Source organism: Emydura macquarii, unplaced genomic scaffold, assembly GCF_026122565.2.
Source record: "Emydura macquarii macquarii isolate MOO-44397 ecotype Brisbane River unplaced genomic scaffold, CSIRO-AGI_Emac_v2 contig_374, whole genome shotgun sequence".
NCBI lineage: Eukaryota > Metazoa > Chordata > Testudines > Chelidae > Emydura > Emydura macquarii.
The window spans coordinates 976,289-1,120,467 of NW_027130511.1; positions in this window are offsets into that span (position 1 = coordinate 976,289).

The window sequence follows — 144,179 nt, forward strand, 5'->3', positions numbered from 1 at the left end:
TTGAAGCATTTAAAGAAGAGGGACCAGCAGGCCTTTTGCTGGTTCAAGTGTTGAAATATCATTAGGAATTTTTGGACTGGGAATTTAGCACCTTCCAGGAGATGTTGCCACTTCTCAAAGGCCACTTTACGGGCCAATAATTCTTTATTGAGAATGTCATAATTCTGCTCTCGTGGGTAAGTTTGCATGAATGGAAGGCACAAGTGTGAAGCTAACCCTAGGAATCCATTGACTGGGAAAGGATCACTCCCAAAGCAAAGTTTGAAGCATCTGCCTTCACTTTAAACTGTCTGGCCAGGTCTCAGTGAATCAAGATGGGGAATGTAATGAATCTCTGCTTTAGGTAATCAACCACAGTCTTTGCTTTTGGGTACAAAACAAACTGGGCTCCCGTCTGCAGGAGGACGGTGATAGAGGTGACCAAACTGGAGAACCCATTGATAAATCATCTACAGAAATTGGTGAAGCCTAGAAACCATTGTGTTCTGCAGATGTCTTTTGGCGCCACCGAGTCTGTGATAGCTGACACTTTACATGGTCCATAGACAGTCCCTTAGGGGAGATGATATCACCAAGAAACACCACTGTGTCCTGGTCAAACTGGCATTTCTCCAGCTTGGCTTACAGGGGGTTCAAGCAAAAACTTTCTAAGACTCTTTACATGTGCTAGTCATGACGTACTTGATCCTTTGAAAAATAAGGGAATCATAAAGGTAAATAATGATGAACAGATCCAGCATGTCCTAGAACATATCATTAATAAAGTTCTGGAAGGTTGCTGGAGCATTGCATGAACTAAATGGCATGATGAGGTACTCAAAGGGGCCAAACTAAGTTTGGAAGGCAGTCTTCCATTCATCTCCCTCTTGCAGACAATAAACTATAATAAGCCCATCCTGGGACTGGTCAGTAGGGACTGAGTGGGGACATAACAAGAACAGGAGTTGTCACTGGTTAAGGAACCCTCAGAATTGGCCATGATCACCATTACATTTTTATGGCAGCGGGATCTTCCATTCCTGGGAGACCAGAATGGGGGTAGCTGGCAATGCCACCTGCATGGCAGACACCTGTGCCTGCAAACCCCTACCAACTCTGCCAGAGTGAGACTGGCCTGGATGGGATCCATGTTGGAGAGATGGTCCCTAGCCTTGTGCTTGGTGGACTGCTCAAATTGCTGGAGTCTGGGCTGTGGACTGTCAGGCCTAGTGGGCAGTGCAGGAGACAGGGAAACAGATTCAAACCAAGGATCTGGACCAGAGTCAGGAACCAGTAGCCATGTCAGGAGCCAGAGCTGGAACCAGGAACTAATATCCATGCCAAATGTCAGAGCCAGAGTCAGAAATCAGGGTGAGGATGAGGAAGATGGAACCAGGAGTAAGGTGTGTTAGCAGGGACAGAGAAGGAGCAAGGTGGGGGGAACGGAGCTAGGAACAGGGCTGAGCAAGGCAAGGAGAAGCTGACGCAGGGAGGTTCACAGCTGTGCAGACTTGATCACATTGAACAGCCAGAGATCTGCTACTGCTGGGCTTAAAAGACAGCTATTCTTCCTGACTGGTCAGATGGTACAGTCAATCAGGGAGCCTGCTGCAGGCCAGCTCTGCCTGTTGGCTTGCCAGGAGACTAACTCTGTTGCAGATCCTGATCCCTGACACCATCATATCCCTCTAGTTACCCAGCCCATGTGATCACCAGGTTTATTATTGCTTCTTCTTGTTGTAAGCTCCTATTGTTGCAATGCACAGAAGGCAATGCAGCTGAAGTCAAAGAGTAAGCAAATAAACGAAGTAGCTGGCTTTGAATACTCCTCTTAGAACCCATCCCTGATTTACGAATCAAGTTTCCTTAAGTAAGCAGTGGGAAAAAGAAAACAAAAAAAACTATATAGCTATTGCCTCATCAAGGAAAAATAATTCATTTTATGTTGTTGAACTCATTGGATGGCTTTTAAAAGGGGACAAAAACGTTGTTTTTAGCCAAGTTAAGGGTCCAGTTCTACTGCTGGGTTCACATGTGTGGTTCCCATTTGAGTCAATAGAAGGCTGACGTGCATCTGAATCCAGAATTTAGCCCTGAAGTGATTTGTGGCTGATGGAGAATAGCAAATAAGTTCTCTAAGCATAGATCAAGGATCTTTGGGGATATTTCAAACGTCTAACTGAGAGAATGCAAGGTCTTGCTACAACTTGTATCTCTGTAAACAATTATATTTTCCAGCTGTACATAAACAAGTTTCTCTTCAAAATTTAATGATGGCGATGAGAGAGGAATATTTTTATTAAACAAAATAAACTTAGTTCCTTAGACAATATCATCCGTTGTTATCAGCTCTAATGGGAACACATACGTAGCATGGCGGGTGCATGGATCTAATGGTAAAGGGAGACACATGGCTTTCTACACACCATACCTGGTTTGTCAAATTGAAGGGGATCTGAGGATTAAGATTTTAGAACTTTTGCTAAGGAAACCTTTCCATTATGATATAATGTCTTGATATTGCATTATCAACCTATTGTGGCACTATGTCAAGCTGCTGTAATGCAATATCTTCATGATGTGAAGTTCTTTTGTCATCCTAAAGGTGTTTCAGGAATGGGAAGGAGTCTGTAGAAAATTGTACATATAGAATAAGGAGTGTAATATTCAGCTTTAAATTTCCACCTGTTGTGAAGGAAAGGAATGTGGGTTTTTTTTTTCTTACTGGAACTCAGCATTAGTCAAAGGAATTCACCTGGGCTGGAAATCACTTAAAGCACAGGTGGAATTTTCAGCATTCAGGACTATATATATTGCCAATATTTTTCAAAGCCCTGAGGCACACAATAACATTTCAGTCCTGCACTTCCTGCAAGTAGAGGCTGCTAATGGTGAGAATATAGGAGCTCTGATACTGGTGATGTGTTTGGTATAGAAACCTAGATAGATAGGAGGGGTTTGTGATGTGGGCAAATGGAGATTAAGATAGCTAAGACCAACCAGCTGCCATACTAGCCACATATGGCCTTAGGTGGGATTTAAACCCACCTCTCAAGGGTTGAGCAACTGAACAGTGCTATGTTAGTGAAATGCCACATCCACAGTAAGACAGTACCTTGGCTTGGTAGAGTGTGATATTCTTACGTTAAACTCTCCAAGAAAAATTGCTAAATTGATATTACCAGCTTCATACTGTATACATAGTATGAGCTTCAATACAGATCATATGCAGCTGGAATATAATGCATAATATTGATCTTGGTTTTTTTCCCCAGTCTGTATCTTAGCTTCTAGCCTTGATCTTAAAAGTTAAGATGGATGTTAGGTATTATTATCTAGCAGAAAGGATAAAAAATCAATTTTATCTCCCAGTGCTTCATTCCCTCATCTTCCAGAGCCCAAGCAGTGGGGCTGTAACAACCAACAGCATAAAATCATTTATAAGCTGGTGTTATGACAACTTTTGGCACAGGAATACATTACTATATGCTCCCTGAGGCTCATGAAATCAACTTTCTGATTAAAGATACTAAAAAGGTATGGTAACCAATCGGTTGTTTTTAATGGGATTAATAATTTCATAAAGCATAACATTGCAGGAGGCTGGTAGCAGCATCCAGGCTGATGGAAATGTGAGGTAACTATGTTTTCTGATAAGACTGATGGCAATAAAGGATGATGAGAAATAATGTTGTATGTTCTTTGTCTTTATTTACATTTTAAAGGTTACCTGTAGAGGCAAAGACTGATAATTTTTGTAATTTTAGCCTGAACATCACCAAAGGATATATAAAATAAGGCAGTGTAGTCTAGAAGTTAGAACAACAGGACTTTTGGGCTCTGTTTCCAGATGTGCTCTGTTCTCTTAAAACATTTGCTTTAAAGGTCCTGGTTTTCAACAGTCTTGAACATCCACAATTGCAGTTAAAATCAACAGAATGCCAAGTGCTTCTGAGTATCAATCCTTTAGCTCTTCTGTGCCTGAGTTTCCTGCTTCTGTAAATGGGGACAGTAATAGCTGTACCTACTCACAGAGAGATGAGGGTGGGGAGTGCTGCATGAGGCTTTTTAATGTTTGCAAAGTACTTTTGAGATCTTCCATTGAGCGGTGCTGTAAGTGCAAAGTAATAAGTGATGGGCTCCCAGGAGAACACTTGCTCCAAACCCCACTGTGATCTGAACTTTGGGGAGCTTTGAATCAAGATCCAAGCATCCCGACTGAAGCCTCTATGATAAACCAAAGTAGAACACCAAGGCCCCAATCCTGCAGACAGTTATGCCTGTGCTTAACTACTCCCATGCTTAAAGTTAATCATAGGCATAAATCTTTGCAGGCTCAGAGCTCAAATCCAGTTTGGTTCGAGATCCAGAGCTTGAGTCCATCTCTGTTGTCTAAAACAACAAACAAACATGCATTGTACTTTTATTATTTATTTATTATTGCTTATGAACAGATCCAGTCTATTATAACATTCCTGATTTATCTCTGTGGCCAGGCTTGATGCTTCAGCACAGCCATATACAGATGGTGATGCCACTGCATGGTACAGTGCATGGCATAGCGTCACATTAGACTTAAAGCTAGCTGGTTGCGATGGGGAGTGAATGTGAAATCTTTACCAATCCTTCTTGGATCTCAGAAAAGTTTTGATTCAAGTAGTGATTCTGGCTGGATTAGGGGGGCCCTTGCGGTGTATTCAAGAGCTCTGATTACTCCCTTTTACACCAATCTCGCATTGGGGGTGTCACGCTGGCTGGATTGGGGGCGCATTTATTACATATTTAACATCAATATGTCAAAATCATAATAATTCATGTGAGATATGCCATGTCAGGTACTGTTAGAAAGGCTATAATGTGCTAAGTAAGATGTTGATGTTTATGTTCATGTGTTATATGTGTAATGGAAGTTATGGATATGGTTGATATATCTGTATTTCAAATTGTGCTGTGTCTGGACGACACCCCAGCACCCCAGACAGGATGGCTGCAGCACTAGCCTGCTTAATGGCCCATTAAGAAATTCACAGGTACAAGGGGCCCAGGGGGAGAAGCCAGGGATATCCTGATGAGTCACCAGGACTTACTGATGTAACTCTGGACTCCATTTTATTCCTGTAAAATTCCTCAAGCAGCATGGCAAAGACCAAAGTACATAAAAGGTAGCTGCCCGAGATCCATTTTGTCTTTAGTCTGTCTTTAGTCTCCAGCCACCTCTGGATCAACTCATCTACAACTGAACTGAACCGAAGCTGTGAAACAAAGGACTGAGACCCATCCAGGTACTGGATGTACACTAGAGGGATTATACAAGCCTGCAAACTCCACAATTCTACTAGAAACCTGATATATATGGACTTTCAATTCATTTGTATGTATCTGATTGCTTTAATCTTTTAACATTTCTCTCATAGTTTGTTTCTTTCTTTTTATAATAAAGCTTTAGTTTTAGTTACTAAAGGATTGTCTGGCAGCGTGGTATTTTGGGTAAGATCCAAACTTATATTGATCTGGTACTGTGGCTGACCCTTTGGGGTCAGGAGAAACCTTTTTGGTAAAGAGCATAGAGTTTTATATAACTGGTCTCTTTACTGGACCTAGTGGCTGATTGGGAGTCAGAAGCTGAAATGCAGTAAAGGGGGCTGTGTATATTTTATTTTGGATTCTTGATAATCAGTGTGAGGAATCAGAAGCACTGTCAGTGGCTGGTTGGGAAGTCTGACTTCAGTGTCACCCACCAGTGCTGGGAGAATCTGCTCTCCTTTTGCAACCTGCCCTGTTCTTGGCATTTTCAGGTGGTCTACCCTAGGCACGGACGGTCACATAGGTTCAGTTTGAATTTGAGGCACAGAGTCATGGTGGGGGGAAGGGGAGGGAGAGGGAGGCAATTGCAATGTTTCATACTGTGTGGGAATCAACTCATCACTCTTAATGCTGAATTCTCTAAATTATACTGGAGGACTGAACCAGCACACAGATGGCCTAGGATTGGGGAACGAAAAGACCACCTTCTTATTCACTTCCCTGTGCTGTGTTTTAGGATCCTCCGCTTCAGCTGAGAGTCTGGGCCTGTGTCTCCTTGTCTTTCTTAACATTTTAAAATATCTTTAATCCATTCCTCTGTCATCCTTCATGATATAATTTGCAGCATATAGGCCCAATTCTGCCATCGGTTACACCAGTACATCTCTGGGTTAACTCCACTGAAGTCTGATTTACACAGATAAAGATTTGTCTCACTGAGTGACATCTGTATAACTGAAGGCAACACTGAACCATTTTTTCCTTTTTTCATTACTTTAACATGCTAATAGTCTTATGTTTGTATATAATACATTCTGATGTAATATTGTCCATAAAATGTTAATAAAAAAGGAACAGAAAAAGTTATCAAGCTCCATTAACATTATCTACCTAAGCTGATTATACTCTTAAAAAGCAATCATGCTAATTGCAGGGTGACCAATGAAATATGGACCCTATCAAGAAAAACAAAACAAAAAGAGAGAGAGAGAGGTTGATTCTGCTTTCATTTAAAATGGTGTAATGAGGAATTGCTGTACTGAAAGAAGAATTTTACAGCCACTTGTCAGCAGTTCTCAGTTAGTGACTACACATAGTTCAAGGCGATAGAGAATTAGTGGTTACATATTTTAAAAGACCAAATCCTTTACTGCTATTAATAACACCTCGGTTATGATAGTTGAACCTTTAAAAAAATCCAGCTTATATTTCTCAATTTCAGTACTGTCAAGTCCAAGCTTCAAAAAATCTTGAGTTAGGCCCACAAAAATAGGGGGATTGCCTTACAAATCACAATGTTTAAATAATAATAAATTTGGGGGTTTCTTTTTCTTTGACTTCTGGTTTCTGAGCCTTTAAACTGCACTTGGTCATGTTGCCACAAACATAAAGGCTAGAAAACATACTGTTTTTTTAAAGTGAAAGCTGAGGTTGTCACCTTAATAACACAACTCCAGGAGTGGGGCATTCCATGATACACCAAATATCTTATAACAACATTATAATAGTTGGCTCTTCTGCAATTTATTTATTTTTTTAATCTTTACACTTCACTCATCTTGGATTCCACTAGTTTTCTCAGTTTTACTTTCTATTTATCATCAGTTAATTTCACTTCCAGATTTTCATTCACTGGCACGCAGTGTTTTTCTGCAAAGTGTTCTATGTGTGTGATTGTGGGTGTATCTAAAATCATAGCGTAGAATTTAAGAGAGATTTATACTCCAATTATAGAACACTATAGATTAGTCTAAAAATTATGTAGAAAATTGATCATTTTCTTTTAATTTCTACTGGATTTTTTTCTAAGGGGCATTTTGTAGCCCAGGTTTTAAAGTGAATTCATATTGTTCTCAGAAATGAAAAGCAGAAACTTTACCAAGATGGAAAAGGTTATGATAACACAGTGTAACTAAACAGAACAAAATCCACTTATTTTAATTATGTTGATACAAGGACAAGATATCTTTGAAAATTATTCAAATCTGTGTTCTAAATAGAAAACCTGACCCTGAAGCCAATTAAATCCCTATAGAATATAATCATACACCAGGTAAAATAGTAATTTTATTGTGCAGCAATTCTGTGTTTGTTATGAAAACAGCACTTATGTGACACTCAACAGAAGATGAAAACATGGTTTCATAACTAAAAACAAGTAATCAATAGAGAAGTGATAATTCTTAACAAGTTATATGTCCTCATTCCGCTGTGCTCTTGTCTAGTGCCCCGAATGCTTTTTTGTTATGGATAATACAGACAGGGAGAGAAGATATGTTCTGAATGGCTCTGATATTTGGAGTCTATTCATGAGAATAGGGAATGGGAATCCTGTAATCTAACTTTGTTCTGGAGCTGCAGATCCCTTCTTTCCTCATCTGTCTGGTGTCTTCTATGCCCCCCTCGTTGGTGGTGGGGGGAGAAGTGATATGGAGTAATTCTTTCTCTCTCTCTTTCTGTCTCTCTTCATAGGGGAGGGAACAGAGAACCTGGTTTTTGGTTGGTGACACGTTCTTCTTCTCTTGTCTTACAGGGAACCAATGGAGCCAGCGGTTCTTCTTTCACCTCCACAAATAAGGGCCCAGGAACTTTTTATTCCTGCTTCTCAGAGAGGCCAGACATTTCTTCTCTTCCGAATCACAGGGAGATCAGATGGGGATGATGTATTAATACCAACACCACTTCAGCGAGTGATCAGGCACAGGAATGGGAGAATGTAGCTCAAACACATCCAGTTCTTCAGCAGAGCAAGTGTTATCCTGAACAGTGATTCGTTAACTATGAGTGGTTTTAATGGTGTGCCATTTGGATCCCTCCGTGCTAACACAAAGCATAATGGATCCTGAATATTGCTTCAGAATAACCCCCCAAAACAGGACATAATAGTAGGCAAATTAATCTGGTTCTGAACCCAAACATCCCTGATAATCAAGAAATTCAGAAAAAAAACCACTCTGAATTTCAGCTGTCACGTACACATATATAACGGAAAGTGACCCATCTTTTTATGAGCAAATCTTTCAAAACAAATCTATGGAATCATAGAAATGTAGGGATTGAAGGGATCTCAAGAGGTCAGCTAATCCAGCCTCTTGGGCTGAGGCAGGACCAAGTAAAACTAGACCACCCCGACAGGTGTTTGTATAACATGTTCTTGAAAACCTCCAATAATGGGGATCCTACGGCTTCCCTTGGTAACACATTCCAGTGCTTAACTATCCTTACAGTTAGGAACTTTTCCTAATATCTAACCTAAATTGCCCTTGCTCCAGATTAAGGTGATTTCATCTTTTCCTATGGTCAGTGGATATAGTATCATAGAATATTGGAGTTGGAAGGGACCTCAGGAGGTCATCTAGTCCAACCCCCCTGCTCAAAGCAGGATTAACCTCAGATAAATCATCCCAGCCAGGGCTTTGTCAAGCCGCAGCTTAAAAACCTCTAAAGATGGAGATTCCACCACCTCCCTATGTAACTCATTCTAGTGCTTTACCACCCTCCTAATGAAAAACATTTTCCTAATATCCAACCTAGACCTCCCCTAGACATGGAGAACAATTGATTGCCATTCTATTTGTAACAGTCCTTAACTTATTTGAAGACTGTTATCATGTCTCCCTCCAGTCTTTTTTTCTCAAGACGAAATATACCAAGATGTTTTAACCTTTTCTCATGGGACGGGTTTCTTAAACCTTTTATCATTTTTGGTTTTGCTTTTGCAGTTACTTGGCCTCAATCAAACTGAAAATGATAAAATAAGGCCACGTATGTGTCATTATGATCATAGTTCACATTCTGTGAAGTGCATGTAAATCCAGAAAAGTAAGTAGAAAACTAGTATAAAATTAAGTTTATCCTCAAAGAATCTGTGTGTTGCAATTTGAATGGCATATGTGGCAGGGGCTGAGGGATTATACAGAGCATAACATAAAGTGGTATTAATGAGCAGAACTGGACTGCTGTCTTGGGGCGGAAAAGAAACCCAGTCAGAAAAGTGACATGCAAAGATACAGTAATCATAACGCATCCCAGAGAATGGAGCATATGTTTCTTTGATACATTTCTGTGTGGACTTTGTGCTATACAGGTTTCTGGAATGTTTTTTTTTATCTAAAAGCATTGGAGTTCCCTTAGGAATCTACTGTTTATCTGGAAGAGGATTGCTTTGTCTCAATCGCCGTCTTAGGATGTAATTAAAAAAAAATTACTTTATGAAATCCAGGCCCAGTGCATAGGCTTTATGTATTATTTAGATGTACTACAAATAACAACATTTTCCTGCAATGCCAAGAAGTCCCTGACTGGCTGGTACTTTAGCAATACATCCCTCCACTACTCTTTATTCTTCACTTTTAGTATCTTACAAGCAGAGTGCAACTTTTTAGGGTTTCATACTTCACATAGCCTCGTCTCACTGTGAATCACTTTCTTCCAACAACTGTGAAACCAGACATGTATTAATCAAATTTGTGCAGTGCAAACATCATTTATTTTTACATTCCTTTTAAGTAACTTTGGGAGCCAGGTCAGGGTATTGATTTCATGAATCGAGGAATGTCGGCCAAATTGATTCAGTACCCTCATCTCTGCTTTCAAACTATACATACATAAGAAAAAAGTGAAAAGGAAATACTACAAATAAAAAGGGCTGATATAAATTGCCATTGTCTCCTTGACTTCAGTTGAGCTATGCCAATTTATACCAGCTGAGAATCCATCCTCCAACTTTCTGAACACACATACATGTACATTATCCTTCCAGATTGTGCCTAAATTACTACTAATCTATGGCTGCTCCATGATGAGTGAACAAAAAATAAACCAACAGCCTGTAATTCAAAGGGATACACAATGCAAATGCAATATGTAGAGAAAAAGTAGAAATGTTGTTCTCAAACTTTTTATTATAACAGGATGCTCATACTATTAAATGCATTATTGATTTTGCAGGGATACTACAATAATCTAATATTGAAAAAGAGAAGACTGTGGAGACCCCAGATATTCAGACGCAGAAACTAAAGGATTTACTTTTAAATGAAAAAAGGGATAAATGCAATACAAACAGTCAAAAGCTGTCAGCTACTGCTCTCACTATTTCAGGGTAGAATTTGACCCATGAGAAACTGAAGAAAGGAAGGGGAATGAGTTCACGCAGTAATGGCTGCCATTTCTCCTGTGTGAACTTGTTCAAAACTACAGGGAACTGCATATTAATGATTAAAGACATTTTATATATTCAATAGTGGCTTGACCCATTGGCATCTCAGTTTAACTGCCCTGCTAAAAGCCTGACAGGATGGGGTTGTTAATCCAGTGGTCAGTGCTAACTGACAGCAAAAAGATTTAGCAGAAGAAAACAATGTTTTAAATATTTGGTTTTCTTTGATTTTAATTAAAAAATCATTGAATTATTTTTTTAAAAACTTTATTCGGTTCTTTTCTGCCTACCATAGTGAAGCACTCTCAGCTGGGAAGCTGACACTCCATAAAGGATGTATGCAATACACAGATCACACTTTCCCATGATAGAATCCACGGGAAAAAGAGAAGGAAGAAACACTTGTGAGATTCCTGTCATGGTGTCATCTGTGGAACTCACTGGTGGTTCTGCTCTCAGGTCCCATAGATCTCAGGAGAACTGTAAAAGGATGGGACTGTCAGCAAAAGAGGTTGTGTGGCTTTGCACCGGCTCTGACAAGGCCTGACCCATCTGCTGGAGTTGCCAAGGATTCCCAAGGAGGCAAATGGCTTGGGTTTGTGTTTCCAGGAGCCACCTCCCAGAAACTGATCTAAAAGGTGACACACTATGGAAATGGACCACTCAAAAAAAAAAAAAAAAAAAAAAAAATCTTGCCTCAGACTTCATTTACTGATCCCCAGATTCCCTGTGAGCTTGATGTACACATTTTAGGGAAAAAATGGGGGGGGGGAACTATTCTTAAGTGAAAATGTTTAAAATGTCAGTACAGAAAAGTGTAACGGATGTAAAATCAAACCAACCAAACAAAAAGGTTATTAGAACTGAAAAACAAAACCCATTTTGGGCCCTGGTTCAGATACTGGGAAGATAATATTTTCTGAATTCCCTCTGTTCATTGACAAAGCTCTTCAGAAGCTCATGATGCTCCAGGAGCCCCCAACCCATTTTTTAAAATGCCCTTTTCACTGTTCCAATTTTCCAGGGAAACAAGGCATGTGTCTGCAATTGGACCCCTGAGGACTATTAATGGGGCTCCTAAAAATAAGCACAGGTGGGTTTCCCACCACATTAGACAGCAAAATGGCTCACAGAAGTTCTTCTGTACCACAGGTCACTGCAGAAGGAATCCACTTTAGTCCAATTCAGATTTTGGTTAGCAGATGTCTTTGGACAATTAGTCCCTTTTCAAGTTTCCCTGACTTTGACTTTATGTTCATTTTAGCCTTCTGAAAGTCTCTTTGTTTCTCACTAATAAAGAGTGATGCAGAACCCATAGTGAGAATTAAGAGCAACATGTCTCTCCAAAGGCCATGCATCTAATAATTATGGACTAGTAGTAATTAAGAATAATTAATTAGTAACATGTGCATCAACAAATGCAGTTTATAGTCTCTGAGATATAGTTGTACCAACGATTGCATGAAATGATCACATTTCAAATAAATTACAGATAAATTAAACCAAGTTTAAATAAGTATCTACCATTTCCAACAACTGCCCAGCATACACAATTGGTGTCCTTGATGAAAGTGGTAAAAATTCTACTCTCTTTGGCTAAATCGTGAATTTTACTCCCATCAGAAATATGTCATTGGGCAGGGATTTTTTTTTCCCCAGTAAAAATACATATGTTTGGAGAGGGCATTGGATGCGGGGGCAAAATGACACTTTCCTGCATAAATCTGAGAAGAAGGAGACCGTATTTTCCGTAGGGTATTGATTTACATAAAGAATTCTGCATACTGCTTACTCTATCAACACTATCTCTCACTTCATAATTTTTCTGATGCCAGGAGGTCTGTGTCCTGAATTACCCTGCAGAAGTCAGCACTGTTGAGATTTGGCTCTCAGTTACAGGTTCTAAAATCTATTTTAGTTCTTCAATTAAACCATATCATTTTATTAATTAGAGATAGGTCTGACTAAGACTCCAGTTAAAAACATCCCTAAATTGTCTCAGAATTCAAATCCAGCTCTCAATGCTGGATTTCACAGCTAGCCTGTGTCTCAGTAATGGGCTCAATCTAAATCTGGATTTGAACCTCTGAATTTTGAGATGATCAAAATCCACAGTCACATTTCACAGCTCAGACTCATAGAGTGATAACTGTTTTTGTTTCTGTGATATTAAACACAATTTAAGCACGTTTTTTTCCCAATTCCCAGAAAGCTACTTGTGCACAGTGGGTTGACTGGACCCGAAGTAGCTGTACTATATCATTGCAAGATTCAAGATTAAAAAAAGAATCCATGTTTTTGACCAGATTGGATTAACTGAAAATGAGACAGGCTCCCAACTAATCTAGTCCAGGTTTCAAGTGAGGCCTAGTGATGGGGCAATTTGGGAGTGTTTATTTCAGGGGACATGTACAGTGAGAACGTATGTGCTCAATAATGCTGATGCGCTTGCTGACTTTAATATTGAGTCTGTAAGTATCCAAGGAACATGGAAGCCAGTTGGACTACTCACATGAGTGACATTAATCACATACTAAAGATTTTGCAGGATCAAGCTTTATGGTTTAAAAAAAGCTTTTAAAGAAAATCACCAGTATCAGAAAACTAAAATAAAAAACCCAAAGATATAGAGGAAAGAGAAAGTAGCATATTTGTCCCGTGGCTGTTTTCTTGTTTCTCTTCTTCTGATGGGTATAACGAGACATTAGGTTGCAATCCATAACAATGCAGTATTTTCCATTCAAGGTGAGTGTAACTTCAGTTCTGTCTTGCAGCACAAATTATTCACCTCTCATGTTTTCCTTCTGACACTGAAATCTGTTGCACAAGAAAATGTGTCTAGCAGCCTTGAAGTGGAAACAGACAAATTATAAAGAACAGGCAGTGAGGCATCTAAGTGATTCGACGGCATCTTGCTAACAGATGGAATCTAAAACACCCCACACTGGTACTTGCAACTTCAGTGCAGCTAGGGAAAAGAGAGCATCCATCAAGCCGTTCATTCCTCATTCTTTGAATGAAAGGCTGTTTACACCATGTCTGCAAATGATTACTCTCTACTGCTGTTGTGCTACCTATTGGAAAAGGTGAAGAGGTTATGTTTTGATATCTCATGGAGATTCTGATTAAGGAAACAAGGAAGCTGGTTCTTAACACCGCAAACAAAAAAAGGAAGTAGTCATCATCACACTCCCTTCCCTAAATTGAGAAATGGGCTCTGCTTGGAGATTACTATAAAGAACGAGAAGAGAGTTCCATAACACAAAGAGGATATACACAGAGACAAAGGTTCTGAGCCCTTTCACCTCCCATTGGATTAAATCCTGAGTTCCTTGTTCAGTTTACATTTAGTCTTTATCCATGATGTGACCCTGTGAGAAGATGAGGGCCCTGAATTTCATTGAGGCCAAAGGGAGTTAAAGTGTTCAACACTGCTCAGGATGTGCTTCATACCCTGCAGGTTATGCCTTACTGAAGGCAGTTCCCATTTGATTAACCCATTGGCTTCCATGGGAGGCACTCAGGACCTTCGAGGATCTGGTCCTCAGAGAAGGAACAGGCAACAACTGGACTATAGAAAGTGGAACCTGGCCAAGTTTGAAAGTCTCAGATCGAACAATGTCCAGACATTTTGGGACTTATTCAGTACATTCAAAATAGGCTTACATACTGTCCAACCTTATGTCTATTGTTTTGTTTAAATGCATTTTTTGTATATATTTCTGTTAACTCCTTCTATGTATTCCATCATTCTTGGTGGAGAATTGTTCCTCTCTGAGAGTTAGTCTAGGTGTCTAAGCATGATTAGCAGTTTGGGAAATCATTCTGGCTACTTTGATTTACCATGCAGCAGTAACCAAGGCAGAAAACAATATCCTACAATTTAATCTGGACAGGCATTTTTCCTTTGCTTCCTGTTATAGACTGTCGTGTAGACAACCGACAGTTTTCATTCTAGTGATGGCTGCTTTTCAGCGCCTCCAAGCTGTTAAAATTCAATTTGTTCTGTAAGGTGTTTTCTGCCCAGCAGGTTGAATTCCATTAAATAACATTGAGTTCCTATGAAATGACACTTCTTTCCTGCAGGACAAATGAAATAATAGGGTTCCAGAAATGTAGCTGGGTAAGGACAAACTATATTACAAAGTGGGAATTCTTTCCTATCCTTCAGGTGCAGACAGTATATTTATCCCTAACGCAACAGGTAGGGCCTGAATGAATAATTCCCAAAAGTAGTAAGGATAGGCCCAATATCTTATATTTCAGTTCTGTAAACTTTCACTCACAGCACAAAGTAGATTTTAGTGTTGAAACTGTTTTGCTTTCATATATGGTGCCAAAGCAGAGAGCTTGACTCTAGATTATTTCTGTTCCCTGCTTGGCTGTGCTATGTAACTAACCAGCATTGCAATATTCCTGTCTAATAAACAAAGGAAATTTCATTTTCATTGAATATTTGAGAGCAAAATCTACTTTTTGTCAGTATTTATGCTAGTAAATCTGAATCATTTGAAGATTCATGGAAAATGAACACCAATAGAATAGGCATGTGGTCAAACTGAAATTTGCTTTTGACTAGGAGGAAATACAGTTTTTTATATCTTTCCCTATTATTTGCTCATGTCAAATAAAATTCACACTATAAAGAAAGTTGTTCCCACCACTTTCTCATTGTTTAGGTGCCAATACAATGGCAGTGATTACTATGGTTGTATATGATACAAGATTTCTAGGTAATCATGAATTTGCATTTGTACCATGCCTGTCCTTCAGAAGGTCCCAAACTGTATGGGAACTTTTCACCTGTAATAGAAATGCAGCCACCACTGGCATGGAAGATAGCAGCTGTTTCACAGCACACATCTTCACTACATAATAGTTTTGAATAGGAAGTGAAAAACAACACCCTATCCAGCTGAATATGAAGTGGAGTCTTATAGAGAATGAAATTATCCAGAGAGGAAAATGACCAGGGCATCAGATCCAATACTCCTACTCTTACAAAAAAAAACACATGAGATTTTTAATAACCACCAGTGGTCAGCATCTGAATATCTCTTCCCAAAGGTATATCTTTAAGTAATGTGGTTGAAGAATATTTTTCTAAACAGTTAATAGTGCCAGATTGTCTGCATGACAGAAATCATTCTTCCTGCATCTGATTTTATTATATCATGTGTGCATTTCATTATTTGATGTAACAGATTGCTCTAAACATTATGTAAAGAATGCAAACCTCAGAACAGCCTCTCTAGAACACCCACAGTATTTTGATCAGACATGATATAGACATTGTATACAGAGCTAAACAGACATATTAAAAAAGAAACGGACTGCTTTTTACAATAAAACTCTGACCCTTGTTAGCCACAAACATTTCAAACAAGAGGGAATTGCATACAGATAGACAGTTTTTTCATTAATACTGTACAATGCTATTTCTCTTATTGTTTCTGACCCAGTGTTCACAAATTTTCATTTGGCAACTGTCCTAAACATAGTTCTGTTTTTTATTCTAAATCTCGCGTGCATGTTAACTTACAAGTAATATTGTAACTTCTGCTGCATAGGCCTTTGATAGATTTTATTATGGTGGGTTAGGTAATTCACACCACTGCTGCTGACACTATGAATGATCAGCATAAAATGAACACATTATTAACTTTAACAAGTCACAGACATTGACAGTAAAATTAAAACTGTAATTTGCATGTAGAAATCCAGATAGTTAAAGCAGACCCTATAAAAACAGGAGCAGTTTGATGATTGTGTACTCTTTTTTTAACTTGTGTAAAATAAGTATTTAAAGACAGACAAATATATATTAAATTGAAATATACTCATGCATAATATATGTGGATATATGTATGTAGGTGGTGGAGTTTTAAAGGATTGTTACACAACCATAACCTAAACAATATAAATGGGGAAACACTTATATGCCAAACTACCTCTTAATGTGTACACAAAATACTTCTACATCTGGGACTGGTATAATGTCTGATTTGAGTCTCGCATTTGGTAGTTTTGGATTCTTGACAACTCTTTTCCTTTATAGTGAAGCTATATTTATATTTATTTTCAAACCCCTCGAAGTTGCATGCCCGAATGTAGAATGGCCTTTTGAATTCTCAGAGCACGGCCAACAACCATTTCAGAAAGATGTTCACTTCCCACAGCAAAACACAATGGAGGGAAGGTTATTGTGTCCTTGCATTGGGAGAGGATTTTCCTTAAAATGAAGGGTTAAGGGGTGCAATGGGTTAGTGAACCAGCTTCTCATCTATAGGGAGCAGGGCCACACAGAGAGTTTTGGAGAGACCAGGGCAAGATATGAAAATGATGCCTTTCCAAAACATTATCACTCAAGGGAGGCTGTGTGTGTGTGTGGCCGTGTGTGTGTGTGTGTGTGTGTGTGTTGGAGAGTAAGCTCAACCAGCGCTAATCACACAGTGGCAGCTCCTGCACCATATTGCTGTACCTGGTTCCCCAGTCCGAGAACTGCAAGCTGTCACATGGGGACACACCACCACTCTAGTTTGTCCTGGCCACCCCTCCATCACGCAGAATGGTGGCAGGGCCAAACCTGAGCAGCTCTGCGATCCCATGCACCAGGGCACAATACCACTCAGTTTAGGAGGGAAACTCTCAAAATGAGAGAGCCAGGACAAACTGCCTCTCCTCCCCCATCAGGTGGCCCAGAAGGGGAAATAAATTCAAATTCAGGTTCACATACAGTTCCAGTGAAAATGGCTTTCTCCCAAGCTGCAATCTCTCTGGAGCAGCATGTCTGATTCTGAAAAACACAGTGCGTATTTATGGTGTTATGAAAATAATAAATGAAATTAACCATAAGAATTAATTAACAGTAGTTTCAATACAGGCATAGTGAGCTAGTCCATGTGAGATATGCCCCTCTCACCCTGCGACTGCCCACCATGGGAGTTGGACAGAGGATCTGAACCTGCAGGCTGTGCCCTAGAGTGCCCTTTCTCTGGGAGGGAAGTGAGCACTAGGAAGATGTATGCTGGGAGCTGGGGCCCATGTCTAGCAGGGCACTAACCACAGAGTTCTATTCCAAGCACAGTGAATGGATACCAGAAGGGATCTAAGACAGCGAGCAATATTCTTTTATTACTTCTCCCCCAGAGAGGTAGGCAGGCACCAGGAAGAGGCAGGTGTGTCTGTGTCAGTACATGATGCCCTGATCGTGTTCTCGGCAAGGTGAGCAGGCACCTAGGAAGGAGCACAATGGGTAGATTTTGTAGCAAACCAGGATTGAACTCACTAAGGGAAGGCAGAGGGATTGCAGGTAAAGCAATGATCTCAGTTGTAGGACCCAGAACTGGAATAGCAGCTGAGATGTACTAGCAGAGACGTGTGGATGAGGACTGAAGTAGCAGGACGGCTTTTCAGAATCAGGACCAAAATTAATGACTAGAAATGTGTGTGGACACATAGGAATACGATACTGGAGGATGCCCACTATAAAGCTGTATCAGTATTCCTGCTGTGGATGGGTCTAGGTCTGCAATATCAGAGGACCACTGTAGGTGAGGATTGAGATGGGTTTACAACCATATACTGAGGAATTTTCTGGGTCACCTGTCCACACTAAATATGGTCTCTCATTTGATGAGCATGAAATTAACTCAAAATTTAAAACCAAAAGGAAATGGATGTTAAAAAAAAAGAAAAAGAAAATGTAAACTCTCATTGATATTTTTACTGATCTCAGAGCTTTCCAGTCATCACAGTTCTCAACAGGGAGTCTAAAGTATTATAATTTGAACTAAGCCTATGTATTTCACTTAAATAAAACATTCTACGAGGAGTCTTGTCCAAGAGTAAAAGGAATGTGTGCCAATAGCTTACTGTCTCAGAGTCTAGAAAGGAACAAGCTGCTCTGAGCAAACCTAATCAACCAGAAAATTTAACAACATGCAATAAGGCTGTCCTAATTAATCCTTAATGGATGAGAGAAGTATGACCTTATTTTTCTCTGTTCACCTATCTGATCCCTCCACTCACTGCCTTTTCTGTCTCTCTACACATTCTGGCCACAGTTAGGGCAAAAGCTTCCGACGCCTACACTACAGCTTCTGTGATTTGGAACAACCTTCCTGTAACTCTGCATCATTGACTCACAAACTCTTGTACAATCTCATCTGGAAACAACACTTTTCTCTCTTGACTGTGCCCTTTGACTCAGCTCTCTCCCACTGTTACTGACCTTACAACAGTGTTGTCCTGCCTACAGGCTGTGAGTCAAGAGACCTGAGTCCTAATTCTGAATCTGGCACAGACTTGCTTTTGGGCAAATACATTAACTTTTCTGTAACTCGGTTTCTGAATCTGCAAAATGGGGACAATAATACTCACTCAGCTTTGTGTTCTTTAAGATCCTGTGAGGAAAAGTGATATCTATATGCCAGGTATTATTTTTATTTCTTTATTTCAGTTTATCAAATGCATCCACTATCAACATAATTATGAAGGAATGATTTAGTGTACTCATCACACAATGTCTTTGTACCGCTGCTGTCTACAATATGCATTAAAGTGTTTTGGGAAACAGTTTATATGAATGATTCTTCTTCACATGACAGCTCCAATACGGAGGTTGTCGACCACCACCTTCCATCTTTCACAGTTGTAAAAGAGTTGTAAAACTTCCACTTTCCTTTGGTTACCAGGCCATCTGGCAATATTTCCAACATAGCTGGCTCTGTTTCTTCCTCTTCTTGGTTTGCCTTTCAATCTTGCCTAATAGTTTGAGTGCAGGAGTCACTTCTGCGATTGGTCCACAGAATGTGTTATTCTCTTACCTAGGGTCTCAAATATTGTACTCTTTTTAAATTCACCTTTCTCATCACCTCACCATTCTTAATTTGAGTTATCCAGCTAATTTTTAATGTTTTTCCACAACACCAAAACTCAAACTCTCTGAATCATCTCTCAGTGTCCTTTTTAAGTGTCCAGATCTCACATTCATAGAAGAGGGCTGACCATATGTAGCACTTCAGTAATCTAGTGTAGTTGTGTAATTTTAACAATATGAATGACGTAACCCAAACCTGACTTACATTGTACTGTGATGATAGTAATTTACTGATTAGTGAATATCTTTGAGATCTGTGCAAATATGTGCGAGAACACAGCTTTGAAAATCTGGCCCTAAAGGCTGGTAACAAATCATTTTAACAAGCTAATGGCAACTACCCAATTGCATATGCAAAATACATATTAGCTTGCTTACATGGCCAGTTTTATTCTCGTATTTCTGTGCACCCATTTTCATGTATTCATCACATATAATTCTATGCAGCTAGTTTTGAAAAATTGCCTCCTATAGCAATAGATGAACCGGTTCAAAAACATGAAACCCAACCCCGACCCTTTCCCTAAATTTATTTTAACCCCAGAAAAATGCTGTAGAGAGGCTTTGGGCAGTTGGGAGCGACAGTCTCCTTTCGTTTTCTAAACATTCTGGTTGTGGCGTTCAATACAGTGCATCTTCTTTTTACGCATAAAGCAAGGAAATATGACACTCTTAACAATCTTCCTTTATAATAGCTCCCAGGGTTTGGAGAAAATGAATTCACTGATGTTGTTAACCATATTGAACAGTTCACTGAGGTAAAGAAATATATTTTTTCTTCCTGACATGGCAAGGGTAACTGATCAGAAAGACTCTTCTTCTCTGGCACTTAACCATCTTTTTTTCTACCAGTCATGCAACAAATATATTTAATATTCTTTTGAAAGAAATTCAGCTGCATGGTATAACAAGACAAACTATCATTTAAGCAATATTATGGTTCCATTCCCAGCTCTGCCAATACCTTACTGTGTGACCCTACCATAGGAAATTCACTTAAGCATTCTAAAATGGATATTTCAATACATACACACCTACTTTACAGAGGTGTCATGAGACTTAGTGCACTAAAGCTTGTTATGGTGCTTTGAGATCTATAGAAGAAAGGTGTTCTAGAGGGCAATATGTGATATATTTAACTGACACAATATAAATTACATATACATGAGAAAAGCAGCAGAACTCTGAGAATGCAAAACGTTAAAAACTCATCAGTTACACCTGATTTTGTCTTAAGAGCATTTTTGTGTGAATGTGTGTGTGTTTGGATTTATGAATACTCATCCAGATTTGAAATTTTACCCAAATCTGAATGTTTTCCAAAGTTCATCTTAGCTCTGTGAATGCACATATATCCACTGAGTCATCATTTTAGTGGTTCCATAATTAAGATTGCTTTTACAGTTTTACTTAAAGCAGAAACTAAAAATCTTTTGATTGCAAATGAAAAACAAAAATCAGGACCGGGGAAAAGCTTCAGTTTCCTGAACATTATTTTGTAAGGCTCTCATCCTGCAAACACTCATATGCATGATTAAGTTTATGAACCTGAGTAGCTTCATTGTTTTTAAAAGGAACCACTGAAGAATGTAAAATTATGTATTTCCTTAGGTGTTTAAAGGATCAGGGCCTAACTGTGCCGAATATTGTTAAAGTTATATGTTTTTGAAAATCACCTCTCTTTGAAATTCACTAGTGACTGTCTAATTTATATATATATATATATATATATATATATATATATATATATATATATATGTTTAAAGCAGTGGTTTCCAACGCTTTTGGCTCAAGGGCCACGGATATCATTTTTACAATCCAGAAGGGCCACCAGTCTCTGCCATCAGCTCCCCCCACTGCAGCCAGATGGAAGGAATTCAGCGAGGAGGCTACCTCCTTGCTGATTTCCCATCTCCCTGGCTGCAGCAGGGAAACCACACATGTCCTGTAGCCCTGTGTGCTCCACCTAGGTCCCTAGGCAGTGGCCCCCTTCTGCAGCCAAGGGGAGAGGAGATCAGTGCTCCCCTCCCTCTGGCTCCAGCAGGGACCCCAGCACCTAGGGACCCAGGTGGAGTACTTTGCCATGCTCCCTGCTACAGCCAAGGGGAGGGGAGCGCTGATCTCTCATCCCCTTGGCTGCAGTAAAGAGCCTGTACCAGTCTTGTAGCCCCACATTCCTCCTGGGTCCTTAGGCAATGGCTCCCTTCTGCAGCCAGCGGGAGAGGAGCGGTGGGCCACTTTTGGCCCCCGGGGCACAGGTTGGGAACAACTGGTTTAAAGGATAGTGTTGAAGGACCTTCTCAAGTCTACAGCAATGTGAAATGTTCAACAGTGAATATATTGTTGCTGAAAAACTAAAGACGATTCCTGTCCTTAATAAAGAAAAGTCCGTCACTGTACAGTATATTGCTGCAAGAAAAAGACCATGATTTTTGCTTTGATATGATGATAAAGGCATCCTATAAATAAGAAAAAAAACAAATTAAACTAACCCCAATCATCCTAAGGACAAATAAAATGCACTAGCTTCATGCCAAGTTTACTTCTGCAATAGAATGGAAACAGAAAAAAAGTCGTGCAGAGAAAATAGAAGTTTCTGTTTTGAAAGATAAAATGATAAAGGCTTAGGCACCAGGATCGAGAAATTTAGATCAGCCATGGGCAGTTTTAGAAAAAAAATAGATAGATTTTTTGTAAAGCCTCTTTTAGCTGATAGAAAGCATCCTGATCTATGGCTGCTTCTATGAGGCTTTATATATATATTCGCAGAATGCTGTCTGAGCCTGGCTTCTGTTATACACAGTAGATATTACTGATGGTTGAACCCCACAATTTTCATTTTTTTTTCGTTTGGTGTGGATAAGCACTCACAGTGTAGTAGCTTGATCCAGTGCCAGTATTACATGTTCTTACAGAAAAGAAGAAGAATTACTTTGGAGGGGTCAGTTTCTTCGAAAACCTTCCTTCTCTGTCCCCATCTGTCCCTCACTATTCAATCCTTCCAGCTCTTAATCAAAAAAGGGAAAATATGCTTGAATACTGCTGCTTTGAGTCACAGAGCTTTGCCCACCAAGGCAACACTATGAGTAGTGAGGCTACTCATGCACTGTTCTCACATCCTTAGGACCAGTTCTGACCTGATCTGAAGTGTATCTGGACTAGCCATACTTCTTGTAACAGAAATTCTTGTAAGAACAGGGTCCCTTGGGAGAGTTCTGCTGCTTCCTACTTCTTGTAGGCCAGAAATAAGATGAGACCATTATTTCATATGGTATGTCACCAATGCCAGTTTCATACTTTTTCACTGCCTGTACTGGAGTTTGGTCCAGGGAAAGATGTTCACAACTCCATCAGAAATTCAGCAATGTTCAAGTTAGTCAAGCTCTAATGTTCTTGTTCGGTCCTGGGGCCGGTTTTGTTCAACATCTTTATTAATGATCTGGAGGATGGGGTAGATTGCACCCTCAGCAAGTTTGCGGACGACACTAAGCTGGGGGGAGTGGTAGATACCCTGCAAGGTAGGGATAGGATACAGAAGGACCTAAACAAACTGGAGGATTGGGCCAAAAGAAATCTAATGAGGTTCAACAAAGATAAGTGCAGAGTCCTCCACTTAGGAAGGAAGAATCCCATGCACAGCTATAGACTGGGGATCGACAAGCTGGGCAGCAGCTCTGCAGAAAAGGACCTGGGGGTAACAGTGGATAAAAAGCTGGATATGAGTCAGAAGTGTGCCCTGGTTGTCAGGAAGGCTAATAGCATATTGGGCTGCATTAGGAGGGGCATTGCCAGCAGGTCACGGGAAGTGATTATTCCCCTCTATTCGGCATTGGTGAGGCCGCATTTAGAATATTGTGTCCAGTTTTGGGCCCCCCACTACAAAAAGGATGTGGACAAGTTGGAGAGAGTGCAGCGGAGGGCAAACAAAATGATTAGGGGGCTGGAGCACAGGACTTATGAGGAGAGGCTGAGGGAACTGGGCTTGTTTAGTCTGCAAAAGAGAAGAGTGAGGGGGGATTTGATAGCGGCCTTTAACTACCTGAAAGAGGGTTCCAGGAAGGATGGAGCTAGACTGTTCTCAGTGGTGGCAGATGACAGAACAAGGAGCAACGGTTTCAAGTTGCAGGGCGGGAGGTCTAGGTTGGACATTAGGAAAAAGTTTTTTACTAGGAGGGTGGTGAAGCACTGGAATGGGTTACCTAGGGAGGTGGTGGAATCTCCATCCTTAGAGGTTTTTAAGCTGAGGCTTGACAAAGCCCTGGCTGGGATGATATAGCTGAGGTTAGTCCTGCTTCGAGCAGGGGGTTGGACTAGATGACCTCCTGAGGTCCCTTCCAACTCTAATATTCTATGATTCTATGAACACTTATTTCTAATCTCCCTGGTTCATCCATGTTTGTTCATTCATCCAGCTCTGGTTTGATATTGTGTAACTTTTCAAAAAAACTGACTGAGATGCCAGTTTGAGATTATTTCTGTTTTAGTCTAGGGATTTACACTGTGTCCAAATTTAACACTGAGATTAGTATTAAAATAACTATCTATTTGTCTAACTATCTTCTCTGTTAGCTCAAACTATAATTCGAGTTTTGTCCCTATCCTGTCTCCCACCCACACTCAAAAATCTCTAGCTTGAGTTAAGTGGTGTTTTAAACTTGAGCTGTATGGAAGCTGGAGTGTTCCTGTCTTTGGGCATAGTAATGCAGTGAGGATGCAGAAGCTGGAATTAGAACTCATCAGCTGCTCATCCAAACATTCTGTTACTCCAATCACTTTGTATAGCTTCTATGTTGTTCTGCACTGCTGTCACTCTCACTCCAATCTCTGTTGAGCTGGGCTAGCCAGACTAACAGAATGGAGTAACTGAGGTGTACTAAAGGGAGCCAACTGCTGAAGTGAAGACAAGCCCTTAAACCCTCCTAGACTATACTAGCAGAGCTTTGTTAACATAGCTACACTGGCATAATCTCATAGTGGAGACACAGCCTACATTGATGGAAGGGTTTTTTCTGGCAGTGTAGGAACACCACTTCCCTGAACGATGATAACAACATCGACAGAGGCATTCTTCCATTGTCATAGCTGCGTCTACACATGGGGTTTGATCAGCATAGCTATGCTGGACAGCCATGTGGATTTTCCATACCTCTGACCAATGTCGCTATGTCAACCGAACTTTTAAGTGTAGACCAGGCCTCAGGATTTTCTAATTCTAAACTCTTTAAGAATAATCAACAAACAGGACAAGGGTCTCAACTCAGATACATTATTCATTGCAAGCTAACTGCCTAAACCTAGTATTTATCAAAGTCAACTTTTGTTTCATTCTCCTGATGATTTTTTTCCACATCTATTGAAGAGGTTTTGTTTGTTTGTTTTACAGAGAAAAAATGCTTTCCCTAAACCTCTGATGTTTTTTGCGTTTTTTTCCCCTTGTTTTCTTTCCAAAATGGGACCCCAGTCTGTTGCTTAGTAATGGGGATATGGTTTGCACATTATGCTGCTGATAGGCTTCTCCAGTGTCTGTAATGTTCCTAAAGAGAGAGTCAGCAAATCAGAGTCACAGACTTCAACTTCAGCATGAAGTATAATACTCAGTGTTGGTGTTAACAAGGGCTCTGTTATAATAAGCACATTCCTCACATACAAAAGTGAGTCTGGAGACACTGTTTTAGAATGTTTTAGTTCAGCAGATGTTTCCAGTCAATATCAGAAGTGTCTCAGTTCTTTGAATGATCAGGGAATTAAATGGCTTCCTTGAAATCTGCAAAATGGATGTTTAAAATAACACAGCAATATTTCATGTATAATGTACCTTTTAGTGTCAACTTAGGCATGTGGAAGAATCTTATATTCGTGTGGAGGTTTCCTTCTGAAACCAGTGATTGCAGATTGTTAGAAAAAGGATTGTTCTTGGTCTTTTTCTGATGAAACAAACAAAAGTTCTAAAGGTCTATGTTTAAACATTGTACTATTTACATTTCACTTAATGTCTGTATTTTGTATAACCAGTAGAAGGAAAATAGAGAAACAGATATTTTTTACCCTTTGAGGAACACTGGTGATGCAGAGACAAAATCCTATTATTCAAAAGGAAGAGTGAGCATTTTGTTGCACAGAGCAGTTAATGTCTATTAAGTTAAATGTTTCAGGGGTGATTGCAAAGGTGCCTGGTTATCTTCCATGCACATACTGTTTGCTGCAAGCATTGAGTCAGCGATTAATACAGAATTGCAGACGTCTCTTCTCATAGACCAGAATTATGCATCTTTGAACATTTTCAAACTTGCTTGTCTTTCCCTTTGTTAAATAGTAGAGTGGTGTGCAGAAAAGCTGGCTAAGTGGCTGTATGTTGTTCTAACTTCTCATTCTACTTGCTTTAGAGTCCTGAGAGACCATAATATAGACAAGATTTGACTTACTGTGCCAATGATTTTTTCAAGAGTAGTGAAAAAAATGTGTTACATATTTTTGCAGCATCAGTAATCCCATGGAATCCAAAAGCACTTTACAAAATACACATAGAGCGATATCATTTCACCAAACACTGACATCCCACCACTCTGTATGAGTGTACAGAAACCCTCCACAACAGTATAGGACAGGAAGTGAACAGGAAAACCAGATCCATTTAGAATTTCAGAAGAAATGTTAAATGGACAGACTGATTACATTTTCTGGAATTTGGCCAGGAAGCTGTGTTTAACACCCCTGCTCTTCTGAAAAGTGCTATGTTACCTTTCATGACCAGAAGTGATCAGGAAATCAATTTTATGTCTCATCCAAAAGGGGAGTACTTCCAGCAACCTAGAGTTACCTCAAACTATGTTGGAAAATGGGAAAACTTACTCAGAGAGATCCATTTCAATTTACATCAGCTGAGAGTCTGGCCCTATTGATTTAAATGGGATTACTCCTGGTTTGCATTAGTATAAGTGTGAGAAGAATTAGACCCCAGGTTTTTTTGCTTTCTTTTTTGCCGGAGAGGCAATTCACTCACGAGATCCTTGCTCATTTGTTAGGTATTTCCAGAGTAGAGTAAAAGTTGAGCCAAAAGTTGGAAATCACATGTGGTCTGAGCTCAGAGACCAAAAACTATTTAATTAACAAGCATATAAAGTTTACTGTAATTTGAACCATGAGCACAAGAATACCTGGTGCTCTATTCACCATGTTATGTAGCCTCTTTGAAATTTCCTTAAGGACTCTCTGGCTGTATTTGTTCAAGCTATTCTGTGTGACATGGATTTTTATCATGTCTAATGGGAACTACAGTGCCAATGCAAACACACAACACTACACATTTGTTTCTAGGGAAATTTAAAAAGACTCAGCTTACTTTATCTATAAATTACCTAGAAAGCTATCACATATTGTAAAAGAAAAAAAAAAGAAGCAAGAAAGTCATAAACACCTTACGATTATATTCTTACTAAAGTAACCAATTTGCCTTTAAGATTTAAATAGAAGTGGAGAATTACTGCTGGCAATCCTATGTTGTTTCAAACACATGTTTTGAACACTTGCAATGTTTTCAATATAAAACATAATGCCAGGATTTGAGGGAATTTAAGGGAATTAATCCCAGAAAGATTCAGTGGCAGTTGGGTTCCTAACTACATCTTCTGAAAATTTTCAGTGTTGTAGCTGTGTTGGTCTCAGGATACAAGAGAGAGGCGAGTTAGATGAGATAATATATTTTAGTGGACAAACTTATGTTGGTGGAAGGGACAAGCTTTCAAGCTTCACAGAGCTCTTCTTCAGGTTTGGAGAAGGTAATCAGAGTGCCTGAGCTAAATACAAGGTGGGACAGATTGTTAAGCATAAAGGGCTCATGCATGTTGCAGGAGACCTCTTACAATGATGTGGACAGTTAAGGGTTAGCAGGCGGTAGGGTGTGTTGCAAACTGTTGTAATGAGCCATAAAACCAGTGTCTCTGTTAAGTCCAAGATGCTGTGCAGATTTCCTTTGAATGACTATCACTGCTATCTAAAGTGAACTCAGAAACACAGAAAAATGATTAAAAATATCACCTGTGGGTGAACACTTTTCTCAAAGCGATGACTCCATATCTGACCTTTCAGTCTTTATCCTCATAGGAAACCTGTACATCAACGTCAAAAGGCAAGCCTGGGAACTTAAATTCATAACTCTGCTAGGCACTAAAGGCAGGTTTATACTTAAAACACTGTAGCGGTGAAGCTGCCCCACTGTAGTGCTTCAGTGAAGATGCTTCTATGTGATAGGAGAAGCTCTCCATCTCCATGAGAGACATTAACTATGTCAATGAGAGCTGCTTCCTGTCAACATAGTGTTGTCTACACAGGGGGATAGGTCAGTATAACTGTATTGCTCAGTGGTATGCTGAGTGTATGTGGTTATACCGTTGTAAGTTTATAGTGTAGACCTGGCCTAAAAACATGGACTTAATGGAGACACTGGTTTTATGGCACATTACAATAATTTGTAACACACCATCCTGCCTACTAATCCTTAATTTCCCATCTCGTTTTAAGTGGTCTCCTGCAGCATGTGTGAACCCATGTTTCTTAACAATTTGTCCTTTCTTGTATTTAGCTCAGATGCTCTGATTACTTTCTCCAGACCTGAGGAAGAGCAGGAAGATAATTAAAAGAAAAATGTTTGATGTCAAAGTCTATAAAATTCAACTTTAAGGAAAAAGGTTTTAATTTACTAATGTTTTTCTCTGAGTGTGTGAAATGCCTGTTAGAAAAGTAAATATATCAAGAGGTATTTTATCAATTATATCAAACTATATCAATTTGGTATTTTAAACAATTTTATTACTTGAGATCTGCCTCAGAGGAAAAAAGCAGGTCCTTTAAACTTGTTGGGGTTTTTACAGGTCAGTTTTGTAGCCAAAGCTCCAAGGTGTTTCACATTCCTAGATTCCCTATATTCTCCTGTCTCCTTCCCCGTTAGGCCTACTCCGGCTGACTGCCATTATCAAATTTTCCCAGAATGCAAATCTCCCCAGAAGCTGTTGTTATGAGTAATTCCAAGAATTCATCAACAAGAATCTAGTTCAAGAGTGCAACAGTTACCTTCATCTCTGACATGGAGTAGGAGCCAAGTGTAGCAGGTCTGTGGTATCCTTTGATTCCAGAGTCCCTTCTGAACTTGGTTTTTCCTCACCTTCCTGTGTGTTTTCTGTCCTTCACTGGATTAGAAAGAGGAAGAATTGATATCTTTTTTTAAAAAATATTTTCATTTTAAAATGTAACTGAAAGTGAACTGTTTCTGGAAAGCATTAGTTAGCAGTAAGAGTTGTGTCTGGGTTCTTTGGGCCAAATTCTGCTTTTGTTTACATGAGTGAAAATTCAGAATAATTCCAAGGAGCTTAGAGGAGTTGCTTTAGACTGACATTCGTTCAAATGAGAGCAGAATGTAGCCCTTTGGTTCCATTATTTTCAGCCCTCAGTTTAGCCACCTGTAAAATATATATAGTGATACACATTAAGCTCACAGTCATTTTATGTGGTGAAGGACCTGATCCTGACCTCATTTGTACTATTGTAAATCTGGAGCTAATAGAGTCAGACCAGAGTACAGAGTACAATTAGTCCCTCACTATTTGTAAAGTACTTTGTACCCCCAAAGTGAGAGATTCTATATCATGTAAAGGACCAAAATTTGATCTTACTTGCTGCAGAATACACCTTGAATAGCTCCATTCCAGATTCTCATCACTGTAAATGAGATCACATTTATGCGACAAAATGAGAATGCTCATTTTTATATGACATATCTGAGGAAATGTACCAGATTGAGGTGTCAATAAAGGAGGTTTTGGAACAAATTGATAAATTAAACACAAATAAGCCACCAAGACCAGATGGTATTCACCGAGGAGTTCTGAAGGAAGTCAGATAAGAAATTGCAGAACTACTAACTAAGGTATGTAACCTATCACTTAAATCAACTTCTGTACCAGATGCCTGGAGGATAGCTAATATTTCACCATTTTTTTTAAAAGGCTCCAGTGGCAATCCTGGCAAATACAAGCCAGTTAGCGTAACTTCAGTACCAAGCTAATTGATTGAAACCATAGTAAAAAGCAGAATTATCAGACACACAAATGAACACGATTTCTAGGGGAAGAGTCAACACGGTTTTTGTAAAGGAAAATCATGCTTCACCAATCTATTAGAATTCTTTGAGGGGGTCAACAAACATGTGGACAAGTATGATCCAGTGAATTTAGTGTACTTGCACTTTCAGAAAGCCTTTCTACAAGGTCCCACACCAAAAGCCCTTAAGCAAATTAAGCAGTCATGGGATAAGAAGGAAGGTATTCTCATGGATCAGTAACTAGTTAAAAGACAGTAAAAAAAGGAAAGAAATAAATGGTCAGTTTTCAGAATGGAGAGAGGTAAATTGCGGTGTCCCCCAGGGATCTGTACTGGGACCAGTGCTGTTCAACATATTCATAAATGATCTTGAAAATGGGGTAAAGAGTGAGGTGGCAAAGTTTGCAGACAATACAAAATTACTTAAAATAGTTAAGGCCAAGGCACACTGGAAAGAGAGTTCAGAAAACTGGGTCATTGGGCAACAAAATGGCAGATGAAATTCAATGTTTATAAATGCAAAGTAATGCACATTTCAAAACAGAATTCCAGCTATACATTCAAAATGGCAGGGTCTAAATTAGCTGTTACAACTCAAGAAAGAAATTTTGGAGTAACTGTGGATAGTTCTTTGAAAACATCTGCTCAATGTGCAATGGCAGTCAAAAAAGGTAACAGAATGTTTGAACCATTAGGAAAGGGATCACTAATAAGACAGTAAATTTCATAATGTCATTATATAAATCAATTGTATACTCACACCTTGATTTCTGTGTGCAGTTCTGATCACCCGATTTCAAAAAAGAATAGGAAAAAGTACAGAGAAGGACAACAAAAATTATGATGGGTCTGGAACAGTTTCCATATGAGGAGAAATTAAAAAGTCTATGACTTTTTAGCTTGGAAAGTCTAAGAAGGAATATGATAGAGGTATGTAAAACCACGCATGGTGTGAAGAAAGTGAATAAGGAAGTGTTATTTACCCCTTCACAAAACACAAGAACCAGGAATCACCCAATGAAAATAATGGGAAGAAGGTTCAATATAAGCAAAAGAAAGTACTCCTTCACACAATATACAGTCAGCCTGTGGAACACATTGCCAGAGGTAGGCCAAAATTATAACTGGGTTAAAAAAAGAACTAGATGATTCATGGAGGATAGGTCCATCAATGGCTACTAGCAAAGATGGTCAGGGATACAACTCCATGCTTTGTTTTCCCTAAGCCTCTGATTTCAAGATTCTGGGATTGGATGACAGGGGATGGATCATTTGATAATTGCCCTATCCTATTAATTCCCTTTAAAACATCTGGCATTGGCCACTGTCAGAAGACAGGGTATTAGGCTAGATAGACCATTGGTCTGACCCACTATGGCAATTCTTATGCTCTTATATTCATTAGAACTAGTGAAGTGCTGTGCAAGATTCTCTCACATAGCTCTGGCAATCCACCTCCATCACGAGTATGATGTTTCTACCATTTCAGTCCAGCTGGGGGAGGTTGCCATACAACCTTGCTAAGGCATCATAATTCTGTGATGTAACATTACAGTCCTGGAAGAGACTTCATGGTTTCTATCTACAGCAATGACAGACTCATTTTCCTCTGTTACCTAAGTAACTTTTGAACACACTACTTGCCCCTAAAGCTGAAAGGGCAATGCACTATCCCAATGGACTACTTAGCCCTAGCATTCAGCATTTCAGTAGTATACAAAAATGAGCAATTGATCTCTTTAGGGTTTTTGTTAAGAGGCTACATTCCATGTATTTCAACTGGATTTCTGTGGAACTTATTATTTCAGATACATATGATTTAGTTTCAAGAGTAAAAGGTTTTTGATTTAGAAAATGTTGGTAACATCGTTGTCCTGTTAGAATGGATCAGGATAGATTTTGGATGTTGTTCCTTTTAAACACCACTTGCAGAGATCATGCAATATTAAAGAATAAAAATACGATTCTTCCAGACCCTTAGGTACTGCAACAATTCATTAAATTGTCCAGGTGTAAAATATGAGCGATTTGATGGCTCAAGGGACTGGTAATAGCATATGGATTCTTTCACCTCTAGCTTGCTGGTGTGAATCCAGCCTAAGTCAATAGTCAGCAATTCTGAGTTGTTACTGTCTAATGCTTCTTCTGTGGCTCATGTGATATGTTTTGGTGGTTTCAGTCCAGTTCCCAGGTGTTTACATCACAAAATTTGCCACCACATCCAGCACCTGTCTTGACCACCTCAGCAAAGGGGCTGAGCAGTAAACGTGCAAGTAAACTGAACTTTCCCCTTATCTTTAGCAGTCCTCGGTTTGAGGCACACAGGAGAAACAGTTTGGCAAAACTCATATGGTGGCTAGCTGTCCCCATCCTCTGGGTCACAGAAAAAAATGAAGTCTAATTTCTAAGGCTTTCAAACCACCATCTTTGACAAGCACTAAATTCACCAATAAATAAATCAACAAACTATGGTGTAAGAATAAATTTAGGCTAGGAATGAGATGAAGGTTTCTAAATATCAGAGTAGTGAGGTTCTGAAACAGCCTCCCAATAGGAAAGGGGGCAAAAAAACTAACTGGTTTTAAAATGGAGCTTTATATATTTCTGAATGGGATTATATGACAGAAATGCTTGTGATAACAGGGGACTGGACTTGATGATCCAAGAGGTCCCTTCCAGTGTGTGCCCTAGGTTTCTATGATTCTGTTTTCTGTGTTCTCTACCTTTATATATGAGTAAACTTACTACCTTTCAGCTAGGGAAGAGAGCTGGGAAGCATTTCAAGATGGAAGGCTCTACAGAAAGAAAGACAAACTGCTCTCTCGTGCGGTAAAACATTCAGATAATTTGCCTCAGTTATTGATGACCTAGAAGAACAGTATTTGATTGATGAAAGACGAAGTAGCAAAGTTTAATCCTAAAACAATAACCAAGAGGCAATATATGATAAATTTACTGGCTGACACCAGACTAAACCAAATCTAAACTCATTTTCTTTAGATCAAAGCAAATATTTCCAGTCTTCTCAGGAATTATTGAAGGGTTATTTTAAACATTTTCTTTTATTATATATATAATTTTTCTAAGTCATCAGGCAAGCACCTTGCCCTTGAGTATTGCTGCCATCCAGTTGGGATTGGGCCATTCTTGCTGCTTTGATATAACATAAGTTTCTGTGTAGCAGGTGGTCTTTTAGGCTGTTTATAGTGCAGCCCAGGGAGGTCTGTCAGATGTAACAGCTCTTCTTTATCTGCATGGAATCTGGGGAAAACACAATCGAGCAGATGGAAATATAGGCATGTATACCGTCCCACCTCTTAGCAGCAGCTTGTAAAATTCCACAAACATACCCCACTCAGCAAAAGAGAGAAAAAAAGTCTGATAGGTCGGTTTCCCAACAGCTAGAGGATAATCACTTTGTTTATACATAACTCTAAATATGGGCATTAGGAAAAGAAAACAAAACCAGCAAACAGCTTTCATGATCACAGCTGCTCTGTATGTACATTTTACAATTATATTCCAGATTTCAGTAGGTAAACACTAGGAAATTGGAAATTATCCACTAATCCACTGTGCCAGTTCCAAGTACATTTCTTTTTTTTCTCCTGTTAGGATCTGATAAACTCCTCCCACCACAATGTTGCACCAGTGTCTTTTTTTGAGACCAATTTTTACAAGAACTTGCCACTCTTTTCTGAGGTTTTTGACTCACAAAGTCCTGCATTTGTAATAATCCTCATCACCCAAAGGATTAAATATGGACAGAGGAACTTTTTGACTTTTTAAATCACACTGAGAATGCCAGATTAGTTAAAAAAATATAACTAACAACAGCTAACACTTACATGTTGAACACCCGAAACATCCAAGTGTTTATTGGTTGGAACATGGATCAAGTGGATCAAATGATCAAAAAACACTAATTTTTTTTAATAGCAGCGGGCCAAATTTTCAAAATAGTTCTGTTGCCATTTAAGCACAAAAATAAGTGGTTACATTAAAAAAATCTCAGCAGACTGAGTACGGGAACTTTTTGGAAAATCCAGCCCTTATTTAGGTGCCTAACGGAACTGTGTTCTTTTTAAATAATGTATCTGGTTATATAAATTTAATCAAAACCTACCCTGCCTCAACTCTGCCCCTTTCTTAACTTTTATCTCTCTCTCCCTCTCATTTAGTCTCACTTAATGTTTACAAGAAAAGAACTTGTACTGGGGGCAGTTCTATTTATCTGTGATAAAAACAGTCATTAAAATAATGCTATACAAATATTAACTAATTAACTCTTACATCATCCCTGTGAGGAAGAGGAAGAATGGGCCTGTGATTAGGACACTAGCCTTAGATTCCGGAGACGAGGACTCAGGTGCTGCTTCTATCATAGACTTCTATCTGACCTCTTGTGCAAGTCAGCCTCAGTTCCCCATGGGTAAAATAGGGATAATAACACTTCCCAACGGCATGGGGGTTGTGAGGATCAGTGCGTTAAAGACTATGAGGTGCTTATATGCTATAGGAATGAGGGCCTAATATAGATAGTTATCGTTTGCCTTAAGAAGGATTTCTATTCACCTACAATGGACACAAGGGTCTGGTGAACTGTGAACATTGTTTATTACATTAATCTCAACTGTCTCACTCTTCCCTTGTGCTCCCTTGTCTGTTTGCTGTATTCACCTGTTGCTTCTGCTGGTAACTATAAAAGAGAGACATCTATGTCAGTTACTTTTTTATTGGTTACCAGCAGGAATATCTTTTAATTATATGTATGTGCTACACAATGGGGTCTTGGTCCCTTATTGGAATCTCTACATAAATAATAATATTGGCAGTAATGGTGATAGCAGAGTTTCAGTTTCATATGCAAAATCAGGAAAGCAATGAATAATATTTTGCACATATATAGCATCTTTTGCCATAATAGACAAAGAAGCACACAACACTGCAGATTTCAGGCTTCTTTCATTTGCCTGGACTACTGGTATTCCTTTGTCAGTTACTTGTAATGCAAAGCCCTGTCTTGAATGTAAAATCTTCCCTTTAGGCATTCTTTCACTGTTTCTGTTAATTAAAGGTAGCCTGGCAAAAGCTCTATGTTGTCCAAGTAAAGATTAAAAAATAACCCAAAAATAGAAGTGTCTTAGCGATTTCAAGTTCTTCTTTGGAGGGCTACTTAACTTTGCTCTTTGTTCCAAGAGAATAAGAAATTAATAGAGAGGTACCCACATATAGCATTTTGTTCATTGGAATATAGCGTAAGGAGAAGAACTGTACGCTAGTGAAACCATTCACTTCAAAAATAAGTGAAATTCATTGGCAATTCTAGTATAAATTTCAAGGATCGTCTATTAAAACTAAAAACTCAGCTGTGAAATGAAAATGCAGCTTGTGTGTCACATGATTTTTAATTAACCACTGTATGAATTATTTAGGATTTATGCATGATGATCTGGAGGGTAAATAACACCTTCTTAAGGCAGTTAATATTTTAAAATAAGGGCACCAGTCTGTGCTGTCATTCTCTACACTAATTAGTTCCCCTCCCCTGCAGAGCTTAGTTTATACAAGATTATCAGGAAGGACGTTGTTAACAGAGGCAGTATGGTCTAGTGGTTAGAAGAGGGTCAGGCTAGGTGGGTTCTACGATTCCTTTGTTTCTGCTGTTGATTCACTGTGGGACCTTGAGGAAGTAGCTTAATCTTTCTGGCCTCAGTTCAGGAAAGCACTTAAGCATGTGCTTTACTTGAAGCATATGCTTAACGTTAAGCACATGTTATCCTTAGTAAGGTTTCTTTCCGGAACTGGGCTATCTCCACAAGGCTGTTGTGAAGATTAATTACTATTTAAAACTTGCTTTGAGATTCTAGGACAAAAGGTCCTGTATTAATGCAGTATTATCATGATAACATGCAGTTAAGCGATTATGTAACAGGACAAAGAACTTGACTGCTCTGAGATCACTTTGCAAATGAAAACACTGCAAATTGCCTATGTATTTGTATCATGATGTTCATGGACAAGACTGTGCTCCAGATCTGAAGTAAGTCCATGGACTTGAATGGAAAATACTCAGCAACACTGAAAATTAGGCTGCTTCTGCACAGGTGACAAAATATGTGCCTATCTTTAGGCACCCCAGTTAGAAAATTTTGATCTAAATCATTTGCTCAAAGTTTAACAGCAAGTGTGTGACACAACCAGGAGAAGAACCCAGTTTGGGGCCTAGATACAATGGTGATGGACCAAGAGATAGTTAGAGATTGCATTAAAAATGCAACAAATAGGTAGATAAGTTAGGTCTTATATGTCCTACTCCTGTAATTTAACCATTAAACACGATTCATCGCTAAATCAACAGATGCAAGGGAATGTTGGGTAAAAATGTGTGCTTGAAAAAGAACAATCCCAGTAAAATAGCAGCCTAGTAGAGAGTTGGCAAGTACTGCTACCGCATGTGTATCTAACTTAAAAATATTGTTGTGTCTGTGCTTGAGTACTTCATTGTAATGTCTGATTAATTTATCTCCAGAATCAGGGCCACTAAAATACAATTTGCTGAAAGTTGAAATCTCTTCCTTTGCAGGGATTCCAATTAGTTGGTTTTTTGTTTTTTTTTAATGTATAGGGCTTTCAAGGTACGACGGTATTTAAATCATGGCCTAGTCAAGATTTTCCTGGCAGTGTTAACTGTGCTGTATATTAGGGAAAAGCAGCACGCTGATGAATGCCAGGTTTGAGACAGGTATCCACAAAATGCTGATGGATAATTTGATATCTTCCATTGGGCTTGTTACAGTGTTGCTGTAGCTGTGTTTGTTCCAGGATATTAGAGAGACAAAGTGGGTGAGGTAATATCTTTGATTGCACCGACTTCTCTTGGTGCAAGAGACAAGCTTTTGAGCTACATGAGGAGAGCTCACCCACCTTCTCTCTAATGTGGATAAAATAAATCTAAAAATCTTTAACAAACAGTTCTTGATCTCTCTAGTCCAACTGATTACATTGGTCTTCCATCAGTTAAATCACCCATCAATCCTTTAATGGAATCTTGCACTTGCCAAGAAATGCATAACTCCATTGCTCCTCATATCCCTGGCTGTTTTGCTCACAGAGGAAGGCTATAAAGCACAGCTTCTGTCACCCAGTATCTGACTTTGTTGCCTAAACAAGAGAGAAAAGAATTCCCCTTAATGATAAAACTTATATGTTCATCTTCCTTAGATTTTATAGATGTTTTCTTGTTAGGAATTCAGTCTGTCAGGAGAAACAAAGTCCATGTGAAGAAAGTTTTATTGGCTCTGTGTTATGTTACAGTACTTTTATTAGATGGTGACATTCCTGAGACGGCACCTGCTGTGTGGATTTGGGCTGTTATCCAGAAAAGAAATAAAAAATAAATGTGTGGTTTAAATCTGAGTGGCAATGGGCTTGCTTTACTGTAACAAAAACCCACACAACTGAACAGTTGGAAAGTTAAGAGTGAATCAGAGTTTCTAAGCATTGGGGATAAATATATTTATAAGTGACATTGTTATCACCATAGTTTTTGGAGCAACAAAGATATAAAATGTCTCTCCTACATCTGCTTTTCTTTCCACTCTGAATATCATTTTATGCACAATATGGACAGAAACAGGAAACTTTTCCTTCTCCCAGCATCTGTGAATTTTTTAGGTCTCTCCAACCCATTCTCCTACCAATGTGGCATACAAATTTGGAATACAAATTTCAGGATTGGATAGTTTATGGATGTATCTGAGAGCAGAATTACACCCAGAGATATTTTGGGCTTCCAGGATTGTTGCCTTTCCAAATAATTGTTCTCTATGTGCTAAGATTCACTTCTTTTCAATCTCAGAGAATGGAGGGTTCACTCAACCGTAAAACCAAAGAACTATATGAATCGGAACCAAATTTACTCTTTATGCCATGAGTTAAAAAGTAATTTCCAATATGTCAGTTCTTCCCCTATCATACTAGAATAGGGATCTGGATATATGGTCAATTCCTAAAAGACAGCTCATAAAATCAACAGGCTAAGAAGCTGTAAAACTGTTGAAAGGATTACAGAGGCATTTCAGAGTTGCAAATTCTGAGGCATGTTTTCTTTTGGGGGGTGAGTTGGTTGGTTGGTTAGTTGGATTCTTTTTTTTTCTTTTCTTTTCAAAATCCATATCAAAGGTACCCAGAATTCAACCCCTCTGGTCCTTTAAGAAGGGAGAAGAGCTTTTGATTATGAAGCTATTGTCTAGCAATGGGACTCATCTTTTCTTTCTCTGAGTCACCCAATAATTTACCCCCTCTCAGCTTTCCAGCTTTCATCAAGTTTTCAGTGTGGCAAGATTTCAGCCTTTGAGCCATATGTCTGTTTAAGTTCAGGGGTGTTGATTTTATGGGATTCAACCACATGACCCTCACCTGCTGGGAGGTATGTAATTCCATAGTGCTTTGATGGGAGACTAGACTTCAAGAGAAGGATACAGGTCACTTGTTCTTGATGTGCTATCCACAGCCCTCCTCTGGACATGTCACTCCACTCAGTTTCTTAGGTGGAAGAATGGAAATTTTAGGCAAGCTGAGAAAGAAAACCATATTATTGTTATTTATTTGCAGCAGCACCCATTACGTGCTATGCATTTTCCAAAACTCAGAAAGGTCCCCTTCATTGAAAAGCTTACAGTCTCTGATTTTGTCCCAGGAAGTCATTTTGCTGTGGTATGTAAAGTTGCTATGCCAGTAGAGGTGATGCAAGTATAGTTATATGCCAGGCATAGACTTCTACACAGTATTAGGAAGCCTTAAGTCTGCACAAGTGAGTAAAATAAAATCAAAGAGGTAATTTTTCTCCTGGTGTACATTTACACCACCTGACTAACTCCTACTAGTGGGCTGTGGTGGAGTGTGAGTGTCTCTGAAGAGATAAGCTAATGAGGTGCTTAGCTATGTGCTCCCCTGTTACCCGTTTCTCTTGCTATAGGCAGGAGTGATACAAGTGGGAACAAAGCATCATTCCTGATAATGCAGGATCAGCATCCTCTTTGCACTTCCTGTCCTGCTGACTGTATTTTACATGCTACGCTTTGCAAATGCACTGAGCAGGATCCAAACTTGAGGATTATTCTGTAAATGTTATTCCAAAACCTGGGATGTGTTATGAGGGAAGTAAGGAAAGATAAATGGAAATAAGAGTCTCAGTATATTTGGTATAACCCTTAAATATCTCCCTAACATCAGTCCAAGAGGGTTATTTCTAGAACTGGATCAGATTCTGAGACTCCTAAAAGCCCCAAAATACCTTAATAAAACATAGAGTGCTTGTGATTAAATCCTGGAATCAATTACATTGATTCAATTATTGAAGATAATTGAACGCTAATGGTTTTTTATGTTCATTAACCCCTGATTTACATAATATAGTGGATATTAATACTATCTCTCTCTCTCTCTGTGGAGAACTTTTCTGATTGAGTTGATGGAAATATGACTTCTCTTTCCTGTTTCAAAGGATCAATAATATAGAAATCAAACTATATTTTCTCTAGCTATCTTCTCTCCCTTTCTTTTTTCTGTCCAAGAATATTCTAAGCCATTGGTTCTTGACAATGTAGCCTTATGGTTAGACTTACGGTTCTTGACAATGTAGACTTATGGTTCTATGGGAGGTCATGGATTCCGTGACTTTCCAGGACCTCTGTGATATCTGGGGCAAGGCTGGAGCAGCTGTCCAGCTCCGTGGTCTTAGGGCTGGCTGTTCCGTGGCTACTGCTCCCTGGGGCACCAAATAGTTGATTGCCAGCTGGACTGGCTTTGGGCTGCCAAACAGCTTATCAGCTGACCGGTCTGGCCCCGGGACCACTGAATAGCTGGTTGGCTAGGTGGCGGGGCTGGCCCCAAGCCACCAAACAACTGATAGGGTAAGCCCGCTGGAGTATCTGCAAGCCCAAGCAGCTCTGTTTTCCTTCCTCCCTCAGGGTGTTTTTAGTAAAAGTCAATAAGACCTCTATGGCTTCTGCAGCTTCTGTGATTTTTTTTTTTTATTGCCTGGGACCTGTCCCTGACTTTTACTAACCTTACCTATGGGTCTCTTGCTTTTGGGAAAAAGGGGGGTAGATCTATTCCTATTCTATTACTTAAATTAGTGATAGGCAAGTCTCAAAAGATTTAGAGACTCCTTTCTCTTGCATCTTGTGTTTTGCATCCTGTAACCTGAAGAAGAGCTCTGTGTCACTCAAAAGCTTGTGTCTTTCACTAACAGAAGTCGGTCCAGTAGAAAATATTACCTCACCCACCTTGTCTTTCTTGCATCTTGTGCAGTCATTTATGCAGACAACTGAGATTAAATAAAACATGGTTTTACATAAGGCAGATTGTGCCATGCAAACCTGATTTATTTCTTTGAGAAGATAACTGATTATCTAGAAAAAGGAAATGTGGTTAGATCTAATCTACCTGGATTTCAGTAAAGCCTTTGATACAATTCTACATGGGAAATTATTAGTTACATTGGAGAAGATGGGGATTAAAATGAGACTTAAATGGTGGATACGGAACTGATTATAATGGAGATTACAGTGGCTTCAGTGCTGTGAATTCTGGTCTCTCATGTTTAAGAAAGATGAATTCACACTGGAACTGGTGCAGAGAAAGGCTACTAGGATGATCAGAGAAATGGAGAATCTACCTTACAAAAGGAGAGTTAAGGAGCTTGGCTTGTTTAGCCTAACAAAGTGAAGGCTAAGGGGAGATATGACTGCTGTCTATAAATACATCAGAGGGATAAACACCAGGGAGGTTATTTAAGTTAAGGGCCAATGTTGGAACAAGAACTAATGGACATAAAAAAGTTTAAGCTTTAAATAAAAATGAGAGTTTCTCATCATCAGAGGAGTGATGGGGCGTAGTGGGTGCAAAAAACATAACTTTGTTTCAAGACTGAGCTTGGTAAATTTATGGAAGGGATGCTATGATGAGGTTACCTACAGTGGCATATGTCTTCCATGACTGCTATTAGCAAATATCTCCAACGGCTGGAGATGAGGCACTACATGAGGAAGGGTCTGAGTTACTTCAGATAAGTCTTTCCCAGGTGTCTGGCCCAGATGCTCAGGGTCTAACTGATTGCCATATTTGGGGTCAGGATGGAATTTTCTCTCAGGTCAGATTGGCAGACACCATGGGATTTTTTTTTTTTTTGCCTTGATCTGCAGCATGGGGCACAGGTAACTTCCCGGTTTTAACTAGAGTAAATGATGGATTCTTTGTAAATTGAAGTCTTTAAATCAAGATTTGAGGACTTCAGTAACTCGGCCAGAGGTTATGGTTCTATTGCAGGACTGGGTAGGTGAAGATCTTTGGCCCATGACGTTAAGGAGGCCAGACTAGATGTTCATGATGGTCCCTTCTGGCCTTAAAATTCTATGAGTCTATACCATGCACAATGGGTGCAAAACACTGCTGAATCAGAATTCATGGGGATAAATGACTCCACAAAGGGCAAGGCAATGAAAAACCAGACCATCAGAATTCCAGTTTGGTTCTCGTAAGCACCCTAAGATTCATGTTTCTCTTCACCTCTTTAGGCTTCTGGATCGCACTTTCCTGGAAGATTTCTAGATGTTAGCTTAAAATGTGACCTGGTTGTTGGTGCACACATATAGGAATTTGGAACTCCTGCATCACTTAAGCTCTCTGTCCGTTTCCCCCATCTGGAATATGGGGATATTAATACTAGTTTGCCCATCAAAGGGTTATTATTATTAGTTCGTACAACACTGTGAAAATCATGTGAAAAAGCATTATATAAGAGCAAGCATCGTTATTTGCCATTTATATTTATCCTAATATTATGAATTCCTGCTGGGATGAAATGACCAGAAATAACAGCCTCTCTTCATGGTATCTCAGTGCTTTTGTTGAAAGACGTGAAAATAACTGAAAAATAATGGAGAAAAATAACTGAACATTTCAGAAACTTGGAACAAGTTCAGCTGGAGTTCTAGAAATGGGCAAAGGTTAAGAAGGGTCCTTGTCTTTGTTCACTCAGTCATACATTCCTAGCTTCTACTTTTCCCCTCCTTCTAAAGACACGGATAGTTGCATGGGGATACCATCTGGGATACCAGAAGCCTTTGCCTTTTTCTGCTGTCTTCTTGTGAGTCTTAACTTGACCCTCAGCTGGCGTAGATCAATGGAGTTATGTTTCATTACACAAGCTAAAGATCTGACCCTTGTCTTTACAGCACTCCATTTTTATCAGTTTTTTTTTTTCAGATACAGCACTTAGGTCTCTCCTCTAAGTTTGCACCCCTCCCTTTCTTGTATTATTGCTCATTGACTACTATAACTGAAAAACAATTTTTTTCCTTTTGCCTCCACTTTCCTTCCAGACTGGGCTGTTCCTTCTGGCCCCAATGCATATAGGTTTTCTGATTGCTATAGGCCACCTAAACTGGGAGCCCTTACCCTCACTCACCCCCACTGCCTCTGCTATCTTTGAGAAACAATGTTGTTTTCACTAATTGGGCAAAAGAGACTAAGCGACTGAATACCTCTCAAGCATGTGCCGCATTTAGTGTCTTTAAGGGATATTGCGCTGAAGGAGCAGGAGGTCACAAGAGCCAAGCACTGATATAACTCTTGCAGAGATCATCCTATCAGGAGGCAAGGCAGAGAACTCCATGAAAGAGGAATACTTAGACAAGGCAGATGTCAGAGGAGGTGAGTCTTGTCACCAGCATAGTACCAAGTGGGAGCAGAATCTGATCATGGTACTCAGAGTTCATCTGAATTAAAGCTTCTGCAACAGTGCTTAGACGAACCAAATCACAGGCATGCCGCTCAAAAGACTCTGTATTTCCAAGAAGCTGAGTCCAGATTTAGTACTCAGAAAGATCTGTGGCCCTAATTCCCCTTCCAGGAGAGGAGAAACAGCACCTCCTCATTTTACTCACATTTCTTCATTGCACTGGCCCAAGGGTTTTCTAATGAGAGATCTGTGGCTTTGCCATATCTCTGGAGTCTCCAAGGACCTAATCCTGCAAGGTGCTGAACATCCTCAACTCTCATGGACTTCACTAGGAGTTAAGGATACTCACCACATCTAGAAATTGCCTAGAACTTTGCAAGATCAAGCCCTATATTCCCACATCCTCCTTCATTTTATTAGTTGCTACTGCATCTCACAACAAGCTTTTTTAATCTGTAAGAATGGTCTGGCAGTGAACAAATGCTTTAAAAAGTAATTTCATGTGTTTTTTTTTCATTCCTAAATCAGTCATAGATGATTTAAATATTTCCCTTGTGCACCTTAATTGTGACCTGTGATTTAGAATGGAGCAATAGACAGCAGTCCTGAGGATCCAGTAACTTACACTGGTGTAAATCAGGGTTAACTTCATTTATATCAATAGAGCTATAGTGATATAAGTGAAAGGAGAACCAGGCCTGCATCTGTGTCCTTTTTCTAGTAGTAGCTGCATATGTTGCCTTTTTCTTTGAGGGTTTCTTTCCTCCTTTCAATGAAAAGAGAGCAAAGAGAGAGATGCAGGGGGATGGGGAGCACATATTTGAATACCCATTATCCTTTCCTGTTCTTCTCTTCTGATCTGTCACATATCACATTTTCCATCCTTACAGGCATATGGTGAGCATTAGTGATAATAGCTGCAGCATGTCGATCCTGGCCCTCCACATCTCTGTCTGACACACTAGATTGCTGAGTGACATTTACCTTGACAGAAAGAGTTTTGGTTTTTACACTCTTCCATACGCCCAAGGATGCCCTCAATGAAAGCGAAGAACAGGGGGTTGTGTTTTTGCCATAGCCAATTTTCACGATATCCACGTATCAGATTAATACTCACACTGCAGGATAAAGGAATAAAGCTGATCCATTAACTCTCACCAAATCATGGCTGTGATGCATGTTCTGCTCTCAAAATAACTGCAAGTGGAGTGTGGTTCCTTCAGTTATCTGAGATTCACGTTTATTTGATGAACATCATGTAGAATCTTTTACTCAGTGAATTGATAAAGACTATTCAAAAAGTCACTTGTGTTGCTTAAGTGTGATTGGTCAGACAACTTAGATGGTAGAGTTCTAGTCACTGAACGTGGGCACAGCCTTGAAGTAAGCTTCACTATCACAGGAGCAAGCCCAGAAGGACTTGAACCTCAGAAAGCACAATGCCTCCTGTACTCTCCCCTTGCACTAGGCAAGTAATCTGCTACAGCCTTTTACATGGTGCTGCGTCCCCCTTTCCCCTCTACGTCACATCCTGCTATTACCTGTCACTGATGCATAGAAGGGGCAGATGCCATGTCTTCAACCCTCCTCTCCCATCCTTTTACTGGCCACTTGCTCCAAGAGGAAAGAGAAGCATTAATGGAACAGGCGTGGCTCACTGGTCCACATCTAGAGTTGTGATTTGGGAAGGTTTTAAGGGATGAGGAAAACTTCCCTGCTTCCCTGTACGGTTGTGTGAGATGAGGGTCCAATCAAGGCCTGGGTGAACACAGCAGAACGGCTGGCATGACTACCTGAATACTTAACATTCAGCTTTTGCAAATATTGTTCAAGTGTGTAACCTATGCTAATATCTATGAAGGTAAGACTCAGTCGCTTGCATGTCTGCAAAGAGCAACCATCAAAGGCTCGTGAGCAGGGCCAGAGAGATTTAATGAAAAATTGCTGTGAATATTTGCTGAACATATTTCACATTATTCACTCTCGTGGCTGGTTGGCTAAAAGAGAATAGAAATCAGCTGGGATGTGGGCAAAAGCTGGGCTAGCCAAACTACAGAGAAAGAAATATAGACATAATATAGAAAGGGAAGCACCAACATCCACCAATTTCTATCACTTAAAATGTGGGGAAATGGTCAAGTGGTCCCCTGAACCTAATAAATGAAGTCTGCTCTGCTCTCCAGAGGAGAGCAAAATCATCCACTGTCCCCGCTAATATATCTGAGGTAAGCCCAAATTAGGTATTATGTATTTATTTAAACAGATAGGCCGGACCTGCAAAGTTCAGATCTGGACCCAAATTTCCCCAGATTTCAGTAATGGTCAAACCTGGGTTTGTTTCAGGTTTGTCTCTAATTATAGATGTTTCTAATGCTTATGCTAGATGGAGCAATATTCTAGTGATTGTTCTTCTGGATGAGATCACTAGAGTATGATATGCTTCAGGCCTGCACCAGCATTTTTCCTCCCAACCCTTTTTATACCCCTCTCTCTGACCCTGACACAACCAATATATCAGAACAGGGAGAGCAGGTAGCCAAATGTTTCATAGACCTCAGTTATTCATTTAGGGTTGAATTAAAGTCTCTTTGTACCAACTCACTGGGTGCAAATATCTGGACTTTATATGTGTTCTCACACACACAAACACATACACACACATACACACACTTCCCCAAGAAGAGCAGGGTAAAAAAGAGTGTTTTTCTGGTTGTGTCTCTGTAAAATCTAATATTGCAAGGAACAAGCTGCTTTGTACTTAAAAAGCTCTGCCATTCTCCAATCAGAAATCAGAGATGGAAAAAATTCTGTTTTAATAGATCCTTCACAGTCCAGTACAGGATTATTCCCTACCTTATAAATTCTAGTACTTCATCCAATCCAGTTCTAAAAATTTCAGGTTACGGGACTTCTATCACTTTCCTTGGGACTCAGTGCTGTTGACTATTATATAGCTCACCACTAGGCAATGTTCCTTAATAGTCAACCTCATTTTTTTTCTTAGCTGATTTCCATTACTCCTCATTATATTTGCAGCAAAAGGGGTAATAGAACTGTACATATTTTTTTGAAGGGACCACAGCTCTAAACTTGTGTAAGAAAAAACACACACATTATATTGTTAACTTGCCCAAAGCTGTATCTTTTCTTTAAAAAAAACCAAACAAACCAATATTCCATTCATTTTTTGCTGACTCTTACAAAAAGAGCTTTGATAAAGGAAGGGTGGGTTCTATTAAAACCATCTATGTTTATTACTTACAGCTGCTCATTGGCTCATCTTGATATTAAACCTTGCTGTTAAAGGAAAGAATGAAATAAAAATACTGGTCCAGGCCAACATACCTGTACTCATGTGAATAGCCGTCACACACCAGAAATCCCATTCACTTCAAATTACCTTAGACTGCAAAAGCTGCTTGGGTCAGGCACCATGTCTTTGTATGGGTTTTTACAATGGGATGCTAATGTTTTAGTGTATGGGCAGGGCCCAAACATAATTTTTTCAGGCCCAGTACAAACTTGTAACACAGGCCCCCTCCCACACACATACCACAATCCCTCATCCCATACATACAATCTCATGAGCCATGATTTTTTTCCTTCATGGTAATGAGAGTTGCAGCCAGTCTAGTGTACCCTTTTCCCACCCTATGTGGGAGCCCTGTGTATGGGACTACTTCTGTGACGAAGGCTATCTCTACACTGCTCCATAGTTCAGACTACAGGGGTGTGAATAGCAGTGCTTACCAAACTCCTGCCCTGTAACTCTTTAATGTGGATGCTGCAGGTCTGAAAAAAACGGTTCTTAATTTGCATTAATAGAGTTTAAAGAAGCCCTAAGAGTTGCAGGATCATGGCTAATGGCACACTTAATTTCTGCTGCCAGTAGGCATGGAGCTTTTATGTCCTCGGCTGCAGTTCTGATGCTCAGTGCTTCTAACATTGAGACCAAAGATATCTGAAGTTGGGCGCCAGAAAAAAATAATGCATCCTGAAATTAATGGCCATTTTTTAAAATGTTGACCTTCAGCACCTTGTGCCTCATCCATGTGGGGACAAAGTGTTTTCTGCCAGATTCTGATAAATGTACTCACACAAAGTAGCAGCTTATTCTGCTTAAAGTCAACGAGGGCTACTTGTGAAATGAGGTTATCAGAATTTGGATTTTAGAGATAAGTAGCTGAAAAGCACGATACAAGTACTAAACGTTGTTATTGATATAATAGTTCCTGTGCTCCCTAGATAATGTGTAGAACTTAGACATGAAATTATTTATAGAACATCTTCACTGTTTGCCAGAGACTGGTTGAGGGAGCTTTTGTAGGTGTACAGTAAACTTTTTCCAGTGAAGGATTTAGAGAGATTAACTTTAGCCGAAATTAAATACATAATTTAGTTAAATCTGATGATCAGGTTTTCTCACTTGCGAACTTCTACCCTTGTTTTCTTTTAGAAAGGTGATACATTCCCCCCACCACCACCACCCCCACTCACACAATAAAGACATCTTTGTAATAGGAATGACTCAATTTTAAGTGGGGCCTGTATCCCCAGGATGTAACTCTCTCATGATAACCACTTTTGTGTCTAATGACTTAATTAGGTAATCACATAATTGCTATAAGTAATGAACGTGTGCAAAATGGAGTAAGTCATCAAAGTTAATTATTCCTGGACTGGAAAGGGTAAATTTTATGTTGCATGGGTTTTGTTGATGAGCATCACATATTAGAGATGACTATTTTTAATACCCTCTATTAAATGCAGCTATTGATTGGCTATGAAGATTTTTTTTGTTCACTGGCACCTTTTATGGTGTCACAATGAACTACTCAAACAGAAAAAAACCACCCAGAATTCATGTTTTCTTTCAAACTAATGCCATTAAATCTACCCATTCTTCTTTGACTGTTGAGTAAAAAATAACTGAGTTTGGGTGTTGTGGCTTTTTATTTTCAGGATTTTCATAACACTGGGGCCAAATCCTGAAATCTTTGCTGAGCCTTTCTTTACTCAACAGACTCATTGAGCTGACTGTTAGTTTTGCCTGAGGAAAGAGTTAAGGATTTGACTCATACTATGCACAAAAGGTTCTAGAGTGTTTTCTCAAAGTTGTTTTTAGAAATGACATTGCTAAGACTGTGGGTTAGTAAATCAACCTATTACTGAGAATTACTTATGAGGCCCATTAGTCTTTACATTAAGTATCTCCTGCTTGATTGTTTAGGAGGGTTTTTATTCTGATAATTTGATCAATATTATATATAATAATTATTATTACATTAATGTGTATTTTCATAGTGCCTAGGCATCCCAGTCATGGACCAGCACCCCATTTTGTTAGGTGCTGTGCATGAACAAAAAGACAGTCCCTGCCCCAAGGAGTTTACATCCTTAGTTTGTCTTGAAACAAAAGGAAGAGAAAGTGAAGTGGATCCTCCTGGAATGTCCTTTGGATGTAGGATTTCCTTGATATCTGACGGGTCACATATTTCATTAGCATTAGCTCCTGAGAGTGGTTTATTGTAGTTTGAATGGATGCGAGATGAATGATCTCATCTTGGAATCTTTCCATTGCCGTAAAGGCTAAAGATGAAAGCACAGATGTCATAAAGTCCTGAGGCTCCGCCCCACCTCGTGTTCCTGTCTTTATCTGGTTCCTTGGGCCAACATTTTTAAATGTGAGTTCCTAAAATTAGTTTCCTAAAAAGCAGCCTGATTCTCAGAAATGCTGGGGATCTGCAGCTCTCATTAACTTTACAAATGTTAGGCTCCCCCAGGGGCTGAAATGACTGTGCACAATCACTGTTAATCACACAATCTGCCCTTACCATGTAGGCACACTCTTCATTCACTTTAAGAAAGGCTTTTTTTGGTTTAGCTAAACCTCATTACTAGTCAGCTTAAACTACATTGAACTAAGTCTGGTTTAACATGGTTTAATCCTGCCTTTTGCATCAGTTTCAATAAATTGATTTTAAACCACGCTTTAAATTAAACTGGTGCCATTCTATGTGTAAACAAGCACTATGAGACACAACTCAGAACTACTCTCTAGTAAGGGCCAGATCCAAAGCCCATTTAGGTTGATAGGAGTCATTCCATTGATTTCAGTAGGCTTTGGATCATGCCTAAAGCGCCAACAGAAAGTTTTCTATTTTCTCTTGAACAACAAGTATCAGATACCAGCATTGTCCTACAAAAAGGAAACCTGCACTTCGCCTGTCTCCCTGCGGTGCAAATATATAAAACAAAACAAACCCCAAAAACCCCACCCCCACACTGAAGACTAAACTAATAAAACCATATAACCATAAAGAGGAAATGAACTAGCTTTGGAGAAAAATATCTGTTGTCTGCTGTGTCATGTCATGTCTCCTGTATATACCTTGTAAACCCAAAAGGAAAAAAAACAACCTATAAAGACACAAAGGGACATGCATTCATGCTTAATGATCCAAGTGTGTTACTTTCAGTCTGTTCTAACCACTGACTTCTCTCACTTTGTGTTTTGATTCCTTCATACAAGCTGTGATCAATGTCCAAATTTAAGACTTAATTTTTTAAATTAGATTTACCATTGATCCCCAAATTGCTCCCTTTATTTCTGCTAGTTTTCAAATGCCAGGGGGATTCCCATTTATTTGGTTTTATGTGTCTGTAAATATTTCATTGTAGAGATGTATGTCTAGTTATTTTATTTTTGTTTTACCATAAGGTAATATTACCAGGAGAGACCAGACTTGGCCAACAGCCTTTCAGGAAAGGCATTTGTTTCGTCTCGACAGCTTAGAGTCTTGCTGTACGATTTAACATGAAATGAAATTCATTTCCAAAATCCGCTTTTATTATGCAAATGCAAAAAGGCTGATCAGGGAAGTGATGTTCTCTAAACTTGCCACACACAACTATAGAAGGCTGATTGTGGTGAAGAGCAAAAGCTGATACCACAGCTTAGCTTGTCTTTCCTATAAATTACAGAAAGGAGTATGATATAAGATTGGATCCATGGCTTTCAGAATCAAACACTTAGTCCTGAAATTACTTTTACCCTTTCTGCTCCATGCTTTCCAAGACTTAACATTGTTCATAACACACAGCCTTCCAGGTTTCCCAGAGTGATTTGACAGCAACTTTCAAAAAACAGCATTCATTTGTTATTTTACATTGAAAAAGAACTTTTTTTTAACAGTCACATTTCAGACTACATGAGTTTGGGATGGAATAGTGACTCTTCAAACACATCTAAAGGGAGAAAAAAATAAGCCAATTGATACATGATGTGATTTATCCATGCTTTTGGTTACCAATAACTAGTTACATATGATTCATCCAACCTTGTGTCTGGAATTAGCCTGTGTATTTTAGATGTCTATTTTTTTTTTCTGAGATTCTTTTCGAGGTAAGAAATTCAATCATACCATGTTTAGTTATGCTCATTTACTTAGGCACAGATAATGCAAAGACTAAATCAGACACATATTTACACATGTGAGTGTCCCAATTAAATTCAATAGGACTATTCAAATGTGTAACATCACACATTTTGGTTAAGTCTTAGCAGGATCAGGGCCTTAATGTCTGGCTTAGTTTTACTCATTTTTAGAATACAGTAGACCAGATCCTGCTTCCTTTATTCATGTGAGTAGTCGGTGGGACTTGATGAATGAGTAAGGTGAGCAAGATTTGACCAAATATTTGTAAATTACATCAAGGTTATTTTTTTAATTCATATTTTCTTCTATTTCCTTATAGCTAGCTGAAAATATCTCCATAGGTTCATTAAAGATTGATATTTTCCTTATTAAAAACAATTTCCTACTAAAATTTTAAAAAATCACATATTTCCATTAGAATTTTATCTCTTTTTTAATAATTTAAATAAGCACATCCCCTTAAAGATCTTCTTTCAGTTACAATGTGACAGAGGGACAAGCAGACAAAGGGACAAGGAGACATTGCAGATAGATATCACAGATCTTATTTGTCTTCTGAAAAAAGTTGATTACACTAGAAAAGTAGGCTATTACAAACATGAAGTATAGGAAAAACAGATGGTACACATTCCTCCGGCATATACTGGTGGCTGTTTGGGCATTAAACATTTGTCTGAACCAGTTCCCTCCACGTAAGGAATCTAGACTCTGCTCACAGGGTGCTTTCTTTGAATGCCTCTTATTAAACAAAGTCCATCATTGCTTGAGGGGGATGTGGGGAAAATGATAAAAGTAGGATGGATTTTAGAGCTCATTCCACCATTAAAAAAGAAATAACAAGAGTTCTTACTGCACAGAAACTAAGAATACTATCAGGAAAGATATTTTCTTTAAAATAAATGTTTAAAATAGGAGCATGGAAACACTTTTAAATAAAATAAGGAAATGCAAAACACTTAGTTATCTCTGCTAATGACAAGATCACTTTCTATACAGCCGGTACTGCCAGGGAGACATTTTTGTGTAATCCATTTGTAAGGCGTACCTCCTCATTGGCTTCAGAGGGGATTTCAGTGTAGAGGCCTGCTTGAAAATGGATGACATTATATGGGACCTTGAATTTTATATTACTGTTATCACAATAGCAGAATCCATGACATTATACAAACGTCCCTCATGCTCATCACCTGTAGTTACAATGAGTTGCTGTTACTACCATACGTGGTTGTTGTTTTTAAGTCACTGTGGATTAAGGAGGAGAGAAAAATGCTCTACGGTGCTAGCCCATGAAGGCGAATGTGTGAGAGTCACGCAGAGTGTATATTTATTTACTTATGATGAGCCCCAGCCATGAGACATCAGCTTACAGTTTCCCTTACAATCACCCTCATTGGCTATTCATGAGCAGGCCATGAATAGCAGGATTATATCCCTATTCATTCTGTTTTTGCTTCCCAAATAGGAGCTATTAAATAGTCACTTTTCAGATTGGTATTATTAACTGTTTGTTAGTGCCATATTTTACTAATAGTACTTTCCTTATAGATTTATACATGCAGCATACAGAACTGGAAATGGTTTGAGAAAGGAGTACAATGATTGGTTATTTTCAAAAAGAAGAAATAGTTAGCATATATTAGGAAGTGTAACCTGAATAAAATAGTCCCTAAATAGCTCAGTGCAAGGTCTATTCCAGTGAGCAGAAGGCTTAAAATGTTAATCAGAAAAATCTGGGTCTCCATTATTCACATTGCCTATCTCCCCTTCTAAGATTTAAGGCCTGAAGGGACCATTATGATCATCTAGTCTGACCTCCTCCTGCATAACAGAGACAATTTAATTTCATCAAGTAATTCCAGCATCAAGACAATAACTTCTGGGTGAACTAAGGCATATGTTTTTAGAAAGATATGCAATCTTTAATGACTGCAGATGATGGAGAATCCACCACTTTGCTAGGAAAGTTGTTCCAATGGTTCATTATCTTCACTATTAAAAATGTTCACCTTGTTTCTACTCTGAATTTGTCTAGTTTCAGTCCCTCCATTCCTGGACCTCTGCACCCTTCTGTAATATCTGAGGTTACTGAGTGTTTTTTTTAAAATAAAAGCTTCTTTCCATATGGAACTGCACAAGTGTGAGCACTTGAAGAACCCAAGCTGACAATCCTCTGGTATAATTAGGATAGGCTTCAGGACGTGCTTCAAAACCCTTCTGTTTTTTCCAGGTTTTTCCAACAGACAAGTGATAAATCAATGTCCTGTATCTTTAAGGCTCATCCTCTTCCTGTTAAATGTGAAGGAGATCTTCAGACACCCCTCCCCTTTTCTGAGCATATGGGGATTAAGAAAGCGGCCAGGTAGCAGTTCAGAGACCTTCTCCTATGTCATTTTTAGAAACTTTCCTGGCTTTTTTACCCATGTTTGTTTATTTCAAATCCAAGTTAAGTTGTATTGGAAAAAAAACTTTTTTGGGTGCATTTGTATCATTTCAGGTCCTGTTTACACTATGGGGAAAATACTGGCATAGCTACAGCACCAGAAGTGTAGATGCAGTCTACAGTGATGGAAGGGGTTTTTCCAATGCTGTAGTAATTTCACTCCACAAACAATGGAGCTAGGTTGATGGAAAAATTCTTCCATTGACCTATCTGCAGCCACAGTGGAGATTAGATCAGCAGAGCCATATTGTCTTGAGCAAAGTAGCTATGTGGACATAACCCTCAATGTAGTCCTTAGTCTCTTCTCCTCTGAAGATGAGTGTGATTGACCAGTGAAGATCACAAGAGATTGAGTGGCAACTGGAGGATGGCATGAGACCCTATTTCTGGTGAGCTGGGCTGTTCTTTTCCTTTCCTAAGCTTTGTTTGGTATAGTGTAATGCGAGATTGTACTTTGTCCGAGATGCCTAGGGCATTGGATAGACATGACCTTCAAATCTCAGAGCCCCACTCAACTCAGTTCACTGTAAGCAGCACAACAAAAGTGGATCTTTAGGGATAAGGGGCTTTACAGATGAGTTCAGGAAGGTCATACAACACATAAAAGGCTGTCTGGGAGAATGCACGAAAGTGATGCAAATGGGAAAACAAGGCTAGGAACTAAATGATCACTGCAGACCCTTCTGGCCTTAAAATCTGAAATAGATCAAAACTGGTAGGGCAGAGTGGAGAGGGTGACCTGAAGCTAAATCAGGAAAGATAAATAGGGTGAAGCAAACTTCTATTGAGTGTTGAAGATGGGGAGGGATTTAATTAAATACATTAATTTAATCAAACAAAGAACTACGCCTTGATATTGAAGTTACAACAAACATTACATCAATCAACCATTTGCAAGATTTCATTCAAACCCCCGCCAATAAACAACATGGTGCTTAATTTATCTGCTGCTGAAGAGTAAAGTCAAATGGGCTAGGATTTGATTGAACCTGTTGTTTTATGGTAATTAAAGGTGTTTTATACCCAAAGACTCCACCACTTGGCTGCACCCTCTTTTTGGCTTTGTGTGACACTGTGTCTGCTTATCCACATATTAATAAATAACTTCAATTAAATTAAAGAAAAAAACCCTACCACCAATAACTTCTCTACTAATTTAAATCAGTGCAATTTTGGGATATCCACAGCAAATTCTGATTTACCTATAGAGAGGTTTTTAATACTGACTAAAATACATATAGTAAATCCAGAGGAAAATTATCTTTCCAAAAGATGATATGGCACAATCTTCAAACCCAAATAACACAGGAGCTGTTTCCATCCCATCATTTGCTCAGAATCCCCAGAGAATGATGGATGAATGAATCAACAGACAGAAAGATAAAAATAATTTGATCTATTCTTACACTGAATATTATTTTGCCTTTTTATTTTATCAATGGGTTTGGTTTTTTGTTTTTTGTTTGTCAGCTAACACACCTAATGTTATTGCAGCAAGCAAACAAAGTTGCTTAGCAGCGAATTGTACTAATGTAGGATCAGAGGATGTGGTAGGGCTGTAAAACAGCACTCCATAGGAGAGAGATGGACACAAACCTTCAAGAATGAGGTTGGGCATTTAGATTCCACAAGCTACTCTACTAGAAAAAAGTTTAGATAACAAAGCTGCCTTCCCCAGCTCAGTTGGTAAGCTGAGACAGGGTGATTTGCACAACATGATTGATAGAGGGATGACAAACCAGTCCAGGAATTTTTATAGTGACATAGTTCAAAAGCCAGCAGTTTCTCTTCAAAGCAGTGGTGAGAAGGCTACAGATTTGGTTTTAATATTTTAATTTCAAAAGCTTTCTTGGGACAATCAGTAGGGATGGACATATTTCTTTGACTTACAGAACGTCAGGTATAGTATCTTCACATACATTTTTGGAGGTGCCACAGTTTCTGCTGACATTTGCAGTATTAATGGGAGTGGCAAGAAACCACTAATTTTATTTCCTAGATGACAGAAAATGGCAGTGATATCTATTGCTTGGCATAAATGAGAAAAGGAATTAGTATGGATGAGTGAACCAGTGCAGACACACTGTGCAGCCTCTCTTGCCAAGTTTTATGTACTGTTGAAAATTTGAAATTTGTAAAATTTCTCTACCAGATCTTTTGGTTTATATAGGTGTTTAAATTAACAAGTTCAAATGGAAAATCCAGGTTACCTAACACATTTTAATAGCATGTTTTACTTTTGAGCCTTTATTTCACATGCACACAGTTGCATTCCCTGCATTGGACAGAAGTTGTGGCAATGGTAGAATTGTTTAGAAATCGCTTCATGGAGATGCAAGCTGAGTTAGAAAATATTCAATCCTGTATTTCCATCCACGGCTCTCCATCTGTAGCTGCCATTTCCAAGGACAGATAATAAAATGATTAAGGACAAATGATAGATTTTTAAAGGATGAAGGACCAGCAACTTCACTACATTTCCTAGAAGAAGCAAAATGGTAATTTGGGACAAAATGGTCATACCTAACAGGACAGAAAAGGCAACACTGAAAATATACTTGCATAGTTTTAAGTATAGCTAGACTTGGCAGAATTTTAATTTTTTAAATAATTTTGGTGGATGTTTATTTTTAAGTATTTTGTTTTAAAAAATTCTCCATTCAAATTTTCACAGTTCTGAGAAATTATGGGGAAGGGAGTTAGAGAATAATTATTTAATGATTGTAGACACTGAGATTCAAAAAGTGACAGCTTTTTAAGCATTAAAACACAAATTGAAAACATCAGATGTCAAAATATGTAAAGTAAGTATCCTCAAATCAAACCCTCATAAGTTCTGAACCAACATGTTCTCACTTTGCCTATATGTAAATATAGAATATTATTGATGGAAATATTTTTTCATCAGTTAGTATGCGAACAGTGAAGTTGAAATTTACTCATAAAAATCTAATCCCTCCAAAACCTAGAAAAACGTTGGATCTACACCTCAGATAACAGTTAGGTTCTGATCCAGGATTATAAGTGAAGGGGCAAACCACAAATTTTGGATCAGGTTCTGAACTTCAACAGAATTTGAATCCTGGATTATCTAATTTCTACTTTAAAATGAAGTGTCATCTTTTCCTACACTGAAAAGGGAATGGCTTCCTCCCACCCCCCACCCAACCCGAAAAAAGGAAACTACAAATCCAGATGTAGCTATGAAAGAAGATAGGAGAGGCCTCATTCATTTCTAACAGAGGCAATTGGAAGCATCAAAACTTGATGATTGACGGCACCTAGTGACAGATGACACAGCTCCTGCTCCTGTGAATTATACCTGTGCTACATATCAGCCACTTTTAAATGTTCCCCACTGGGAAAAGAAGTTAGCCAACAGCCACACACACAAACACAAATATGTCAGTCTCTTTAGCCAATCTCTGCCTTCTCCCTGTGAAATATCTGTTTTATCAGCTGCAGTGCTACTTGTGGAACATGGTTGTTTGTGGTGAGGGTTTTTTTTCCCCCTTCTATCTAATGAATAAGCTCATTGTTGAAAATTTAGCGGTTACACTTGTATTAATCTTGGCTGTCTGCAGAGATGCAAAAACACATTGGCTAGTCAGAAGGAAGGCTCTTTTTCATGTGGCATCACAGGGCAAACAATTTTTGTGTTTTTTTGTCCTACTGCCAGATCCAAAACAGAACCTACTCATCCTAGTCTTGTTTCTAGTGGCTCAAGTTATATAGGTATGATATATGCCTGGGGAAGCTGATTACAGGAGATTTTAAAGCAGGTTTAACCTGCTCTGAAGTGGGGCAGAGCAATGTTCTGTAAAAGAACCAATGTGTAACTGTAAGAAGGGGGGGCGGGGTCTTAAAAGGGCTAATTGTTGATTAGAAAATTGGGCATGAGAACTAACAACACCTGAACCAATAAAGTCCAGTATCTGCATCTCTAGAGGGTAAAGAAAAATATGAATTTTGTTAGAGAACTTAACTTTTTAAGAAACTTTTTTTTGGGGGGAGGAGGGAGGAAATAAACTCACTTTGTGAGCAATCTCTTACTTTGTTTAATGCTCTCCAAGTTTGCCAGCTAAGAGAAAAGTTAATGTGGAGAACTCTCCAAAGCAAAAACAAATAAATATTTCAAGTGTGATCATTTTGTTCAAGCTCATACTGTCTCTCTTTTTCTCTTCTCCCTCTCACTAGTATCACCTATAAAATCTGCTCATAATCATATTGTCTCATATTTATATTTATTTATATATTTCAATCTTATAGCACTCTTCAGCAAAGACAGAAAATTATGCTTGCATACTTCACTCATCGGTGACATGCAGCTACTTCTGGAGTGGACCGTGCCAGCTCTTTAACAGTGTGCAGCAGTGCTATTCAACGATTTAGGCCCAAATCATGTAAGGTGCTGAATGCCTCCTGGAAGATGCTGAGAACCTTCATCTCCCACTGAAGGCAATGGGAGTTAAAGTCACTCAACACCTTGCTGGTTCAGGCCTGATATAAAGAATGTTATTTTTCTCTTTACAAACCTTATCCTTCCTCAATCCTTCCCCTTCCTGTTGTAGGTGATCCCCCACTTATATTACATCCATAATTAGATTGTAAGCTCATTGAGATGAGAACTATGGTCCACATCCTACATTATGGCTGAGAAGTGTGCACAGCACCTCAAGGCCAGGTGGCAAAGGTGGCCTTTGCACTTCTCATCCTGGGCCAGTTGTGCACTGGTCCAGTCTCCTGACATCATTTACTGAATTGTGTATGTGTTTGCTTGTGTTTTTTGACCACCCATTCTGTAACTGACGTGCTCTATAGTGGTGGACACCGAGTTCTCTAAGTCCTGATTCTGATTTCATTTACGCCAATGTAAATGAGGAGAAACTGCAGCAAAAATCAGGGGAGTTACCCTGGTATAAATCTAGTATGAATGAAAAGAAGGATCAGGATCTAAGAGCTTTTCTTACATGTCACAGCATTGATAGGACATATTTCAGGGAGTGTGCTCATTATAAACGCGACACAGAAAGTCTGACCATAGTTCAGGAAACTTGAGAAAGAAAAGACCATTAATCAGAAAATCTGTCTTACCCAAGTCAAGCTTTGACACTCAAACCTGACCCTCTCCATGGTACTCTGTATAAACTTTCTATTTGTGACCAGAGTCACATTCCCACCCTACTGTTGTTACAGGGCTATGGTCTGGGTGAGACAAGGGTAGGTATATTTATAGGTATGGAGTGAGGACAAAACCATCCAAATATCTGAGTGCAGTGGAGGGTGACTGCATCTCACAGCTGTTGTTTTGCTCTATAAGATATGAGTAATCCTTAGCGGCTGAGACCTAGGAAATACTGTAGCAATGGTATGAATAGCTTGGGGACACCATAGTAATCACCAAATCCCACTATTATTAGCACATAAATTACTGGGTCAAATTCATTTTAAATGTGTAAGTCCCTTCATTCTATGCCATTGGCCAATGGCAGGGATTTGGGAGAGTATCTTTGATGGTAGCTAACTCTATTCATAAGCAGCTGCACATGCCCAGGGAAAGGAGGACTTGATGTAAGCCTTTCAGGGTAAATGGGGGAATCCAAAACAGTATGCATATAGCTCTGTACTGCTACAGGAAAACAATCTGTTCAGAGATCTATAAAAAGGAAGAGTCTATGTATTTGTTATCAAGGTGGTGGGAAAACAATGTTTTTGGTTTTGTTTTCAGAAATGCCACACATTATTCTTAGCCTCCTCCCCCAATTTCAGATGTGTCATAAATGTTTGAAAAATAGAAGTTTGCCTCTTCCCATTCTGCATTAGTGAAATCAAGAAATTCTCCTGCAGTCCCAGTCCTGGCACTTATCACTGTCCTTCATCTCATTTTGTGGGAAGGGTTGGGGGGAGTAGAGGGTACAGAATCAATCACATTAGTTAATTAACTAGAATTAGGGTAATTAAACAGAATATGTGACAGAAGGAAGCCTTTGAAATGTAACCGTGTGAATGGACATAAAGCTCAGCTGGAAGTGTTTCTGGAATAGTAGTGAGGGCAGAGATGGTGAAAGAGTCAATGAAAATGACCCATGTAGACTAAATGGTTTTTCCTGTTAATTAAAGACCAAATTTTAAAATCATAGCCTTCATTTCTCCCGCAATTCCACAAACATTATGCAAACGCTGCCAGGTGACAGAGTATATCAACTCTGAATGTAAGTGAGTAGATTTTACTCACACACACACACACACACACAAAAGAACAACAACATTGCTTGCAATGGGCTTTGCATGTGTAAATTTCTTTCTCCTGTGTGTGCAAATACCGGATGCTATCACAACTCTCTTTAATTTTCAGGTAGATTTAAAATGTGTTTGTGTGTGTATGTGTGCAGGCCCATACACCCAAAAGAATGGAGGCCAAATCAAGGTCTTTTTGAAAATTTGTCCCAAAGTACCCCAAGAATTGCATAAATATTATTCACTAGAAATTATAGCTGCACCATGACTGGTATCCTGAGAATGTCGTTGTTTCACTCTTTTATCTATTCTTTAAAGAGATCTGCAGCCTTGCTTGCAAACTCAGGCAGACAACTAACAAAGCGAGTGAGCAAGAGAATATCTCTATAGCTAGACAGTCAAGGACATCTTAGAGCTTATTCAAGTCTGTGGACCAAATTCTCCTCTCATTGACAGCAACTTGCCACACTGAAATCAGCTTCAACAGAGCTGCACTATTGTGAGGGAAGAATTTGACTCTCTACCTGTTAGAGGACTGTATTGACGTATCTAGAGCTGAATCTATCTAACTGGCTAAAAGCACCACATGTTTCAGATTGAGAGTAATGATATTAATCACTAGGCTAGCACTGGATTGTACTGTGGAACTCTGCCTCTTATAAATCCAATCTGTGTAAACAATTTGAGCAATAGATAATAATACAGCATAATTAAAAGCAATATTACAATCTCCCCTCCTCTCCCCTAACATTTCTTCTCTGTTTGCTTTTTCAACAGCTCTTTCTTCATGTAGGAAAGGTTTGGATAGATTTTCTGGTCAGTTTGATTGACAAGATTTACATCAGCTAACACTGACTAATATGATGATCAGTATTTTAAAATTAGCTCTGATGACTACTTCTGTCTACAGCTGTTAATCCCTTATTAAGAGATTAATGCAGCCTTCATTAAAATCTCTAGGCAAGGACAGATTTGATTCATAAATAAATTATAACTAAATCTAAATGGAATTCAGCAAATATTTTGAACATTAACATTATGGTAAATTGCTATTGCCTCAGTAGCAAGATGTTGAATGGTTTGGATTGGTTGAAGGAATGAAATGATTTTCTGCCTTAACACTTCCTGGGCTATGCTGTCTTTCTTTGCTTCTCAGAGTGAGTTTCTAATAAACCAAAAAATGCCACTTCTGTCAGACAGTGATGAAAAAAAATAATACAAAAGGGCCAGATTTCCAAAGTCATTTAGTGCCTAGAGATGCAGATAGGGAACCGAGTGGGATTTGCAAAAGCATCTAAGCAGGTTATGAGAATGAGTGGTTGTTAGGCGTCTCTGTAAATTACACTACACACCTATCTGCATCTGTAAGTGCCTAAATGACTTTGGAAATCTGCCCCATTGTGCATAGAAGGAAAATTGCTAAGGAAATAATGATGAACAATTTGAAACCTCTTGACATTTAATTTTTACATCCCTCTGACCTGTGACAAATTAATGTGCTATAGATGGATTTTTAAAATGAGCCTGATGATTTTTGGAGAGCAATAGTAATGTTTGTTGTTATACATGCTAAAACAGACACAATCTAATCTCAGACATTAGGACATCACCTGATTTTAAGGATGTAATGTCCCCTCCCATGTACAGGAAAACTACCTGGGTGCATGACAGAATTTTATGCTTTCCTCTATATACTGGGCTATTTTAATTTTGATGGAGTATTGCTATGATCTGCTATAGGAAAGCCTACCTGGATGTCAGTTGTGCATTTCCCAGCTGAGACAAATTTAGCATGGCTCCTGCTATTTTAGTCAACGCAAATGTACCTCTAGTAGAGGTTTAAAGGCTCCAGCTGGGGTTTCCTCAAAGTTGCACTGAATTTAAAGGATTAACTCAGTGTTTATACACTGAACTATAAGACTCTGTCACTCCTTCAAAACCACAGGCACTCAACAATATTTTGCAGAGCAATATGAATAGGATTAGAGAAGAAAAAATGTTTAAATGGAAAAAATTTTCACCAGAATATCACCTTTATCAAAATTGAACATTTTGTGAAAAATGTTTTTTCCAAAATGTTCCTTATATTACATAAAATTGGAAAATAAAAAAGTCATCTTTTATTTTGTTTCCATTTTTTCCCCTCAGTTTTTTTAATAGAAGGGTTATTTATCGTTTTTCCTTTTTTTCCTTCTCATTGTCTCTCCTTTTTTATCCTGTCACCACTTTCTTTTTCAGTGGCAAAATGGAATAAGAAAAGAGTGAGGGAAAGGGGGGGGAAAGAAAAGGAAAAAAAAAAAAACTTTTGAAAGTGAAATTAAAAAAAAAATCTTATACAAAATTTCATTGATATTTTTGAATAAATGAAATCCCATTCTTTTTCAAAATCTGTACATTTAAATGGACTTTAACATTTTCTATATTTGTCACATTGAGTACTTTATCGATGGTTGCTTAAAAGATAGATTTATAGATATGCATACAAGTTGAGAAATAATAACATCAATATAATTAAAAGGGAAGATCTTTGCATGTGTTACACCATACATTAATTGACAAGAACAAATCACTTCCTCTGATTGTTTTATATCTTGATGTTTTAATTTCATTTTCTTTTCTTTTTTCTTTTTTTTTTCTCATTTTCTCAAAACCTGCTGGTTCCTAGACATAGGTACCTAACCTCTGTCTCTTGATTTGATACCGAAGCATTTATGGGATTGCTCATTCCCTTAGACCTGCCTCCAAAGCCTGAGCTCAGTTGTCTTTCTGTTCTGGTAATTTCCATCACACAGTGGCCAATACCAGCTTCTTACAAGTAAGATATAACATCATCATCATCTACAACAACAACTATGCTGTGTGCAGACAATTGCGCAATACTGTTCTATGGTGGTGATTTTTCAGTTGTCTGTCCCCATCTTCTGGAGATCAGTTTATGAACTTAATGAAAATTGGACCCATCCTGTGGGATTTCTGTATGAGGAACTCAATTTCCTAGGGCTTGGTGGACTGGCCCAATAATTTCTACTTTACTATAGTCAGTGTAGCAGAGATTATAATTAATCACATGTGTATCTAATGTAGAGCTGGGTGAATAACAGGGTTTTTTGTTTGTTATTTGTTTTATTTTTGTTTCATTCACAGATTCAGAAAGGAAAAAAAAAGAAAAGGTTTCAGGCTGGACTGAAACAAAATTATCTTTTCTTTTTTTTTTCTTTTCTTTTTTTGTGTGAATTGAGTGTTGGAAAAAAACATTTTGGCTTGAATGAAATGTTTTGTTTTGACAAAATTGAAACATTTCATATCAATTTCAACCATTTTTAAATGTTTTTTATTTTTTATTTTAAATAGAAGTAGAGAACATTTTGAAATGAAAACTTATTTCAATATGAAAAACTTAAAATTCTTCCTTTTTGAAAATGTCAAAAGAAAATATTGAAATTAAAAAATACTGTGTGTTTGTATTCAGAAACAAATAGTTTGAAAATATTGATACAAATGTGAGAAACGTTTTGGTGTTGCCAAATCTGCATTTTTTGCCAGATGATGTTTTGGCCAAAAAAATTCACTGAGCTCTAGTTTGGTGGTAATATTTAGTTTTTCCTGATCCAATTTCATCATAGGGAAACAGAAATGCCAACAAGAGATTTGGTTTATTTTCCATCTCCTGCTTTCTATAACCACATAGATTCAAAAGAATGCAGGGGGGGGAAGGGGAGACGGAAAAGACTACCAACAACACCATGACAGAATCAGTTCCCAGTGAATCATAAATAAGCCCACATGAATAATACATGTCTTGCTAACTAGCCCTGTTTGTACCTGCAAGTGAGTGGGATTTTTTATTCTTGCTCAATCAAATACTTTCAGTGTTAGACAAATTTGTGACTCAAACAGAGAACCTGGCAGAAGGATATTTTCTTCCTGAGATTGCATTCCCACTTTAAATCTGACGCTGTGCTAACAAGCCTGTTGCTGGGATGGGGATGGAGGAATATACAGGTCTGAATTTAGGAGGAGCAATATTCATCTTTTGTGAAAAGTGCTCAGGTGAAGAGAGTCTAAGCAGGTTCAAAAGCAAATGTTTGAGAAACATATAATTTATGGCTGGTGACCCATTTTCTACTCTTTAAAGGTTTATGGAGTGTATCCTAAATCTCAGTCATCTACAACTTTGCTCTTTGAAGGGAGTTTAAAAATACAGAGTTAGAATGAGGGCAAGATCATGGTGCCATATTAGTCAAAAGGATAATATTATATTGTACAAAATCCTGGGATAATAGTAATGCCTTTTCTTGGCTAGGAAAAAAAAACCCATGAAGCACTATCTGCTCAAATGTCAGATGAAGAGGTTTTTTGAAATCCCACAGGTTTCAACTCCACATTTTTCTTTTATAGCCTGATGAAAGGCATATATAGAAACCCAAAAGGTTTTGCAACCAGAATGGAGGCCTTTCAACCCCAAATGTTGTAGTTATAGTATATGACCCAGCCTCTTTGGTGTATTCCACACATAGAAGCAAGTCTAAGACTATGAAGAGAATATACACGAAATCTGAAGACCTTTTTAATTTCCTGATGGAGCTATAACATCCAATGAGAGACGGATAGTGTTTTATCACTGTCCTGGGCTACTGCAGTTATGATTAAATACCAGTTAGTTAAGTCCGACTGTGGAAAACTAGGTAACATCACAATGTTTTCTCTCTCTAGTGCTGATTCGGCGGCACACCCCTACTCATCAAAGCATGTAAGTAAATGGGATATAACCCTTCCTTAAATAAGTATATGCTAAAGTGCTTTGCTGTGTAATGACCAACTTAAGCACTTGCTTAAATGCTTTGCTGAATTGGGACACCATCAGGAAACTCTTAGAATCTTACATGTCACAACGGCAATAAAATTTTAAAGGGCCAAAAATTCACAGCTAAATCTAAGAGACCCAAAAATATGGGACTGAAGTTAACTATAAAGGAACAACAGTTTCTAATTTTCAGAAAGTCAGTTAAATTATCACATGCAAATATGCCTTCTCCATGTGTCAAGAAGTGTCAAATGGAGTTTGTATTGTTATTCCTGCTCTGGTTAAGTTTTATCCAGTACAATCTAAACAAAGTCTCAAGTTCTCCATGAACTAACGTTTCACCCAGAGACCAATGAAACCTTCCTACCGTTCACACAGATTGAAAGAACCCAACACTAGTAGTTATTGGCTTATTATAACAAGCCATGTACATTTTATGTTCCTTTTAATTTTATTTAGTGATTTAGTGTTGGCAAATGATGTCTGATGGACAGCTCTGAAGGATGGAGTCTCCTGTTTATCTTCAGATCAGGTACAGCAAAGGCAGTGAGAGTTGCTTGTCCTTTCCTCTCTCCACCATGACACATCCCAGTTGCTACCTGAAAAAGTATATCAACTCTGACCTGGAGGAAACTATCTTTAGGAGAGAAGAGCATGAAAAGCAATTGGTTTCAAGGACCATTCGTTCCTCTCTACTGAGATTGCCTGCAACATGGCAAATTAGTTCATGTTGCAATGGTCAGTCCTGTGATGTGGACATCCATGCGCACTCATCAACATGTGATACATGTTGGTAGAACAACAAACTGATTTGCAAGGGTTTTTTTTAATATAATAAAGCACTTTACATTTTATACATATTTCACTATTTGATAGTCACATTAATCCTAGTTGGTATGGGAGTGTGCTGGTCAGATCCCTGCACCAGCTAAAACCATTGATCCCTAAAGAGGAGATTATCTTCTGTGGAAGGAAGACATGCTACTTCCACCTTTCCATTAGAAGGAAGCTTTGCCTATCACTCATTCCTGAGACAAAGTTGGCCTGTCAGGCCTGTTAAATTCTCCCCTTCAATGAAGTGGTGGCTGAGTTCCACAGACAACACCTACCACCAGGTGCCTTTTGCCATCATTTGCACCAGTTTAAGTAGGTGATGAATTTGAGCCAGTTTGTGGAGCATGTGAGGACCCTTTGGGAGGAAAGGTGCTAGATAAATATAAAACATGATGAGATATGCTGAAGGTAACATTTTTGTTCATGTTGAATCACTGATGGACAGATTATTAATGCACTAGGATTTTTTAGTTTGTGTAGGTACCTTGCTGTAAGGTTGATGGTCTAGCACTAATCTGAGTAGGGAGGAATCCTACTGATGTGGTTCACATTTAATAGGATTACTATAGCTGCCTATACTCGGCACTTAAATCAGACTGAAGGAAGTGCCACGTCCATCGCTGGCCAATGATGGATTTTCATCAGTTCATAACAAAATGGAATTGCTTGGACAGCTTCTTGAAATAAATGTAATGCTATTTGGGAAAAAGAGGATGCTCAGTTTTGGCAGCTGAATTTCAGCACTGCACAGGAGTGAAATTCATGTAGCTCCAGTTTGGTGTGTTATCATGAGAATCTTAAATCCCATGGCAATTTTCTTCTCTTTTAGCTTCCCTTCCTTCCATCTCCATTGTACCTTTTTCACTCTGGACACTTTGCTTTTTCATCCAGTGGCCCATGTTCTTAAATACGTTTTTTTTTTTCAATCTACCTAGAAGGAGGCAAGGTTCCTTCCTACCTAAGGCACATTCTGGGATAGCCTAATTTTGGGATAAATCCTACCCATACTTTTGGGAGCTGTTTTGCAGGAGACGGTACAAACAGCTACAAAATAGGTCTCAATGAGTTTAGGGCAGGACAGCTAGGGTAGGTGGAGGGTCATATAATGAGACAATCATTACTTCTTTACTTCTTTATAAAGGATAGCACATGGTACACACTGGAAATATGACTGTGTTCCCCTTTGTGATAGTAGATGTGGTAGGCAGGGCACTAATTTCTATAAATAGATAGATTAGCATATAACCAAATCTTTGAAATCATTTCTAGTGCACCTACATAGTAAAGGGAGGGATATGGCCACCAGAATAACCTCAAATGTCAGAATCATGGAAATGGAAAGCACAACACCTCAGGCATTGGTAAGCTATCTGCCAGCACCTGTTTCCCATTTGCTCATAGGGATAAGATGGATCAGAACCTTATCCATGATATGAAATCTCAACCTCATTTTAGAGCCAATTCAAATATCTTAAAAACCAAGACAGTTCCAGCTATTTGTCTGTTACACTGTCTTTCTTTATAGAATCATAGAATATTAGAGTTGGAAGGGACCTCAGGAGGTCATCTAGTCCAACCCCCTGTTCAAAGCAGGACTAACCTCGGCTATATCATCCCAACCAGGGCTTTGTCAAGCCGCAGCTTAAAAACCTCTAAGGATGGAGATTCCACCACCTCCCTAGGTAACCCAGTCCAGTGCTTCACCACACTCCTAGTAAAAAACTTTTTCCTAATGTCCAACCTAGACCTCCCGCCCTGCAACTTGAGACCATTGCTCCTTGTTCTGTCATCTGCCACCACCGAGAACAGCCTAGCCCCATCCTCCCTGGAACCCCCTTTCAGGTAGTTAAAGGCCGCTATCAAATCCCCCCTCACTCTTCTCTTTTGCAGACTAAACAAGCCCAGTTCCCTCAGCCTCTCCTCATAAGTCCTGTGCTCCAGCCCCCTAATCATTTTGGTTGCCCTCCGCTGCACTCTCTCCAACTTGTCCACATCCTTTTTGTAGTGGGGGGCCCAAAACTGGACACAATATTCTAAATGCGGCCTCACCAATGCCGAATAGAGGGGAATAATCACTTCCCGTGACCTGCTGGCAATGCCCCTCTTAATGCAGCCCAATATGCCATTAGCCTTCTTGACAACCAGGGCACACTGCTGACTCATATCCAGCTTTTTATCCACCATTACCCCCAGGTCCCTTTCTGCAGAGCTCATATATGGAGGCTTAATTTCCTATATGTATATATACATTTTCAATTGATATGAAATCAGTTAAAAAACAACATGGATATTTCCCCAAAACTGAAACCAAACAGGAATCAGATTTTTAATATATCTTCCAGTCCTTCCATTTTTGAGTTCCAGATCTGGATGCTGAAGTGGTAAAATGCAATGAGAGAGACTGGTCCCACGATATTTCCATCTTAACAGGAGATGTGAGGTACTGAAATTTTGCAAGAAATAAGGTCTGTTCGCCTGAGATTTCCAGACCACTTTTGCAGTCTAAACAATCCAGATTTGCCCCTGAATAACTATGGAATATTTACATTAGGAATGATGCTGACTCTGGACATTTGGGTAATTCAGGAAAGTGGACTTGGTTTACATCAGCATAAATGAAAAATAACTCCACTGAAGTCAATGTAGTTGAACTGGTATAAAACATGCCTGAGATCAAAATCACCTCTAAGCTTGTAATAAGTATTCAAACAATGGGTGCAGATTACATGGAACAAATCTTTGGAAGCCCAGCCATTTCTACTGTTGCAAAAGGCTAAAATTCTCAAAACTAAAGAAGCATCACTCTGAAAGAAAAAATACCTTTTTATTTCTATCACTGGACTTCACATTTACCAATACCATTATGCAAGTAGGAGTTCTACTATCTTAAAATTTTGCTCACTAAATTGAAAGTTAGTGCATTACTCCTTCGGTATATAATTTTCTCAAAATTTTCTGAGGGCCTAGTTCCTGCAGTCCTTCTTCAGTTAAAACTTCCATTAAAGTCAATGACAGTTTGACTGAACAAGGATTTGGCACTTATAAATGATTATTACCTTTAGAGAGGCAAGATGAGAAATGCAACATCACTTGCCCACATGAAATAAGATTCATTTACAGGGGGGTAGGAAGTTCCATTATTTGTACATTGTTGTGAGTATTATAACAAGATTGATAAGAATTGGTACATGTGCAGAAGAATGTGTTTGAGTTTGTTTGTATAATGGAATGGGAGCCAGTTCTGCCCTTGTCATGCTGATTTTCTGATTGTCCCTCCTGTCAAACATGGGAGAGTTTCCTGCCTAAGTCCTGCTCTGCCAGCTGGGCAGACTCTTGGATAGGTGCAGCCTGACCTCTTTCAATGGCCCTTGGGAGCTGCCCTAGAAGCCCAAGCATCCTTTCTTACCCTCATGGTGATGGACACCCACCATCTCCATTTATTCATCCACTGCCTCCATCTGTATCCCTAGCTCAGAGATCCTTTTCCTGGACCCATTTAGGGCCTCATGCATATGTCTACCTTGGGCTTTCATGGGTATTTGCTATATTTCTAACAACACATCTCTAAGGACTTATCTGCACTTAAAAGTTAGGTCGACTATAACTATGGTACTCAGCAGTATGAAAATGTCACTCCCGTTAGCACCATAACTATGCCAACCTAACCCCCAGAGTACATGCAGCTAGGTCAATGGAAGAAAGCTTCTGCTGACCTAGCTACCATTGCTTGGGGCAGAGAAGTTCCTAAAGCAATGGAAAAGTCCCTTATGTCGCTGTTGGGAGCAACTATACTGCGGCACCAGAGCTGTGCTGCTGTAGTGCCTGTAGTATAGACATGGCTTAAGTTGTGTAGAAACTCGGCGCCCATCCTCCTGACTCAGTCAGGAAAAGGCCTCCAGCACTTTCACCTGAGAGAAGTGGGCAGGGAATGAATGCCCCAGGAGTCCTCCCCCATTGGGAATGGCCACAGAATTTCCCAAATTCCCAATAACCGGTGTCTGTCCCTCCCTCCTTAGGGCACAGAGGGGACCATTTCACAGCAGGACTGTACCTGTACCTCTACCTGTCAACATCTCAGATTTCATGCCCCTTCCCACCACCACTTCTCCTCTGAAGTTTTGTGCCCATTCATTTTCACAGTGCTTCTTTCGTCCACTGCCTCTGCTAACTCCTCCTGCTCCAACTAGGGCTGCTTCTCTTTCTCCTGCTTCCACAAGGAGCATCCCTCTCTCTCCTAGTCCTGAACATCCTTTCCTCCTGTCGATACTGCTCCAGCTGTGTATAAGGATTAGTGAATTTCAGAGTCAGGACTCCTGGGTTCTGTTCCAAGCTCTACCACTGTCTAAGCGACTTGAGGTAAATCACTCACCCAGTCTATGCCCCATTTACAAATAATCAAAGATAAATGACAACTTGATTTGGTATCTTTTCAAATAGATTTTATTTGATCAAGTCAGAGTCAATTATATTGGCCACTCTCCAATCCTCAGCAGCTTTAAACAGGCAGAGAACAGGAGAGAAACCAATGTGCCACCAATACCTGAGTGCCCTGCAATGGCAGGGAATTGTTTGTTGTTTAGGTGGGATGTGTCCAGATGATCCATGCTCCATGCTGCAGAGGAAGGTGAATCACCCCTCCCACATCCCCACACCCAAGTCACTGCAAATCTGATCTGGGGGGAAATTTATGACCCCAAACCTTGCAATCAGTTTGATCCCTGAGTATATGAGTTAGACTCACCAGCTAAGCAACTAGAAACATAGTTCAGCTGTGGACAATTCAGGAAAGGTGAAAAAAACCAAACAAACCCAATATTGAATGCATCTGGCCAATTGTGCATGAGGAGGAAAAAAAATCACCTTGATCCCTAGAGATGACAAGCTAAAGCCCTGAAACCCAAGACTTGATTGGGGGTCATTGCTGTATGTATTATGAGGATAGTGAGGGCACTGCAAATCTTCCTGTTCTAGTTATAGCATAGAATTGAGGGTATTTGGTAGGAACAGAGGAAGGGAGAGGTTTGTCGTTTTCCCCTGAAACCATGGATGCAGGAGAGGAATGGCCTTAGTGCAACTCCTGGAGATAGAGCAATGAATGTGCTCTGCACTTCCATAACACAAACCTAACATGACCTTGCCCCAGAGAGCTCACCGACTAAATAATGCAAGAGATACAAACAGAAAAATCCCATTTGATCTTCTCCCTGTTGTGTGACAGCAAAACACATTCACTGCATTATGTCGGTGGGGTCTAATGGGTTTTGCTGATGGGCTCTAGTCTCTCTCTCTCTCTTCCCCCCGCTCTTTGTGCGTTTCAGCTGTGAATGCCTGTGCAATGTTAGACTTGTGGAAACAAATTACATGATTATCACAAGAACATCCAGTTCCTCTGGATATTGACTGTGCCTCCCCTTTATCAGTGTAAGTCTGAGTGACAGGGAAAGGATAGACATCAATGGAAAGGTGGTACTATCCCCAATGGGGTATCTCAGTGTTGCCATCCCCTTTGTAGCCCTCTCTGAGAACTGCTCCTCTCCAAGCATCTTGCTACATTTCCCCTCCACTGTCTCCCTAAGGCAATAATGTGGTCAGTTAACCCCTTCAGATCCCATCAGAATGGAGTCCTTGTCATTACATTTACACTCAGTGTCTTCTATTTCTACTTGCGGCAGCCTGATAAATTCTCCGGCAGTTGGACAAGGAACACAGACCTGGGCCAGAATTTTATTCTTTTATAGAAAAACTTTGATACACCTGAGATATTGAAAAGGGAAAAGTAGCTCCTTAATGGAAGAGTCAATGGATCAAGGTGCTTCCCTCCCTTAGGTTTTTTCTTTGTTTAATTTCCTGATTTAAGAATAATAATAATAATAATAATAATTAATAAATATGTATTCCCTTTTCACATTTGTTATTTACTCCCCAGCTCCTTCACCTTAGTCACACTATCTTTTTATCAGAGGGCTTGGCCCCCACACCGGTATTTAACACATAGAACACAGATCTGCTTCTGAATTTTTTCACTGGTCTATCTGTATAAAGAGACGAACTAAAACTCCAGAACCAACCCCTCTACTCCCCCCTTCTCTTTGGGGTGTCAGAAATCTGAATCCATATCTGAACTCTGCACCTCAACCACATCTCTTGTTAATGACCTATTGCAAAATGTGGGATCAGGGAGGCCTTCCAACCTCTTCTTTCTCTTTCACACACACAAACAGGGATTGAGCCTAGGAAAGCTGAATAATGGATAGTTATTTCAGCTAACCCCCATAAGTTCATTCAAGAGAGTCTCAGTGCACTTTTCTAGTGGGAGGTGATGTGCTTTGCTGATAGTGACTAAGCAGGACAATGGGGACTATCTCTGTATTAATAATGAGATATCCCAGGAGGGGTTTTTGGCGGCTCCTCTCCTTGAACTAGACTCCCACTCTGACCCTAAGGTATAAGGATTGGTCCTCACAAAACCCCCTGGAGAGATGAGGTTATCAACATTGTGACACCAACTGCTCTGAAGAGTTTCTTGCCTTTGAAGTCACTGCTAGAGGTGAAGGGTTGGGCACATTTGTATGACATCTTCCTCCTTCCACTTAGGAGGCAGCCTCTAGCTCCAGTGTGAAACTCCCACTAGCACATCCACTGTCCTGGTGAAGTGCTTCCCTTTCTGCTGATCCTGTTCATGTGTGTGTGTGTTTGTACGTCTACTGGTATATTTGTATCTGTATGGGCAAGTGGATGAGCTTGTTTGTATCATGGAAATGGGGCCGGGATCTGCACTAGGAAGCAAACACATGTCTATTTTTTTCAGTATCAGGGTAGTTTAAGGTGCATGGAAGTCAAGGTTGTGTAGTTTTGATTTTGGTTTTTAGAATTATCTGTTAAAATGGGACTAACTGGCTAATGCAGGCAATGAGATAACTGACCATTTTTTAAAAATATCTGAGGACCCACAATCAGAGCCAGGTTTTCCAACAAATTCTCCTTCCATTTTAGCACCTAAATAAATGACCATATTTTCAATAGTAAATCTGGGTATTATAATGGGAGCTGCTGAAGCTGAGCACTTTTAAAACACTTGCCTCTTATTCAGGTGCTTAAATAAGAGCTGATCTCTTTAGAAAATCTGGCCCCAGAACTTGAAAATTTGAGCACTTGAAAATCTGCCATTGAACTCTCTGGAAAATCTAGTTCATGGACTAACAGCTCTGTTTGTCAGAAGGCCCATTCCTTCTCATAGTGAAGTGCATGGGAGGGGGCCAAAAGGACAGGAAATCTCGTTAAAGATACACAGAGTGATAAGTCCCCTCCTGCTTCTCCGCAGAGTCCTTATTGTTCAGAGAACCTGCACAAGAACATCTGCGGTATTCCAGGGAGAGGGGAACAGTTTCACACGGCAACACTCCCCACCTTACATGTGGCACAGTTGACAGTCACACAGAGGAACCATTTCACCTTCCTATGGACTGCAGCCCCTTCACGTGTGGTGAAATATGGCTTCTGGTTTAGAGAGACACCACTTGAGGTCAGAAAGCAAAGAAAAATACCACATCCTATTCAAACTACAGGACAAATTCAAGGAGGTAGAAAATATATTTATCATCTAATTCAAATTTGTTCAGGATGCTACTGCTAAAAAGTCTGCTCTTAAGAAAAATGCCAGAAGAGTTTCACAACAAGTGGTCAAGACCTCAGTTTTATGTCTTGTCTGAAATGAGGAATCACAAGCAACTTTTGATACCTTATATGGCTACGTCTGGAGCTTGTTATATCTACCTTACATACATCTCAACATGCCAAGGTCCAAATTGGGACAAGACACAAAATGAGGTACATATGCACAATAAAAGGACAGGAACTTTTAAAAATACTTATTAAATTTGCCTACAGTCAAATAAGAGTTTGTTCAGTTTTAAAATAAGCTAAATCATATAATCATTATGAAGGTCTTTAAACACTCAGCAGCTAGTAGGTAAATCTCAGTGATAGCAGCTATACTATACCTTGCATGTAATAAATTATGGTAATTTAAGAAGAAGCATCTCTTGCTTCCTAGCTGTTAACATGAGTTGTTAACATTTTTTGAATGTTTCCCATATTATTTGCAAGCAGTTGAAAATATACTGTGGCTTATAACTGCCAAGAGAATTTCACTTACAGGGGAAATATTATTCAGCAGAATCTTTTAAATTTCTACTTCACTAAAACTGAATCGAACGATAGCTTGATGAAAGATAGCTATGAATACTCCCCCTCTCACTTTTTTTCCTTTAAGCTTCCCCCACTCCATGAAAGAAGTTAATAGTCAGCAATCAACTGAAACATTTTCTGATGCAAACTCTTTTTAATAATACAGAGTTACACTGAACTATTTGATCTTTCTATGAACTTTATCCAACGTAGCCTTTCAAGCATGCATTCCAAGACACAATTCAGCGCCCAGTAAACTCAGCGAGACTTGGATCAAGCCCTAGGTTGAAAATGAAGGGAAACATAACCACTTGACCACTGCCAAATGTTCTGTCTTCATTCAGATAGAATGTACCTGCCATACTGCCAAAAGCTCCAGGCTTACCCAGAGAGAACAGCTGCCATAATGCTGAAAGTAATAACTCTGTACAAACAGAATATACGCACTATGCTATTAAGCTATTGATTAGATGCCGCTTGAACAAAACAGGTGCTTCCATGTAGAACACAATTGCTGTGCTGCTGAACATACTGGATATGTTAATGTAGAATGCTACTCTGCTGAAAGTATCACATACACAGAGATAGAACGTATGCCGGTGCCAGTACCAGGAACGTATACTGAATGTATACCATGATGAATGTATACCATGATACTGAACCTAACGTTAAATGTACATCTCCTAATGCACTTTTTGATAAATATATATCCAGATATTGGCACCTGCCATGTTACTGAGCAGCAATCCTAACATACTACTGCCTTCAGCAAAATGTTAATGGATGCTGACAGCACGGCAAATTTTGGCAGATGACCAGCAGCAGAAGGGTTAAGAAATAAAGCTGGCTAGAAATTCTAGCCTTGATAAGTGTAGGCACGTAAATTGCTGGTTAAAGCTCTTAACTTTCTTATAATTTTCATTGCCTATGCCCAACAAACTTTTTAAGCACTTAGCAAGTAGTCAGATTTACCTAAAGCTTTCCCTAGTTACGCTTGGCAAAATTCAATTTTTATTTTGTATAATTTTGAGGGATAATATCAGAGTTTATTTTTAAGCATTTCTTTTCTATTTTTATCTATTTAAAATTTCACAGTTGCAGGAAGTTATGAGGGGATCAGGCGATGGTGGGTCAGATAATAATTATTTAATGATAGAAGATGTTGAGATTCAAAAAGTTACAGCTTTAAAACCATTAAAACACAAATTGTCAACTACACAGGTCAAAATATGCAGAGTAAATATCCTTAAGTCAAACTTTGAAAAGTACTCAAGCAGCATTTTTTAAATGTTATCTATCTGTAAATTTTGATTATTATCAATGGGAATATTTTTTCATTGGTTTGTGTATGCATGGCGAAACTGACGTTTACCAACATTTACCAATAAAAATCTAATCCTTATTTCTTAAACATCTTTTTAATTTCTTTTAAGATTTCTTAAAAATCCTACTTATAGTCAGATTTTTCTGTGACAGCCATTTGTTATTTATTATGTAAACTCATTTGGCAATGAGAGTTGCCTTTGGCTATACTAAGAGGCACAATGGTGTTCATATTAAGGTTGTGGGGAAAATGTATTTAAAAAATGGTGAGCATTTCCAGAAACTGGCATGATTTTAAATCTGCTCAGTGAGAACTTAGATAAGAATCAGTATAAATATCAAACAAAAAAACAGTAAATATAAAGTGTAGCTCAGAGAATAAATTTCAAAGGGTGGCAAAGTTAGTTGTCTCAAAATTTAATTAATACTGTTTCTTTCTCATCTGTTTGCAAAGTCAATGTGATTCTTTAGATGATTTTTAAACAAATATTTTAATGCTTTTTATTTTAATAAACAACTAACGAGTATCAGCAGTTCACCCTTTCTATATGACCCTATAAAACAAAATAAAGGCCCAATGCTTAGGAGGCGCCTTATAGTAACAAACCAGGCTTCATGGTACGCCATTCATAAGAATGCCCAACATAAAACAAAAAAAAAAAAGTGAGCACATTGCCTGCAACTCAGGAGTGACAAGTGACCCTACAATAACAAATCAGTATAAATAGTTCGCTGCTTCTGAGCACATCTACAGAAACAAATTAGTGTGAAAAGTACAGTACAGGTAAGCAAGTCTCCAAACATGAACTTGAACATGCACAGTCCAAAAGTTCATGAGTGACCCTATAACAACAGAGCAGGCTGCATTTGCAAATGCCCAATGTACGAGAAAAATGATTGGAAAAGAAACAAATTTCAGAACAGTTTTTAAGAGGTCATTACTAGAACTGAATGAAATTTGGAATTTTTACCGCACAGTAGAGTCTGATATTTCAACATTTGTTTTCATCTCAAATCATAAAGAAAATTTGAAATATCAACATTTGTGTATAATAAAATATCCAGAAAAATGCTACATTTTGAGTCACTTCAACATTAAACTTCATTGCACTATTGTGGCACGTTGCCTCATGGGAGTTGTAGTTCTCTCCCTGTTGTCTCCTATGGCTGAGTTCCCTGGAGGATTATTTCTCCCATGATGTACTGTGGACTCCCCTTTGATTAAGCTGCCTGGTTGCCTGGGAGACATATTCTAGTTTAGAAGTCTAGCAATGGGGAGAATGGGGCATTGAACTCCCGAACTACAACTCCCTAGAGGCAATGGACCATAATAGGTAAATACAATTTAATGCTGAACTGACTAGAAAGGGAATGTTTTTGTATCAGTTCAATAAAATGAAAACTCCTGACTCAGGTAAAAAAGGCCTGAAACAACATATTTTGTTTTGACTTTCCATCAGGTAAATTGAAAATTTTCAGCAAAATCAAAACTTGGCTCAGGAAAACTTCATTTTTTTGTGAAAACTATGGTTTCCATTGGAAAATCATTCTGCCAGAAAAGAAATGGGTATAATAAATAGAATTTAAATTAATTTTAAGGAAAACAGCAACCTTGAAGAGTAACTCTTATGTCCCTTAGCTTTTGGGATAAAGACTAAGAAGCAGTGAGTTGTGTGTTATAAAATAAAATATTGAGTTTTATTGTGCAGTTAGAAATAGGTCTTAAATATGCTTTATTGCAATACTGCACTTCTTAATTTTTACACTCTTTGTTACATAATGCTTTGAAAAGGATATGATTTCAGAAAGCATCCTAACTGATAGCTATTTTTCCCCACTAATCATTAGCTATAAAACTTGTATGCCCTCTCATAGCAGCTACTTGTAGATCAGTTAGACAATACCATCCAGAAATAGCTGTCTCATCAGTTTCCCCATGGCATTGTGAAATAGCTAATATCACACCAGAAGCATTAAATACGCTCATGCCATCACAGGGCACAAATGCTGCATTCTATTTACAGATATTCTCTGGGTGTTATTGACGAAGCCTTGGTTTTGCCCTGGTTGGTGTCACATTAAACAATCTCTTATAACCACTTCAAGGACATTTCATTTAATTTACATTGGTTATCTGAGCAAAGAACTCCAGAATTAATCCCATAGACCACTGGATATATGTCACATACTCGATATGCAATTCTGGTAACTGAGTATTGTTCAGAAGAGCATCCTTTTTATTAATGTATGTATTTTTATTAAATCAAAGTCTAGCAACATTTTTTCTTGTTGCAACAAAATATCTTAAAATTCTTTTTCTTTCTTTTTCTTTCTTTCTTTCTTTCTTTCTTTCTTTCTTTCTTTCTTTCTTTCTTTCTTTCTTTCTTTCTTTCTAAAAGAAATGATTTTTTCCCCAAGAAAACAAATAAACCCCTTCCTATTTCATTATGTATCCAAAAATATTATTGTGTTGCAAAATAGATCAAGAATATGGTAGTTCCATGCAGATTGATATGGGGTAGATCAATGTGGGAGACATGAGACACATCAGTAAACATCTGGCACATCCTAAACCCCTGACATAGTGCAGGCATAATTTCTATGCAGAAAATGTTGGTTATGGTCAGGTTTGGGGTTAAGGACACTTTTATTATTATTTGTTTATTTATGTGAGGTTGCAAACAGGCATGTATTAAGAAATATAATCATACAGACATTAATATGAAATACTATTTTAAAATACCCTGAAATACAAGAAAAATCATGTACAATAATCATTCGCTTGTAGAAAAAAATGACACCACACATTCTGAACAGGGATCAAAGCACAGTAGATTCTCTCATTTTGAGGCATACATTAGACTCAATACAAATAATAAACAGCCAAAGCACCCAACGGTGCTGCTAAAGAATAAAGGACTACGACCCCAGTCCAAAGCACCATGAAGTCCATGCAAATTCTCTCATTGACTTTAATAAGTTCCAGCCCTTGGTTTGGAAGCACAAAAACAGTCTCGAGTTTTTTTCTAATAAAAAAGGATCAACTTTCATTTTGTAATTATCACCTGCTAAATACAATTTAATATATCACTCTGCATTTGTTACCTGGAACAGTGAGTGGAAAACTTGGAAAACGTAATTAATGTGGAGAAGATTCAGCACGAAAGAGACAATCCTTGCCCTGACAATCCTTTGTCTGAGGGGGAATACTGCTTTGGGAATACATCACCTCCATTAGGACATCTCTTTGTGTGAATCAATGTATCTCAGGTAAACTGTAATGGGATAGTGGACAGACAATTATTCTAAATGTTCAATATTGCAAGGACATGGTTATTGTCATATTCATATAGATCTATAGGAGCTTATGTGTTTAGGTAGCACCTAGTAAACTAACTGGTGTCCTGGTCCATGATTTGGTGCTACAACAATACAAGTAATAAACATAATTGATACTTATTAATAAATAAATATGTATTTGTTCATTTCAGTTTACAAAACAGGCAATCCTACCCCTGGTGTTACACCACTCATGTCACTGGAGTTATATTAGGGAGGACCTGGACTCGTTCAGTCTTGTGTACCCTCACATCAATATCCAGGAGAAAGCTGAACAAATAGCAGACAAAACAGACAAGTACCAGGAAGAAACATATCTGGGGTGGGAGGGGGGGAAGAGAGAGAGAGAGAGAGATGTGCTGCATGTTTTCATCTCTGCTAGACAGCCCTGTCTTTAGCAAACATTTTAAAGCATCCTCATATGCACAATTTTGTTTAGCATTTAGTTGACCCTTTTCTACTAAGAGACTGATTTTTGTTAATCTTTCAGGTGGTCATTTCAGACAGGTTTCATTGCATATATATTGTTTCACTCATCTCAAAACATGATGTGATAGCAAATTCTTTTATGGACATCAGATCTGTTGTTGCAAGAGTAGATAAGTATCATTATCCCTATTCTACACATGGGAAATGGAGGGAACAGACAAAGTGATGTGCCTAAGGTCATACAGTAAGTCTGTGTCAGAGTAAGGAAATAGCACCTGGGTCCCCAGAGTCCCAGGTTATCACCCCAAGCACTAGGCCATCCTTCTTCTGTCTGGCTAAGTAGTGGATGCAGCCAAAAGAAAATCCTATTCCTAAAACCAAGAAAAGAATTAATCCTCTCCAAAGCAGTCCATCTATATGACTCACTGTGCATGCTATGCCACATAGCTCTACAGTTATCAATAAAGACACACCTAGTCCTGGTGGACACGGGTAATCATTTTTATTATCAACATTTTGGCCCTTGAGAATAAAGAATGTTTAATTATTGCCAGACTAGGCATTTTTATAATGTGCACTCCTCAATACCAGGCAGGGTATTAAAACAGTGTAAATTCCACAAACACAGACAAACACACACTTTTTTTTTAAACCACAAAACTCTTTTTCTGACTTAGCTTGCCTTGTAAAAATAAAATAATTTTTAAAAAATCCTCTCCATGCCATATGTATATTCTTACATTACCTTTGAGACTGACAGTATTAGTATATTTGATCATCTGCATTTTGAAATACAAAATGGTGAGCAAAGATGACTTATTTTCCTAGAATATAAATAACAAAAGTTTGTTGCTGAGTTTAACTTCCTAAATATATCTCTTCCTTCAAGTGTTTTGGGGCACACAGTGAAGCTGACTGAAATAAGCTGTCATTCACAGCATCTAAGGTGCAACACACTTTCTTCTCTAGAACCCTCCACCTCCGCTTTCTGCTGATGTGATATTTCAGAAAGTAATTCCGCCAAAGGTGAATTGGTGTCCCCGACTCCTCAGTAAAAGATTCCATCTCAGAGTGGTAGGTTTCACATAAGGATGCCTTTTCACTGTTCAGTCCAGCAGTGACTGGCAGTCTGTCTCTAAGGGGAGATCTGGTTAAAAAACCGCAACTCATTCTTGTGTCATTTTACACACCTTGAATTAGACTGAGCTCAGCGGGAGTCACCTGAGCCTTTAGAGTCAAATGAAGGCTACTAGTGAACTGCTAGACATGAAATATATGTGTTGATTGGCACATCCTTTTGAAGGTTTGGGACAAACATTTAAAAAGTGCCTAAGAACCTATAGCCCGTTTTTCAAAGCTGATAGACCCAGACCCTGAAAGATATTTATGTGCCCAGTTCCCTTTGATTTCAACGGCAGTTAGGTGCCTAAATATTTTTGAGGATCTGGGCCTTAGAAACATAAGGTAAAATTTTCTAAAAAAAGGTCTAAGGGCCAGATTTATAAAGGTATTTCCTCATCCAAAAATGCAGATGTACATAGTTGGATTTTCAAAAACATCTAATGCGAGTTAGGTGCCTAATTCCCATTGACTTTCAATGAGACTTAATCTCCTATGGGCCAGGTTTTTAAAGGTATTTAGTGGTTTAAAGATGTAGATAGGCACCTTGTGGGATTCTGAAACTTGCCTCGGTGCCTGCTTCCTACTGATTTCACAATAGCACCATTGAAGTGCCAAGCTTATGCGCTGCCCCTCTAAATTGTGTGTTTTCCAGAGATGACTAACATTGTTCAAATGTAGCCATTCTTCATCAAGGAAAAACTGCCATTAGATTGAATTAGCAGTCGCTCAGTGTAGGACTGCAAAATTTGCCCCCTTATGATTGTAATAAAGATGGGCACAGCAATTTAAAGTATTTACTTTCGTAGGCTCAGCACGTCCTCTATACGTAGGTTCACTCTTTTGACTACCTGATCACAGTCAAACAGATAAGAATCGGTCTGCTAATGAATCAGACTGCTAACATGTTGGGCTGCTGGTGAGTTAGGCTACCCTCTAAAATTAATGCTTGATGTCTAGCAATATAGCTTATTGGCACAGCAGAATCTACAGAGTGCTATACAAATTGGGTCTATGAACATTACAGTGACACATTCCACTGATGCATTAATGTCTGGCAGGAACAGAGAGAGAAAGAAAGAGAGAAAGATGAGGGAGCTGGTCACAGGCCTCCGTTAGTCTTAATTATCTTTCATTTCCACTCCTGCTTCCCAAATCAGGAACACAGATGGAAAAGTAATTAATGCATAAACTAATTAGCAATCTCATTTGCCAGTTGCTACATGATAAAGTGGGCTGTGAGCAGAAAGGCTTCTGCAGGTGGAAAAAGAGGGTCTGGAGCATGAAGCTGGTAGGGTAACTTTTCCATGTGTTAAAATGCTGCAACCAGGGCTGACAATTTTCAGAAGGTCCCAGGGAAATGTCAGCACCACAGCTGGTGCTAGTATAAAATTACCAGGTCCTTGTTCTGTTCTGCTGTGAGTAGCAGAGAAGAGCAAAGAGATGATTACTTGTGCAGTAAACTCTGAAGGGAGCAGCAGAAGGGAGCAGTGACTCTATGGCATGTTCCCCTACTCTCCAGGGGCTGTCAAAGGATCTTCCAAAGCATTTCCACATGGCAGGGACTCCATGCCCCTTTAGGAAGGGGTCAGATTGTCTTGTAGTTGGAAGAGGCCTAGGGTGAAGAGCAGGCACTTTGGATTGCATGCTGTCTTGTGAAAGGATTAAAATACCACTGGGAAAACCATGAGGAGTACATGCTGCTGAGAGGGTGGTGCATTAAGGTGCAGATATGGCAGGAGCAGCAACAGCTCCCAAGAGAACTATGCAGTTAGTCAGAGTGGGTGGGAAGGTGAGCCACAGAACAACACAGAGTGGTTAGAGTCCATGAGATTAAAGCTCCAAAAATGGTTCTCCAAAAATGCTCCTCCAGGGGGCAGAACTCTGAAAGGAAACACTGCAGCATGACCTTCATGCAAGTCTTCTGGGGCCTCTCTCTGAACTCCATGGAGGCTAAACTGTCTACGCAATTAGAGATGGGAAAGATGTGCTGTGTCACATAGTCCATATCCCTGATTGCTACAAGATTGTTTCCTTTATTGTAGCATCTAGTGTGCTTTGTCCTGTTCACTCCCACTTTTAAACGACTCCAGTATCTGCACATTTGATCCAGTATGGCAATGCCTATGTTTCTACCTTTCCTATGGTGAAATTTGATTAAACTTACTTATTGTTCCAGCTGAGGGGAGAAAGAGAATAGGGGGAGCAGGAAGGGAGGAGGATGAGATAGAGATGAATTTTTACAAAAGTAACTACAGGGGGGAAAAGAACAGACTTGAACATCACTCAATCAATGCATGGGAAAATGAAAGCAGAGACAGTGCTCCAAAATGCACTGAAAAGGGGGAATGCAGTGGGGGCCAGGTAATCCCACAGCAAGGCAAAGCTCATGCCATGGGTAAAGAAAGTAGGCAGAAGCCAGAGGAGCACACCTGTGTCAAACGTGCGCACAAGGAATGGGCAAAAGGAAGGTCTTGCAAAAAGTGAGCCTAGAGTGGACCTTAAAGACTAAGGGGGAAAATATCTATAAACTGGTAACCTGGGAGATACTGTGGTGTAGGTGGAGCCGCTGCATGCGAAGCAGCCGTTTTAGAAATAGTGAGACAGTACAATAGAAGGCCATTCTTGATAGATTTCTAGGCAAGTTACACCAGCTTTGTTTCATATTCAGTATTTGGATATGCAATGTCCTGGGGACAGACCTCTCCTTCAGATTTCTGACCAGGGGTTCATAACTATCCAAGAAGAGACTTCCTGTAGGACATGATCAATCCCAGGTTTTATATTGAACCCCCATATGTGGTGAGGCACATTTTACCTTCACCATGTGGCTACTGATATAGTGTAGCTATAAATAAAACTTATTGCTTATGGACCTCACTACAGGGTCTCTGTGCCCTGATTTAAGACTCTCCCAGTAACCATGGACACATGGGGCAAACATCCAAATTTTTCAAAATCCAGATTGAAACTCTGAACCTTTCCAGACTCATATGTCACTGCTTGTAATGCACAGAAACAAGGCTTATATTCTTTCAGCTGAACCAGGAACAGAGGGATCAGATGCTCCCAGAGATGTTAGTGTGAGGAGAAGGTGGGTGGGAATCGAGGGGGGAGCCTCCAGGGTTTATTGATCTTTCCTTGATTATTATTAACCATTGAATTTTCTATTTAAAATTCTGTACATTAATTATAACTGGCTGAAATGCCCAACCCCAAACCCCTGATGTGAAGCAGCTAAGAAGTGCTAAACTTAGGCGATAATTGTTAACATGGTTACTTAGTGTGTTTTGAGCAGGAATTATAGAGGGGACAGTTTGGTCACATGCTGGTGTGGATGATATTTCCTATCCACCCTCTTAAAATCTACTAAGAATTGTCCTTTTTGCTTGAATTCCACCTAATATTTGACTGTCTCAGTAACAGGAGGATCTCCAGTTCTCATGAAAGTACAATACTCTGTGAAATCCCTTACTTAGCAGAGGGAGATCAGGCTGGAGAGCCACATATTTTTACTAGCTTATCATGAGTGTACGTCAGTGCTTTCTAGGGAATATTTCTTGAATTGCCAAAGCAGGTGTCTTAAAATGCCTCATGCCTTGTGCAGTAACCCTCTCTAATAAAACCCCTGATATGCATGTTAAAATGTAATAGCTGGAATAGATCATATTAACACACCAAGAGCTACATTAAAGTAACATTATGGGACTGGCTTACACCCAGCAGAAGCCAGGGAATTCAGACTTAGTGATTCCACTCAAGTCTTACTTCTCTTTACACTGTACTGGGGCATTACAGGGATATGTAATCAGTGTGTGATGTTGCATAGCCGATGTTCTGTGAGACCTGGCCCAGCAGGGTGAATGAATGAAGGCAAAGAAAGCATGAGGATTACAAACTGGTTGCCAGTTGGAAGGAATTCAGGGAGATGGACTGAAATGATTAAGGAGGTGGGGAGACTGATGTGCAAGTGGGAATGGGAAACCAGGACTGAAAGATCATGAATCATCCCTACTTCAAAGCTACACTCAGCCCTAGAAATGAACTTAAACCAAGTTATTCGAAGGGTCAGAATTGTTTGGATCAGGGAATCTCCACCTTCACCCTCTTTCCGTTGTACACCCATATTCTCTTTACCTAGTTACTTGAGAACAGATGTAATTGTGTGTCAGGGAACCAGAAAATAGGGTTGTGTAGGGAATGATAGGGGCATTCATTTTGGTGGGATTAGTCCACAGAAGTTTCAGAAAATTGGATTAGCATCTCTAAATTAAATGCTTTGAAGTTCCTATTGCTACCTAGAAGGAATAGTTAAAATAACTACATTTACTGTGGATAGCTAAGCTAAATGGTGACCAGTGGCGAGAACACAGCTGGCTCTACGCAGATGTGAAAGAGAAGGAGAGGGCACAAGGAGCTTTCCAACAGAAGAGCTAGCTAGAATGTGGCTGAGGTGCAGAGAAACTGACCCCTGTCAGTACTGGTGGTAGCTAGTGGGATGGACAAGAAGATCTGATAAATCTTTGCATCTCTAATTCCTTTAATGTTGTGATTATAGATTACATTGTGAAAGTGTGATTTCACACAAATAGCAGATGATTTTTAAACCTTAATATTCTGCTCTTTAAACTAAACCATGGAAACCTTTTACAGTTTCAGTTCTTTCTGATTCCACTATCTTTTGCCTCTCTTGTTTTCCTCCTCTGAATTCCCAAATGAAATAGATCCTTATACATTTATCCACCTGTTCATCCATATCCTCCAACAGTGCTCTTTTCTTCTCTGTGGCCCCACCAATTGTTCCCTGGCTCCCTCCATCACCTTCAACCAGCTCAGAATCTGGATACTTTGGTATCAGATGTTTTAGAAATGCAGAAAGACAGATAGTCTCTCTCCCTGCCCATGGTTTCTAATAGGGTCTTTGCATCTTTCTGCCATACCTCCAAGTTCTCTGTAATTTTGAGGCTCTTACATGTGTCTGATTGCGTGGGGTCTCTGCTTCTGTCACACTTCACACATGCTTGTGTTTCCCTGATTAGAAACTACAGTCCATTCTGCCCCAGATTGCATTAGATTTACAAGGAACATAAAGTGGGCCCTAGCACATACACTGGCAGGCACCATAGTGGAACCGATAGAGGTAGAATTGTTTCCTAGGGAAGAAGGGCTAGGAGGAGGTCAGCTAGAGGTAACAAGAGACCCAGAGGCCTACTTTTGGTCACAGGAAAGAAGGTGTGTGAGGAGGGCTGATGAGGGCTGGGAAGAGAAAGATAGTATGTAACAAATCCATATAATAGGTTGATTTTAATGGGCCATGTTTTGGACTAATTATATTTTCCAAATGTGTTTGCCCATTCTTACTTTGAGTTCAGTTAAACGCATTAACCGCATCAACCTAGATTCTGCCCAGGGAGTGTTCCACATTTCAACACCATGTGAACTTTTATGACTAAGTTATTGCCCCCCCTGGAAATTCTGTATGGTTTTATAATGGAAACAATGACAGACAGACTCTTAACTATTGTAATGCTAATAGCGGGTTGTTCATATACAGAGACATTACTGTGGTCCCTGAAGAAACTGTAACTACTTTTCAATGTATCTATTGGTCTAACAAAAACCTGCCATCCTCACTTTATTCAGGAAGTCATGAAGCACTACAGTTTCTGTTCCCCACTATCTCGGCAGTTCTCACTTTGGTAGAAATAATTGTCAAAATAGAGAGGGAAAGATTCTTCCCACATTTACTGCCCAGCCAAAGGCAGAAGGTTCTTGGAATCACAAGAGAAAAACCTGTCTTTGTTTAAAAAAAAATCAAAGCCAGTCTTACAGATTGAAGAAACTCAAGTAGTTTGATGTGATACTGAACAGCATCCAAGCTTTTGAGTGATTATCCATAGTGACCCTGAACTCCTGAGCCTTCCCAACAGTAATTTTAATTTAGGTGAACTGTGTGCATTTTTAAATGTCTGTTATTAATAGAACATTTGTTAATAAATGTACTGATGTTTCTAGCTCACAGTAATTATCCTCAGAGGCAGAGGCTGAGGGCTATGTAGTACTTTCCGTCTTCAAAACCTTATGCAAACACTAGCAAAAAAAATCTCCTTACATCACCCCAGTATTAATTTCATTTTACCCATGAGGAAATGAGTCAAAGAGGTTAAATTATTTGATGTAGGGAGGGAGTCAAAATCAGGATCAGCTGAGAAGACAGAAGTCTCTATCTTCCATACCTCTCTCTTACACCTACAGTATGGACTAAGCCATATATGTGGAATCCCCAGCACTGTTTAATAGCTCTGTTATGGCTGACCTTTCATATTGCTGGTGGTTGTGTGTGTGTGTGTCTGTTAGCAGGTTATCTTAAAAACAGGGAGGATGTGAGAGTGATCCCCACATTACTGCCAACCTCCTCTCCCAAAAAGGAGCAATGCTGATGTGGCTGGAGAAAACCCCCATATCATCTGAGATGAAGTGAGTTCTTTTTCTGCAATTCTTCGCACCTCTATCAGCTTGAGCTGTGGGATTCCAGATTGGTTCTGCATTTCCCAACTAGTAGCTCAGCATAGCAGACATCCTTTGCCAGGCCAGATGTGTGAGCTTTGTTTGCTTTTTTAGCTATTTTTCTTTCTCCACTCCTTGCTTCATATTATTATCATGACAAATACAGCTGAACTGCAGTTAGAACTGAAGATTTATTCTTTCTTTTCAACAAAGTAAAGATTCAGGACTAGAATTATAATTGGAGGTCAAAGAATTCCTAACAACACTTGAAGTTTGGAGTTCAAAAGTCAAATGGCTTTGGACTGCCATCTGCATCCCAGAAAAACAAAAATGAAAACTAAGATATCCCTCCCACTAGGGTTTTATTTGCCCCCTTCACCAGTCAATCTCTACAAAGCAATGCTACAACAATATTAATACTTTGCACCTTTCATTCAAGCACTTCAAAGTTGGGTAGGTATCACAATCCCCACTTCACAGGAGAAACTCAAGCCAAGAGTTATTAAGTGATTTGTCACAGAGCAATTGAACTGGTAATAGAACCCAGGTCTCCTGAGTCCAGTCCTTCACTGAAACCTCTAAGTACACTGCTACCCAATATTGTACAGTGTGGGCCAGATTCTCAGCCCTGTTTTGAAATACTCAAGTGTTACAAAGAAGCAGAAATTGCCCACATATCCAGAGCTGGAGATTATCCCAATGTGGGGAAGTCCCAAGCAGTCATACAACATGTGTAGGTAGCTCCTGTGTCAGTGCCTCTGAAGCCCATGGCATAGCGGGATGAAAGGATATGGGAAAGGGAGTCCAGAGTAATGTTTACTTGGCTATCACCAGCTGACAAATGTCCCTTGGCTTCTCTCATTTGCCACGCAGATCTTACCTGCAGCAAAAAATCCGGACTCTTCTTATTCTCAAGCAGCTAAATTTTGAGCTCCCACTGATGTCAGTGGGAGTTTGAGTAAAGCCATCATTAAAACTGAGCAAGGAGCTCAGCATTTGTCCAAGTAAGAAGAAAAATGCTTTATATATGAAAGTCAGAGTCAGATGGTATGACTATCAAAAAGAACTTTGCACATTTTGTATGATGGACTGTTCTTCATCAGAGTTATACTTCAACCTTTTGGTTGACTGTTTAAAAAGTATAACGTCAGAAAACATGCAGTATGCTTCAAATTTTCTCTCCTTATTTAAATGCCATTCAGTTCTATATGATACAGCACTTGAAAGACAGTCAGCTGGGAACAGTTCCTAAATACAAAGTGGTTCTCTTTTATTTGTTGTTTTACAAAGTGCCTCACATGTTTTGGGCTCTACAATAATAAATTATAATAGTTAACCAGATAGAGTAGAGGCTAATACCACAAACTGTTAAAAACACACAGCGCCAACCCTTTCAAAAAACTCCCTCAAAAAACTGTTCAAAGTAATGTCTTAATAGCAAACCATTAAGAAACTCAAAATAAATTAAATTTGAGCCTTCTGTTTTAATGCAAAAGGTTTATTCTGTCCCTTGTGTTAACGTTACACAAGATAATGAGTTTGAACATTTCTCTATAGATATAAGACCTGTTTGACATGTTATTATTATAGAGAATTTTGTAGCTGAATAGAATGTTACCTAGGGAAATTTACATATGTAAATTAAAGTAGTACAAAGATGACATTGCTGGAGTTTTCTGCTTTCATTGATAATTATTCAATGTAACACTGCTGCCCAAGTACAAATTTGCACAATCTTCTATATGACTTTTACTTTAACATATTACGTTAATAGCTAGTCACTATAAGTCATAAGAGACTTTAGCTAGATCATGTTGGCCAGCTCCCAAGGGCCATTAGGTCTTATAATTTTAATTCAAAATAGAATTTATGTTCAACATATTTGAGGACTAAATTAAATGTCAATCTGGTGCTGGCTGGTTGGGGAGGATTATATGACTGTGATCATATAAGGCAGAAAATGTTTCCAGAAATTTAGCATAGAAATTAAACTATTTGAAATTAATTTGAATTTTATTTTTAATACCAGTTTGATTAGTTTATTAATCAGTTTCATAATGTTACCAAAGAGCTAAGTCTTTATTCGTGATTATGCATTTATATATAACATAACCTTTGGTTTTCATTGCCAGACGTAGTGGGGTGGCAGAGTGTCCCTACCTTCTTACCAAATTTTAAACTACCATTGAGGTGCAGACACATTCCTATGCAGTGGGCTGATCTGTGGTGGATTGGGGTGGGGAGGATTTCTTTTATCCCATGGAACCATGGAGTAGCAGTAGAACTTCAGGGAGGCAGTAACCCACATATACTACTCTCCCCCTCCTTGGCGAGAATTCCCAGTAGATCAGCATATTTATTCATTTGGTGCTACCTGCTCTATCCTAAAAACTGCCATTTACCTAGGGCACAAGGATGCCCACACCACCCAATCCATGAGCAAAATCACAACATTTTGTCCAAATTCCAATGCATTCAAGATCCACAGTTAAAGGCAGGAGAAGGAGTTTCCCATAGTGACTCTGGGTAGAATAAATCTGTCTAGTGAAGTAAAATGAGCACCCCCAATTGAGTCAGTGTATTGCAGTGTGTGGAATGCAGTTCTGCCTAGAGTGGGTTTTGGGTGAAGGTCTTCAGTGAAAACAATGAGTTCTCTCTAAGAGGGCATCGTTGCATGCCAGACTGAAATCATCACCCTATGTATTGCCAATTGACTGAAAGCATCATTACTGCATGATGGTATGTATTGCTAAATGCCTTTGTGAGGGAAGTCCTGTAGTTTCACAATGTTTTTGCTATAGCAATAGTACAGTAATAATGTGCGAATTATGGTAAATCTAAGATAATTCCATCCCTCCCATTGCAGCAAAAATAAAAAATGACATTGACAAAACTGGTGTTGGATAGTCCAGCACCCAGAAGGGAGAAGAGCAGGAGGAGAAGAAGACTGCTTTACAGATACTGCAGCACTCAGAGGATACAATGGTCTCACATTGAAACCATTTGCTTCAATTACATTTCCAGATTTTAACATTCCATGGAATTGACTTGTCAGTGTGACAACTGGGAGAATGGAGATGGGGCAGGACAGGAAATGGCAAAGTTGAGAGGAAATTAGATCAACTTTGCATGCCAGAGCTATAGAGCATAGTTGTCCCTATATCAGTTACAGACATTAGTTGGGGGCTGCTGCTAACATTGTGCACCAGATTTTCAAAAGTGATCAGCTCCCACAATTGGGGCCAGCTTTTCTAATCAGCTCAGCTCCCATCTGGCTACTGAAATAAAGTAGCCCAATTTCAAAAGTGCTTGGTATCCAGCAGCTCCTATTTATCTCAGTGTTTTCATGGGGAGCTGCTAGACATTGAGTCCAATCCCGTTATCATAAGCAACCCCATCCTATAACCCCATTTACAAAGTTATCAAGCTCCACCTTTAAAAAAAACTGCTACTGCACGATTCATATGGTGTGTGTGTGTGACTGAGTGAAATTACTTATTAGGTATAATTAGAACTGATCAACTAGGGCTAAATTACTTGGCTGTTGCCAGTTATGGACCAGATTCTGACATCCTTACTTACGTTTTGTAATACTTTACTTGTTGTGCTGTCCCATTGAAATCAATGGGGCTGCTAACATAGTAAGGGGTGGCACAAAAAGTGTGATATTACCAAATGTGAGTAAGGATGTCAGAATCTGGTCCACAATTGGCAACAGCCAAGGTATGTAGCCTCTTTTTCTGCTAATGGAATAGCCTCAGACATATTGGGATCGCCTCAAATTAATTCTTTATCTGGAAATATTCAGGAAACATTTTGTATTTTTTAACTCTATGCATTGATTCCCATTCTATAGATTTGATACTTGCTATTCTACATGGATTGTTTGGTTCTGATTGGTTAGATAAATCACATGGTATTGTTCATGTCCTTTTTACTGAACGAGGATCCAAGCACTTCTGATGCAGATACTGGTTTTCTCAAATTGAAAATTTGCTCATGCACATTTTTAAATGTAATTCACTTTTGTTATGCTCCCTCTCCTTTTCTGTTCACTTCCCATAACTTTTCATGAGATCAAGTTTTACTTGTTTTTAATGATGAAGAAAATGAATTCCAATGTTGCATGTCTGAATATTCATGGAAACCAAATTTTGCATTCAAACACAGAAATAGTCACTTTGGAAGTGCTTGTGCTCTTACATAATCAGACAACAGAAAAAATGCCATGTCATTTATCTAATTCATCAAGCTTAACCAGAAGAGATTGAATTTCAGATATTCATGATCAATCTATAGATTAAGAAACTTAAAAATTTAGCACAAAAAATCCCAATCAGAATAATAAAAATTATTAAATTGCAATCTGTTTGTAGATATTCCATGATAAGAAAAGAATGTTGTATTTCCTGAATAAATTACACCTCACACTTATTTACTCAGTTCTGCTGTAGTTTTTGGCTGGGACAAGGAGCAGAAATATCAGGAGAGATGCTAATTTTGAGGTATTTCTGAAATGGGTGAGATCATCTTAACTTTTGTATAAGCTATTGCTGAATAAGACACAGTTTAATATAAACTGATGATGTTTTCCTTTGAATTCTATTTGCATTGTGTCTTTTCCAAAAGCCTAGCAGTGGGCTCATTCTGGCTCCAGTAGAGTATTGTCAGTCCAAATTAGGAACAACAGAAGGATCAGATTTTGATATTTCCTTCCCAATTGCCATCCTGTTGTTCTCCAGTGTACAGGGTCAAAATGGAATCTGACAAATGGTGGGAAAGTTTTGGTAAGTTTGTACAAAGCAGTTAATATACCATATCAACAGATTTGTACTGTATATTTAGGGTCCTACCAAATTCACAACTGTGAAAAACATGTCATGGACTGTGAAATCAGACCTCCCCCATGAAATCTAGCTATTGGAAGGGAGGAAGTGCTGAGCTGGGGATGCCACAGCCAGAGGATCTTATCATGCCCTGGGCTTCAACTGGTAGTCCCAGCTGAGCTGGGGAGGGACAGGACTTATTCTTCCCCTGCACAGCCACTCTTAGGAAGAGCTCAGACCCACCTCTGGGTACTTCCCCCCGGCTTCAGGAAGCTCGGCAGTTGGGAAGCAGGAGGATCTCACAGGTGAAGGTGGGTCTGATCTCCCCAGTGCTGTTGGGAGGTACCAGGTGGTGGGTGTGATCTCCCCCAAGAGTGGCTGTGGAGGGGAAGAGCAAGTCCTGTCCCTCTCTAGCCCACCTGGGAGTCAGACTTGGGGTACCCGGGCTCTGGACTTGTAGCTCAGAGCACCTGGGTTCAGGTTTCCACCCCTGTGCATTCAGTCAAGGCGCCTGGGATCGGAGATTCTACCAGGCTCAGGGCTGGTGCCCAGGCTTAAGACTTCTGCTGAGGCTTGGGGCTTCTGACCCCATGGCTTGGGCATCCATTTTTCCGGGGGCTCAAATTGGCTGTGGGCTCATGCATTAATCAGTCACTGGCTGGGACTAGGAACTAGGAGCCCTCTGCTGGGGTGCTCCCAGCAGCATGGGGGGAGATTGGATTCACCTCCATCTCCGGGAACCTCCTCCAGCCACAGGAAGCTACGCGGCTGCTGCCTACAGAGCCCAGCTCTGTGCCCAATTGTGCATTTGATTTTTCCTTCCTGTGAAATACTTTGCACTTGTCTATTGAATTATCCTTATTTTATTTATAGCGTTGATATATTTTGAAATCCTACCTCCAGTGAAAGAAATGGCAAAACTCCCATAGGCTTTAAAGGAGCCCAGATTTCACTCATGATTTGTAATATGTTTTGGGATCCTATGTAATGACATCTTCTATAGAAATGTATGATATGGGACGTCTGTCACAGGGTGGCTGGCATACTGTGAGAGAAATAGGTTCAGCTTCCCTGTGCCACAGCAGGGGATCCCAGATGAGCATGTTGAGGACAGAGCTGTATCTGAGCTATAAAGGGTGAGGGGGAGTTTCAGGAATGACAGAGCTAAAAGGGGGAACTGCAGAGTGAAGCTGCAGGGAGATAGGGTGTCCTGTAGTGGTCCCTAAGGAAGGGAGTTGAGGCTGGGTAAGAAGACCCAGCAGAAAGTTTTGTGTTCCTTTGGGAGAAGGCCAATAAGGCAGCCTTGTGTCTTCTCCAGCTGCTCAGACAACAGGAAGAGACAGTACCTCAGGGAAGATGGGCTGAGCCCAGTTTAAGGCTGGGTGGAAGATTTGTTTTTGTTTTTCCTTTTTGGAACTTTGTGTTAATAAAGAAATTAGCTCACAAAAAGGGCTGTGATTGGATGAGCTAGACTGTGTGGCATTTTGTCAAAGGTGCTCTGTAGAAGGGGAAAACGGAGGCGCTGCACAGCAGAGTCACTCCTGGTCACAAAGGGATGCTTAGACGGCATCTACTGTATTACAATGACCTTAGAGCTGGTATCCACATACATCAGTTCCTTGGGGAAATGAAAAATCGTTGTATTGTGTGTTTGCACAACACCTAGCATGAGGGTGTTGTGTCCATTACAAGGGCTTCTAGCCACTACTGTCACACAAATAATAAATAATAATAATAACATAGTGAATGGTTACTCAGCTATAGAGTTCAGTTCCCTCCATACCTGTGCTGTACATTAGAACAGTAGGTGCTGTTGCTGAAGCATAATCATTCATGAAACCATTTATTTGTTTTAGAAACTTGTCTATGCCCATTCACGTAAATGTCTCTTCTAATTGCAGTCAATGTCACTTAACACTTCTGATTTAATTTGTTGCCACCAAGTAGGTTTAATAGATGTCCTCAATCTTCCTTAGGTGACACCCTTTACAGGTGTTCCCAAAGCATTAAATTCCCATTAGTGAGCACCCTCCTGAATCTTGATGGTGCTTTAGTCCACAGTTGAATTCTGAGGAGCCAGAGCTCTTTCAAGCTCCCCAGCTCTTCCCAAACTCACCTTTGAACAAGGAGTAGGGAGAAGGACTGGGAAAAAAAATCACGTGTTGAATATTTGCAAAAAGAAAAACAGGCTGGCATCTGCCATTGTGTGAATGGAAGACCAAGGAACTTACTAATGAGCCTTTAAACTCTCTTTGGAGATAAAGAAATGTCATAATAACAATGGATGAGCAGTTTAAGGATATTAAACATGGCCCCAAAAGCTTCAGCCTTGGAAGATAAAAGAAGCAGTTACTCAAGTTGCCTGAGATAATTTTTCTGCGTGTTATAATAGCATTCCTCCTCCTGATGTCTCAGCCTTGAGATCTGGCACATGCTGATAAGGTTTATGACTGAGAATTTCCCAGGTTGAGGCCTTCTCCCACCTTCCTCCCCCTTACTTTTCGGCTGCTTCAAAGAACTTCATGTTATCTGCTCCTTGACTGGGAGAGAAACAAATGGCAGCTCTGATATTTAAATTCCTTCAAATTCTTCTAATCGCTTCACCCTGTCAGGGAAAGGGAGAGAGAGAGGAAAAAAACAAAACTTTTCAGAACTTGGGAACTATGAGCCAAGGGTCAGCTCTAATTGGTTTCATCTGCAATCAGTTTGTGCCTGCCAGATTGCTTATGGTGAGAAAGGAATAAAGCTATAGTTTGAACTGTGTTTCTCTGGCTACTGTCCAGGTGTTCAACCAACAGAGAGACAAGGAGATCAGTCCTCATCATTCTCTGTCATCTTATTTCCCCACACCCCACCCCCTTTTTTTTTAATGATGCTAAGCCACAAAATCAGGCATGTAATGTTACAGTTATTCAAGATTGGTCCCCCCCCTTAAGATCCATTGCTCTTCCGGAGGCCTTAATAACCCATTTTGATTAGCACATCAAGCATAAATTTGAAGTGTCTCCAAGAAGAAGGGAAAAAAAATACAAAAACAAAGTTTTCTTCCTTATGTGGGATTAGATTAAAATGATAATAAAGCTGCCAAAGTGATCTGAAAGCTGTAGCGAAAAGGGGTGATGCCCTTCCTGGCTGACTGGTTTTCTATCGGGTGCCTGTCATAATTTATAAAGCATAATCCACAGAATGATCAGAACAAAGGGATACCCGGCATGCCAGTGTTGATAAGAGAAGTAGAGGAGAACTCTGCTTAGTAGTAATATGTCATGGGGTCGTTCAACACTGGTGATTTTTGGATCCTCTCTCTCAAATACCTTCATGACCCAATCTAGTCTGGTCAGTTTAAATGAGAAGCAGGACAGGGGCAAGGAGGGAGGTGGGGGGAAGGGAGTGGTGGGGTTTGGATTTTTTTAAAAGAATGTTACCTCTTCTGTGCAGCCACAAAGCAGCTGAAATTCCTTTCTGCAAAAATAAGAGAGAATAAGTCTGTTTTAGATAAATCTCTCTCTCTCTCTCTCTCTCTCTCTCTCTCTCTCTCTCACACACACACACACACACACACACACACACACACACACTGATTGATTTTTTTCTTCTTTTCTTTTTTAGTTTAACAGAAGCCAAAGCTTAAAATAATTATGCTCGCAAAGCCCTTCCTTCAAAAATGCGTTAATGATTCATGTGTTTTTAAAATGGACAGATAGGATACTGTCAGTAAAAAAACAAAAATAGGTTCTTACTTGTGTTTGCTTCAGTGTTAGAGGACTGTCAAGGAATTCTCTAAAGGTTCTAGGCCTGAGTTTGACTCTGGGGAGACAGAACCAGTCAGCCTCGGCTAAAATCACTAAAAGTCTATTTCCCAAGCACCCATCCACAGTATCAGTAGCATATATATATATATATATAGAGAGAGAGAGAGAGAGAGGTATACACATCTTTTCCTCATCCTACTCATATTCTTCATCAGTAGACAATCTTCTGTTCTTCATTGGGGAATCAGTGAGACATGATCATTAGCTACTGACCAGTGAGAATGTTGCAGAGCAGAGTCAGGACACCAAAGCAAGTCTGGCACAATTACCACCTCCATCTGAATTGCATTGGATAGAGCAGTGAAGGCCTCACAGCATTTGTTCAGACACAGGATGTGACAACTGGGTAGTAAACCCCCTTTCTTTTGTGTTTAGAAGTGTCTGCATGAGGGACATAACTGAGCCAATATCTCTGCACTGTGCACATGGCTGTCCAAAGTGGCACTAATGAGATGGAAGACTGCTTGCACATCTCCTCCTCTTGTGCGCCCATGCAGGGCCAAATCAAGCCCAAAGTGTTTAAGAAAAGAAGACAAAGTTTACCTTGAATGAGGAAAGTAAGATTCCATTTACATTTAAAGTAAAGTGTTCAATTCGGAAGAAAATCTTTCTGCTTCTGAGAATTTTTTCCCTGCCCAGAAGTGATTAACCCAATGGAACTCCATATCTGAGAATCATCTTTAGATTGTGAGACCAGATAACCTGAGTCGAGGGTGAGGTCATAACTCTGCCACTTCAGTAAGCTTGATGCTGCTTAGCACCAACATCACTTCTGTACTGTCTTGGTAAAGTTTTAGCCAGAGGCTTTTCACTCAGATATCTGTCTCTTCTAGGCTGCGGGATAGCTGGGTGATGGCACTGTCTGTACGAGACAAGATATCAAGTTGGACATTGCTAACGTATTGCTAATACTGAAGTTCTTTATGTCTCACAATCTCCTCTAGAGGGCTACAGTATACACTGAATCGGAAGAGACAAAAACAGGGTCAAGTTTTGCAAAATTCCATCGGTAAGAGTTGTTAGGAGGAAAGAGAAATTGCCCATTAAATTCAAACAAAAAGTGCACAGCTGAGGATAAAGTCTTCATCTGCAATATGAGGGTACAACCAGACTACAGTCTCCACTACATGATATGTGGAAGATAGCAGACCCAGCCTCGTACTCATCACAAAACCAATGTGACAGCTCTCTTGTCATCATCCCATTGTGGAGAATCACTACAGAACTCTGGTCCACAGAGTCCTGAGGATCACAGCAGCTGCCAGTGCAGGCTCTCTGCTGCCTGACCTCAGTACCCTGTAAGTAATGTATTTTGAATGTTATGCAGCTACACAGGCCACTCAAGATTTCGCCTTCAGTTATCAGGTCAATTCTATAGTAATGGGATTTTTAAAAAATAGATCTATGTTCCAGTATATAACTGAGTTTCTGAAAGTGTACTCTTCGCATCAAGATTTGATCTCCTCTGAATTTTAATTTTCTTATGGTCTATTTCATGTTTTCACTTAAAGTTCTGCTTAATTTGCTAAACGTCTTGCTATATGCTGGTTCCATTTTGCTGGAGTAGCATGAGCCACATAGGATGTTTCTAACAGAAAGAGGGCAGGCATGTTTGAATTGCAAGATTTCTTTCCACCGTCTCACTCCCCTCAACCCCTCAAGCTTTGATCAACTATTTGTTAAGTTCTTGTATTATCTTTAAAGCTCAAAAACTAGCATAGGCTGCTTATTTGAAACAATATATTGTTAATAGGGAGATGTTCACATCTAAAACATAAAATTAAAAGTACCACCAGTGCCAAACGGAGACCCTAAGAAAAGAGCTTCTGAAAAAAAGTATGGGGAAAAAAAGAAAATGCGCTAGTGGGGTTAGAATTAGCTCCATTGATTACATACAAAGCAAACAGGATTCTTCTGCTTAAGAAATCTGACTTTTTAATCTATCCTGGTATCAGAATGCCAAAGTAATTCAGAAAAGACTAAGTGAGTTCAATTCCCAGGCTCCTTGAGGAACCATGGGGGGGATATTTGAAATGTGCTCAGTGTGTTCATTAAGCCGTCTGGGTAACAGTGTTTAATAAACTAATTTCAAGACATGAAGATGTTTGTTTTACCAAGAATAAAAGTGGAGGGGGTCCAGTTATTTAAAGATCTTACATGTGAATTTAATGTTTGGGAAAGGTATTGGGGTAAGCACATTAGGGCTACATCCTGAGCTGTGCCACAACACGAGACCTTTAGTGTCATTTAGAGCAGCCTTATGTCTGCTGTGTGTTGTCCCAGCCAAAGTGGTCCCAACAGCAAGGAACAAGCTCCCTAAATTGGTGGGCACAAATGCTATCACCTGGCTTTGCCCAGTTCCTCTAAACATTTCTGTATGTCCTATTCCAGTGGTTCTTAATCAGGGCTATGTGTCCCCCTGGGGGTACACAGAGGTCTTCCAGGTACACCAACTCATCTAGATATTTGCCTAATTTTACAACAGGCTACATAAAAAGCCCTAGTGAATTCAGTACACACTAAAATTTCATATCCACAATGACTTGTTTATACTGTTCTATATATGCAGTTCTCAACCTGTCAGCAAGTTTGTTTTAATGGGGTCACCAGGGCCAGTGTTAGAGTCCCTGAGGCCCAGGGCAGAAAGCTGAAACCCGCTGAAGCCGAAGCCCAAGTTTTTAAGTGAGGTGAAACATGGGGATATGCAAGACAAATCAGACTCCTGAAAGGGGTACAGTATCTGGAACAATTGAGAACCACTGTCCTATTCAGTCCTTGGCCTCTGTGTCAGGACTTCCAAGAAGGGCGCCAATGGTATTTTGTGTTTTGTTTTGCTTTGCTTGCGTTGTGGCCCACCATCAATTGTACTGAGACCATCAATATATTTCCCATATACCAACAAAGAGCCATTCGTTGATAACTTTTAGCTGCCACTCTCTGGGCTCGATTTAAATGAATGACATAAAAAAGAAAGCTTTCATATTCCATAATGAAACTCCATTCTATTCCTTCCATCAGGGTTGGGGAATAGGAAGGGTAAAAACATCACGGTGTTCTGCAACAGACATTCTACATTGAGATAACACAATTCTTTTCCGCTAATGACACAAATAGAGTTTGGAATGACAGTACTGGATCTGCATCTTCATGTTCTTAATTGTGAGCTAAATTTTCTTCGGAAGTTAATTGTCACATCTACATTGATGTCACTGGAGTTACACCAATTTGCACCAGCAGAGACTCTGGTCCAATATTTCTGCTCATCAGTGGTTTTGTTCATAGATTGCATCACCCACTTTATAGAGCCATTCTTTCAAAACTAGCTACATACAAATCACACATACAATTGCAGGAACCCATGTTTTGCATGTTAACATCCACTGGGTGTTTATGGGATACTTATGCATTCACATGGCCAGGTAGGCACCTACCTGGGTATGTGCATATGCAGACATTATGGGCCCATCAGATATTCATGTGCCAAACTTAGGTGTACAAAACTGTGTGTGCCAATGCCTGAAATAATTGCTCATAATGTCAGCTTATCCAAGCCCTTGAGATAAGGGAGCCAGTGAGAGAAGGAAGCTTATTTGAACAGCTGATGGTATTTGCTTTGCTTGGAAAAACAATTATTTTGCTTACCCCATGAGCTGTAAAGAAAAGAGCCTTCTATAAAGTTTTAAATGATTTCAAGAAGACAAATGATTTTTTTTCTCCTATATTGCCCACATTGTGTCTCAGCATTTTTCATTTTATTTATTTTATTTCTATTTTGAAAATCTCTTCTCAGAATGCATTTCTCAGCAGGACACACAGCATTTGACATGAATAAGATTCCACAAGCTGAAGTGAAAGCTGAAAGATGTGTAATCCCAAATTGTTCATACGTTGTGTTTTACACATCCTGGACTGTTGTTCAGATGCTTTCAGATACCCAGCCCAGATTTTAGTGCATGCTTTCGACAAGCATTCATTCTGCCTTTGCCCCAGTGAGGAGGGATTGAGGAAAATATTCCAAACACTTCTCTGAATTGTTCGCAGGCATGGCTGACATACGGTTTCTTACCCATTATTTACCCTCATTTTGCTTTTACAGAAAAAAAATCATCAGAAAAATTGAAATGAGTCCTAGTATAGTCACATCATTGGTATGCTCACCAGGCAGCTGTTGCAGCTTGAATTTATGTAGGTCCTACAAACTGGAGCCAGCAGATTCTCTTTGCAGACCTTGCAAGTGAGAAAGGCCTACATGTTCACCTAGACAGTTGGTCCTCAGCCGAATGCCCTCATCTTGGGAGCTCACCATTCAGCTGCCTATGAAAGGCCTAGATCACACAGCAAGGCTTTAGTCATGCTGATAGTGAATATTGTACTCCTAGTTTTTTTATTACTTTATGAAGCGTGGCACATTTTTTAGCTGTTTTTCTTTCAGTTTCTGCATTCACTTTATAGCATATAGATGCTTTTGTATTATAGACAATGGCCCTGGTCCTCTGGCGCTACACTGATTGCAGACTGTAGCCCTAAAGGCAGCCACACTGGCAATGGGAAGCTCACTGAATCATAGGGGGAATCCTATAGTGCTGTAGTGATGGTGTCATGGCTCCTACATTACCCTTTCTTTCTGCTCTTAGTGTAGTGGGTCATGTCGGGGCGGAGAAGTGGTGGGGTTGGGAATTCCCTGATCCCACTGATTTCTGCTTTATGAGCCCCTTGTGGTTGTTGGCAGTTGTCATAACTTTGAGCAGATAGAATGCTGCTCTAAGTTAGGCCAAGAAACGGAGTCAACACTAAAGCTGCCCAGTTTATGAGCTGTGCTGTGTCAGATTCTCTCCTATACTTAGATATGCTCAGGACAGAAGACATAGGGGTAGTTAGAGCTAGTCAGAAAATGGTGGTGTGGAGGAGACATCTGACAGAAAATGTTAACATTCTATTGAAAAACAGAAACCTTTTGATTAAAATCTAAAATATTTTGACTGGAAAATGAAAGATTTTTGTTGAGAAAAACAAAAGAAAATCTTTCAATAAAAATATTATTTTGAGTAAGTTTGATGTTAAACTCTGTCTGCCTGGACTGCCATGGTGCCTTGTGGGAGTTGTAGTTCGGGTGTTTCATGCCACTATTTTCCTTTATTGGCTCAGTGCCCTAGCTGGACTGCACCTCCCTTGATACACCATGGTCTCCACGCTTACTGACTTGTTGCAGTTCATCATGGGGGTTCCATGGCTTTGTTGCATTTTAGGAAATGTAGTCCACCCATGGAGCCCAGATAATAGAGTATGAGGAACCCAAAATACAACTCTTATGAGCCACTGTGGCAGCTCAGGAGGACACAGTTTACGATTTAACTGACCTGAAACAAAACATTTTGATTTGGGAATGCAGAAAAAAAATGTTTTGACATGTCCATATTGCAAGTTTCCATTTTTGACTGAAAAAATTTCACCACAATTTTTTGATTTTCAGCTGTTCATTTTTTAAATGAAAATTTTGAAACTTTCCATGGAAAGCGGACACTTCATAAAAAGTTTTGTTTTGTCTACAACTCAATTTTGCACAAAAAACAGTTTTGATATAATTTCTTCAGCCAGCCCTAGGGCTGGGGGTTATCACTGAACTAGTTATAGTACCCTAATTCCACAGTTGTGTTAGATGCTGCTGTAATTTACAACAGGTAACTATAGTCCCTAAGTGACCATACACCACATGAGAATTGCCGTAGGCCAGGGGAAAGAACATCTGCCCCACTTATTTCAATTCCTCCCCACTACATTATGAACTTTCTCTTCCCCAGCATACACATATGTGGGTGGATGGGAGGAAGCTGGCACAGGAACCATCTCTAACAGCTTTGGTCAGTTGAGATTTCCCCTGTAGATGGAGAATTCTTAGCAGGTCAGTTGTGGGCACATTAACATCCCCTTTGAGCTGCTCATCTGGCACCAAGGGTATGGAATAGCTCTGAGGATATTTCTCTGTATTGTTTACTGTTCATTCTTCCCATGGTTCATTGCTTCCTTACAGCATAAGCAGCATTTGTTGTGTGTGGTTATACTCTGTGTGGGTATACAGTTTGCAAACAATAAATGGAACTATTTTGAAAAAGCTTTTGTGATGTGTTTTGTTTTATTTTTTAACATTTGTGTTTATATCACTGCTAAATGAAATGACTGGCTTCCGTTTACTTTTTTTCTGTTAAATAAATCTATATAGTATATTTTTCTGGAAGGTTACAAGGCTCTAATAAAACCAAAATCAGGCACCAAAAATAAGTAAAAACTGAAAGCAAAAACTGAAAGCCCGCTACATAAGATGTACATAAGTACATAAAATAACACATAGGCAGAAAAGGAGAAAAGAATTGCAATTATGAAACCCAACCAATTTGCATGTGCAGCTGTTTACACTTAGCTATATTTACCTTTGGGGACAACCCATTTCCCATGATGTCTAATGACCCTTTTGTAGCTTGACCTCTCCCAGCCTAAAATCCCCGGTGCAGTTGCTGACCAATGAACTGCTCCTAGCTGGCATCTGTTGATCCATCAGTAGAAGGTCCCTCTGTGGCAGTGTAATCACCTACTGTAAATGACCCTTAGCAAAGCAGCATCTATCATTCGTTAACAAACCATTTCTTCCCATAGCAAGCTGTGTAGAGGGAGCATCACCCCTGGGAGAAATAGTTGGCAGAAGCATTCACTATATAATGTTGGTGTCATTTTCCCCCCAGTCTCCCTCAACAACATATTTAAGGTCACACAGCAACTGTTAGTAATAACTGCCTCATTACCTCGTATTATATATAAATACACACACAGTATTTTTCTATATGGCCTAAAGAGTGGGTGTGGTGGGGATGAGGTGACCATGTAAAAATGGTACATTCATACTCAGTGTATCTGCTTCCTGTGTCTTTGAGTCATGTCTGTTCACCTCCCCAAAACAAATGTGTTTTCACTGTTGTTATCCCTATGGAATGAACACAGCACAGGAAACATGTTCTGACTTCTAGTCTGGCAGCAAAGTTGTCAGTCAAATTCTATAGCAGAATATTTATTGCTGGTGGTGACCAGACATCCTAGTTTAGCAGGCTTGTCTCTTTTTTCCTGCATTGTGGCAGTGTTCCAGTTGATTCCATTGTAATTTGATCCACTCCCATGCATCCAAAGTTTCAAGAGATGCCCAGGGATTGACTCTGCCCTATGTTGTATGTGATTTCGTGTCTGGGAGTGAGTCAATAATAATAACACCTAGTTTTTATATCGTACTTTTAATCCCTAGATCTCTAAGTACTTTACAATGGAGGTCAATATCATTATCCCCATTTTAGAGATGGGGCAGAGAGGGGTGAGATGACCTTCCCAAGGTCCCTAGCCAGTCAATTATCAATCTAGGAATGGACCCCAAGACTTCTGAGTCCCAATCCACCATCCAACACCCCATCCAGTGGGAGACGGACAGAATAAACAGACAGATGAGGAACAAAAAAAAAAAGTAGGACTCAGAGCTGGACTTCAAGGGGTCTGGATAGAAAACATAGCAAAGGGAATGAGACAAAACAGTAAAGGGGATGAAGAGAAATAAATACTGTTTGTTTTCACTGACCTCTTTATTGAAATTGTACCTTTACTGAAAAGCTGAAAAGGCAATGTCTCACAGGACATTTTGGGGGATTTCACCTTGGAAGCACTAACCATGGATCATTCAATATCCCTCAGGGGCAATTTCTTATGGTGGCATTAATGAGGCTGGCACTGATGGAGATCAGTCTTCTCTACCTTCTATGTTTCTAACACAGTTGGATGATTAATCCACACTGTTCATCTACTGCAGTAAATCTCATGCAGTGGATTTCTTTCCAAGTCTGTTTATGTTCTGAACTGAGCTTAGCAACTGAGCCAGGTGAATTTTGGTGATACAGAATTTGTTCTCATCCTACAAAGCTTTTCTCAACTCATGACTCCAATATGACATTTTATCTCTACAGACAATTTACCACCCCTAAATATATTTAAATCACGTTCCACAAAAGATCAAAATTCAATCCCCTCCAATTATTAAACTGACAAAGAGACATGAGGAGAACTCCCTTGACTTTCTATAATAGGGAGAATTAATGTCATTAAACTGAATGCTGTTCCAGTCTTTCATTGTTTCTTCAAACACTCCCTCATTATATTTAGATGAGGATTTACAGCCACACCGACTGCTGTGTAGCTCACTGGATTTTTCTGGAACCACCCAAGAAAAAAGCAACCTTTTGGCATCAACTTGACAAAAGAAGGGCTTGCTGGTTAGATTTCAATTTTATGTTATTGTTCAATACAGCTCTGCTGGCTGGTTTATTTTTTCAGGCAACTAATCTATTGCATCACAACTATTTCATTACATTGTTTTTATGTTTAATTTTTGTAGCGCTCATGAAGATAAGTGACTAATAACACCAATGTGATCCAGGATGAATGCAGGCAAGCAGAGTGTAACCTTTCCCTACCACTGTCTCCAGCTCTACAGTTTCCCCCCTACAATCTATTTCAGCCTAGTGTCTCTCTTGAACAGAATCATGCTGGCTTGTGCATTGGTTTTGAAATATATAAAATTGGGGTAATAAGATCAGAATGCCAATGTATTGAGAAATGTTAGGATTTGAATTACAGCCCTCTGATGTGAAAGGTAACCACTACTTTCCCCCAGCTCTTTCACAGCTTTTCATTTTATTGAAATGTATTTGTGCAGTTAGAACTTGTTTGCAATAGAATCTTGGCTCAACAAGAGGCAACCTTTTATAACAATTAGTTCAGATATTTTTGAAGCTCTGGCCTCCTGTTTGCAGTGGGATGGAGAAGCTTGACATTACTGACAATTTTAAATCAAGATTGGATGTTTTTCTAAAAAATCTACTCTAGGAATCGTTTTGGGGGAATTCTATGGCCTGTGTTATACAGGAGGTCAGACTAGATTACCACAATGGTCCCTTCTGGCCTTGGAATCTATGAATCTATGTTACAGTGCAGTGTTTTCTACTAAGAGGAGCAGGGGAAGAGGTCTCAAGATGCCTGGATTCCATTTCTCGTTCCACAGGTGTCCCTCTGCATGGTCAGAGGTAAATCATTGAGACTGGGTATGATAATATCTCCCTAATTCAAAGGTAGGAAGTGAGGCTTTGTTAATTAAAATTTATAAAGAACTTTGAGCTTCATAGAAGAAAAGACTTCCAGAAGTGCAAAGAATTAATATGCCATGCACATACTGTGTTGAGTTTAACTATAGCAGGATGTAACCACCTGTCACTGAATCCAAGGAAATGGGTGATAGATCTACTCATGAGAATAAAAATTCTCACATTTCCCCACTGCATATCTATTAAAAAATTTAACAATCTCACTTTACCCCTGTCTACCTAAATCCAGTTTTACCTGAAATTTTCTAATCCCCAAAACTAAAAAGATGCCAGGTGGTAAATGGTTCCCCAAAGATACTTTGAGTTATGTCATGCAATTATAGGCATTTTTGAACACATGTTCCAAGACATTATTTACCACTGTGTAGTGCATTATTTAACAGTGTTTATCTTTTCCTGCCTTGTAAAATAATAAAGATTTAGAACCCTCTTCCTCAAGTCCTGCGATAATCCACCTTTCTAAAATTCTAAAATAAAAATAGACAGTGAAGTGGACATGAGTAGCATCTGAGTGTATAAATCAAATCACATCACAATATTATAATGGTTTTTGTTCATATACATATATTGAACTAATTATTAGAAATAGGGTTGGGAATGATTTCTACTCCAGCCTCATGGACATGGGTTTGTTTTGTTATCTTTTAATCTTCATATATGGGGATCACCTTGAGTAGGAATAGTTGATACAAGAATAGCTGGAGGGTGAGGGTCATTGAATTGGTATACCTCATTTCTTTCCATTTTCTTCTGTGTTTCTGTGCAAAAAGAATCATGATTCATCACTGACAGCTAAATGCATCAAAACATGCAGAGAAAACTGAGTATGTGAGGGATTAACAAACTGAGACAATAGCCATACACCAAGTAAAGGTGCTACGGAAGACTGAATACGGTGGACTAAAAGTTAGCAGGGATTAGAATTAACACGTATATTTACAGAGTGGGAATGACTGTCTCTGGGCTGAATTCATCCCTAGTGAAGCAACAGTGAATGCTGTATATTGAGCTGCATGGGAGAATGTGACTTGACAGTATGATGAAGTGGTTGGTGAGGAAATGAGAGGAACAAGTAGGATGGGGAAATATAATGTCAGGGTTTGTGAATTGTTAGGAAGATCTTGAACTTTTTTTTTTGGAAGCAAAATAATAAAAATTAGAGATAGAAAAGAACTGTTAGGTGAGATAGTCCATCCTTTTACCCACGTTCAGTGAAAGATTATTGCTTTTTTCCAGCCCAACTTAAGAATGTTCAGTTAAAAAAGAGAGCACTCTTGCTTTAGGACACTGTTGCACCATTCAATATTCATCTGAAATTATTTTCTCTTTAATTGCATCCCATGCTCCTAGTTAAATGCCCTAGTACCGACCTAAACAATTACTCTCCCTCCTTGGTGCTCACACCTCTAGATTCTAATAGGGAACTAATGCAGATCAATAAGATATAAAACAGATCCTAAATTAGCTTAGCTGTGCTTTGATTTTCAGGCTTCTGGAATCACTGAGTTTAGCTAGCTATTAAAGTATCACATGTATTGCTGGCTAGTACTAAGCCTTGCAGTACTTGATTCAGAATATTCATGCTGTACAGAATGGCTAAGTGGGTTTTCACAATGTGAAAAATTAGAGCAGTCTCTTTGTGGTTGCAGAAATAAATTGGACTTAATTTGCTCTGATACTATGGATGAAGTTTTATTAACTTCACTAATCCCAATTAAAATATGCTGTGAATCATAAACTTATTGTAGGTCAACTATCACCAATAGTTTTATGAGCATTTAAGGAAAACTGATCCAGTTTTGTATCTTAAGGCCTGACTTAAGATTAGATATGGGACAGAAGACATTTCTGTTGTCTGTTGTCTCCTTCTGAATGATAGAAAAGAGTATATGTTATTTGTGTATATATACCTATCTAGATAGATATATAGAACCATATATTATATTATATATTCATAGTTAAACATGTGAAAGCATTAATCTAGTGTCACCACTCTATCTATCTATCTATCTATATATCTAGTCTTAGATTTGGTCAAAACTTTTAATAGTTTTTTCTTGAAGTACAACTTCAAAAAGTAAATGTTTCCACAAAATTATTTTTCCTGTTTTCACCCATCTCTCTCTCTCTCTCTCTCTCTCTCTCTCTCTCTCTCTCTCTCTCTCTCTCTCTCACACACACACACACACACACACACACACACACACACACACTTCTAATATCATCATGAAAGATTAAGCCTGACCTTAAGTTCTCATTTAAGGGGAGTATATCACTAAGAAACCAAATAGCAGCTGAGGGTCCATTCTGTCTGTACAGGATGGGGTGACAATTCATATAGGAAATTCAAAAACAGGGGCTGATCCTAAACAGATATGTATATCATGTATATCATTTTCTTATTATGTTCCTTAACCATTTCTTTAAGTCCTCCTAACGGTTTCACAATGAGACACGAGAGAAGCTTGGGCTTTTTTTTTTTTTTTCTTCCATTTTTGAATTCTTGCTCCCACAGTTCAGGAGGCTAATAATAGACTTAGAGCTGAGATGGACTATTGTGCATCTATCACTGTTAGATATGAAAGACTGATGACCTGTTTCTGGACTACTCTAGCAATTTGGAACTAGTTTCACAAAGGGATTAGGGGTTGTGATACTGAGTGTAACAACTCCTAACATTTAGGCACATACAACGTCACTAGGATTTGCAAGCCTGAATTAGGTGCTCAGGCTCCCTGTACAATGAATGGAGGGACACAGGCACTTAAAAATGGGATTCATAGAAGCCAGCATGCTAGGTGGAACCCTGCACACAAGCTAGCCAATGAGAGATGACAAGAAGATGGGTGTCATATGTCCTGCCCTCCTCAGGGATTTCAGTGCCCAAGTCCAGTCTGAAGGGAGACACCTATCTCCCTTTGAATTCTCACCTGTGAACCTTCCCTTGGAGTTAGGCATCTAAGGTATTTCTTGTAAGCAACAGCAGCACCCTCTTAACTTTTAGCCCAGGGCTTAGAGCATTCACTTGGGATGTGGGAGATCCCAGCCCAAGTCCCCCTTTTTCCTGATAAGGAGAAGGGATTTGAACCCCACGTAGGTGAGTGGCAAAAATGCTGGGCTATGGGATATTCCAATGTGGAGTTCCCTTAATCTCTCCTACTAAAGCTGTGTTATTTTGGATAAATAATGAAAGAGTCATTGGTGCAGGGGGACTGAATCCTGCATCACCATATCCTAGGTGTATGTTCTAACCACCAAGATATAGAGTCATTCGCATACTTGCTTGCTTTTTCTACCTCTGTCTGTCCCAATGACAAATTAGATATTTATACACAGTGGAGCAGCTTCAACAGGAGAGACTGAGGGAACCCTACAACAGAATATACAGTAGTGTACTAGGTGGGGCAGTCACCTGAATGGTGGTAGATCCCTGTTTAAATCCCTTCTTCTTATCAGGAAGAGGGGGATGATTTGAATTGGGGGGTCTCCCACATCCCAGTTAAATACCTAACCACTAGGCTAAAAATTTTGAGGGAGGTCCTCTTCCATCACCTTTTTGTGTGGAGATTAAGCTCTTTTCCATTTCTAACTTCTATGAGGCTATGAAAAACAGCAATAAGAAGTCAAAAGAGGACATGACTGTTTCCCAGATGATTAAATACAGAAGGCATTAAGCCATTAAGGATGTTCAGCTTCATAATACATTTATAAGGGTGGGACATTTGCCTTATTGAGTTTGTGATTCCATTTGAAAATTACAGTTAAGGGCCGTTTTATTCGTTCACACACCACATTGCTGATGCCAATGGGAGAGGAACAAGCAGACCAAGGAGGACTTGAAATGGCCATAAAAGTTCAATTGTTCTTGATCTTCTCTTCTGGTCATATACATTTGTTTGTCACTTGACATCTTTTCTTTTTTTGATCATGTGACGTTCCATTTGTCCATCCTCAGTATTGCTGAGTGACTGCCTATAAACAGAGCTGACTGAAGTATCAGGATAGGGGAAGAGGGACACCTAATTCACCATTTTAATAGAATAAGCTTTTTAGGGTTGACATCAGTATTGTACTTCTGAGAGTTGTAAATCAGCATATAAATGTGTGGGATGTGCTGTGCAGATCTTTTGTCCCATCCTGAAGGAATAAGGAAGTCCTGCCACACCCTAGCCCAATGGCATCCCTCAGAAGAGATGGCATCATACAGACCTAGACAACAGCCATTTGGGAGATAATTAGGTACAGCTGACCCTATTTAGTCTCAGCACTTTAAAAGAAGGGTGTTCCTGTTGGAAAAAGACACAATGGATTGCACTGACCAGGAGCCAGGGCAGAGCTCTCTAGGGAAGTTTAGCTGTTATCAGGTGCATCTAAGTCTAGTTAGGCTCAAATCCTTAAAAAGGAGAGTCTTTAAGGGCCATACTGAATAAAAGTTAATTGAGTAGAAGGCAATGCTGAAAACATAATGACTCTGTGTTTCTATTGCTTGTTGTTTTCAGACTGTGAAGCCACAGAAAGGGAATGTGGCCAGAGACTTCAGTGGTTTGTATTGTTTTGATAGCACTGAAGCCGGAGATTTTTATTTCGAACTATTTGAATCTTCTAGGCAGAATAGTCAGGTAAAAGTAGTTGCAGAAAAAACTAAGAAGGGGTTTAAAATTATAACAAAAATAACAATAATTAATTAGATAAATAAAGAGTGGTATCAGTGTTTGTATATTCTGTGGTATTTAAGATATTGATAAGTTTTAGGAAAAGGATCTTTTAGGATAAAAATCAGCAAGTGACTCTGGCGCTGGCAATTAGAAAATATCTTTCCTAGCCCCTCCCCATCCATTTTGATGTTCTCACTCCTAACTTAACCCCACCTTTCCTGGCATGTAACTCCCTGCCCCACCCTTCTAATTAGCATGGAAGGTGAGGCTAATTAGCACATTAGGTATCGATTGGCTTAAGAGCCTTTTGACATCAAACCTAATTAACATGGCAGGTACGATCTAATTAGTATATTGAGTGGCCTTCAAGCTGATTGGCTAAGCTTGGGTGACCTTTGGATGAACTTCCTCCTAACATCACCCCTTCCCTTTCCATGTTGACTGTTCTGACAACTATATATAGACAACTGTCAGTAGGCTAAGCTTTGTAGAGTGCTGAGATCACTTGAAGAGAAGGAGAGCAGAGGAGAAGAAAGGCTGAGGAGAAGATCAAGAGAACCAGCAGTGAAAGAAAGAAGCATTATGGACAGACCTGAACAGCGATGAGCATCATTGAAGTAAAGGTGCGCCTTACGCTTTGGACAACCAGGCTAACTGAGTCCCCTTTTTAGGTCCAAGCCAGGGTAATCCTTCTATTAGGAAACCACACAGTTGCTTCTGGGCTTACAGGCAACCAGGCTAACTGAGTCCCCACTCTGTGTCTGAGCCTAAGGTGATCTTTGTGTCGGAGAGCTGCATAGTTGCTACTGGGCTTACAGGCAACCAGGCTAACTGAGTCCCTGCTCTGTGTCTGGGCCTGAGGTCGCTCCCTTAGTGATTTTGGACAGAACAGAAGGACCTTCCCTGACAAATGGAGGGATGCTTTAAAGGTTGTGTATGTAAAGGCCACCTGAGTTTGCATGTCGATAAAGTTGAATGCTTGTGGTCTGAGTGAGATTTTTCCCTCTCTATCCATCCATCAACCGCCTAGCTAACGCGTGCTGGATTATAGATTGTTAAGGATTTGTAATAATATATGTATAGAGTGTTAAGTATTAATGTATAAGATTAATCAATGTATTGTTAAATTAATAGTGTAAAGTATTGTAGAGCTGTTATAGTTTTTCTTATACCGTGTATGTTCTAGTAGTCTAAGTACCATTTTCTGTACAGTATATCTTCTAATAGTTGTATTCTGAGATATGTTACATGTCATGTTTGATTTCTTTCTTTCTGCTTAATGTAACCATTCACTTCTAAATAAAGATGTTATCTGTTTTTGAAGTATCACAGCTTCTGTGTTCTATCTTGATCAGAGGGCTGGATCTGTGTCCTTACAAGAGAGGATTGTCTCTCTGGAAATTCCAATAGAGTGAACAGTACTGTAGTTTTTAGGAGTAATCTTGTACTCTAAAAGTTCTCTCAGTAATAACAAATTGGTTTCCCTAAATTCTTCCTGGTTATAGCACTAGCAAACAAATGTGCATGAAACTCAACAGAGGGTTTTTATCACTATTCTTATGACTCCTTCTGCACTTATCCAACTTCATGTATTCTGGCCAGGTTGTAGCTTCATAAGAGGACAATAACACAAATCTAAATTAGGCATATGATTGTATTTATAGTTATAAAAATCCAAGGTGTTCTGGGTATATGCATACATTTCTTAACCAAAGTCACACAAAATACTTTAGATAAGGAAAGTGTGAAGAGCTAGAGCTGGGCAGGAAATGGATTTCCCATCCCAGGAAAATTGTTGAGATTTCAAAATGTTTTCACATCCCCAACTGTGCCAAAAAGTCAAAAATCTTGATTTTTTTTTTTTTTTTTTTTGTGAATCAACAAGGACCCAATTCTTGCATACTACACTTCTGAGTGTTTTTAGGAGATGGATGGAAATTCATGAGTTGGTTAGTGCTCCTCTAAAAAACTGGTCAGGGTGGAGTTGTTCCAATCTTACTCCCAGCTCTGTTTAGATCTGTTGCCCTGTTTGTAATGTCATATTTTTAGACCATAATATTTGACAAAGTGACAAGAGACCTCTGGTAAGGAGGACCATTTATTTTATCATTATTGTGTATTTATATCATACATTTATAGCCCTTCATCCTGAATGACCCGAACTCTACAGACTACGCACACAACAATTACTTCATCTATCCCTATAATGCAGTTACATCTGAGGTAGGGAGCAATAGTTGGTTAGCTCATAGCAACATTACATTAGGGTATTAATTCACTACTCACAGATGTCGTGAGTGTAGAATTAAGGTTGATTGGCAGTGCTTCGCATCCTTCCAGGATATTAACTGGACCTGCACTTAAATCTTTGAAAACCAGGATAACTGGTGGCAGTTTGTGAAGGGCAGGAGGTCAGACTATAATCTGAGGGTCCCTTCTGTCCTTAAACTCTGACTGTATGATATATTTCTAATGTTCAGCAAGCCAGTGGAACATGCTGACATTGAGTGGCATTGCAGCTACATGCTTTTCTTTTATCACACTCAGTAACATTGTTCAGGAGACCTTCTGACCTATTGGTATCATTGTTGGATCCTGTTGTTCAAGTGAGGAGCATGTTCCATGATTACATTACCTTACTGCTGCTGCTTACTAAAGTTTTTCATCTCTCCTCTATTTCATTAATGATTTTTCCTTTGATAATATTTCTCACCTATTTGTGCTGGAGACACCTTATACGTCAGAGCAAATTTGTGTCTTTTTCTAAGATGTCTCTTTTGTATGCCATAATAAACAAATTATCAGTGTTAATATTTCCCTCATTCTACCTCCCTTACAGACAGCCTTACAGATAGGGATAACAGCACTGTCCAAGCTTAGTCACAGAGCTCAGCTCTACTGTTTGACTAATTTGGAGAGACTTCCTACACTAACACAATAATCATTTTCATGCAGTCACAGTTTCTGTGTTATTTCAGGTCTGGTTCACATGATGGTACATCAGTCTGTACAATATATTTCAATGTGATCCCCATTGTGGTCCTTGTCACCAGGCAAAATACAGTTTAGGAGCAAAAGTATGCACCAAATGCAAAGTTACAGAGAATGGGATTCAAACTCCTATCTCCTATAATCAAGGCTCCTGGGTGTGCTGCTATAAACCACTGTGTTTCTCGTGGAGTCCCCAGGGACTGATTCTTCGCTCTTCATAATTTAATATTGTTAGCCGTGATCTGAAGGAAAACATAAAGTCATCACTGATAAAATTGGCACAAAGTTTGGGGGACTGGTAAATAATGAAGAGGATAGCTCACTGATACAGAGCAATCAGGAGCACTTGATACGCTGGGTGAAAGCAAACAATATGCATTTTAATTTGGCCAAATATTAATGTGTGCATCTAGAGACAAAGACTGTAGGCCATACTTCCAGGATAGGGGATTCTGTCCTGAGAAGCAGTGACTCGGGAAAAGATTTGAGGCTTGTGGTGTATAATCATCTGAACCTTGGATGCATAAACTGGAGAATCTTATGTAGGAGTAGGGAAGTTTTTTACCTCTATTTTTGGCACTGATGTCATTACTGCTGGAATAATGTGTCCAGTTCTGTCATCCGCAACTCAAGACAAATGCTGATAAATTGGAGAAGGTTCAGCGAAGAGCCACAAGAACGATTAAAGGATTAAAAAACTTGCCTGATAGTGACTTTATTACAGTCTATAAGTACCTACATGAGGAACAAATATTTGATAGTGGATTTTTCAATCTAGCAGACAAATGTATAACACAGTCCAATAGCTAGAAGTTGAAGTTAGTCAAATTCAGACTGGAAATAAGGTGTACATTTTAAACAGCTATAGTAGTTAATCATTGGAACAATTTATTAAGGGTTGTGATAGATTCTCAATCACTGTCAATTTTCCAATCAAGACTGGATTTCTCCCTCTCCCCCCAAAAGTATGCTTTAGTCCAAACAGGAATTATTTGGGGGAAGTTCTATGTCTATCCTGATCAGACTACATGAGCACAATGGTCCCTTCTGGCCTTGAAATCTATGAGTCTATTTTATTATGTTATTTTCATGCCACACTGCCTGCAGCCTGCATACAATCTGGTTTACAACTGAGACCCAGTCGTGCTGCACATATGCAAATAACTTTTCATAGCTTGACAACTTGTCTTGAGCCACATTGCAGAGCTAATTTTCCCCTGAATAACTTTTAAAATATTGCTTTCCTAAATGGACTGTAAATTCTGGACTCTAGCTGAGATGAATCCCAACAGGGTGATACCATTTGGGAAAGCATATTAGCCACAGTTTGAACCACAAGTGTGTGAGGTGGAAAAAGAAAAGTTACAAGAACCATAATATTTTGCTGAAGGGTATTTTAGGGGGACTGTATCTTGGGAATCCATTGCTCAAATTAGCTCAAATTTGGACCATTAGCCCTACCCTGGACTCATGAGGCACAGCAATTCCAAGACAAGTAAAGCATGTGGAATTTAAAGCACTCAGGATAAGTAAATGTTAAAGAGAGAACTAATCTCAACCTGAACACTGGTGGTGTTGCTGTCCCACTATAATGACAGGAAGTGAAAAAGAAATATCACACAGTTTAGAACAGGAAGCGAAGAATATCCTATCCAGCTGACACTTCTGGGGGGAATATGGGCAGGACGTTGGGGCAAATTTCCTGTTCTTACAAAAATATTCAGGGGATATTTAACATCTTCACCAAAAGACAAATATCTGATGCCTATTAAACATATTACTTGGGTCTTTACAGACTGCACTCTTATCTCATGCTTCCAAATCATTGATTCTTTTGTTCTTACCTGTCTATAGAAATATTTTCCACTTACTAACAGTGCCTCTCAATCTCTGCATAAGTTCAGTGCTTTAAGATCTCTGAGACATACTGGTGTGAAAAGCCTTGGTGACTGACAGACTTTGCTCCTCATTTTGAGAAAAGTGGAAACAAAAAGACCAGTAATTACCTCTTTGCCTTGACATGTCTTAGACAGTTCCCTAATCATTCAAATGTCATTCAAAATAACATTTGCCTATTGAGCAATTCTGATCTGTAGTCTGTAGCTTAAAAAAGGTGGAAAATATCCATATCATCCTTTCTTCACAGTTCTACCAGTACCAACTCTTCTTGAGATGTTTATTTGTTAAATTGCTATCATTGGGTCACATTTATCTGCCTGTCTTCAGTTTGTCTTCTCTTTACCCTGTTCCTCCAAACTTGATATTCACCAGGAGTCAGACCTTTGATTAAATATCCTTGATGCAGGATTTGCCGTAATGAATCACACTACTTTTTGCCAAGTCTGGATCCTGTGTCTAGTTGCAGCCAGTGTCTGATGCTTTAGAAGATAGCGGGGAGGAAAAAAACATAATGACGAATTGTGCAGTGCTAAACATGGGGGAGAGGGAATCCCTTGCTGACCCCACAAGCAATTGGCTTATGAGATTAAAGCAAGAGACTTCAATACAGCTCTTCTGACAGACATTTTTTTTTTTGTTCTCAACTAGCCCACTCAACATGTGTTTTAACTGGCTAATTACTGCTCTATTTCTATCTTATGACAGATAGTGAATGTCATTGAGAAGGTGGTTAATACAGTAAATCTTCAAACCCACTTCCAAAATCACCCAGCCTATGACAAATTCTCTCTGGCATCTGATACTTTGTAAGGATTCAGAAAGCCCTTAGTACTTTGTACAAATCTCTGTAAGATGGCTGGCAAGTACATCATCATCATGCTCAGACATTTCAACAGCTACTTTTGACAGAGGTGACCAGAGGACTTTTCAGAGTGTTTGAAATCATTAAAGTTTCAAAATGGTTCTTTCTTCTCTATTTTCATTCATCTGTACATCGCTTAGACATTTTTTCCTTTGTGGCCTGGAGTCCTGTTTTGAATGTAGTTTGGGTTTTTATTTTGTGTTGTTGTTGGTTTTTATTTTGCTTCTCTTTTCATTTACTATCGTCGCAAGTTTTCATTTTTATGTTGGAGACTGGCACAGTATTTAGTGTTCTTTATGCAAATATTTAACCTCTGTTGTTCACTCTGAATGGCTATTTTGACACTTTAGAATCCATGTAAAATTCAGGATTTTGCATTATTCTTTTAAACTTGGCAGGAATAACAAATTAATTGTTTTTAAAATGTGTCACCTAAATTCCTTCATCCGCATCACTTGTGTCATGATCTCTTCTACCAATAATCTTGAGATGCCTTTTTTACTCATATACTCAGTTTTGTACTGCATATGGTAAATGACCTCATTTGGTATGTCTACACTGCAATTAAAAACCTGCAGCTGGCCAATGCCAGCTGACTCAGGATCATGGAGCTCAGGCTAAGGGGCTGTTTAATTATGGTATAGATGTTCAGGCTTGGACTGGAGCCCAAGCCAAAACATCTACACCACAATAAAACAGCCCCCTAGTTCAAACCCCAAAAGCCCGGGTCAGCTGGCATGGGTCAACCATGGGTGTCTAATTGCAGTGTAGACATACCCATTTTTCCATCTGAAAATACTCTAATTACAGTCAGTTTATACTAGTGAAAGACAAGTCTGAAAAAGGTTCAGATCAGACCAAGCATCCAGTTTGTAGATGTTTAACCAAATATTAATCCAAATTCCTTTATTCTGTAAAGCTGCGATGGCAAGCTCACATGAAAAGCCTTTCTCATAAGAAATATGGAACTTCTGCCTCCCTTCCTAGATAGAAATTGTGTAGGTTCAAGCTTTTCTCATTGTATTTCTTTACTTCTGCTTCTAGGCCCAAGTAGAACAAATCCAAACATTTTAGAAATTCCATAAAAGGTTTGGTGTAAAGTCAGATTTTAAATGATCAGAGGATTGTTCAAAAGGCCGTTCTTGGTGTTAGTCCATTTATTAATCCTTAGTTTAGAGCTGTTAATACACTAAACCATAATGGCTACCATATCTTTTTTCTTATCTAATGTAGTTATTTCATGGACTGAGATTGGTTCAAATTTTTTTCATTTATTTCTAACCAACAATAATCAATATATTTCTCTAATTCTCACATCTCTTCAGTGTTTTCTGTTGAATCATTAGATGGATTTTAAGGTTCACTTGATTAATTACCGTGCTCTACTCTATACATCTTTGCTACGTTATCTTTGTCTGAGTGATGCCCTCCCAGTGTTTATGGGAATAATCTAAACCCCTGTAACAGTTTGTCCCAAACTGCAATTCCTAATTGTTTGGAGCCAGGGCTTTTTACTACCCTGTATTTGGAATAAGCTTCAGATTGATAGATGACATGCCTAATCTGTGTAAATTTACATGGTCTTCTCAGTGTGGTCTACTCTATGTAAACTTAAGTCTTCTCTGTTTGATCTGGCAATCGAGTTCTCTCTGTGAATGTATTTGCTATGTAAAATACTCTGGAATGCTTACATTCAGGGCATCCCTGTATAACTTTAAACTGGTTTTATCCATGTTCTGAGTGTGGTAAAAGGTCATACAAAGCCAGTTTCATAAATGTTCTTTCTCCTTCAGCTACATCTTCAGTATTTTTCAAGCACAGTAAACATCATGCTAAATTTCACTTTTTTTATTCCATATAAAAAAGTGACACATACACACACATTAGTTAACTCATTAGCATTATGCCCCTCTGGACAGATTACTCTCATTCTACAGGTAACTGTACAATGTGTTGAATGGGTTTCTGTGCAGAATTGATGCACTACTGACTCATTGGGAATACAAATGTCTATTGAGCAACCAGTACTGATTTTTGCAGAGCCCTAGGTTTTGCTTAGGGGGTGTCCTATCCAAGAACTGAAAATATTTGAACTTCCTTAGCTTGTGAGATCCAGTCTGACCACTGCCCAGGGAATCGGACCACAGGTACTTGTTAGAGTTCCAAGGAGCCTGCTGCAATCCACAGCCTATCTTGTATGAAGCCATAAATGCCAGCAACCTTCTTCTACTCTTCTTTGCTGGTAGTAGCGCACATTATTGTGTGTGACGAGATTTAAGGAAAAAGGTATATGTAGTGATTTATTTGTAAAAGGCTGGCAAGGTATGGAAACCTTTTCCCTGTTTCCACAAAGTGTTTCTGTGATATTCAACTTTGGTATTTATTTCAATGTAAACAATTACAAATTAAGTGACATTAAGATACAAAAAAATATCATCTGAAGAATGAACTGAGGTATAAGGGCAATGATACCGAGAGATACACAGAGGCTATTTTAAATGGTTCAAAATGCAGAGGAATCATGTGAAGAAATAGGGAGTAGACTTCCCTGATCATGGTGCTGATCTGTGCATTTCTCTTGTGTTGTGTTAGAGCAGCTTTTATATTGCTCTAACTTCTGCTGGCCTTTAACAACCCCAGGGGGGCAGAAAACGCAGCCCAGTTTCAGAATGATGTAGGAAGTCTCTTGGACACACCCTTGTCCTGTAATCACACCATCTTTTTCTTCTCTGTGTCAGCAGCAGGGAGGTATATGGTGTATAATGTTCAGGTGTTGCATAACAGCATAAAACTCTAAAATATATAGATGCCAGTTTTACACCATTGCAGGATCACTCACACTGGGTCTATTTTTCTTGGGCCGGTTTAATCAGATTGATAGTCAAATTACACTATGGTTGCAGCTCATATTGGTTACTCCATGCCCAGCGATTTAGCCCCATGCATTTCATCCAAGAAACCTGCCATATTCACAGTTCTATAAGAAAACGTATCCAGGAAAGAGTGTGTATGTGTGAGTGTTGGAAGGGTTGTTTTATCCGTCCTTTATAGACAGCACATGTATTTATTTAGAAGATAAAAGAGCCTTCTACTAACTCTTCACTTGTCAATTCATTGTGTCCACAGAGAAAACTTCATTACTTCACTAGCAGAGGAAAAAAAGCTAAAGCCCTTTTGAATTTGCTTAACAACACAAATTCCCTCTATCCTGCAAGGTCTTTTGCACGGAAACAAACCTATCTCTATTACATGTCTTGTTTCTGGAAGCTATGAGTTGTCTGGGAGAAACTCTGGTAAGATATAAATAAAAAAAGAAGAAGAAAAGAAGCAAGCAAGGAGTTTTCCCTCAGATAGGGGGCTAATTACAATAATTCACCGGCTCTTTGTGATCTTAGTTAGTTTCAGAAGAGTCCTTTGAAAAAAGGCTAACCTGTAAAATTGTTCTGTATTAATTTCAGCTTGCATGGAGAGTGAAAGTGATGTCAACTGCACAATAGCTCAGGGACTAAGCAATGCAAGGTGTACCCCCACTACCAGTGAACCTTGCAATTCAGAATCCTTGGATCACATCCTTTTAAGACAGTCGTTATGGTTCTAATGAAAGCCTATAGTGCTCTGAGTGGCAGATTAGCCATATACACTCCACTTTGCACCAATATGTTGTAGATCATTCAAAATCTCATTCTCCTTCACACCCACCCACCCTGATTGTCCATAGCCAGAAACAATAACACTTCGTGAATGTCATTAACTGAGATTCATCTATACTATTACCAAACAGCCAACACAATATTAAAAAAAACAAGTCACGTGATCTCAGACATCTAGAGTTAAAGCTTTTGAAGTCACAGCTGTGATTGGAGAGCAAGGTGTAAAGGGGCCTTGTTCCAATGGCAGTGGCTGGAGACCTTCTATCTTCTGACTTCAGAGCAGACACAGTGTCTCCAGAGGCACTGAAGTGGGGAGAACAGAGAAGCAGCAATCACACAATCAGTTTAGAGATTAAATATATGGTTCTACTAGCAATATACAGTGGATGAGGGCAGCATTAATATTTTCTTACACCTTGTGCTCAAAGATCACAAGCAACAGGATTCTGACTTCTAGCTCTGTGGATGTGGGGAAAGCAGTGGACGTGATATACCTTGACTTTAAAAAGGCTTTTGATACAGTCTTACATAGTATTCTTGCCAGCAAGTTAAAGTACAAGTTGGATGAATGGACTATAAGATGGATAGAAAGCTGGTTTGATTGTTTGACTCAACAGGTAGTGATCAACGTGTCTTGTTGGCAGCCAGTATCAAATGAAGTGCACCAGGGGTCAGCTCTGGGGCCAGTTTTGTTCAATATCTTCATTAATGATATGTAGGATGGGGTGGACTGCACCCACAGCAAGTTCGTGGATGACACTAAGATGGGGGGCATGGTAGATATGCTGAAGAGTAGGGATAAGATACAGAGTGACTAGGCAAATTGGAGGATTGGGCCAAAAGAAATCTGATGAAGTTCAACAAGGACAAATGCAGAGTCCTGCAATTAGGATGAAAAAATCCCATGCACTGCTACAGACTGGGGACTGACTAGCTAAGTAGCAGTACTGCAGAAAAGGACCTGGGGGTTACAGTGGACAAGAAGCTGGATATGAGTCAACAGTGTGTCCTTATTGCCAGAAAAGCTAACAGCATATTGGGCTGCACTAGTAGGAGCATTACCAGCAGATTGAGAGAGTGATTATTCCCCTTTATTTGGCAATGGTGAGGCCACATCTGGAGTATTGTGTCTAGTTTGGGGCCCCCCACTACAGGAAGGATGTGGACAAATTGGAAAGAGTCCAGCAGAGGGCAACAAAAATTATTAAGGTGCTGTATCATATGACTTCTGAGGGAATTGGGTTTATTTAGTCTGCAAAAGAAAAGAATGAGGGGGGATTTGATAGTAGCCTTCAATTATTTGTGTGTGGGGGCAGTTCCAGGGAGGATGAAGGCTGTTCTCAGTGGTGACGGACAGAACAAGGAACAATGGGCTCAAGTTGCAGTGGGGGAGGTGTAGGTTGTATATTAGGAAAAGCTTTTTCACTAGGAGGGTGGTGAAGCCCTGGAATGGGTTATTTAGGGAGGTGGTGGACTCTCCATCTTTACAGGTTCTTAAGGCCTGGCTTGACAAAGCCCTGGCTGAGTTGATTTAGTTGAGGTTGGTCCTGCTTTGAGCAGGGGGTTGTACTAGATGTACTCCTGAGGTCCCTTCCAACCCTAATCTTCTATGATTCTATGATTCCTGTGCATATAGTGGCATCTTTCCTTTTCCACCCTACAGGAGCAACCAGACGCTTGCTCTTAACCTTGATTACCAAAGAGGGGTTTTTTAGCTAGTGTGCGGTGAAACTGAAAAAGTTCAGAGGTATGGTTCAGATAAATACCCAACAGCGTGGATACCTGTCTGAAGTAGTTCAGACTGGAAATTTAACTCTAGCTGCTCTCCTACAAGACCTGAAGTATTTCTTGATTTGGCTTAGCTGAAAGCCTGATTCTGTAAACATTTACTAGTTATAAGGTATGACCCCAAGACCACTGGAGTCAATGGAAAGACTTCAAGAGACTTTGGATCAAACTCATATTGATAGGCAGTCTGAAGAGTCTGTTCCTTGTTTACTGATTTTGAATAATCCCTCTGAAATCTATGGAACTACCTGTCATGGAAGGTGCTATCCAACATAGGTCAGGGGGATCAGGATTAGGCCCTACAACATCATGGTAGGAAGCACAGAGAACTAAAGTGTTTGCAGGATCAAGCCCTAAATCTGTGAACAACATCTTGGAAACTAAAGCTGAGGAAGAAATGATTATATTGTTTCAATTAACTAATAATCATAATGTTATTTCATTTATGATACTTTCACTACTTACCGCATCTTTGTGAACAGAGGGTCAGAGCTGACTACCACTGAAATCAATAGAGAGGCTCTCACTGACTGCACAGGACTTTGGCGCTCATCTTGAATAAATAAATATTAATACATGATATTTTTTTCTCCTTGATGTATATAAATGATTCCTATCTAGGTTTAAGGGACTTATTGTATGAGCATTAAAAGGAGAATGCAAACCACCTCAATGTTGAGCTTTTTCATTGTCTGCAATCATGTACTGACATCCTTTTGTTAAAACAAATGACATTCAAATAGTAATTAAAGGGATCTTTCCTAATTCCATGTACTTCCTTGAAAATTGTTTTCAACTAAGGAAGTTAATTGTCTCATTTGGCCTATACTTTGCTCTGCCTCTAAACATTTTTTTATTCTGTCATTCTCAATACAAATTTTCTTAGTGTTGTTCATTATTAGCAAATGTTTTCCTTCTCCTCCACCATTCATTATACAGTTATTGTGTATCTTACAATTTAATTTTAATTGCCTCCCTTATTTTGTACAGTATTGCAGTTCTTTATGGAAACAACATGATATATACTCTGTTTTTCTATTCCCAGCTCAGCTTTTTAATGTTGTGTTTGTTAACATGTTCTGATCATTTTCTCACTTTTTGGTTTGCAACCACATTTATTCCCCTGACTGAGGTCTCTAGCTCAATGAGGACCCAATTCTGCTCACTCAGGGTGGTGATTTCCCTGGGAGTTGAAAGTGAACAGCACCTTTCAGGACCGTCTTCATTAAGCTCTGATCCAGCTTCTGTTTAAGCCAATGTGAATCTTTCCAGTGCCTTGAATGGGAGTCGGATCTGGCTTAATAATAATAAATACATAATAAACAATAAAATCATATATCATGTTATTAATAATACGTCACACTTCTATCGTAGGTTCCATCTGGGGATCTTAATCTGATTTATAAACATTTGTGAATTAGGCCTGAAAACACCCCCTCAAGTAGGTAAGTCTTATTATTCCCTTTCCACTAATGGGGAACCTAATCAATGAAGAATTTAAGGAACTAATTCTAAAAGATCCTGAGCAACCTCAATTCTTTCAGTGAGCTCATTAAGCACTATGTAAGATGAAGCCCTAAGGATGCAGTCTTTCTGCCACTGAAGACGATGGTAGAATCCCTCTTGACTTCAGTGGATATAAAACCAAACCCTAAATCTGTGACACATCCAACAACAGAACATATATCTCCTGGCACCTAATCTTGTACTTTCACCACTAGACTACAATTTCATTCTCAGGACTACCTATGATCAGGCTCATTAAATATTAATAATTGTCTTTGTATATACATAACTACTGAATTTGGAGTTAATCTGAAAATTCCTTAAGTATCTCTACTGTGTCATAGTATCACTCAGCAGTACCATATATAGATTTTTTTCCCCAGAATGTATTATGCATATATAGATAAAATTGTGGGATTGACGTTTTATGAAAATGCAAAGCTTTACAGAGACTGACAGTTATAGACCCATTAGAGTAATGTAAAAGAGCAGGACAACCAAGCAGGAACAGTAACTGGAGAGATCTAGCAGGTCACTGTGTGGTTAGGGGGGAACTAGCCCGAAAACATCATGATCCTTTTATTTTTTTTTCTATTTAGAGATTCCTAAGAGTGGTGGTTAGTGTGAGGGTTTCCACTGAATACTCAGAAAAGCCAAATTCAGCAAAGTTCATCGTTATTGATTTTGTCTCAAAACTGGGCTGGCCTTCTGATTCATTGGACCAAATTTGTGATATTAGATGTTCCATCTGTGAGTTGCCTCCCCCATTGGTCCTAATGCCTGAAACAGGGATCAATCCTCTTGCACATTCTATAGGGAGGCAGCACGTCTAGTGGTTACAGCAGGAGACTGGGTATCAGTAAATCTAAATTATATTACAAGCTCTTCCACTGGTTTGCTACATGGATTGTCAGTGAAAGGGATCATTTACTGACAATGTCCTGAGATACCATGGTGATTTTCTCAAACACTTTTATTTACTTCAGATTATGAACCCCATTGTGTAGATACAGAAACTGAAGCTCAATTAGATTATATTATTTATCTGATTATAATTTGACTGCAAATGGAACTTCACCATCTAAAGTAGAACATTCCCTGTCCTGTGCGGAGCAAGAAAAGTATGGAAAACCAAAAGGTGAGGCAATCATTGGAGGGACAGGGACTGAATTTATGCAACATCAGCCACCACTCCAGCACCAGGGACACGCTCTGTGTGTCTGCAGTCCCAGATGTCTGAGGGGTTGAGGCAGAAAGCTGTCAGAGCCAGAGCAAAGGACCACTTTCTATGGCACAGACTCAAAGACTTTAAGGCCAGAACGGACCATTATGATCATCTAGTCTGACCTCCTGCACAACACAGGCCACAGAACTTCACCCAATCACTCCAGTAATAGACCTTTAATCTCAGACCTGAGTTATTGAAGGCTTCAGCTAATGATTTAAAGACTTCAAGGTACAGAGAATCCATCAGCAAGTGACCCATGCCCCATGCTGCAGAGGAAGACAAAAAAAGCACATTACACTGTTTGAGTTTGGCTTCTACCTTGGATGTAGTAATTTATACCTCCATATCAATCTCTTTAGCCACCCTGACATTATCCCTAGTCTCTTCATTAGACTCATTAAAAACGGAAGCAAAGCATTTGATTAGATATTAGGCCGTGCCTGGATTAACCTTAATCTCCATCCCATCCTCAGTGCTTAGCGGTCCCACTTCTTTCTTTGTTTTCTTCCTATTTATATGGCTATAGAACCTTTTGCTATTGATTTTAATTCCCTTTGCAAGGTCCAACTCTACTTGGCTTTTGGCATTTCTCACTTTATCTCTACATGTTCTGACCTTCAAGAGATAGCTTTCCTTGCTTTAAGCCCACATGTATTTTCTAGTGCAAGGTAATACAAAGTGTCGGTTTTATCTTGTATGTCTGTCCATACAAGAATCTCCTTCTCCACAGGAAGTGACTGGGCTGCTGTCATGGAGTCACTGGCAGAACTGCTGCCAGAGATGCTGGTCCAATGGGAGTGAGGATAGATTCTCTGAGAGTACAGACCCAGCAAATGACCCAGTCCTTCTTTGATGCAATGAAACCTGCAAATCTTTCCTTTGGGTTACAGCACAGCTATTGGCTTGAACAGCCACAACCTTAATTTCCTCCATTAGAAAGGGGCTTGGGAATACCCCCTTCCACACAAAAAGAAGCTATGAGTCCTTTCCATTATTTTTCCCTGTAGAAGGGATTTTTTGACACACTGTTTTCATCCCCTTCCCCATGTTCCCTACTATGTTTCTGATTGCACAAAGAAAGTAAGAAACACTGTCTGATTGTTTACCACCCTCCAAACTAATATATCATCAAAAGCTAAGAAAGATCTTTTCAGAGATTACCAAGCCAATCTGTGGCATCTTCATCAACAAAGAACAGAGCCCTCAGGCCACCATAAGATCTAGTCAGAGGGCAGTCTTAAGCGATGTATGACATTGTCTGTCTTTGGTCATAGCTGCATGTGGGATCCTCTTGTTGGCTCCAGATGTGAAGGCTGGTTTCACATTGACTCTGGCCCATTTAAAATTGATTTACAAGGGTCCATGAGTGACATGGCAAATCAAAGTCAGCTACATGCATGGTTCAGTCAGTTATAAGACACTGGTTCCTCATGTCAACTGCAAACCATTCTTCATTCCACATCGACATCACAGAGAAATCTGGGCTGGTCAGATGGGCCACAATGGGTGCCTCAAAGACAAGCATTCTCTTGGGTGGTCGAGAAGGTCTGTGTATTGTGGTAGAATCAGGTTTGCCTTGATTTTTTTATCCATGCTGGCTCAAGATGGATGCATGTATGTTGCTTGATACAGGGAGCTGCAGTACTGCTGTGGGTTGAATCATCCCAGTTATGATATGCATGGTTGAGTGTAGTTGTGTGTCAACCAACTTGATGTGAGATGAATGGAGCCAGACCAGAGCACAATATTCTGCTGCAGAGTAACAGAGGACCAAACCACATGATTGAGTGTTTGAAGTGCATGGCCAATTTGCTTAGAAGATTGTTACGGATCCTCACCTTAGCAACAGTTTCCATCAGGCAGTTAAGATATGTGAGAGATCTATCTGATGTTACTGAGATAGACTGGGTGGGATTCATGTTTCAGTTGTTGTTCATTGAGAAACAGGGTAAAATAAAGTTATCTTTGCAGAATCAACCAAGAATCTCTCTGTCCAGATTCAAGTAGATTAAATGAGTGAGATTTTAGACACCCCATTGAGATTACCCCATTTGCTTGGCGTTTCTTTCCCAATGACTGGCAAAGCTGTGGCCATTCTTCTTTTTTCTAGATATTTATATATTTGCCTTAGGAAAGACTGTGTTTTCTTAAATGAATATGACAAATGAGTTGAGCTGTTGAACAGATGGGTTGAGAGTCAAACAGATGGTCCTACATTTTCATAGGTGAGGTGATCCATAGCCATTTCCCCACATTACAGGAATGCCAGCAGGGATAAAGAAAAAAGAGCAAGAAGAGACCAAAAAACAATATTATAAAATATTAATAACCCCCTGTGATGGGTTAAAGAGCTTCAATTAGTCATTCAAAGGGAAGTATATTTGAAAGACCATGCCAAGACATATTTCAAATACTGTCTACGGGTGAATTGGGCTAAATCATAGTTAATACTAAAAGGGATCATGGTTTAATTTATGCTCTGGATAGATCCAAGCATTATTTGTCATAGGAAGTTAAAAGAATAGAGGAGTAGCGGCTAACCAGATAAGTCTTTCAATATTCATTATATCTTTTTAAAAAGGCAGAACCAATGGTCTGAAGGCATCCTTTGAGTTCAGGTCTCCAGATACTACTAATAATGCTACTAACCAGGAAACAGATTGTGCTCCCAATATTCATGGGAAGGAAGTATGTGCAAAAGAGGGGATAATCCCAACAGTAAGTGCCACCCTCTGGTTGAAACTTGGAAAGATCTTGATGGATTGCACAGATGCCATGTTCAGCTCTCCTTCATTAAAGATAGAGACCTTATAACAAAACACTTTGCCTCCCCCAAAAGCGTAATTCTAGTCATTAATACTGCCATCTTAGATTCTATCTCTCTCCTTACTAACTATCTGCCTGGAAATTTTTCTTGATATGGAGGCCAAACATCTTTGTTAATTTCATCCCCTTACACCAAGCAGCCTACCTTTGTACAATCCTATATATAATCTCTCTCTCCCTTCTTGGTGTTTACAAGAGTTATTTGTAAACTATTATCACATTTTCCTTCAGTCAGTTGTTGCTTAGCCAGTCTACACACATTTAACTCTTTTAATCTTTCCTTATAAGGCAGTCCCTCCAGCACCATAATCCTTTTTGCTGCTCTGTGCTGAACTCCTCCAGTTTGCCCATATCTTCCAGTAATGTGATGCCCAGAAGTGAACACACTTCTCTTACGTGTTTGTGTATGTGGTGGAAAGCTATGCATTTTTATCTGTTGCAACAAAAATCTCATATTTACATAACCCACAGGGAAATTCCGATCCCCATTCTATACCTTATCAAGCTCCAGTTTTGTATTCTCAGGGCTTGAGAATGATTACATGGCTGAATGCTTTAATAATCTTCTGCTATATTAGCAAATATATGATGATTACATAATCTAGAACAAAATAAATCCCTACCAAAATGCTATTAAGGATAATCTGTGGCACTTTGTATAAAGTCCTTCATAAATATTATTCATTTAGAGCAAGCCTTGCAAATTCCAAAATGAGTTCTTTTATTACTTATCTGAGAGTCAGGAGACACATCAAGGTCCTGGAATGGCCAAACCTGCATTAAGCACTTAAGCCAAGTGATCAGAAGAAATTAAGATATATCCAGTTTAAACACTTGACGTTTACATTAAAGCACAGCAGACTTTCTTCACAGAATGTAAACACTGCAGACTTTTTCAATTTGAATTGTCTTCAGGCAAAGATGAAGCTGCCCCCTGCCCCTGCATGTGATCCCCCACAATCCACATGTGAGTACCTTTCCAAACATTCTACATCCCAACTGAGGTGATTTGAGCTGTAGGGGACTCAACGGGAGCCCCTATTTAAGAGACTCAGGCTTGGGGTCCATGAAAGACAATCTCTACTTTCACTTAAAGTGAGGAAAGGAGGGAGTAAATTTCTAGCCCTTTCCTTTGCAGTGAGAGCCTTGGAAATGTAAACTGATGGGAGCTAATATAAACCAACGTAAACCAAGCAAGGAGCAAGCAGCTGGACTTCACTTTGGCAGCAGGAAGCTGTGGGGAGCCTGAAGTCCCAGTCTCCTCCCCACTCCCCCCCAACCGCATTACACATATACTCTTTCAATGACAAATTAGTCAGTTATGTTTAAGAACCATCTTGCTGAGCTGCCTCAAAATCCCGGCAGACCCCCAGGAACAGCTGTGGGATTGTGATAGATAAGAATAGGGGAGACAACAAAAAGATTGTTTCACAGGCTCTCTCCAGAGAATGCTAAGGCCAGTTCTTCCATTGCCACAAAAAAATCCTTTTTTCATCTATAGTTGATGAGAAAGTGAAAGCCCCTCCTTTTAAATTGAAAGATAGCCATGGTCATCCATGCATTTGTGATCTTCAGGCTTGATTGCTGTAGTATTCTGATCTGTAACAAGGAAAGATTTATTATTGTTATTATTATTATTATTATTATTATTACTATTATTATTATTATCTGACAGGAATAGAAGAAGAGGGGAGTGTGTTTTATTTGGGATTTCCACCTTTATCTCTGACAGTGGTAGAAAAAATTTTAGGGAGCCTTTTGTTAAACACTACTCACTATCACTTAATATTCATCTAGAAGTAGTTACTGTGGTACTTACGGCCATATCAGAACCTGAATAGGCTAGACTAGAACACACTTACCACTGGTGACATTTTGTGACCTTTTGCCATTACGTGTAAATAATTTTCCCTAAACTAAACTGAATGAAAATGACTTCTATAAAATTGCCAGCCTTGATGGCGAATTGTTTACAAATATTCATACGTAAGTGTCAAAGTGAGAAAAAGGATTTAGTGCAATTGTGTTCAGGGTGTTTATTGAAAAGAATTTCTCCCTACTGGGGCAAAGAATTCTGACAAAGCCACTCACAGCTATAACTGTAACTATGAGGCTTTAGTAGCTTCCACAGGTACTTCAGTGAACAACACAATGGATGGTGGACCATGTATGTTGCAGTAGACAGTGGATCAACTGCTCCTCTTCCATTTCTTCCCATGCTTAACTCTTACTCTGTCTCTAGACTTGGTTGTGTAAGGATGTTGAGGGAGCCCGCATAGAAATGGGCTTCCCAAACTTTGTCTTATCCCCTACACAGAACTGCACCCATTATCCTGCATGTGGGGTCCTATGAGGCTGCAGAAGAGGGAGGGGGAAGGGCAGGATTGGCTACTTGCGATGTATAAATTCTCTTATCTCCATTCCACTGGGCAAAAGGGGGAACTTTTCTCAGGAAAGTGACCCCTCCTTCCTTTCAAACCTTTATGAAGTTCAAAAACTGAACTGGATTCCTGTAAAAAAAGCAAAAGTAAAAAGCAAAGGAGGGTGGGATGTGGGGAGGAACCTTAAATAATGCTCAGTGAATTTAACACAGCATTGGAAGCCATTTTCCAAGTACTTGAAGATACTCCATCAAAACAAAGACAAAAGGGGAACTCATGGAGTCAACTCAGTTAAATACGGAATCACAGTCTCGAAAAGGATGGTGTTTTTCTTGGTGCTTTCAGACTATCTGCACTGTGATAATGATAGTGTGTTTGGATCTGAATTGTTACATCCCTTGATCTTTGAACTAATCCACTAACTTGCATTCAATTCTCATAGAAGACTGAGCTCTGTGTGTTTTTGTTCAACACTAACATTCTCTTTATGGAAGCTTCAAATAACTCAAGGTCAAATCCTGAGCCCGATCATTTCTACAAATGCATCAGCTTGGAGGATCCTTGCTATATTGAATTCCTCCCATCGTGTGAAGGGAAATAAGCCACCTGCCTCTAGAGCACTGTCTCCCCCTGGCCCAAGCACTTGGAGCTGGGGTTCCACAGTAAGGAGGGGGCTGAGGGAAAGGAGATCACCACCTGCCTCCCAAACTCGAGAGGAATTCAGCATGCAGCTAACGCAGCAGAAAGTAACCATCTCAGGATTCTCTAACACTGGCTATGGGGAGCTGCACTGCTCATGAGCAGGAAGGGAGTACAGGAGGCTCCAGAGCCACCAGGAAGCCATAAGATCTTTACAAAGATAGCCTTGCTTCCTGCAGTTCTCCAGTATCCACTGGGCTTGGGCTCATAATCCACACATGCTTGTTATGGGGAGAAGGCAGAGTAAATTCCACTCCCCAAGGAAACTCCATGAGAATCCCTCATTAACCCCTCTCCTGGCAGCTATTTCCATGGGAGATAACATGAAACCTCTTAAGAAGTGCTGAGAGTCTCTTGAACAACTGGCCAAGTGGCTAAATACTGCGAGGTGCCAACCTTGCTAGGAGTTGACAGAACTGAGCACTTCAGAAGTAGGTCCCCAGCTGGTACAGTAAGCATTAAAATAACAAATCCCCAGTTTGTCTGGAGCTACATACAATACTTAGATTGAAGAAATAATACACTGCACTTGAGCTGATAAAACAGCATTACTGTAAAAGACAGATAAAGGGAAGTCAGCTTCCCTTTGAGACCAATGGAGCTGATATTTAAGTAGCTTAGACCAATTCCTGCTCAACTGACTCTTGCAAATTGTCTCACTGGGCTCAATAGGACTAGCTATGTGGGTAAGGAAAGTAGAATTCAGCTTCCTTCATTGTGTGTTTGTAGTGTAATGGGTTTGGTTATAGATAGTTATGATTTGTTTCTTTGAAAGTTTCAGTGTGTTCTGAGAGTGGAAGGAAGGAAGGAAAGAAGGGACAGCTACAATTTACACCCTTGACTAAAGGTTTCAGAACACCTGAAAAGGGACAAAATGTCAGGGCAAAATTCATACATTTTAAAACAAGACACGTTTCCAACCCTGAGCTGTTAATAACACCTTAGAACATAATCTTAGGGCATGCCTACACAGCTATAAAATACACAGGCCACTGAGTCTCAGGCCCAGATCGGTTTGACTTGAATTCCCAGGGCTCAGGCTGTGGGGTTAAAAATAGCAGTCTAAACATTTTGGCTTGAGCTGGAGCCCGGGGTCAGAGACTCTCCCCCCATGCTGAGTCTCAGAGCCTGGGATCTAGCCCAAGCCCTAATGTCTATATTGTAATTTTATAGCTCCACGAGCCCAATTCAGTTGACCTGGGCCAGCCACAACCATACTGTGGGTCTTTTATTGCAGTGTAGTCATGCCTTAAATCCCCAGTCCTGCAACGTGGTGCCCATGCTGAGCCCCGTTGACGTCAGTTGGACTCCACAAAGGTACAAAGGTCTGCATACATGGAGTTATTTGCAGGATTGGGTCCTAATTTTCTATAGCAGTGGCAATTTAATACACCAACTCTTTTCTGTTTAAAACTTGGAATTATTGGAAAAACAAACCAAACCAAACAAAAAACAAACAGAAATGAAACAAACAGACATCCTCCCCACCATGACAGAATCTCTGACGAATAGATTTTTAAGGTCTCCAGTTCCATCTTGACTTCAACACCAGAATAAACAGGGCAGACATCCAGCAAACCCACGTCCACATTTGAAAACTAATTGCAAAGTCTTAGAAGAGCAAGTAGATCTAAAGAACAAGTCGTCATTTACTATGCAGCTTTATACAATGCTACAATTGAAATGTCCCAGATTATGAGAGGAAAATGGAAAGCATAATTTGAGCAAAGTGCTCCAGAAGATGACTTCAGAATGGATATAATTCAAAATGCACCTGTCAGTATCTATTTAACATCATGGAAACAATGCCTATGGAAACTGATCACCACAGCAATTAACAACAAAATGAACTAAAACAGACCCCAACTTCCCCATGAGAAGATGGGGCAGATAGGTTTCTAATACAGATGAGCAAATCACTTCCAATGAATAATTCTATTAATTTTGCTTTTTTTCTGTTTTTTAATTGTCTGTGAATATATTGCATAACTCTGCAAATTTAATTGTTCCTTGATATTATTCATGAATAGTTTCAGCAACTAATTTCTAGTCTACTGAGTGAATTGAGGTTTGTTATACAATTCACTATAGGCCTGATCCAAAGTTAGTCAAGGTCTGTGGAAAGACTCTCATTTACTCCAATGAGCTTTGGGTAAAGTCCAGTTGGTGCTGTGTTGTGTTTGTTATACAAATTAGAGTGAATTTCAGTTTGTCTATTTGATTCTGAAATTTAGAATTTGCAATTTACACAGTAGTTACATCCAGGCACAGGATAGGAAACATTGCTGCATGATTTTGTTACTAGCTCACACAGTACAAACTGAACTGTGAATTTTACTCTTGAGTGCCTAATTTAAAGTTCACTTTTGGCTCATATTTGAACATTCATTCTTAATGTTAGTGACACAAAAGAGGCCATCGACACCTTTGAATTGAGTTGTCAAATACATCCCTAAAGAAAAATGTTTCCACCACTCACTTTACAGTAGTCACTACACACTCATTCTTCTGGGGCTGCACACAAAGCCAGACATTGGGTCATACAGCCAGACAGAGCGATTTAAAGAAAACCTTTGAACATACATTTTTATAAATACCCAACCTATTATGTTCTAGGAGACACTCATGCCCCAAATATATAACATTCAAAGGAAGGTATTTATTCTGAATATTAACAATAGCAGCAAGAAAATGCACCCCTACATTATGACTCAACCCTACAATTACTATGCAGCTGAACAAAATTTGAGACTTCTGAGATAGGAATAGATGGCAACTTAGATTAGACAGTCAAGCTTTTTTTTGGTTTGTTTCTTTTTTTCCTGAGTCACTTGTAATATACAAAAAAAGACAAAGAGGCAAAACTACAAGGCACATTTGTTGTTAATTTCTCTTTTATGTACTGAATAAATCACACCTGCATACTTCCCTAAGTATAACATTTCTGCACAAAATATCCATGTACCTATGTATATATAAAACCTCTATGACAACTACCTGTGGGCCAATTACTATATACACAAAATACCTATGCCTACAGGGGTGCTAGAACAATTTTTTTAGTGGTAGAGCGGAGAACTATTGAAGCAAACTGTAAACCTTGTATATAATGGAAACCATTTCAGGCCAGGCAGTGAAGCAACACTCCCTGTGCCCTTTTTTCCAGCACCTATGTACGCATATGCATGTGTATTGGCTATTTTGCACCAAGTACCTGTGTATATTCTTTTTTCAGAGCCACATTTCATCAAGTACCTGTGAATATATGTTCTTATCTGTATGTAAACATAAACTTCATATCTTGAAATCTAAAACCTTTCCCTTATGCTTATTTGTCTGCCTGATCCTGCACCATGCTACTCAGTAAGAGTTTTCTCACTGATTTCAGTGGGCTCAAGGTTGACCCCCTAAATATCTATCTACAAATAAAGAATGAAATATCATTTGGGAGGCGTTTTTAAGCTCCTGAAAATTGAGGACTCATGTAACATTAGCTGAAGGAATGCCACAGTGCAAGGCATGGGCTGTGCAAGCTTCACACTCTTTGTTATTGTAACACCTCATTGACTAGAACCTCCTTCTCCTATTCTAGACCTGATCTCACAAACAGCTCTACTAAAGCATCTGAGTCTTGACCTACAGAATCCATAGGTACATTTCATCCCTGTACCCACACCATAACATCTGTACAATTTCTATCCTGAGCAGCAGCATGCATTCCTGTTTCACGCTTCAGGCCCCACATAACAATACTGATGTATCATAACCCTGACTGTAACATCCTTTGCTATTCAAAGAATCATGGAAATGAATAAATCAAAGATGAAAAAGAAATGTAAAAGAACTATAACATCACCTAGTCCCTCTGCCTGCTAATAGATTGTTCTTTGTAATGTGTAATTTGATTCTTGATCCAATCTTGTTTTAATAGTCTTATTCCAGGGAACACTATTCCCCTACCTAATACATCCCATTGTCTGGAAGTTTCTTTTTGATATTCATCCTATGTTTTTCTCTCAATCTTGTTTCATTACTGTTACTTAGCCCTGGCCTTCTACACAGCATGTTACTCTAGATCTGCAGCATTTCATACTGCCTTCATCGTTAGAATCTCCTATGAAGAAATTACCAGTGGTGCTGAATTACACCAATGGATATGTCTTCTAGAAATGCTCCAGTGGCACAGGTGCAGTGCTGCACTGTATTGCATCTACTGTATCTACTGTATCTTCTGTATTGTAGATACTTACTGCAATGACAGAAGGGTTCTTCCATTACTGTAGATAGAAAATATATTCTTTTTACACATTTTTTGCTCCATACAGTGGCTTTAAAAGGATATTTCCAGGCTATGTACCAAATTATGATCTCAGTGACATTGAGGTAAAAATGAAGTAATTTTCCTGGTTGTTTTATCAGCTCAAGTTGCCTGGGCTGAAAATGGGGACTTTACTCTGTCAACATGAGATTTATTCTGTAAACAAATATATTCGTTTACCACACATTGATTTCAAACAAACTTACTATATTTCTATTATATTTTGGTTTAGTGCACAGAAACCAGCCCAAACCTGTGTTCAAAATTCAAATCAAATCCAAATTGAACCTTTGATGGAGTTCAAGAAAGTTATTTTTTAATCAATTTTAAATTCTATTTTCCCATGGCTTTGTGTTTCTTGGTTCTAGCTGGAAGTAGAGATGCTGAAATATCTTGATAAGTTCTGTAAGCAGTTGTATGTCAAGCCTAAGAATAAATTGTAATAGCGGAACTCTCACAAGACAGGTTGTTAACTCAAGACAGCCAGCTGAGATCTGTAGCCACAAGAGGCAAACTTCTCAACCTTTTTATCATCAAGCACCTGAATATGATCTCAGTTCCACTTGTATAAATTAGGCATAAATCCAGTCAGTCAGGGGAGTTCCCCCAGTGTGAAACTAATGCAAGTAGATCAGAATCAAGCCCCAAATTTGTAGCAACAACCTCCTAAATGTCTAGCAAAGGATTAACACTTACAGCAGTTTTTTCCTGGTTTGTTTGGTTTTTGCCATGCAAACCATACAAATGTACAGCTAAGTCACTGAAAACAATAGCCATTTTATGATTTCCATAGTGTCAGAAGTACACAGTATGTGTGCATTTGTTTTATCTAATTATTTTTATTTCATTGGAATAGAAAAAGTTACCCAAGGCCAGCTCCACAGGGACTGTAAGTCATCATAGTTCCATTGCCCCCTTGACTTCAATGGAGCTGTGCTGATTTACATCAACTGAAGATCTAGTCCAACATTCATCAGATAAGGTCTGATTCTCTTCTTGCTAAGTTTTACACTGGTGTAGTTCCATTGGTTTGATTGGAGTTACCACTAATTTACACTAATATCAGTGAAGAGAGAATTAGGTTCATAGTCACCTCTAGAGCTGAACAGAAATGGTTTTCTATAATGGAAAATGTTTTGAGATTTTTTTCAGAAATATTGCTAATACTGACTTGGGGTGAACATCACAATAGAAACAATTTTCAAAAACCAACAATCTGGGAGGGAAAGAAACATTTCAGTGAAAAAAAATATTGTGTGTCATTTTTTACTTTCTTTAGTTATTTACTGTAATTAGTTTACATTTTGAAAAAAAAAGTCATCTCAAAGTCATCTTAAACTCCCAAAAATATGATTTTTCCCATTACGAAAATGTCAAAATGGGACGTTTTGGCAATTTTGAAACTTTCTCCCCCCATCTTTTTTTTTTAAATGAGAAATGTGTCTAAACCAATCCTTTCCCACTAACAGTTTCAGTTTCAACCTATTGCCATTTTCTGACAAAAAACATTTTTTCAAAACATTCCCAACCAGCTGCAGTCAGTTGCAAACTCTGCCTTCTTTCCTTGCCTCTCACTACTTGGCTTCTTCCCCTTAATCTCGCCCTAGGTTCTATCTTCCAATTTCCATGTTGCTTTTATGGCCTAGACAACAGAACCCTATGTGGACACCTATCGCAGGGCATATAAAGTTACAATCACCAGCACATGATTCACTGGTCAGAAAGAAGAGAAACTTGAGTAGACAGAGGAAAAGCACAGGAGTACTTTACATTTTCCTGCCCAACAGCCCTTTGAAGCCTTTCCATTGACTTCTTGGGACCTGGATCAGACTCCGGATATGAAGCACTTCACAAAACTTCAGTGCTTTAGTGAAATTCACTTCACGTTAGACAAACATCCCAAACCTGGAGTGCTTATTGCAGCCACACTACCAAACTCTTTGAAAATTCTCCTCACAATTTCTACCAGATTTTCAGCTCTAAAAAGTATTTTATGTAAACATGACTGTGTTCACCTTTGTAGTTACAGAGTGATTTGGTCCAAATTAGCCCTTGTTTGTTAAGCTCTAAAGTATGTTTCAATGTTCATCTTCCCTTTCTGGTGGGGAACTCTGTTGTGGGGTAGGAGAATACATTTTGTTATCTCTTTTGAGAACAGGGCCTCCATTCAGGACAGCATCTAAACATATGCTTAAGTCCATCCCTATTCAACACAGCACTTAAGCACATGATAAATTTGAAGCCCATGCTTAAATTTCACGGAAGTCCCACCCACATGTCTAAAGTTAAGCACATTCATAAGTGCTTTGCTGAATAGGAATGTAGGAGTTTGTTTATGTAAGTGTACATTATGTATTTTGAGATAGATGGGAGTGTCCAGAGCCTGGAATGTGTACTCTTTTATTAGTTATAGTATAAATAGAAGTGATATGATCTTTGAGACAAATTCTGCTTTCATTTACCCTGGTGTCTTTTACACTTATCGTCGATTGACTTCACTTCATTCAGTCCATATTTACACTGATGTAAAGGAGAGCAGCAGCTGGCTTTTGGCATTCAGATGGAAAGAAAGAAGCAGAAGTTAAATTGCCAGATTGCTCATATTACAGTCTCTGCATTTACAGAAAATCAAAATTCATTTGAGAATCCTTTTCTTTTTGTTATGTTTTGGGGGGGAGGGGAGCGGGATACGATGTGGAAGGGGTAGGTGATGGTGAATGTGATATCACCATTTATAATGTCAAGTATATCTGCCACAGGAGATTAACATTCTTTTCCCTCCCAGAAGCAGACTTGCTTGAAATCTCTGGGACCTCAGTGTGTCCTCAGATAGTATAAAACCTCAAAGAAAGATAAATGGAGCTGCCATTTCAGGGAGAGGGACTTGAGATTTTGGCAGAATTTGTAGAAATCACTTGGAAGCCTTCAATCCCTCTTCTCTGTTGGAGGTAGGAGAGGTTAAACCTCTAATGGAAGAAGTGAAACTGACAAAGCCCACTAACTAAATTGAATCAGTCAGTATCAACGTGTGTAAGTGACAAAGAGGCAAGATGAAAGATTGGGGTAACTATTTATTTTCAATTTTTAATAGCCTTTTATTTGTGGTTGTCATGCCGATGTTTTTTAATAGTAATTGCCTTTCTCTGTATGGTTTATTTTTAATGAGCCCTTAAAATGGAGCATAAATATTGTAAAATCACAACAGTAATTATCCTGGTTGAATTATAAAGGAGTGTAAAAACAGGACACTGCTACATTTAAGGGTGGAATGCACATTTGATAAAATTATTTATCATATGGTTAAGATCACAAACCAGGAGCATAACTGACTTTCGGACTTAACATTTACAAATTGATTGTGAGCATTATTTTGAGCCTAAGGGACAGATTTTAAAGGTATTTAAGCATTGGTCTGCTCAGCATTGCATGGCCTAATGGTCTTAGGTGGCAAAGTCCCTGTAGGCCTGATTCATCTCTGCACTGACATTAGTGCCAATTCAGGGACAGAGGGGAAGCAGTTTGAACACCCCCAATTCAGGAGCTTCAGAGGATGGTTCAGTCCCTGGCAATGGCTAGGACATTCATATAGTGCTTTGCAAAGGCACATATTCAGGGTGTAAGGACACTCCCACACCCCCTCTCATACCCTTCTGTATCCTTCCTCTTCAGCTCCTTCAGGCCCCATTTCTGATCTGCCCCCCATACCTATCCTGGAATGTCCCCTGGACATGGGGCTCCTATGGAGGCCATGCACAACTATCAGATTTGCTCCTCAACGTAGGACCTTTTGCACTGGGGGTATTCCCCAGGTAGGGAGAAAGCTTACCCCTACACTGAGCTCCTTTTGGTACTAGGAATTATGGAAATGTGCAGTAAATAGAAAACAAAGACATCACAATATCAGAATTACCTAAATGGCAGCACTGCCGTTAGCTATTAACTATAGTGTATAGCACTTGCATAGTACTTTATGTTTTCAAATTATTGTTCAGGAATTAATTAAACCTAGCTACCAGTCACCAACTACTGTTTGGAATCTTTCTCTTTAAAAAAAAAAAAAGTATTAGTATTTGGTGAAGCTTTTCAGTCAATCTCCAAAGTGCTGCATTGTCCCCTCCTCCTCCGAAAAACAAAATCAAAGGACAAACAATACCATCTGGTTGTTTTGATCTTAATGAATATTATGCTTTTGGTTTGTGGTCAGTAGCTTCTGTTGCTCAATCCAAGAAGTCATCAGAAGTGGAAGGAAATGTCATTGCCATTTTTCTGTGCAATGTTTTGAAATGCTTTGAAATAACTCAGTCAGAAATGTGGCCTAAAATATGTCCATTGAGTCTGCTGCTCCCTTGGCTCTAAGACTGCCTTATCAATCATAACTAAGAGAGGATACACAGAAACATGTGGTCTATAATACATTGGGCAGACAGTGACAAGTCTCAGATGATTGTTAAAGGCTGAACTTCCTACTTTTTTGTTTACACAGTATCATTGGTATCAACCATTTGACTTTTAGTTTAGCAATTTGGGGGCATAACTGACCTTTTTCCAAAAGGGGTGAGTTGACAGATAACCTCTTCTTTTAATTGTTGTTTATTTCATCCTAGAATCTCATCAGGATTGGAAAAACCCCTCATACTAAATGCTGTAAAAAACACATGGTGAGATACAGTCCTGATCACAGAGCTTAACATCTAAGTAGATGAAGGGAGGGAGGGGAAACAGAGACCAGAAAGTTGCCCAATGTCATACAGCGTGTCAGTGGCAGACCTAGAATGAGAAAACCTGATCTCTTGTCTCCCATAGTTGTCTCCCTATGCCATAGTTTCTCAGCCTGAGGCCTGAGACACAGGCAGAGGGTACCCGGGGAATAACAGAGTGAAGGGGAGGCGGGCAGCAGCAGCCCACTTCCCACCTGGTCACAGCTCTCAGCTGGAAGGCAGGCGGCAGCCACTAGCTTCTGGGGGAGGCAGGCAGCAGCTCCCCGCTTCCTGTCAGGTTCCAGCTCCCAGGTGGGAGGCCGGTGGCAGCCTCCTGTGTCTTGCGAGCTGGGCTCACAGCAAAGTGGCTGCCACCCATGCCCTGTCTCCGAGCCAAGGGACAGACTCTAGCGCCCCGGCTTGAAGATGGGCAGCAGCCAATTGCTCACATCCCTGGGTCCCAGCCGGCGTGGAAGCCTCCTCTGCCCCATCTCGGATTGAGTGGCAGTTGCCCATCTCCTGAGCTGGCAGCCAGGTGGTAGCCACCTGCAACTTGCCCAGGTGGCAGCCTTCATCCCTGGCTCAAAGCCCAGTGCCCAGAAAACTTGACAATTTCACAGCTCTAGCTGAGCCGTGAAATTGACAACTAAGACAGCCCCAGATTTCACCAATTACCATCTTCTCTCTTTCTCTCACCCTCTTTTCTTGTCTCTCTCCCACCCCTTCCTCCTCTCAAATCTACGGCAAAAAATTTGGCGTGGCGCTTTATATTCCCCAGCATTGGCGTGCCACTCAAAGCCTCCTAGCTTTGGCCAACATCACATCTAGCCCAGGTACATACTTGAATTGTGCACCCCGATGTAAAGGTGGTAACCCAAGCCACACTAGATCTGACATCTGTCCTATCATGGCCTTATATACTCAGCCCTTCTTCCAACATATGGCTCACATTAGTATGTAAATATAAAATCCCGTGGAAAATTGAGTGTTGGGGTACTTATTAAAATTTTCAGAAGTTTGGGGGAACTTGCTACTTAAAAGGTTGAGAAACACTGCCCTATGCCATGCTTCCTCCCCTTTCTCTGATGTATTTCTCATATTCTATCAGTATCATCAGAATATGTACACAAATAACGTAAAAAACTACATGTCTTTTCTTCCACATCCCACCATTCCCTTTAGCTTAGGTTATAACTCTTTGGAGAGGGACTGTGTGGTTTCTTTTCTAAGTCTATGAAGTGCCTAACACACTTTTAACCACTATAAAATCAATCAATATAAATAATAATTATTGATAAAAGTCAGCAACACTTTATCTAACAATGAAATGCAACCACCACTAGGGTGGAACAAATCATTTATTTAGCAGCACATGGCAACACCACACAACATTTTACCATAGGCAATGAAGACTACTGTATCCAGTTGAAACTACAGGGACCACAAGCAGGTAGAATGTAACTTGGACGGTTACTAGGGTCCTCAGTAGAAAGACCATTTTTTAATATAAACTTCATTTTTTGACTGATGCTAGTGTTGGGTATGAATGTGCAGGTGCTGGGTGTTGTTGTGGCTTGTGTTATACAGGAGATCAGACTAGATGACCTGGTGTCCCCTTGTGACCTTAAACTGCATGGCTAGTGTGATAGCCTAGAAATGGAAATCTTTGATTTCTCCCTACAAAGGGCTGCATGGGAAGTTGACAGCTGCTCACATGCTGTTCTGCCACTGTACCTCAATACTAAACAGGTGGCCTCTGTGCTGATGCTATTCTGATGGCATTCTGATGATGGATTTTGTGCTGTAGACATCAGTCTATTAATAATGTTATTATTAGTTTTATTACCCCCTTTACCTGAGCAGTTAGCCAAAATATCAGGGCTGTTGGATTGTTCCAGTTAGGAAGTTGGTCATAGAGTCAGGTATTTTTGATGCCGTCCAGTTTATTCACAATGTACAAAGTCCTGTTTCACTGAATATATCAGGATTACATAGGAGGCGGTTTCTTTGCTCACAGTTCTAAGACTCTCTCAGTCAGCACTCTGCCCAAATGTTCTCTCTGTTTTTTTCCCTCAGGACCATACTCCAAGTACTTGTTCAGTCTGTGTTCTTGGCTTTTTACTTCTTCTGCATGGCTGTTTCTCTAGTGTTTTTTTGCTGTTTCTCACTCTCTCATGTACATATCACTGCTAACAACAATACACAGCACAAACCCTCTGCCCACATGTAACTTGTATGCACCTTTGTTTGGGTTGTGATATGTGCCTTTGTTTGGGATGGAGGTCCCCATTGTTTCAGATACTGTTCAATAAAGAAGCCTAATAATTTCTTGCTATCATCCTAAATTAAGGCCAGCTGTTACACCCACCAATTTCAGTAAGGTTTAACCTGACCCATAACAATATTATTTGCTTTATGGTAGAACCCCCATTGTGCTACAGCCTTATGAATATACAGGAATACACCATTCCAGACCCAACAAGTTTCCAGTCTAATCCCAGTCCATTAAGAATTGGATTGAGACCTCCAACTGATTTCATGTCATCAAAACAGCTGTTCCAGACTAGCCCAGCTCCACATTGTCATACAGGTGAAAGGATCCATGCCCCATTGCTAATCTTCTGCTCCATTCAGCCCCCTGATTAAAAATAAAACAAAAGATAAGAGAAAAACACTTTCTAATATGCTTTCAAAATACTGTGAATTAATAGACATTATAACTGAGAGGCAGATGTTTTCAACTAAATAAACTATCACACAACAGTGATGTTATCTCTGAACAGATCACCTTACATCAAACCCTGCCAAGTTATTTTCTAAACCCCATAATTGAAAAGATTACTGTGAGTCCTTAAGTACAGTGTATCAGCATGGGACCATTTGCCTCCAAACAGGAGAAGGTTTACATGCAGAAGCCTCATATAGTCAGCCACAAGAAGTAAAGATACCAGAGGTTCAGTATTCAAAAGTCAGGCGTTCATGGGGTGTGCACAAAATTGCTACCCCAGAGATTTAGCAGCAGCTCTGCAGACCAGAGAGATTTTTGAAAAGTGTGACACATTCTTTATTCTTTTCTTTTAAGTGCTTTTTTCCTGTGCTTGTATGTGTGAAATTAGTGCTCATAGAAGGTACTTGATTGACAGCTTTGAAGAATAAAATTTTATATTTATTCACTGACTAGGTACGGTACAGGCAATGGTGGTTCTGGCTTTTCTCACATTGCCCCAGCAATGTGCCTCAAACCTGACAAGGAAAGGCCATCTCTGGGAGTCAGTGTCCATTATAGAGTTATAGGACTCTACCTACCTACCAACTAATATGTCCTGGGATTTCAAAGAAGCCTAAGAAAATTAGACACCCACATTTCATTGAGATTAAGGAGCTTAACTCTCTTAGGGTATTTCTACACTGGAGTTGAAGATGTAATTTCCAGCTTGAGTAGACATATTTGTGCTAGCTCAGATTGAGTTAACACACTAAAAATATCAGTGTAGTCATGGTTGCATGGGCAGCAGGAGGAGCTAGCTGCCCCAAGTATGTACCTAGGTTTCAGATGGGATTGTACTCAGGGTAGCTAGTCCATCCTGTCTCCCTTGCAGCTATGTTTATAACGGGAGGTCTTAGAGTTGAGGGGTGTCTGGCTGCCAGCCCTGAGGACCTCTCCCTCTGTGGAGCATGCCGAAAGAAGCAGGTGGAGCTCCGGAACCTTGAAGACCTTCGGTCCCATGCCTTCGTTCAATCCCGCATCCATCTTCTACAGGTGAGGGACCGTGGCTCCCACTTTTTCTACACCCTGGAGAAAAAGAGGGGTGCTAAGAAGCATGTCACCTGCCTTTTGGGTAAGGACAGCACCCCCCTCATGGATCCAGTGAAGATGCGTGGGAGGGCCAGGGCCTTCTACGGGGCCTTTTCTCCCCAGACCTGACTGACGCCAACTCCTGCATGATGCTCTGAGACGAACTGCTGTCAGTTGGTGTGGGCAACCGGGACCAGCTGGAGTTCCCTCTCACTCTGGCCGAGCTCTTGGAAGCCCTCCATCTCATGCCCACTAACAAATCCTTGGGCACGGACAGGCTGACTGTGGAGTTTTACCGTGTGTTCTGGGATGTTCTTGGGCCGGACCTTGCCACCATCTGGGCCGAGTCCTTGGGGGCTGTGTTCACCTTGCTGCCAAAGAAGGGAGACCGCCATGATCTTAGGAAGTGGTCTCACTCCTCAGCATAGAATATAAAATCATAGCTAAGGTGATCTTGCTGTGTCTGGGATCCGTGCTGGCGGACATGGTCTACCCTGACCAGACTTACACAGTTCTAGGCCGTACAATTTTTGATAACCTTTATTTGGTCCGGGACCTCCTTAAGCTTGGGTGTAGGAATGGTCTATCGTTCACCCTCCTGTCCCTGGATCATGAGATGACATTTGACAGGGTGGACCACAGGTATTTCCTGGGATCAACACCCTGGTCCTTACCCTGAGTTTCCTGGCCTACCTCCAGAAGCTCATTCTGGAGTTCTTTTGGCCAAGATTGCACTGGGTCTCCGCAGGGGTCCTGAGTCTGCCCCTGGAGGAAGGGGGGCAGGGCCTGTGCTGAGTCCACAGCCAGGTCCATGCCATCTGCCTTCTGGCCCTGCAGAAACTCATTTACAGTGCAGGTGGTCCGGCGTGGAGCAATGTGGCGCACATCTTTTCTGCCTCCTCTGAGGGCTCTGATATGACCGGCAGCTCTTTTATCTCCATCTGCGAGGTCTTCTGAGAGATCTCTCCGAGCTGCTGGTCTTCTACCAGGATGTCCTCTGGACCTGGAGGCTGGTCTTGGCAACCAGGTTCATAGCGGCTGCCAAGGGGGTTGATCTCCTCGTGGAGCCCTGCTACACAATCCCCATCTCGGTGTGCAGGTGGCAGAGTCCCTCCCGATTCCCGTAGACTGGTCCTGGCAGGCACCACCAAGATTGGAGACCTCCTGGACTATGACTGGGAGGACTGGATGGATCCCCAACCCTGGATCGGTGCATGGGGCTCTCCATCCTTCGAACCCCCCTGGCAAGTACTCCAGGAGGTGAGAGCAGCCTTACCTGACTGCTGCTCCATCCTACCTCAAGCAGGTCCTGCGAGAGGGTGCTCCCCACCTGTCCCCTCACTCCAGGCCCTCCAGACCTTTTCGTTGGACCCCTGCCCCGCGAGCCCTCCCTGGCCGTCCCCTCCACACAGCCCAAGCAGGCTGCAGGATCTGCAGCCAGTGCACTTCTGAATCATGCTATGGGCACACCTGTACATGCTCATGCTCCAAACTCTCTATTTCCTTACCCTTGTGTCCCACCCTGACACCAAGTGGCGGGACCTCTTACCACCTGTAGAGGGTGAGGCACCTCGGTGGGCCAGTTTGTATTCCACCTTGGTTCCACAGACTGCTGGGGATATTAGCTGGTGGTCCTTCATGGAGCTGTGAACATGGGTGTGTACTTGGCACGGTTCACCTCTCGTCCGACATCTGTCCCTTTTGCGGCATGAGGGAGACCCTGGCCCATGTATATCTGGAGTGTGCCAGGTTGCATCCCCTATTCCAGCTTCTCCAGAAGAGTTCTGGCTGCACTTCTCCCCACACCTTCTCATCTACGCACATCCCATCTGTGGCCCCACGAAGTCGTGGGACTGCCTCATCAACCTCCTCCTCGCCTTGGCCAAAGTGACTATCTACAACACCAGGGAAAGGCACTTTGCGACTGTGGGGCCTATTTCCATTCCTCTGTCCGATCACATATCTGGGCAGAGTTCCTTTGGGCCATGTCCGCTGACTCCTTACCCACTTTTGAGGAGCAGTGGGTGCTGTCTGGGGTTCTCTGTTCAGTGTTCCCTTCAGGTTCCCTTCGTTCAGCACTTTGACCTTCACACCCGTTCCTGTTTTTTCATTTGTTGTCCCCTATAATCAGTTGAGTACCGGGCTTAATAGATCCACCCCTTAGGCTGGAGGAGGAGCTTTTAGCCGTGCGTGATCTGGAACCCGCCCACGTCCTGGTACCCAAATAGTAGCTATGACTACACTGCTATTTTTAGCACACTAGCTTGATCTGAGCTGGTATGTGTATGTCTACCTGAACTGGAAATTACACTTCCAGCGTCAGCGTAGATAGACCTTCAAGTTCCTTTGAAAATCCAAGGCCTGGTGTTTATCTTTAGGGACCATTATATTTTCTCCCCACTGTCTATCTGTCTGTTCACCTGCTTGTCTTTCCAATCTACTTTAAATGTTTCCATCATCGAGGAATCTAGGTGCTCAACTCTCTGCTGAGGCTGCCATTAAAACAATTAGCAACAGCTGTGGGGGTGGTTTTTCTGAGGTGGACTTTTGCTGGCTAAGAACTGGGCTGATGGCTGAATATGAAGCCCTGCATTCATTGTAAGTACCATAGACTCTTCAGCAGCTATTGGATGATAATTATTTAGGTCACTACTGATGAGATTTAAGTTGCTTTATGTCACAATTTCTGACAATGTTGCACTACTCCAGGTTTTCTCATTGTTTCTTCAGTTCTTTATCTCTTCCTTTTCCTGGGGCTTGAGCCTGAGGCTGAAAAGTATCTGTGATTAATTATTAGCAAAAGTGCCAATGCCGACCCTCTCTCAGGGATTCCTAGGTGTCAATAGATTATGCATATTTAACTGGGGAGTGTACTGAGAAGTCAGCAGACAGCAGACATAGGGTTGCTGCACCATCCTGACCGAACTCTCAGTTTTATCAGTCATCTGTGGCCATTGCTGTTTTTCTGCTCTGCTTAAAATGTTAAGAGAAAATAAATGTCCTTACATTATGATTTTACTTGTGTAAATTCTGGATTAATGCACAGCTTGGGTTTATCTATGAACAGCTGACCAACAGGTAGGGGGAAAGCCAAGAAATACTTTCCCACAACCTAGAGATTTGCACATGAGTTGCAGAAAAGGGCAATGCACAAATGACCTAAACCACTGGTTTTCCTAAGGGATGACTGATGGCTTAATTAGACTGTGGTGCCTAGAATGAGTGCTCTGTAAACACCTACACATAAGTAGATAAAGGCGCTATATATTCAAAAGAAAAAGATACATAGAAGGATGATGTGTTTTTAGGGTTGATTAAATAATTGTGATTATATATTGTCCTTAATTACATAATCTGAAAGCGTTTCACAAATTACTGTTATTCCTATATTGTATTATTTTGTAACATGCATTTGGTGCTCTACAGATATGCAAAACCCTAGTTCATTCATTTATTCATTACAATAAAAGACAGACAGGTTCCTGAATGTTTGCATTCTAAATAAAGGCAAGTTACAGGAGGATAATACCAATTTTTTAAAAATAATATGTAAACTCTAATAATATGTTTTGAAGATAGAGAAGTATTATTATAATTTTACAGAAAGGTAAACTGAAAGACTGTCTGTCTAAGGTGCTGTTCATTACCATAGGATCTGAACACCTCATAAGTTTAATGTATTTACCCTCAGAACATCCCTGTGTGGTAGTGAAGTGCTAATATCACCACTTGACAGGTGGAGAACTCAGGCACAGAGACTACATGACACATTCAAGGTCAAGCAAGAACTCTGTGAGGGAGGGGGGAATTGAATCTATGTCTCCCAAATCTAAATATAGTGGGCTAAACACCGGACCATCCTATCTCTCATACTAAGCGGTAGTGAGACGTACCTCTGAGAGGCTGCCCAAAGTTATGCAGTGAATCCATATCTGAACTAGAAGCAGAACCAAGGAGTCCTGACTCTCAGGCTATGTCAACAGTTGGAGCTGGAAATGCAATTCCCTGATTGAGTAGG